This window comes from Balearica regulorum, chromosome Z (genome assembly GCF_011004875.1).
Source record: "Balearica regulorum gibbericeps isolate bBalReg1 chromosome Z, bBalReg1.pri, whole genome shotgun sequence".
In the NCBI taxonomy this organism is placed as follows: Eukaryota; Metazoa; Chordata; class Aves; order Gruiformes; family Gruidae; genus Balearica; species Balearica regulorum.
In genome coordinates, this window is record NC_046220.1 from 83,783,448 (window position 1) to 83,887,048 (window position 103,601).

General features: G+C 42.6%; 1 protein-coding gene across 3 annotated transcripts; it reads right to left on the reverse strand.

Annotated features, from left to right (window-relative positions):
* Nucleotides 1–21,136: 21,136 nt before the first annotated feature.
* On the reverse strand, nt 21,137–75,997 carry SMAD2 (SMAD family member 2). Of its 3 annotated transcripts, XM_075739737.1 has the most exons (12): nt 75,920–75,997; nt 72,322–72,360; nt 61,898–62,190; nt 36,532–36,621; nt 35,181–35,374; nt 34,569–34,703; nt 31,357–31,431; nt 30,006–30,059; nt 28,696–28,908; nt 26,755–26,892; nt 26,446–26,590; nt 21,137–23,079 (listed from the first exon to the last, which is right to left on the reverse strand). In XM_075739737.1, the coding sequence occupies exons 3-12, from the start codon at nt 62,131–62,133 to the stop codon at nt 22,956–22,958; spliced, it is 1,404 nt and encodes a 467-aa protein (XP_075595852.1). In that variant the 5' UTR covers nt 62,134–62,190; nt 72,322–72,360; nt 75,920–75,997; the 3' UTR covers nt 21,137–22,955. The 3 variants fall into 3 exon arrangements, with proteins under 3 accessions (XP_075595852.1, XP_075595854.1, XP_075595853.1); XM_075739739.1 differs by lacking the exon at nt 36,532–36,621; XM_075739738.1 differs by lacking the exon at nt 72,322–72,360 and having other exon boundaries at nt 75,920–75,938.
* Between the last annotated feature and the right edge of the window lie 27,604 nt (nt 75,998–103,601).

Genomic DNA, 103,601 nt, shown 5'->3' on the forward strand with positions numbered 1-103,601 from the left:
CCCCTCTTAGTTTGAACCCATTCCCCCTTGTCCTGTCACTACACTCCCTCATAAACAGGCCCTCACCAGCTTTCCTGTAGCCCCTTTAGGTACTGGAAGGCTGCAATTAGATCTCCCCAGACCCTTCTCTTCTCCAGGCTGAACAACCCCAACTCTCTCAGCCTGTCCTCATAGGAGAGGTGCTCCAGCCCTCTGATCAGCTTCGTGGCCTCCTCTGGACTCTCTCCAACAGCTCCATGTCTCTCCTGTACTGGGGCCCCCAGAGCTGGACGCAGTACTCCAGGTGGGGTGTCACAAGAGCGGAGTAGAGGGGCAGGATCACCTCCCTCGACCTGCTGGTCACACCTCTTGTGATGCAGCCCAGGACATGGTTGGCTTTCTGGGCTGCAAGCGCACACTGCTGGCTCATGTTGAGCTTCTCATCAATCAATACCCCCAAGTCCTTCTCCTCGGGGCTGCTTTCAATCCATTCCTTGCCCAGCCTGTAGTTGTGCTTGGGATTGCACTGACCCACGTGCAGGACCTTGCACTTGGCCTTGTTGAACTTCATGTGGTTCGCATGGGCCCACCTCTCCAGCCTGTCCAGGTCCCTCTGGATGGCATCCCTTCCCTCCAGCGTGTCGACCACACCACACAGCTTGGTGTCGTCGGCAAACTTGCTGAGGGTGCACTCGATCCCACTGTCCATGTTGCTGACAAAGATGTTGAACAGTGCCGGTCCCAGTACCGACCCCTGAGGAACGCCACACGTCACCATTCTCCACTTGGACATTGAGCTGTTGACCACAACTCTTTGAGTGTGACCGTCCAGCCAATTCCTTATCCACCGAGTGGTCCATCCATCGATTCCATGTCTCTCCAATTTAGAGACAAGGATGTTGTGCGGGACAGTGTCAACCCAAAGAGTTCCTCTTTGCAGGCAAGAGGTACAAGGAAATAAATCCCAACAACAGGGAAGAGATGGGATTTGGGCCACTACCCTTCCAAGGCAGATTTCAGTTAGATCAGCAATGGGATGTAGTGGGCACGGTGGTGCCTTGTAAGCCCATCAGTGCAACTCATGATTAATTTAATCGATTTTAAAAAAAATTTAAATGGTCTTGAGTTGGGCAGTTGAGCCTATTTTATCCTTCCAGTTTGCTGAGCCTGAGCACAAGGGAGAAGGATGAAAAGGAACCAGAAGGTATAGGTGGGCAGAGACCATCCCATGGCAAGGAGGTGGACAGGGAGGATTTGGGGACATCAAGGAGACTGCAGGCACCTCCCTGACCCTGGTAACATTCAGGGCTGTGAGACCCCATGAGTGCTGGCAGCAGCTCAGGTCTGCAGGAGCAGGGGGACGGTTTTGTGTTCCACCTAATTAGGGTGGCTGCATCCACCTGAAATGCGTGCTGGCTCTTTCAGGTCCCCATTCACCCTTTACTCCTTTCCAAAGTGGTCTCTTGTGTCTTAATACCTGTCTTATTGTGTTTGGTCTGGCAGAGTGGAAAATTTAATTTTAAACTAATTAGTTTCTAAGTTGCCGAATATCCTCAAATTACCGGGCATCACCTTTCCCAAAGGGAGAGAACAACATAACTCACCTGTATCCAACATTTGACACTGCTGGAGTCAAGAGCACAGAAACAAAGGATCCCCAATTGCTTATTGTCTTAGCTCAAAGGTCGAGAGTCGTTTATGACAAAGCTCTAATTAATAGTTTATTACACGTAACTGACCATAGTCTCTTTTGTTAGCATTTAATATTATTAGCTAAAGGTTTGCTCTGAATTCAGAATGAGTGTATCTTTGAAATCAACTTGCCTGGCTTTCCTTGGGCTTCAAAGGCGGCTGACCTCCAGCCCGCCGCTGCTGCACTCCCTAAGCATAGGCCTATTGGTGTCAGCAGCTTTTCACCTGACACCAAATCATTGACGTGCTGTTGCTCTGATTACTTGGTCACTGAAAGGTCATATGGATATAAATACTATTTTCCAATTATTTGGATAAATGGGCTGGTAATCACGCAAAGACAAGCCAGGTCTTTAAAGCTAACAACAGCAGTGATCACCACCCAAATTTAGTTTTTCAAGTTCATAAAACATCTAGGTTCCTCTACAAGCATGCAATAGTTTGCAAAAGGTTATGTTGTGTTTTCTTTCCTTCTTGCTTTTTAACTTTGGCCCTTTGAAAGGCACTGAAAGTAGAGCCCTGGTATCAGGGTGTAGACATAGCATCTGCCTTTGGGACGATGACAAGCTTCCACCCCCTGGTTGATTTTGGAAGGGGCTTTGGGTTGAAGTGGCACTCTGCTTTCATAGCACTAGCCCAAAGCATCCTCTCCCCTGGGTGGTGACCTAAGCTGATAGCAACAGTAGGGGCATCCTTAGGGGATTTGAGGAGGGAAAGGGCAGGAGGGGCTTCACAGCAAGCAACGTGGAACCCAATGGGTGTTTTTTACCTTTCATATGTCTCTGCACAGTTATCTAAGAGTTCATTTAAGGCACTTACAGGTAAGTGTTATGTATAACAGGTTGGTGGAGATGCTGCCGATTCCCACTTGAGATCCTCTGCCATCATTGCAGCACACGTACGAGAAGTTGGGTGGGAAGGGGATGGGCAGAGAAGACTTTCAGGGGGGCAGCCCCTGCCCCAGAGACATTTCCTCTGCTAAAAAACCCTCCAGCCTCCCCATTGCTGCCTTGATGCCATTTCTGCACGTGGGATCTGCATAGGGCAAGAGGAGATAAAAGTTAATCTAAGCAAAAAAATCATTCTGTGGTCCTCCCACCCTCCTTTTTCATGTAACTTCATCTCATTTCTTGCCACAATAACTGTTTTCTTAGTGTCAAATATGCCACGAGGGCCCAGAGACAACACTGATCGCTGCAGATGTACAGCAGATTTTTCCATTCACTGGCAATTAAAAAAGAGAACGTAACTGGGAGTATAACAGCAAAAAGTATTAGTAAGTTTAGAAGTTAAATCATTGGTCAAACCTTCTTTCAACTGCAGCATTAAAAAATATATTTTTCCCCAATAGAATTAAATTAAAAATAAAAAAGTATTTTGAATAGAAAGAGTTCTTTTGCTTTGAGAGCAAGATATTCCCTAAAGCTTTTTTAAAATTCCTCTCCTGTGACCCAAGCAGTTTGGCAGAACAGACACTAAAAATCAAAGAATTGGGGTTATTCCTCAACAAGTGTTTCAGTCAAGAAAGTTACCCCAGGTTTCCTTTAATGAAACATGCCATGGACGGCTGCAACTCCGTGGCACATGGGAAGACCCACATCCTTGCCTGTTCCAGCAAGTCCTGGGAAGAAGCTGGTGGCATGGACAGAAAATGCCATTTGTGCTATGCAGAAAGGTGCTTGCTCCAAATTGCGGTCACTGGTGGCTCTCACTCCTTTCCCTGAGACATGCTTTGGTACCAAGACTTCTCCTGCTATTGAGTACTTCTGTCCCATGTAAAAGAGCTCCCCAGTTTTGCTTCTTGAGCCCTCCCAATTGAACACCCTATGGTAAGCTCCCAAATTCCCCATTACATCCATCCATGTCCCATTGTCACTCTCCTCCTGACACCTCAGGCCACCACCAGTAGTGCCCACAGCTGAAGGGACCATGGCTGGATCCAGCACCACTTGTAGGGAAAACCATGGACACCCAGCCTGCAGCCATACCATCACAGCCCTCACCACCTGTGTTTCGGAGACGTTAACGCTTGGCAGAAGCGATCCTCTAGTGACGCTGGGCACTTCATGCTGCTCATCGCATCGTGGCATCCTCAAAAGTGGTACCCAAACCCCGCGTGGGCTTTTCCTCTTCAGGAGGGCACAGAAATGCTGTTGGTGAGTTCTCCCCAGGACAGGGGACATACAGCTTTCACCATTGGACGGCCACATCACCAAACCGCACTCCATATTTCAGAGATCCCCCATCCACATTTGGCACTGGATGGATAGCTGGGCTGGCCACAGTTCACCCTGCCTGGGCTCTTCCCATTCTCTGTTCTCTGCTGCCATCAGGTGGATGCTTAATTTTATTCAGGATAAAACTGAAAAATTCCAGCGTGTTTTTCCTAAGTTTAACCATTTTGGCCACAGGCAGTAGATTACCTGGCTTTTGGTCATGCAGGCAAAGCCATGGGAGCCTGGAGACATGGAAAGATGCCTGATATTTTCCCCCTTCCCAGGAACAAGCTGATTTTGGCCACGGGAGAGACCTGGCAAAACCCAACAGGCAGCACTGTTAGGTCTTGGTCTTGTCTTTAAGTCAGTGGTTTGGATCCAACCCACTTGGCTGACTGACATTATTTATTGCTCCCCTTAGCTATGCCGTCAGCATCTCCCTTGCAAATCCCACCCCAGGAGAGGTAAGATTTTAAGCAGTAGCAGGACTTAGCACTAGCACCCACCTTGGTATCACCCCGGGGCGAGAGGCTTTTCTGCACATGCTTGTTCAGGAGTCAGCAGTCTCTGGCACGGGATGCTCAAGACAACACAGGGCAAGGTTTGTGTTGAGTGGGGCACCACAGCCTTTTGGAGATCTTCTGGTGCTGAACGCACTGGAAGTGAAGTTGCTGGCAGAGATAGAAAAAGCAATGCACATCTTAATTTCCCAGCCAACTGTGCTGAGATAATAATCCAGCAGCCAAGAGCTACCCCAGACAAGGGCTGCTCCTAATTCCACAAATGCATCTTCTTCACGCCACGCCACACGGCTTCTGAGAATTGCTTTGAACTGTAGCATTTGTAAAGGGTTTTGGAATTGTTTAGCACTTACTGTGGAAAGCAGTAGTTAATTTAAAAGGTGTAAACCACTATTTTCCATGCCACAGCAGCAGCACCAAAAGCCCAGAGTATTGTCTCTACTGAAATTTGGTCAGATAGCACGCTTGTGCAGAAAAACTTTGGTAGTTTGATGGAAGAATCAACCAACCTGATGCTGCTGAGACCCAGGATGCTGCCAAGATGTTCAGTGCTGATGCAGTATGATATGAAGTGTTGCCTATAACCCGGCACAACGTGTTATTTTTGTAGAGTAGTTAGCAACAACGATGCCAACTCATCCACTAACCTCGCACAGGGATATACAAAACAAACACATCTAGTACTGCTTCTTCATTGTCACTGAACATCCACCTCTGGTGCTTTATTTCTGTTATCCTCCATTGCATTTCAACCCCTTCCATAGCAGAGGAAGTCCCCAAGGAGAGTTTTCCCACCGATCACATCTCCTCTTGCCAGGCTGCACACTCGCTCCTTGGCTGGCCAGTAGATACTGGTTCACCAGTGGTGGACCAAGCAGAAAAGAAATATCAAGCTTACTTTGCAGCAGGGTAGTGGTGTGGATCTTCCTTCTAGGTGGCCCTAGAAGATTCTACATGGCTGAGCATCCTCTGTTGAATGTGACCTAAACTGGTGAGTAGGTTCAAAAGGCAGTGGGAGGGGAGATTCTGGACCAACAACAGCATGGGCACAATTGTGCAAACTGAAAAACCACAGGAGATATTTTCAAGTTAGGCAGAAAAAATGCAAAGCAGCAAGTCAGGATATTGAAAAAGGTATCTTAATTCTTTTCCCAGTAGATTTTGATCATCTACAAGTTGTCAAGCACTTCTCTTCCTGTCTTGGTGGAAAGAAGAGGTAGGAAAGCAAAGTGACCATGGTACAGGAGCCAGGACCACTTCTTGAAGAACCAGCATCTGCTGACCTACAAGCAGCCCCTGGCAAAGGCAACAGGAGAGAGAAAGAGAGAAGCAGCCACAGAAGCTGGTTCCTACTTTCCAAGTGCACAAAGTGCTCATGGCCTGGTAGTCCTCTGTCAGCTGTTTTTGCTCTGCCCCTAAAGTAAATAGGATGCTCAGGCATTGACAAAAGACTATCAGCAGAAAGCAAGGTTAAAAAAGCAATAATTCAGCCAGTTAACTGCCATCGTTGTTCCTTCCTATCTCTGCATTCTTGATAAACAAATTCGTAACAAGATTTTACTGCTCTGTTCCCTGGAGCAGTCTATTAGTCTGTTGTTCAACATGCACTACCAGTCAAAGACGAGCTCCCACAATACAATATCCCTTAAGATGATCTCCTTTGCATTTGCTATGATGTAATTATGCTAATTATCCAGCCAGCTTTGATATCCTCATATTTTCCAGGAGGTTTATGATCAAACCTGTTCCTTTAATTTACTTCCCCTGCCATTGGAGCCAGGGTGTTTTGATGCGCTCTGCCACACGTACGTGTCTCGGTGGGCTGTTAAAGCTTGTCAAGACCACGGGGAGCTTAGGCAGAACTTTGTCCCAGCTGACAAGAATTTTAACAATCGCTTCTCCTAACTAGCATTTAGCCAATGTTTGATGGCTTCTCCCATCTATAACATTATACCGATAATGTCCGTGCTTTTCAAGTTTTCATCTTTTGTTTTGGCAGCATAGTAAATTTCCTGGGAAACCTTCACATATTTCCCCTTTCACTTGCCATGAAAGCCCTGCCCTTTCACTGGAAAGGAAAACCCTAGAAATTCTGTAGGTCAGATCCTTACAGCTAGTATAAAACCAATGCAACATTGTAAAACCAATGCAATATTATAAAACCAATGCAGTGAGTAAGAAGCTGACCTTTCAGTGTCTGGAATGAACTGCTTTAAGTAATACATATGAAAAATATCATTTGACATATAAATCTCATTACCTTCCCAACAGCCTGAAATACAGCATGGTTCAAACCCTGTCAGAGTAGATGACAGAAAGTCCTTCTTTTTCAATGAGTATTAGCTTACTTAAGAATATTTTCTTTCACGTTTATAAAGTTTCAGTGCAAATGCTCTGCAGAATATGGGTTTCATTAGCTTTTTCATCTAAAGTTTGCTGTGTACTTTCTTCTTTAAAAATAAAATAAAATACTAATTTGCATGGCTTGAGGCTTCCACAAATTTTTCTCCCCATTAAATGTGATTTAAATACCAAGAACCGTTGGTCATAATCATAATAAAATAACCATACATGACCCAGATTCCTTTTATAGAGGGTTTTTTGGTGTGCATTGTTTCCATACATTCCTGGTGTGTATGGTAGCCTTTAGTACTTGGTAATTTGAAAGCTCTTTCACAAACTATTTCCTGCCCCTCTGTAACTGTTGAGCTGAATTGCCTCATGTCGTTATGTGAGAAAAATGATGCACTTGGCAATATTTTATAAATTTATTCACGTGCTGTGCAGAGGGATTGCATCACAAGCTCTGCATCTCCCTGCAACAGCCCCAGTGCAGCTTTGCAAACATGGAAATGGTGTGGTGACTTCTCCAGAGCCTGGACCAGCACCAGAGCTACCCACAACTCAGTACATGGATGGATGAAGGTCCATCACACCTCTCTTGGTTTCCTCTCTCATACAGAAATAAAACTCCAGAAGACTCCGTGCAAGCAGGTGGGAAGAGGCTAACCAGCACACGTTTCCTATATACAGTTGTTTCACCCACACCAGATCTTATCTTCAAGTGACAATCCCCACCTAATCCCAGCAATTTCCTTACATCGTTAATTCAAAAGGGCAAAGGGTCATTCACCCATGTCAACTGCAACCACAAAGACGCTTAGCCTAACGTTGCATCAGCTCTCAAGGCTTGAAGAGATGGGACGCTGCTTGAACAAGATATGGAAGATGACCCATGATGCCCGCAATGGAAAGAAGCACCTTGGTTCCTTCTGCTTGAATGAGAGGACCTGGTAGCTGAGCCTGAAGGTGGAGGCACCCTGGCAACATGGCAGTAAGCCTCAACACACCCTCTTCACCTTCGCTTGGAATTGCCAAATTCTTACCTTGTAGCAACAGTTGCAACAACCCATTAGAAAGACCTTCAAATAGGAGAACTTCCCTGATATGAAGGGTGTGAAAGAGAGAACCTTAGAGGTGTGAGGCTTGGGGCAAGAAACAAGATTAATCTCTTGGCTGAATTAGACACAGTCTTAGAGAAAAATGTGGGTAGACTCTGAAGGAATGCTCTTCCCTTGAGAGCTAAGCTCCATCAGCCATGAGGAGTCAGGTTTCCTCCATCCTCCCACCACAGGCTAAGAAAGCAGATGAAGGAAACAGATGCCCAACCCACAACCAGGCACGAGGACAAGATGCATCTTAAAAGAGCCAAAGGGGAAACCCAGGCTGCTGGCTCCAGCGAGTATCCCAAAATAGTCAGAAGCTGTAACAGAGAGAGAGGAAAGCTGCTCCTACGAGACCTCCATTCCCTATCTATGACCTCTGATACTACTGGGAAGAGGAGTTAGCAAGCAAGGAGACCTGTAGGGTATTCCAGCTGTGAGGAGCAGCATTTTACCGTTGGGATGAATCAAGTGGGCAAATCTCTGTCTCATGAGGTCAGGGAATATCCCAGATGGATTTCAGGGACCACAACTGTGATATGAAGACTGCCTCCAACCTGCTTCAGTGACTAGAATCATCAGAGCACCATCCTGTCTTCCTCAGAGGTCCACACCAAAACAGTGAAGCTCAGGAGATCAAGCCCAGGAGGGTTCAACCATGCAATCTGAAATACCTGAGAAAGACCCTGGGCATAAACCCATTCTAAAGCAGAACCGTCAACATTTCCTGGTCACATGGGAAATAAGCAGGCTGGGTTTATTTACATTGAGCTAATCCCACATCACATGCCTTTGAACTAATTTCAAAATAGATCTCCTACTGGGGAGGGGGGCAAGCAAAACTCCACTCAATTTATCTCCTAGAGGGTTCAAGGACAAGCAGGAGGCGAGCTGCTGACACAAGCAAATCCTGTTGTCTTTACACCAAACCCACAGAGAAATCGGGACTGCCTGACAGAGGAAAAGGTAATCTTTTTGATATAGCAAACTGTGGTTGACAGACCAGAAAGCTTTGCATGAATGCCTTTTAAAGCACCCCAAAGCTTTAGGGCATGAATGTGAAATTTCTGTGTCTACTAGGACTATATCAAGGCTACTGAAGTTGCCTGTATGAGCTACTCCAACCAGAAAAGATGGTATTTGCTAACACTAACCTGAGGAGAGAACGGCTTTTGTTCCCAACCACCGAACGAGTCTTACCACAGCACGAGCATTGACCAGGTTGTTGTGGGAAAGTCTGGCAGGAGAGTAAAGAGAGTGCAGCTCCATCTGGGAACACCTGAAGCAAAGGTTGTATATGAAACCTCATGTGAAGAACAAAGACCGTGTGCCCAAGAGCGACAGACACCATCTGACCATGGTGGTTGGCTGGAACATCAACTGCAGAATCAAGTTTAGCATAGCGGAAACCTTGCCCATAGGAAGTCATGGTTGCCTTGCTAGGGAGTCACAAGATGCTCCAACAAACTCCATGCTCACAATAATACATGATTCGAATCAAGCTTGGTACCTACCTGAAAGGATAAGGTCTTACCTGCAACAACTGTTAGGATGCCTTCAAAACAAGCTTTTGTGGCCTTTTTCCAGATTCTAGCTGTCCTAGGCTTTGTGAAACCTAGGGTTTTGCACAAACCATCTTGAGAGGAGAAAATGACACCTCTCAATGACACAGATCAAGAGATTCCTTCCCCAAGTTGTAAGATAAGGAGACTGGAGAGTTAAATAATAGCAGAGCACAGACAGTTTTTGGAATACAAGACAATCCTGGTGTGAGGAGGGAGGGAGAGGAGTGAAAACCATGAAGGGGTTTAGAAGTGGCCTGAATTCACACAACAGCTTTGAGAAAGAGAAAGGCTTAGATCCAAGCAGAAGTTATTGTGCTGCACATAACAACAGCTGGAGGAGCTTTAGAACTGAATGTCCCTTCTGTGTGGAGAGAGTCAGATCATTTTCATGTTATATGCGAAAGGGAAATTCAAAGTGAGAAATATTCAGTAGAAGACTTGTCAGAAAAATTTAATTTTGAAATAGGTGGAGGACACATGGTGTGACATAAGCTCAGGGAGGTTGCATGGCTAGAAAGATGACCAAGGGATTGACTTGTCTGCTTTGCTTTTATTCAACAGTTCCATGTAATCAACACTTTTCCATGTAACGTTTCAATTCTCTCAAAAGTGCCTGGCTCTTTAATCCAACACTGACAAAATTCGGTGACCTCTTATGTAGATGGGAGAAAACCTATCATCACCTAACACTGCGCAACAAAGCTTTCTTGATATTTTAAATTCCTTAAAGCATTGTAAGGTAAAGCAACAAAGGTACATCCCTTTTTTTCCTTTTTTTTTTTTTTTAAAGAGTAGTAATTTTCAAAAGACTGAGTTATTCTCAATGCAACACTAAAGCCAAGGTGCTAATTTGCTTTTGTTCTTTCAAACTTCTTCACTCTTACAACCACCAGGTTATATTTAAAACCCCTGCTAGCTGTGAAACAGCATGTGTCACTGGTCATTCTCACCCACCTTCTCTGTGAGGTGAGAAGTGCTCAGATTGTTTATCAGATTGCTTTGGAAACATGCCTTGCCTTGATGCCTAAGGTCAAATGAGCTTGTCTTACATAACGAATCAAGGTCAATGAGGGTCCTCAGGCCTTGTACAAAGTAGCTTTACCCTTACAATGAGCAAGGGCAGCTTGTAGTAGTGTCACATCTGCAAATTCCAAGACTACTAAGAACAAAAATAGTCGGTCAACTGATGTAGAACTAATTTCATAAATATCAACACCTGTTTCTCATTATTTTGCCTCTTTGAAGAAGATACTTTCCTATTTCAGCTGGTCAGAAGGCCAGCCCCATCTTGAGTTACAGTCTGGTCACAGTACCTCCACCACTGTCTAATTAAATAAGGACACGAGAGCCACCCTGATGGGTCTCACTGGGCTGAAACCAGACCAATTCCACAAGCCAAAGGAAGGGGGACGCAAAGCAAAACACATCTCTGTAGTCATATACAAGTCATTTCAAAGTTTCCATGACTCAGAGCTACGGGCTGCTAACAGTGGTACCCTGTAAAATAACTATTGTGGCTGAGTGAAATCGGCCTGATGCTGTAAGGCAGGAAGACGTGGGGTTTCATGCTGGGTCTGCTGCTGCATCACTGGGTAACAGCAACCAAGAAATTCCCCAGGAGTTTAAACTTATTTGAAAGTAGGTGGGGTTGACACACAAAAGAAGTACCCGAGGAGTGCCCAAACCAAAGGCACAAAAGACTACCCACTGACTACTTATCTGCTTTCCATTTGCACTTAGATACCATTCATCATACTCTACCTCTGCCTCCCTTGGCACTCCTCCACACAGACTTTTAACAGATCATTTTACCCCTACTCCTCCATAGTTGTGGAGGTTTGACGCCTGCATTGAGAGAACCTGATGCTTCTGCTGTCTAAAACAACCAATGCAAGCACCTTTTAAGGGAGCGAGGCTGAGGAGAGATCTCCTACTTCTCTTTAAAAAAAAAAAAAATTCTGAAATAATATTCATGTTACCTTCATCATATTCAATATCAGTATTTCATCCCTTTTTAATCTTCACACTTTATTAGTTCTTTTCTGTGGAGAAGAAGGTCCAAGGGACTTGGCTTGTAATAGACTTTACACTGCCTTGACCACAAGGATAACAAGAACACAAAAGTGAAAGGCTAGGCTACATCAATGCCAGCTAGAACATGAAATATTTAAGAACATTGAAAGAGGAGAAATAGCTCCTGTACACCTCAAAAGGCATATCTTAAAAATCATTAGTTTCAGAATTAGCTCAGTCACGGGTGAGGAAAAGGCTCATGTCAGAGCTCCATGGCTGCACACACACCAATAGTGGCATCTGATACATGAATTTGAGGTTGAACTGGAACCGCCAATTAAACATCCCATGACCAAGTCCACCACAATTCCTCCTTGCTCTCCCACTGTTTTAATCCACCTATATGTTTTCTTAACTAGAGATCTTTTAATGAATGGGTCTAATACTAAAGAAATACAAAAGCGAAATGCTAACTAACTAATACCTAACTAACTTGTTATGCTGGCTTTTGACAGGGTTCTAGCAAATTTAGCCTACCAGCAGCCTCTGCAAGCAGACTGGAGCTCCCGAAGCCACCATCTGAACCACAGTCAAAAAAATCAGTTAATACATTGCCACCTGTCTCTTTTTTGTTAGCCACCCAGCTGGATATAACAGTCCCAATGTTAGCAATTAGCGTGGCCAGTCCTACCTACTGCAGTGCTAACATCACATCAGTAGTTCTAAACCTACCCAGCTGTTCTGACATCACCAGACATAGGGGATTGGGGGAAGGAAGGGGAGAATCATCTTTGCTTACACTGAGTCAGAGATTCAGCTTCCGAAAATCCTGCTCATCCTCGCAATGTCACGATAAATCATTCTTTCTGCTCATTTAAGTGTTGCAGCTCTCAGAGCACGTCCTGGGTAGCACTGGGTACAAACAGATCTCACAACTTTTCAGTTACCTTTTGGTTTCCTAACAAAGACAACGCTCAAGGGTTTGGACTCCAAATAATGTCCGCCCAAGCGGCTACAGCAGGTAGAGCTCAGAGAGAAGATACAAATTATGGTCATTATCATGTAGTTATGGTATTGCTACACCAGCAGCAAAGCCCTCCTGTTAGGGTCCTGGATTTCAACTAGATGATCAGAAATAAGGTCTGAGAGGGTACGTGTGAACACACCCATGAGAAATGGGACTGCTGAGCTTTAGCTTGTGACCTTGGGATGGTACCAAGATCAGAACTACCTTCCTAGATGCACCGAGTTCATTTCTGACATTGCACAAAATTAATAATTCAACTGATGGCTGACCTGTTTTCAGGTGTCTTCACTGGAGACAGGATGCCTTCGCTGTACTGTTTGTCACCCAAATGAAATTACACAAAGCAACGGCATCTGTTGACACAACCAACTAAAAATATAATACATATTTGTGATCAAGTGTCCTACACTTGAAATAAAGCCTTTTTGAACTTAACTTCAACTAGGCTTCGGTCCATCAGACAAGTTTCAACCCAGTGCTCTCAATCCAAACACAATTAAAATATTTAGACTGTTAATTGCATACTAATTCCTTCCCTACCACTCCTCCTCTCCCCCTTCCTTTTTAAGTAGATAACTTTGAACAGGTTTTTTCCTTCTTCTTTCTAATACGACTTCCTGCTATTGGCAAATAAGAGTTTTGGGGAAAAAAAAATCCTCTTTAGTATTCTTCCTCAGGGCCTCAGAAGAACACAGTGTTTTCTCCACATCTAACAAGCATGGCTGCTGTTTGTCATGCAAAAATCTGCTAACTTTGGATTTAAATGTTTTTAGAATGAAATCAGGAGACAAAGAAGTCTTGCAGAGCTTAAGTCAGACTCTCCGCTCAGTCCCTAAAAAAACCCAAACCCGCCAAAAAAAACCCCAAACAAAACACTTTCATTCTGCAGGATGAGATGTACTATTTGTTGAGGAGCACTTGAACATCACCGAGAATTGTCTGGGCATTCTCATTAAAGACAAAGTAAACCTCTCTTCTCCAAAATCAAAATTCAGGTAGATATTATAGCAAACCTCTTCCCACAGAGGTCATGGGCTTTTTAATGCTATTTATTTATTTATTTGTAAGACTGCTTCTCCTTGCGGTCAGGTAACAGTCTCTTCCATCCACTACCAGGCTGCAGTACAAGTTGGGTCACTTCTTCAGTCCTGAGCTTAAGTTGCTTCTCAAGGGACTACATTGAGTCTTAGCTTTGACAACAACAGAGACGAAAACCAGATCTGTGCTCCCCTCAGCCCAATTTCCATTAAACCTGCTCCTGTGCTCCAACAACTCTTTCAGTGCTCTAACAAAAGGAAAACTAGTTTTATGGTCTTTAACTAGCAGATACGTATCAAGAGCATTCTGATAACTGGTAAGGGTACTTCTGTGACCGCATATCACTGCTGAAGCCGAGCATCAGACACTCTTCATTTTTTTCAGCTCCACCACTTTTCCTGTTCTACTAAACCTCAGTATTTCTCAGCCCTGGCTCTTTGCCCATTTTAATTTCATATACTGCACAAACCTCAAAGCCTGAGTACATTATGAAGATATTTTCCCTCACATCAGTACTAACATCAGCATTGCTAATAGCTGTGGTTTTTCCTCCCATTGGACTCCCAGACTTCCGAAGCTGTAAAAGAAAAGATAGTGTATTTGTCTAGAAGGGGATTATTGTTCCTAAATTAATGTTATCATTTCCAAGGCTTAACTACAAAAAGAGGAGAGAAGGTTTCTGCTGGCGTATGAACGTACACCTCAGTGCTGTATATGCATCTCTTCTGCAAACCAGGATCCTGTTAGGTTTGTCCAGCCTGGAGGGTGGATGCTCTCCAGAGCAACCGCAGTCCTTCCCAACCCACGGCCTGCCTCAGTGCTCGACAGTCCTCCCATACTTCTGAGACTCCTCAGGGGCAGGACAGTTCTCATCCAAAAGACAATTCCGTTTGTTCCCCACTGCAAAATGAGTTATTTCCAGATCCTCCTCTACCAAAGTCAATGCTGTTTGCTATTCAGCAGATTGCTTACAAAAAATACATAGCAACTAATTCTGAAGTCCTTTCTCCACTCTTAGATGGCAGTCTGGGCAGCGAACATGCATTCAACCCTCAGGTGGACCCTGTTGAGCTTTTACCCATCTACACTGGCAGCAGAGACAAGCCCAAGCTGTACCTGCCTTCGCTAGCTTTGGAACCGAGCATGTGAGGAAGCACAGCACGATTAACTGTCTGTACACAACTCGGCCCAGGCTGGTAAGAAATTTCACTCGGACCAGTACCTGAACTAACATCCCCTCTGACAGTACACATTCCTTCTCCGCGTGGTGTTACTCACATTTCCTCCAGCTCACAAATCTCGGCACTGCCTGCCACTGCTTCATGGCAAGATAAATTTAGCTCTTCTTGGAGCTTCAGTAGGAACAAATCTTCCTCCTCTCCTGAGAAGCCTGCCTCTGCTGCCCGAGGGTTTGGGTTTTTTTTAACCACAGGCTCCATCAGTGATTCCACAGCAGAAAAAAAAAAAAAAAAATACACCAACACTCAGCTGTGAAAGCCCTGGGGAGTCCATGCTGAATAACCCCCACCCAAATCTCAACAGCTTAAGCACATCTTTTTCTCAGCTTCACTTTGTGAATCCTACAGATCAACTCTTCAAGGACATGCAACACAAACAGAAGAGACAGGACTTCTGAAGTGCTTCTAAACTCATTATGCATTAGTTTTATTTCAAAGTAATGCATGCATCTACACAACCTAAGCTTACCTGTACATTATTGCCTGTCCAACTGTTTCGTATCTCTGAATAGTTTGGAGTGTGTGGCAGATAACCCTGGGGAGTCTGCAATTCCCTGCTCCAAACTATGGCTCTACAGCTTGAACTGCCTCTACTCCAGCTTCCTTGTGTAGTTACTCCTTGATCAAAGGTGACCAACTGCCTAGGCAATTCCTTCTAAAGATGAAATAAGAACTGATGGACAGCACCCACCTCTTTATCCAAAGATAAACTCCAACTGCTGGCTACCTAAGTTTAATAATCTTCTACACTTGGTGCCACAACAGCTGTTCTTGGAATTTTACTTCAAAATGAAAAGGCAAGTAAGCAAGATGTTAAAGCCAAGATAAGTTTTAAAATCAAACAGAACTTGCACCCTCAGTTACACATTGCTCATAAGCTCAATTAATTCATGAGGCATACATAAATTTTTTACGATACCTTACTACAGCTTTAGACGAGCAAATAGCAAGATGCTGTTAACAGAAAAATCAAGAGGGACAGAACTTTGTTTCAACTTCCCCTGATGCAAATTAAAAGAAAAAAACCAAAAACAGTAGGGCTGGAGCATCTGTGTCCATTGCCACTTTGGATCCTATTCCAAAAGGAATAGAACAAGCAACTGGGCTTTATTGAATCCATTCTGACTAGATCTTCTACATGGGGGAAAAGGATCAAGACGTCTTTACATATCCATTATTTGTCATTCATTATTCTTCTGCCAACTAACCAGATTTAATCCTGATTACAGTTAATGTAACATCAAAGACTGTTCTCAGCTTTGAAGCCTTGATTTTAGTTTTTGTAGCTGCAACAATCTAGTACTAGAAACTTACTCCACTAACTGAGCTTTCCCAAGAGAAGAAACAGAAACCTTACCTGGAGATTTTTTTACAGAAGAGAGATGGAAAAGAGGACCAACATGACTGAAGGTTATTTTTAAATGGCCTCCTTTAATACAGTTTATGATGGTTATTTACTAGCCAAGCTTAAGTGGTCAGGAAAATGGACATTTCATTAATATTTTCTTAATAGTAATAAACTTTCAGACCAGCTGCAATTTAATTCCCTGAGCAGGTCCTTCTAGAAGCACTTTCTATGCAGCTGGCATGTTACTTGCTATATGTGTAATTCTTCTAACGAAGACAGTACCTCACTGACTCTTCAGAGCTAGTATTGAAAATTAGGTTATAGTCAAACTTGTTTTGGTAAAAAGAGCACTGCTTCATACTGAAGTAAAACACTATGTGGGTGGAGTGTAGTGAAATCCTGTATTTCACAATATTTTAACTCAAAACCCAGCTGCAGTAAAATTTCAGTTTGCAATGCTAAAAAAAGCTGTAACCACAACGAAGTATGACAAGTTTGAAGGTTAAAACAAAACACTTACAGTTCATTGTGCCAACAATTTAGAGCTGCAGAGGATTATCAAACCCCCAAACTTCACACCCTCCCACTTCCAACATGAAAAGTCAAATTGGACACACGAAAATAAAAAGTTTAGTGAAGTTCTAGTTTTTACTGTGTAAATTAGAGTCAAACTATTATTCCTAAACACCTAAGCTGACTACTCTGAAAGCACCCAAGAACCTTCAAAGGCAGATATTTATACTTGCTTTATGCATTCAAACCAGGCATCTCAGCCAACAGCCTAGGCTCTCTACCAGAGAACAATTCAGAGCCCCAAATTCAGACTTTACCTCTCCCTGCTGATTATACAGGGAGTCTAAAGTCAAATTATTTACACTGCTTGCCTGCAATCAGTCTCAAGGAGGGTAAGTTCCAATTAAGCACAACATCTTGAATAAGAACAAGACAACACCACAGCTCTCACCATGTTCTAGATTTGTATAAGAGCACCTGGAAGTCGAAGGACTCCATGCAAGACGCTCAGGTAACAGCAGAGAATTCCTGTTGCAGAGAGTTTACCACCTAGATAGGAAACATGCACAAAAGGAAATACACAGAGATGATGCTCTACTACCCATTCTCACAGTTTAAAGGTGCAAGAGTCCAGGTGTTTGACATTTTTCTTGCAGCCTCAGCCCTGGAACAACTTCTAAATGAAACTGTTTTTTCCTCTACGGGGGGAAGGGTTCTGAAGTGTCAGCTCAGTGCATCCAAGCTGCTATAAGGTAACTTGAAAATAATTTTTAGGATTGGGTGTTTACAACAACTACCTGATTTTTGGTTACTTGGCTTTGGCAGTACTATGAAAATCAAGCTCAGACAGCGATAGTGACAAGAGAGAGATCAGAACCCAGGCACATGGAATCCCAGTCCAAACTTAAGGCAACAGTTACATACAGAGTTTTTCCAGCTTCACGATACAGATAAGCAGCTGGCTACCCATACTTAAAGGATTTCCCTGCTTGGTAAGTGTTTTATTTAACGAAACAGCAGAAAAAAAACAATTCACTTTTCAATTGTACTTCGGACACCAGTACTTTGGCAGAAGAGACGAGGGATGAAGTCACATTGCTTACGTACCACAGGCATTCCGCACTGAGATGCTTGAGCAGGCATTGGTCATATTCTGAGGAAGAGCAGAACCGCAATGGGGTAAGTCAGAAAGGCACTGGATTGAGAAACAGGAGTAGGTTAAAGTTACTCAAGAACTACCAAAAGCATTTAAATGAAATACAGGCAAGCAAACATTTCAAATGCAGATAAGTTCCCTTGTTCCACTAAGCTGTGGCTGAAACAATAATGGCAGGAAAGAGTATTTTAGTGGTACTAACAGAATTTAAAAGAAGTGACTTCTACACAGACTGACATGCCCTTGCCCACAGGGAGCACCACAGGTCCACAGATAATGTCTGCACTGTCCTTGTAGACCGCTTGGAAGTGGGCACCAAAAAAGGGTACAGTCAGGATTATTACCATGTTTAAGGCAAAGCAAGTAATAGCACCAAAACTGAAAGAACACATATAGAAATCCACAGTAAGGAGACTACAGAATTAGGTCACCCAGCTGATTCAAGTTGCAACCTGCTCATAAATGCAATGGAGTCTTTCACCCAGACGAGTCGCTCTTATCTAACTGTTTCACAAGTGAACATCTGAGCTAGTAGGATGTAATTTGATTCTGGAAGAGAAAAGCATCCAACTGGGGAATGAGCCAGGCCAACCAGAGCAGGGCCAAATGTTCCTTAGCTGCCTCCCAAGATGAGAACCAGAAGGCCAACCACCTCAGGGGTGTGTGTGGCTACGGTGGACCCTCTTGCACTCCTCCAGGGAAACCTCCATACTTGATTAGCTCTCTGAAATGCCCATACACCAACACATGCAGCATGGGGAATAAACAGGAAGAACTAGAGGTCTGTGTGCAGTTGCAGGGCCATGATCTCATTGCAATTACAGAGACATGGTGGGATAGCTCACATGACTGGAATGCTGTCATAGATGGCTACACACTTTTTAGGAAAGACAGGCCAGCAAGGCAGGGTGGTGGAGTTACCCTTCATGTGAGACAACAACTAGAATGTTGTGGGTGTTTACTACAGGCCACCTGATCAGGAAGAGGAAGTGGATGAGGCCTTCTACAGACAGATGGAAGTAGCCTCACAATCACAGGCCCTGGTCCTCGTGGGGGACTTCAACCACCTTGGTATTTACTGGAAAGGCAGCACAGTCCAGGAGGTTCCTGCAGAGCGTTGATGACAACTTTTTGACACAGCTGGTAGGGAAGCCCACAAGGAGAGGGGTGCTGCTGGACCTTGTACTAACAAAGAAGGACTGGTTGGGGATGTGAAGGTTGAGGCTGCAGTGACCATGAGATGGTGGAGTTCAGGATCCATCATGGAAGGAGCAGGGCAATAAGTAGGATTACAACCCTGGACTTCAGGAGAGCTTACTTTGGCCTTTTCAAAGATGTGCTTGGGAGAATCCCTTGGGTTAGGGCTCTAGAAGGTAAGGGGGGCCCAAGAGAGCTGATCAGTATTCAAGCACCACTTCCTCTGAGCTCAAGATCGGCACATCCCGAAGAACAGGAAATCAAGCAAAGGAGGAAGGAGATTGAATGGATGAGCAACAAGTTCCTGGAAGAACTCAAAGGGAAGAAGGAACCTCAAAGGGAAGAATGTGGACAAAGGGACTGGCCACTTGGGAGGAATATAGGGATGTAGTCAGAGTGTGTAGGGATGCAACAAGGAAGGCTAAGGCCCACTTGGAATTAAAACTGGCAAGGGATGTCAAGGACAACAAGAAGGGCTTTTTCAAATACATCAGCAGTAAAAGGAAGACTGGGGAAAATGTGGGCCTGCTGCTGAATGAGGTGAGTGTCTTGGTGACGGGATACAGAGAAGGCAGAGGTACTGAATGCCCGCCTTTGCTTTGGTCTTTACCGAATCCCAGAAATCTCAGGAATCTCAGGAATCTCAGGAATCCCAGACCCTGGAGGTAGGTCTGCAGAAAGGAAGACCTTCCCTTGGTCAGGGAGGATCAGGTTAGAAAACATTTAGGCAAACTTGACATACACAAATCCATGGACCCACAAGTGCTGAGGGAACTGGCAGATGTTATTGCTAGGCTATTGTTATTGCTGTTCTCCTGGAGAACAGGAGAGGTGCATAAGGACTGGAGGAAAGCCAATGTCACTCTGGTCTTCAAAAAGGGTGAGAAGGAGGACCCAGGAACTTACAGGCCAGTCAGCCTGATCTCCATCCCTGAAAAAGTGATGGAACAGCTTATTCTGGGCTTTATCAACAAGCATGTGGAGGAGAAGCAAGCTATTGGGAGTGGTCAACATGGATTCACCAGGGGGAAATCATGCCTGACCAATCTGATAGCCTTCTATGATGGCATGACCAGCTGGGTGGATGAAGGGAGAGCAGTGCATGTTGTCTGCCTTGACTTCAGCAAGGCTTTTGACACCATCTCTCCTAACATCCTCATAGGCAAGCTTAGGAAGTGTGGGTTGGATGAGCAGACAGTGAGGTGGGTAGAGAACTGCCTGAATGGCAGAGCCCAGAGGGTTGTGATAAGCAGCACAGAGTCTAGTTGGAGGCCTGTATCTAGTGGTGTGCCCCAATGGTCAGTGCTTGGTCTCTGGTCTTATTCAACATATTCATCAATGACCTGGACAAGGGGACAGAGTGCGCCCTCAGCAAGTTCGCTGACGATACAAAACTGGGAGGAGTGGCCAACACAGCAGAAGGCTGCGCTGCCATTCAGCGAGATCTGGACAGGCTGGAGAGTTGGGTGGGGAGGAACCAAATGAAATTCAACAAGGGCAATTGTAGGGTCCTGCACCTAGGGAAGAACAACCCCAAGCACCAGTACAGGTGAGGGGTTGACCAGCTGGAAGCAGCACTGCAGAGAAGGACCTGAGAGTCCTGGTGGACAAGCTCTCCATGACCAGCAGCGTGCCCTCGTGGCCAAGGCAGCCCATGGTACCTGGGGTGCATTAAGAAAAGCACGGCCAGCAGGTTGAGGGAGGTTCTCCCTCCCCCTCTGCTCTGCCCTGGTGAGGCCACATCTGGAGTTCTGTGTCCAGTTCTGGGCTCCCCAGTTCAAGACAGTCAGGGAACTACTGGAGAGAGTCCAGCAGAGGGCTGCGAGGATGAGGAGGGGACTGGAGCATCTCTCGTATGAAGAAACCTGCCTGGACGCGATCCTGTGCAACGTGCCCTGGGTGATCCTGCTCTAGCGGGGGGGGGGGTTGGACTAGATGATCTCCAGAGGTCCCTTCCAACCCCTACCAGTCTGTGATTCTGTAACTGCTTTAATAAACTTGATCTGGAGTAGAAGCCTGTATGATTAAACACACATAGATCCCAACCTCCACAACAGCCGTATAAGAAGTGATTTTAACATCTAAACAATTCCCATCCAGTCACAACATGCAGGACACTTGTACTATTTGTTTGATTCCTAAACTTGAACAGCAAATGTATACAGCAATTAATAAAATGAACAACCATCATGAGAAGTAAAACCTTTATTAGTGTATTCACATATTAGGCAAATGCAACACGCATGAAGCTTATTTCTTAGGTTCACAAGTTCTACCAATACATTAGTCTACTGGTAAAACTAGCACAAACTGGTAACTGCTTTGCCAAATTTTTAAAGGTGTCTGGCCCACTTTTTCAAGGCTTGATTTTTGGTATTGCTTCTATGCCCTAGTCATTATGGCATGAAAATATCCATCACTATCATCAATTCAGTCAACTGATTAAAAGCTGTAACACTGGCCACATTTTTGTTCTCAAAGCTGTTATCACTAGCTGTACTTACAAAGTACAGTACTAGTGTAACGGATGAAACAATGGGAAAAACAGACAAAGGCAATCCTGCTACTGCCACAATAACAAAAGAATGACAGACAGCTAGATCACAAGATTGTTAGTAAGATGTATATTTTTCAAGTCAGAATAACCCTTCTATACAGTTTCCCAACCCTTCCCCAACCCAGACTTATTTGTAGAATATATTTCAGAATATTTTTAATATGGTGCAGCTGTAGTGTCCAAGGGTTCACAATAACACGCACTGTCATGAAGAACCTACAAGTCCTCCTTCGCTGGTCATACCTCAGCAACCACTATCCTAGAGGTTTTGCAGAAGCAACTACTTTTAATAACAAGGCCCATTATGACATAATGAATGCGTATGATCTGGTATGTAAGTAAGCTACACAAAGCCACTCAGATCAGAAATTCAAATTCTGTTACTGAAATATATTAAGAAGCTGCATCTATTTAAAACACATACGAAAGAGTCTAGTTTACCCTGGGAAAGATTTTTCAAGGTATTTGGCTCCAAAAACTAAGAACAATGATTTTTAGTGACATCTGTTTAATGAAAAAATACAGATGTAAGGGTAAGCCAATAACCTTGTATACATAATCCAGTATCCGATGCTACCGTAAATTCTCATTCCATGAGAAAAAACACTGATTTCAATGATTCAAGGTACAAAAAAAGTCCAAAATTACATCTGTGCCAGCAATACTGCTGGCAACAGAGGCATCAACTTAGATGAGTAGGGGAAAGTAGACTCCTAGTGTGATGGATACTCAGAATTTATAATATGAATTCATTTTAGGCCCCATTAAGCATATAAAGTATCTTAAGATTTCACAGATGAATCTCAAGACATTTCTTTCCCTTCCAATGGAGGGATTTTTTTTTTTTTTCTTTAAGAAGGCAGCAAAAAGTTAAGCTTTTCTACAAGGAAAGTCTGCTTTTTATGTCTAGGACAACTTGAAAACCTGCTTATATAAAAAAATATAAAAGAATAAAGGAGTAGTCTTGGAATTTTATGAGAGATTTGCCCCAATCAAAAAAACAAACAACTATTTATGGGAATTAAAATGTAGAACAGCACAATACTGTGATATTTGAGATCATGATACATTAATTGTATATATACTTAGCTATTCATGTTATTGATAAACCATTAGGACACTCAATTATATACCAAATAAAAACACCATTAAGAGTTTTTAGAACTGTCCCTTCTTTCTGAAGAAGGCATTTCTATACACTAAATTTTCATCTAGTATCAGAGTATAGGAAATAGAATCCACAAGGTGCTTTAATTGATGAGACCTCAAGTGCTGTTTTTCTTTTTTTTTCCTTTTTTTCCTTTTTTTTTTCCTCTCTTTTTTTTTTAAAAAGTTTTTTGGATAGTAAACAGTTCATAGGGACCACACACAAATACTACGACAGACGAGCTGTTATATTAAGTCTGTTGATGGGACTCTATATTTAGCCCACTGATAACGGAGGAAGGAGTTTTACGACATGCTGGAGCAGCGTACTGAAGGGGAGCCCATCTGAGTCAATACTTTGTCCAACCATTGTAGAGGTCCATTCAGATGAAGTTCAATCCAGCAAGGAGTGCTTGTTACTGTCTGACGCCTAGAAAATAAGGATTAATAGGAATAGAAAGTCAGAAAGAAGCTTTGGCTGCCATAAAGTTCTCCATCATATGATCAAATATGTTTCCATCCATATCTACACAGAAAGATAAAAATCTGCAATCATTACCATAATTGTTACTAAGCTTTTTTCAGGCAGTCTTTGAAGACAAAAACAAAACCCAAACAAAAAACTGAAACTACCCTGCATCTGTAAGACACATCAATAATTACATGCTTATCCATAATACGAGAATATTCTGCTCTGACGAGTAAGATAAGAACTGCAGCATTTTCTTCACTATCACAATCGTAAGGTCTGGCTTTTTGGAGCAATTGACAAGATAAACGTGTAAGGAAACTGCTAGATGTTGTCAGAAACACTACGTCAAAACACAGTGTGTGGTTATACTGTGATAACTGATGCTATCTCAAAGAAACACCAAACTTCATCTCTGATTTCCTGTAATCTTATACTTCTACATGTGTTTTGTACTGTAACATCCTCACACAATCAATTTAAGTAAAAATTGTGTTTCCCTTGTCTTCTACATAAACTTGCCTATAATTTTCCACAACAGAAGCCCTTAATTAAACACCATATAGAAAGCCTCAGTAAAGCTGAAGGATTGACAACCATAAAAACTTCACTCTCCATATATCCTGTTTCAGAGACCTGTTATTCAAAAATCTTCCTTCTCATCCCCAACGTAAAGAAATCAGTATGGGACATAGTCTGCCTGAGAAATCCTGTTATTTCACCGTACCCACTCCAGGCATGGGAGTTTTCCCAAACTAGACTGGCAAGACTACTGTTGCTAAGCCAGTTTTTCCTAATAATTCTAAGTATCCCCAAGTCAAAGCAAGGAGGCATTAAGATTCAAAGGCAGCAGATTAGTCAGACACAAACCCAGCCCCTTCATTTTTACTGTCGGCACTGCAACCCTTTGCTTTAAGGAAATCTGTTTATACAAACAGAGGAACTGAAAAGGCAGAAAGATTAAGCCAGTGAGAGGATGGATTTCAAAAGCTGTCTGTGGTTTCACATTTTCTAGAAGAAAGCGGCTGGGGTCTGTGCTTTCTCAGCACTCTAAAAAACATTGTTATCTTAGCCCCGAATGCCTATGCCAAAACAAAGTGATCCAATAAAAGAACAATCTAAACCGCAGGAAATATAATTCCATTTAGTCTCGAATCCTCTCCCAAAGAAGGAAGTTCATTATTCCACCACTGTCAACTCCCCTACAATGCGTTCCACAACACACTTCCTCAAAATTTTGTAAGTGGTTCTGGTTCTGTTCAACAGCCCTGGCTTTGTACTACACTGGCAAATGTTGATAAAATAGTGACGGTCACTTCGCAGCCATCTCAAAGCAAAACCTCAGCCACTTCTACCCATGGATTTCCAACTCACATATCACTAAGTGTCTCTGCAGTAATTACCTCTACATAACTTTCATCAGAAGATGATCCTAGACCTGGATAGTTCCTGTGTTAACATCAGCACTTGACTGCTGATCTGAACTTCTACCATCGTCCTCAATACAAGACAACATGTGTTGAGCAAAAAAGCCACAAGCTGTTTTCTCTACCAAGCTTATAAAATCAACCACCTTGCCATATGTACACCTTTATGCACATATGCCGTATGGCTAAAATGTAAGTAATGCTTTGGCTTTGTCAAAGCTTGTTCTATGAGAAATGTTTTTGACACAATAACAAAACACGGAAGTTTTAACAAGAATGATGGATTTTACAGTGCTTCCTGGTCTATTTTGACAATTCAGACTACATTCATTTACACTCAAGTTTGTGTTTGCAGGAGCAACCTCTTCTTGCTTTAATCACAACTGCAGCATCACTTACAAGTTTTGTGCTTCAATAATTTATTAGCATCATCTTAAACAGAGATGCAAAGGAAATGGTTCAGCATTATGTCAGTAATCAGTTTCTGTGCTCTTCTGGCAGTGTTTTCACTGGAGCTTTTTCAACCCCGTGATCTCTAAAGGTTTTATAGACCACTATCAACCAACATTCTCCCTCCTTAGAAATAACTTTACCAAAAGCCTCCCCACTGTTTTAACCCAGCACTTACACTCCATTCACTTCAAGTTGTCTCCATATAATCTGACTGATTAAGCCTTTCTTCTGTTCTGATTTGAATGTTGTATTTAATTATGCGTAAGTGTATACATACTCCTTTTGAGCCAAATCCCTCAGTTCTTTAAACCTGAGCCAGATTCTTTGTTGTGTACCTCTTGCTAACAAAGAGGTTCCAATTTATTCCATTAGTCAAATTTCTCATTTCATCTAATTGGACTTTTGCAAAAATTGGCTTCATTATAGCCGAGAAGCCTCCCCCATGTACTGACACTGCTATTTACATGTATATATTTCAAGAGCAGATAAAAGAATCAAAACCCCAGGATTTAGAGTGGAACCTATATGCCATCATTCAACTTCAGAAATGATATGGATTTTAAAAAATCATTATGTATTGCAATAGGGTATTAATATGTCAGACTTCATTCATTTGGTGGACAATTTCTAGAGAGGTTTAAGGGATTTGTTTAAAACCACATCTCTAGCTCTCCAAAATAATGAAATCTTTAATACTGCTTAGTTAGAAGTCAATTCCTTTTCTTCCCAAACTCCCACACTACATTAAAAACAGGCAATGTCCTCAACTATAGTTCTTAGGTTGTGCTAGTAGAGAATACAACTGGCACCTATTCAAAAGCAGATAAAGGACTATTTTTTCCACTCAAAAAACTGTTTTTAGCAGTTTTACTACATAAACACAGTCATCTTACTCCTGCAAAGTTTTTTCCACTACAAGTTCCAAAATATTTGCCATCCCTTAAGTGTGTGTTCTCCAGCTGTTTTATTCTGCAGAATGCACTCCAAGTGACTCCAATTCTTTCCGTCGGGTACTATCAAGTGCATTGTGCACCACAACCTAACAAACTCATTATAGTCCAGATAGAACAGACAGAGACTAAAATGACTGTACATCTAACAAACAGCAGATAATCTCGTAGCACAAACTGTGAAACTTCTAGATCTTGCCAGTGATTTCACCACAATAAGCAAGCAAGCAGGACCGAGCGAGGAAACAGAACTTTGACAACATTCCTTGCTCAACAGCTGACTTCAGCGCAATACTAAAATCAGTTTACTGGTCTTCATGACTTCGGAGCTCCATAGCTGAGGGGGGAGCAAAGGAAAATATGGGTTCAACTTGCAGACAGCGTATCTAAAATTGGAGTAAGCAGCCTGTACATATGGCTTTCAAGCCACAGAGAAATAGTGTATTAGTGAAAGAACAAATTAACTTGAAATTCAGAAGCAAAGGTTTTTTTCCCACCTGTATTCAGCTCCCCATCCTTTAACAAAACTCATTCTTATGGTACACATTCTAGTAAGCTGATAAACTGCTTCAAAACCCTGATTCACAGATTGAGCCAGAAGAGCAGCAAATTCTTGGTTATTAAAGATTTTCAGATTGCATCCTATAAAGGAAAAAAAGAAATAAGGCAAAATGGTACAATCAGTGAATAATTGTGTTTGCTACACAGAAGCCCGAAACTATGAAGAAACCCCTTCTAGGTATCAAAAGGAAAACAAATGTCATCCAGTGAATACATTCACTAGAGACCTTTGGTAGGCTACTAACCTGGTGGAATTTTGCACACAGTTGCAGGGTGCCAGCCATATCTTTGATTACAGTTGGGGCTCTGAACAAAAATCGCACTATCACTTAGGCACTCAGCAAAGACTTCTCCACCAATGTAATACAGACGCACTCCCCTCCCTGTAGTAAAATTCAGAGGAACTCTAGTTATGACATAACCCAAGTAGATTAACAAACAAGACAGCATTTTGTTTCACAGAAGGCCAAGGTTTTTCTTTACAACAGAAACAGAAATCAATTATCTACAGGATCACACTGCTGGGTTGACAGCTGCAGCAGGATCAGAACACAATTAACCTGCATTTTTATCCCACAAACACAAAATATTTGAAGGAGAAGCAGAATAATTTTTGGTCAAAAATGAGACAGAATTTTCTAGCCGTGTAATAAATGGCTTGTAACCAAATCCAAGTTAGGAAGAAGTGTTTGTTACCAAATTACTTTTCCACTTAAAGAAATACCAAAATTGAAAGAAAAAGATTAGATTCAACAGAATTAAAACTTCTGCCAATACTAAGTGCTGTATGTGAAGTGGCACAGGCCACTTATGGCAAAAAAGAAAACACAAGTATACCACTGCAATACTCTCCACTTACATGCACCCACACTGTTTCACAACCCACTGCACACCCCTTCTCTGTATTACTTGGACAAAACCAACAGCAATTCATTTAGTCCTATTACAAAAAAAACCCTCATAAGAAATCCTATTGTTCACTTTTAAATTGTGATCTTGCTCTCTCGGAGTAGAAAAAAAATAATCTGTATGTGTTTCTAGCACAAATAAGAGAAGTAACGTGCAATTGATCTTCCCAAGAAAACTATTTGTAATTAACAGGTCCTTTTTAAAGGCCATAGTTTCTCTTCCCCTTTCTCTTTAAAACTATTTTTCAAACAAAACGCAAGCGGCTCTATAAAAAAGTGAGAGGTCCTTACATTTTTGCTTTTCCTCATCACTGACCATTTTGATCGGTCAACACAGGCATAGCCTGGGTTTTAGCACATGTAAAATTTTATTAGACAAGCATTTGGATTTGACATAGAGGGACTCAGAAGGTTCTGCTAAAGAAGTTGGATTTTTTTATTAAAACAAACAAAAAAAATCTTGTGAATGCTGCTAAATAAAAGAATCTGGGGGAAAAAAAGAAGAGAAAAAAGTAATTCACTGAAGAACTTAAAGCCACTGTGGAAAACAATATTCTTTGCTATCCATTACAAAGAAAATCTTGATCATGTTGAAACAGCGTGTTATCTCAATGGCAACTTATCCCATTTCAGAAAACAATTCAAGTACTCCTTATGTCCATTCTGCATTTTATAAATTGGAATAAACTAAGCAATTATTAATATTTTGTAATTAAAGCTTAAATTTCAACTATAAGCAACTCTGAATATAAATGCTACCCAGGACAGAGTGATCCAACGAGGAGTCTAAAAGCCAAAAGCCTGCCCCTCGGGATGCTTTGGTGCATCATCATCTTTTTCCAGAAGACACAGAGCAGCAACATGAGCAACAGAAATCCCATACAGTTGTGTGGGTTCCTCCTGTGCCACGCTCAGCCCGACAGCTGTGTGATGGCTGCTGCCACTGTGCTGCCACTTAGTGACCACTGATTGAGGAAAGGCAGCTCCTTCCAGCTCCAGCCATCACAACATCCCTTCCCAACTGCGGCTGGATGTGCTAGCAGAAGCTGCTACATTTCTCCCTGATTTCAGAAGTGGTGATCTCTGGTGTCTTTAGGCTTCTGTCCTTAGCAAAAGAGACCAAGGTCTCCTTGGCAAGCCTCGAGAAAGAAGTTCAATGGCTGGCTGCACCAGGGTGAAAAGATCCCAACACACAGATCTGCCCATCCTAACTGGATCATTCCAGATAATTTAATGGCTAAAACGAAATTAAATAGTTAAAAGGTCAGTGATTTTTACCTATATGTCTCCTTGTCATTTCCACCGTGGCATTTCTGTTTACATTGGAAAGCAGACCTAGACAAAAACGTTCTGAATTTGATGGATCTGTAAAGCCATCTACAGTCAGAGAAGGCTGTGATGCATGGAAGGTTTCTCCCACTCTTTGATTCAATTCATAATAGGCTATTGAGCACCAAAACGCAGGCTCCGAGTAAGTAACTGGTTGCAAGTCTAAGAAAAAAAATAAAAAAATCAAGAAATAAGCTTAACAAAGAATTTGAAGCTGAAATCTATCTGCCCTGCTATTTGTCTCTTTCAGAAATGACAGCGATAGTCTCCTCAAACTACTCAAATTATATTTCGCTTGCTGTCATTTTTACCTACCCCAGTAAACAGAATGGAATTCAATATTCCACACAAGGGAAGGAGGAGGGGAAGAAGGGCTGATCTAATCTGACCACAGCTCATGTAGTTCAGTCCTTGCATTTTGCTCAGTAAAATGATTAAGCTAATGTTGCTGTGAGTGCCAGACGTTGAGACATTTCTGTTGCCTTTCTGTAACTTGCAAACATTTTGGCACCATTAAAGAAAAGATTAAACTATCAAACACTGAACCACACAAAGGAAAAAAATATTAATATGAAAATGATGTTCTCTTGTATTACAGTCTTATACTGTCTCTTTATCTAAAGGCAGCAGGTCTAAGCTCATCTTACTCTCCCCAACTAGAGCTCAGTATCTTCCCTGTGCATCTTCAGCTTTTCCTGCGCTGCTTCCCTTTTTTTACCTACCCTAATTACTTACTCAGCATTCTGAACAGCATTTTCCTGTCACATCCTGTCACCATTCCTTAAACAAACCCGAGGGAATCTGATCTTCCTGAGGCGTTTATACAGACACACAGCGATGGCACCTGATCAAAGCAGGTGGGCAACTAATGTGGGAGCAGCAATTGTGTTGTGGTCATTGGTGAAACAGGACGTGAGAAGAGCAGCAGAACACACATACAAGGGAGACAGCAAGTCTGGGCAGCACTACGGATAGGCTAATGTCCTTTAAACTATTTATTTTATAAATGCTATTCCTGTATACAGAACTACATTGTTCCTTCTCTTTGCTAGAAGCTCAACAGTTACAGAAATAGAGTAGTTATTAACAAGTTATTAACCCAGCCCTATTACATTTATCATCAGGAAGCCAAACCAATAGTCTCATCCTAATACAGATCTTACTTTTTTTAAAGTACATCTTCATTTGTAATGTAATTATACATATATAAAGAAGAGTCATCACACACACAGAAACAATTATACGCATTTCCAGCTTACCCAAGCTATGATTAACTGGGGAGAGAGTACTAGGAGACAGCTCTGCTGGAGATCCTGTTGAAGCAATACAGATTGTTTCAGAGCAAAAGATTCTTGTTATTTCAGATGGGTAGGTATGACCATTATCTAGATACAGTATTACATTAAAATTCTTTGGAATAAGAAACCTCAGAAATCCTACAACCAGTTTTCCAGCATGTCACATGCTTATTCTGAATTAAGATGACATTTAATTTTCCAGACTCCTGGGAACCTACCCCTCCTTGTAAAGACTCAATTAACATCTCAGTGTTGTATTTGGCAGAGCTCTCACTTCATGCACACTCTGTGAATATAACTTTATTTATGCACTTCTCCAGTGAGAACGTAGTGACTTCTTCCCAAATCCAGTGGAAAAAAAAGCTAAGAAAAAGTGGATGAGACAATCCGGATATTACCTCTCTATTCTCAAAGGAGAGGGTTTATCTCTAGAAAAAAAAAAAGCTGGATTTCCTCATTTGAGGAAATTATTCTTTCCTAGAAGGAGGAAGGAATGAACTCAGAAAAACATAAACTGCCTAACATAATTTGTGCACTAGTAGGGAAAATACAGAGAGGCTTTGCACAGAAACATTCCTACAATGACTGCTGATGTCAGGCTTTTTTAATTAAGGTACCTGTTGTCACATAGTGGGAAAATACTGCAGTTCTTACAGAAAACAGTGCAGTTGATTCCAATTAACTGAAAAAGGTTGCTAACATTAGTTAACCAAACACACGCTCAAGTCTGCCAGCACATAGCAGGAGGTTATTCTCCACCACATTAACACTGCTTTGTCCAAGTCTAAGGCCAACCAGATTATCTAGAAACTCCTTCATACAAAGACAAACACTTAATGCTTCTACAACTCTTTCCATAAAGCCTTCCATACAAGAATTAATTTGAAACATGGCAGAAGTGATAAGGTTGTCAGAGACAGGTTCTCAAGATGCAGCATTTCTGTAACTTGTTTAGGCCAACAGACATTTTTCTTCAGTAAACCTGGTTCCAGAAGGTAAAGTTAGGAGTAGGTTGAAACCAGCCAGTTATTAAATTCTATTTTAAAGCTTTCTGATGAAGATTTAATTAGATCTGTATGCTTTTGTTACAAAACAAATGGAATGTATTTAAATACGGCACATAATGTTTTAAACATACTCCCCTAGCAAAAAACCCCTATTTTCTTCACAAAAGACTGAAAGAAAGAAACAGAAAAAAACAGGATTTACAGAGGACTACTGCCAGCATTGTTCGGGCTGAATTCACGTCACTATGCAGAGGGATCACAACTAGTAATCCCAAGTCTGGAAAGTAGCGGAAAATAAACGTTACCTGTATCCATGCTCTGGTTCAACTGCTGGTCACTTGTTTCTCCATCTTCACTGATGTATCCCGGAGGTGGTGTTTCTGTCAAAAAAAACCCATAAAGTCCACCTATTGGTTCAATGAATAGGGAAATTTGTAAGATTTAGCATTTGGGGTTTTTGTCCTCAAGTCTTCACAAGCTCCATATGACACCAAAATATTGAATTAGGATTTAATTTTGCTGTCCCTTTTTCCTTCCAGTAGGACCTCAAACTCGTTACCTGCCTTACTATCTATGTAAAATATACAATCTCTTCTATGCCAGGCAATTGCTCTGATATGTTATATAATTGACAGATAATTCTTGTTTGTTCCATTTAATACAAGATACTTTCACTACAATGAGTAACAATTTTGCAATTGTGATCAACAGCTTTCACATTTAGTAGAATTACAAATGAAAAAAACCATCTGGTGACTTCTAAAAAAAAAAAAAAGTGAGCTGTCTTTATGTAGTATAAGCATCAGATCAGATACCCTCCCACGCCTTAGAGAAGTTGCTAGATGTAAAGGTTATTTTTCAGTTCAGTTCCCAAATCCATTTTTCTTCAATACCCAACAGTTGATTTCACTCATTAATGATAACTATATTATCTAACTAGTTACACTGCACAAGCTCCGTTATCATTATTATTACTTCCAAGCTCTATTAAAATGATCATCTATTGTTTTAACTAGCTTTCTTTAAAGATGGGGTTTCACAGACCAAAGGAAACTCAGTAACAACTGTGAAGCATTCTGATACTAGAAACTGTGTCTAAGTCCACAGAAATATCTTCAAAACCCAAGAGAGTACGGTTGTTCCTTTTCTCCATTCAAAATGTACTTTGTAATACAGATAATGAGTTAACCAACTGCCTTTCAGGAAATAATTTTCTTTGAACTGGGCAAATGTCTTTTCCTATACATTAAAGGCAAAACCTGGATTTCTTTAGTGAAAGTGTTTGAAGCTAACTATCTCTACAATCGCTTTACAATTGTCTCTGAGACATCCAAGAGATTAAACACATTTAATTACATTATTATCAAACAGCAGAAATTTAAAGATAATGCCTTTTGCTTAAGAATTAAAATCAAATTACATCAAATAGTATGTCAGAAATTTACAGCAATATAGTAAGATCAGAAAGAAGTCAGAGAGAGGAAACTAGATTAAGTCAGTTGATTAAATAAAAATGAACTGGAAGAATTACATCTTTGGATCATTCTGTAAAACTAGTGTGATAAATATAGATGTGACAAAATTCAAGTGAGAATTTAAAAGGAAGATTAAGGGAAATCTTGACCAGCATGAAGTATGATGACAAAAATCATACTTGTTTTGACTATTTTTATAGAATTCATTGTGATAAAGCGGACTCCACCCATCTCCAAATATTTCCTTACAGTTAAGCCCACAGCCATGGTAAAAGGTCAGTAACCCAGTTCCAATCCAACCCACACCTCCTGTTTCCAGTTGCTAATCTAGGCTCTCTGGCACAGATTATTTTCCATACCTAGTCTCTGTCTGAACAGAGATTTCCTTCACCTAGTACTATTAATACTGTTTAGGGTCAGAGGTTGAGCACCACCATAGCTCGAAAAGAAATGCTCAAATGTGGCATGAAAAACTCTTAGCAGATCTTGAATGCTGCCAGAAGTTTGGACAACGCAGCTCAGCACATCTGTAACCTGAATGGGAACATCCAGCCCCAAAAGCCACCCTGCACCTTCGCTATCACCATCTTCCAAGCTATAGATAAAACCAACCTCTCTGTAGACCAAGTATTGAGACAATATTGCGGTGCAAAACTAGCACAGTTGTTAGTCTGGCCTACTGCTAAAGAAAACGGTTCTCTAAAGCAGGCTGTCAAGACACACAAGACTTATCAGAACCTAGCTAAATATTCAAGATTAAGTCAGCAAGGTCAAATAAAGTAAGATGCCGTGATATGAATACCACAGGACAAAGAGTCAGTGACAAAGAGAAGGAGGCAAGGTGTGGTTAGCTGCATAAACATTTGAAGATCATGTGAATACCTGCAATCACTTTCTGCAAATAACTACCTAGAGTTGCTTTAGCTCATTTCCATAGCACTGGATTTTCAAATGGTGGCTTTCCAGTAAGTTGTTTGCAAATTTTATCAAAAGCCCTCAGATTGAGTCAAAAAAGTATACCTAAGTTAAGAAAGCAGCACCAACTTCTAGCACCTTAAATTGCTCTTTAAAGATCTGCTGTCCCTAGGTGGCAACAAACATGGCAGAAATTAAACAGATGAGATAAAATTCATTGACATTTTTGTGCTATTTCAATTGTTGGATACATTTAAAGAAAACACAAGCAACACCCTGTTTAAGACATGTAAATACAATTTGTACATTGCCCATATTTGAATTTCAAGGCAGTCATCTTATTCTTCAAGAGAGTCCAGATCTGAATTTTCAGCTTGTTCATAACATAGCTGTATTAAACATTTATGAGAAAACTTCAGCTCTGCTTGGTTTTACACTCCAGGGAACTTCCTGAAGAGATAGGAAACAGGAAGTTGGGGCAGGAAACAAAGGTCACTGGTTTTATGTTTCAATAAGGGTACAGGCTTTCGGGTGCACTGTAGCAGATTAGTCTTGGTATTTGTTTTGGGGTGGGGAAGAGGCAAAGAAGGGGAGGAGGAGTTCTTTAAGAATTCAATATTATTAGGTTGTTCTTTCATACAAAAAGGAAAAAATCTGTATGCACACAATAGTAACAAATACACAAAGCAGACCTTGATCGATTGTGAACTACAGATCAAAACACTTTTTAAGTCACTATTTTGCAACTTAAAGTTTTCTTCATGTACTACACATGGTGAGATAGAGCAGCACTTTACTACTCAATCTCAAATAAAGAGCATTTGGCAACCTTTATATGTTTGTAAAACAGGCTTAAAGCATGAGGTGAAGGTCTACTTTGTACTCATTAGCATTTTGAATCTTAAATAAACTATTGAAACCAAGTAAGCTATTGTGAAACCACAGCAATGTGGTTTCAAATAGCAGTCTTCAGGTGTTTCCATTGGAATTTAAACATTGAATCAACCAGATTTAATTTATTGCTGCATCTTTCAATTAATTTGATTACTTAGGGGAATGAAATTACCAGCATTGTACCACTGGAACAGTGTTACGTGTACTGTTTGTGGTAGGAGTTAAGAAAATACCTGGTATGTAATTGCTTTGTGGTTCAATTCCAGCTGGAAAGTTAGTGTTTTCAGGAATGGAATGAGTATAGTCATCAAGAGGCGGAAGCTCCGTTAGGATCTCAGTGTGCCGCGGCACCAGCACAGGAGGCAGGACTGGAAAAGCAAAATTCAAAGCATTAGTAAGACACTCAAAATACACACTTCTGTGAGCTAAAAGGAAAAAAACCTGAACAACTAAAACATCTAACAATTTCTTAATATGTTTTGAAATTTTCTGTCAGTACTGCTAATATTGCAATTGTACTGTTAGTTACGAGAAGAATCAGATTCCTGACGTAGCTCTTGAGTAAGATTATTCCACATTAGCGAAGGTAAGTCATCTCTATTCTCCTTTTCAGCCAACTAGAAACACTAGAAGTGTTTATCAGGGGTATTCAACACATTTGTAAGAATTTTTCAGTTTTTACTATTAAAAACTTCCAGAGGATGGTATTCGCAAAAGCTGTATCTCTAAGAGTCTTGTAGTTTTGGCAAGAGAAAGCATTATCTTTCTCTACTTTTCATTTAAAATATTATGCTGAACAAGTACATACAGATGCTGCTATAGAAAGTCAGAAGCAGTCTTCCTACCTGGCGTCTCCACTCTCTGGTAGTGGTAAGGGTTTACACATACTTCATCCTTTTTAAGATTAAAAGCATATTCACAGTTTTCAATTGCTTTAAGTTCATGGTGACTGTGAAGATCTGGCCAGCGCCACAAACGACAGTAAATAACATGTGGTAATCCTTTACGATGAGATACCTGCAGACGGCCATCGAGAGATCTATACGGGAAAGATGTTGAGAAGTATTTACAGACTGCATGCTGGCTCTTAATCACTCAAGCAACAGCATACACACATGGGATGGGTAGTTTATTTATTCTCAGAATTCAGCGGATTGACACTGTTAGTGACATTTATACTCTTGTTAAAAGGCTTCAAATGTGATAAAAATGATGGTATCAAGCAGTGTCCTAACTTATTTTTGAGCTGCTCAAATTATTGCCAGTGAATTTAGAATTCATTAAAAGCCACTTTACCTCCAACCAAGTATTTAGGGTGATTGCTTCGTATACATTTTTTTAAAATGCAGAAGATGGTTGTTAAAAAAGAATAAAAATAAAATCACACACTTAATAGTCCGTTCCGCTGCTAAACCTCAAGGCTTTGCTGTGGCATGGATGTTTTATGGCTTTAAGCATAAGAATTCCCACAGGACTGCAAATAAGCCTATAAGCAGTCGGCTGCCCAAGTGATCCACATGGCAGTATAACTGCAATGCAAAAAGCATGAATGCATATCTTGTAAGGGCTGTACAGTTTATCTTCTTGACTTCGTCTGCCCTGCTACCAGCTGAAAACGTTTTGCTAGTTTTAAGACAGACTGCATATGCTTACACAAATGCAGATGTTTATGATTGTTATGGGATGGGAGACAAACCTCAATACACAAATCAAGTAATGTGACATGAAAAAATAAAGACCCTGTTTAGAATTTGCCCACCATTAACTACTGAAGAATTTACAAACCATTCTTTAGTAGCTCATATCTGAGCCAATTAGCAAGATTTAACGGAAAGCTTGTGGCATACAAAGCAGTTTAAACACTTTGTAAGATTAGGTCTAAAGAATTAAGTATCTCAACTTTGTTAATATAAATACCAAATCACATTAGAGCTTGCATTTAACAAGTCTTCCCATTCTTTCAATGGCACTGGCGTGAAAAAGAAATATTCCAGAATTAGAGTTTCATTGGTCAAAACATCAGCTGAGAACACTTGGATTTCTACACTGGCAAGCAAATATTTTAAAATGCTGTACCATGAGAGGCCTAGGAAGCATTTTTAGTCTATTTTACAGCTAAAGCATCCCATTACAGACCCTCCAAAGCCAATCCCTCCCACAAGATTTCTATGATGCGAGAGAGGGCAGAATATTCACCTGGTTTGTTCAGAGAAGCTGTAAAGGCCTGCTGTATCCCACTGATCTATCGTGTTTGGTGTACTCAGTCCCCAAATTTCAGAGCAAGTGCTGTGCATAAATTGAAAACAAAAACAAAAAATTGATATGAATATGGAACATGGTTATTCAAAACACCATGATGTCAAACATGGAAAAATGTACAGAATACTTCCTTTCACATAGAAGATAGAGCATTTTTAGACTTGCATTTAAACTGACATCTCATGCTGTATTTTCTATATGAAGGAGGCTATCAAAATGGAACACGTGACTCAAGGTAAATGATAATGTTTTTAAAAGGTGAACAAATCCTCTGGATTTAAGTAGTCAATACACTTGTAATGTTCCTTAAAACAGGCAAAACTTCCTCAGCCTAGCTCTTAACAAAATTCAATTTTAAAGGGTAGTTTCTGAGTTTTTTTTTTGTTTTTGTTTGCTTTTAAACATAAGCTTTCCTAAGATTTCAAACAAAAGGCCACGTGTATCTGAAACTGAACACCACAATCTAACTTTCAGGTACCACCACTTAAGCATTAATCTCATTCTCCAGACACATACTAATTTGCTGCTTTTCCCAAAACAGGAAAATTCAGACTCTGAAGGAAAGCACATCGTAGCTGATACTCCTCACCGTTTTCTGTACTCTCCTTGATTAAAGAACTAAATATTCTTTTCTACTGCATACAAAACACAGAATGCTTAAGACAGTTTTACAGTGTAGTATTTTAAGACTTAGCTATAGAGTAAAAACTTTAATTGCTGTATCAAGCAGGAAGAAAGGAGAGACAACTAATTCTTTACCAAACTGGTTCAATGACAAGATCACAACAGTAAAGAAAAAGGAGCCTCCAGTGACAAGCACAAACTAAAAGCAGCAGCAGATTTAAATAAAGCAAGAAAACAGCATGGGCTTGTAAACACGCAGCAGACTTTCAGAAGCATAAATCAAACTCAGCTCTATCACAGACTTGCTCTGTGACCACTGAAGACTGACAGTTTATTTTACACAAGTAACACACGACTAGGCTTTGCACCTCAGAAATGAAGAGAATTTGGTTGACAAGCAACTTACAACTCCAAATCCTAATGACGAAGCCTGAAATTTGACTGGCTGCTACACTACCTTTAAAGTAAATAGTCTCTGAAAAGTTGCACCAAAAGTTCCTCAAACTCCTGGTTTTAAATACAGGATTTGCTATTTAAATTTAAGCTACTATACATCCACAAGTTTAGATTAAGTGCTTACGGGAAGAGAAGTGAGGTAGGTATTTTTACATCTCCTTCCTACACAAGGAAAATTCATTAGTGTTATGAAACAAGAGAGCAGACAACACAGCACTGTACTTAAAAACATTTTCAGGGCTGACAACCACCCCAATTCCGTGGTGACTTTAATAAAACATAACCATGGGCTACTGATGAGGGGAACGAATGGTGTGTGTCCCCTTCTTGCCTTGTCCCACATGCCTCAATTCTAATGCTGTTCCAGGGAGGCTGAAATGTCCATGCAATTGACCAGCACCCCAGATCAGTGAACTGGCTATCTGACCACAGAACATACGTGGCTGAAAAGTAATGTTTTGACTTACTCTTCAGCCAGATCATTTCTTCTATTTAGTGTGGAGCTACAAAAGTACTACAAAGGAGGAGCGAGAGTGTTAACTTTTGTCAGCAGCCTATATTTATCACAAATAAAATATGACCTTGTACATTTTACTGATTATGGACACATCTTGTACTAGATGACCTTTTGTCTAGTAGAGAGCAGCTACATGTGAAGGCCCATTCTCTGATATACATCCCGCTCTTCAAAAGAGGACTTGTCGTGAACAAGTTATATCCATCTCAGACACAAGCAGCATCACAGCTGTCCAGAAACAGAGTGGACAGAAGAGGGATACTGACCATCACTGCATCAATTAGAGCCTGCAACATCTCTTCTTCATATTCCTAAGACGCCTCCAGGATGGTAGGCTGCCAGAAGGTGCCTAAGGACTGAAATAGTTGCCCTGAAGCCACACAGGCAGCCTGTGAGACACCAGGGAGCTTCCTTGCACTGTACTGTGTCCTTAAATATGTACCACTACTGCTGGTAAGACAGATCATCGTGCACATTAAATTAGAAGAACAATCAGCAGACACAAAGCCTGCTGCATATTAATTGACACAGCCAGCTCTGACAGCTGACTACCTTTGAGCAATGGAACCTTTATACAAAGCAGTGCTCCTGTCACAGAGATTACACGTTCCCAAAATTGTGGGGTGCATCACTGGTGTAAATGTGACATGCTGTGCAGTTGCTACACAAGACTTTTAAGGCAGCACGTGCAAAAGTAAAATTTTATAGCCCTTGACAAAGCGTGATGAACAGGAACAGTATTTTATATTGCTAACCTCTTCTCTCTATAAATATTCAAACTATCAGAACTGGCAGCATATTCCATAATCTACAGAAAGACAAACAGTATCCTGAAGTGACTGTGTGATGGAGCCATAGCTTCCAGTGAAACTCATGGAGGGAGGGCAGGCCAGGAGGTACAGAAAAAGAGATCAGTTATAGCAAAACTGCTCCAACATTCAGCAGCTTACATGACATGCTGTCTTCCAGGATGTATGTCTGCTTAAAGCTGGGATTACTATCCATGTCTTACTGGCTCATCTACACTAGGACTATACTCCACCTCCAATAATTCACAATCAAACACTGAAGAGCCTGCAGGAAATCATCCTGTAGGATCAATAAAGTCAGCTCAACACAGCTTTTACTGTTCACTGGAAGCAATATCTGAGGAAATAAAATGGTCTCCCCACTCTCCTGCTCACATAAAGAGATCCACCGCTTAAAAGATGCAAGACCGATCCCCCACCACATCACCCAGATGGTAAACTAAGACTCTTAATATTCACACACACGCACACCAAATCAGAATGAAATTCCTCACAACCATAAAAAGCATACTTCATACATAGCACTTCATGAAAGGCTACAGTATGTTCATTCATACGCAATACCAGGACAGAGAACAGACACTCCTACTCATACCAGAAAGGTGGTGACTGGAAAGAAGGTGGCTGCATTCTGAAAGACGTTTAAACAACCACTAAATCCACCTAAAAGGCAGACAAGAGGTACAGACTTTTTAGCAGTACAAAATTACTCCACCAAAACAAATAGGAGGCATTCTCTCCTAAACCTACCTTTCTGAAGCATCCTAAACCCCTTGGGATATGAAGAGTCCTTCTATGCCTTAGTCCATGAAGAATTTGGAAGAATCAAGGCCTAACATGTACTCGTAAGTTAAGTCTTGTCTGGAAACATTCCCAGGCCCTAGAACATGATCATGTATGCTAGAAAGCAGCTAGAATATTCCCCAGCACTGGGCTGTGCCAATTGCTGTTCTCCCACACAATTCCCAGGTTTGTGAGTCACACACCACGGGGACCGCTTGCAGTGGGCAGTTCAGATGCAGCCACCCTGCCCTGGTAGCTAAAACTTTAAGAGTATGGACGAGGCAGTCCTGAGCCAGTTGGCCACAGTGCCTGGGAACATTCCCAGGCACGTTTAATTTATTAGGAGGGAGGCAGCCAAGACATATCACCATTTCACCTTTAGAAAGCAGACTGCCCTCAAACCAAAGTCTAGGACCATGCTTTCGGCTTCATGTTTTACCAAACAAGGGGTTTTGGTTTTGAACTCACTGTATTCTGCAGCACTAGTAAGTCATCATTGTTTCCAAAATACGGGTTCTGCATCCAAGCTGTACTTAAATCTTTCTTGTGTAAAGACACCACTTAAATATACTCCAAAATACAAGCTTAAAGCTAATATACTCCCTCCCACCAGAGCGGACACTTTAATTCCAAGGATCATTTTCATTGCTGTTCTCAAAACAATTTGTCTGCTGACAGAAACGAGGTCAACTATACAAAAGCCAATATTTTTATCTTTTCAACGCTAGCTTAGATTAGCAAATCACCACGTTCTGTGGCCTCTAGCATTCCCAGAGCAAGGTTGCTTGAATACTAGATTGCTGCTTTTGCAGACCTCACAAAATAAGTGAATTTAGTGTAAGGGACTTCAGCGATATAAAGCATCAAATTGGCTCAGTATCCCAGGTGTTTGGAAGTTCTAACAAAAGAAAACTATTTTCTAGAGAAAGGAGAAAGGCTCAAAGGCTACTTGTAAGGAATAACAACTACTCTTTGAGACCCAGGGATTTTTAGGGAAAAGTCAAAGTCTAGCAGACATCTGGTTAAACTGCTACACACTCAACCTGGGACAACTCAGTCCCGCAATTCCTATCTTGGGACTGACCAGAGGACTGATGCGGTGAAGAAAGGGTCGGGCAAGTTATTACTGGGTGGAATCAAACCTACTTCCATCGGAGCCATTCCCTAAATGGAAAGGGTCCAAGAGCTGGTGTTTCAACCTGACTTTTCATCTTCTTATAAGGACCAGCATCTCAGATGATATTGTACAATTCTGGCAAGAAGAATCTTTAATGTGGCTATCAGCATGCAACAGCACACAGTATGCTTTCACTTCTTCCATTTCATCATTTCCTTTAACAGGAAAATCTGAGTTCCAAAAAAACCTACTCTGGGCAAGAAATTACCTAAACAGCAAAGAGCTGTAGCAATGCTTCAAAATTTTGAGACAAAGTGCCAAAACTGCCTTTCTTTAGTAAGACAGAAAATACTGACACACACAATAAAAATGTGGACACAGGAAAAATCTAAGAATCAAAGATAACCAAAAAGTATTTGTCTTGCCTAGACTGTATATCACAGATGATGATCCCAATCAGCATCAACAGTGCAAACTGTCTTAGTGGAATAATAGTATCTGTAACTCTACTGCAAAACTGGACTATCAAGTCCCAGTTCAAATACAGATGAATTATTGATCTGCCCATGAAGGATGAAGATGCACGTGGTTGGTGCCACACTCATAAGCAAGCAATGTGAATGCTTCCTTTAATGTAAAATGAGGAATCAAAGTTCACATGGAAATCCGTAATAACCAGATATGAACTACATGGGATGAAACAGTCTAAAGTAACACACTATAGTCACATTCAAGAGTCCAAAAATACAGACGGACATCACTTCAACTGGAACACACTGCCCAAAAATAGATTCTTGTATTTGCAGTATGATTAGGTGGCAAAGGACACTGACCCATCTAGGTGAATAAAGGAAGAGGATAAGGCTGAACAGGATAAGGTGACCATTGCCAACCAGCATGTTAATGTTAGTCTGTCACAGTACGACCTCATCTTGATGAATATAGAAAGCCATTTGCATCATGGCTTGCAGTGGCAGTAATCCTGAATTAGAAACTTCAGTAGTTAGAGATGTAACTGCATAGAACAATCCACTGTTGAGCGATAGTAGTTGTTCAATGTAAATAAGTAAGTTTTAATTAGAATAAATTACTTAGGATTATAATAGGGTATGGTTTGTGCTGTTTGCTTAGCTTTACTTAGCACGAATAGCGGCCTTTAGGCCGCAACAGAGGTATTTTTCTCAGTAATTTTCCTAGTAGTTTTCCTAACAGCTATTACAGTGCCATGTTTAGTCTTTCAGTATGGGAAAGTATTTTGATATCACACTAATGTCTTTCCCAAGTCTGGGACTCTTTGGTTCTCCGTGCTCCACCAGGAAGCGCAGGTGCACAAGGAATGTAAACCAGAAGATAAGGAGGCTCCAACCTTCACAAAAACTGCAAAAGCTGCAAGTCAACAAGGTAAGAGCCTGTCTGGACACAGAAGAAGAATCCAATTAGATGTCAGAAAACCCCAAAACAAGAGTCACCATTGGACTAAAGGACACGTGGACAGCACGTGAAGGGCGTGTGAGGGGCGGGTGTATGGGTCCCAAGGCTATGATTGCCCCGGGATTTCTTCGGTCTCAGTCCCTCTCTTTGGAGGCAATCAGCCCAGGCTGTTCCTGCTGCTGCACCTTTCGATTAAATTAATTTTATAAAATCCAATGTCTGAGACTCTGCTGCAGGAAATCTAGGGTCGAGCCTGAAGAAGGAGGAAGTGTGCCCAAGAATAAGTGTGTGTGAATGCTCAGGCAGCAGCTCCTCCTTTAACACCACAATCCCCTCACTGATGTCCAGATTCCAACTAATAAAGCCACTTCAGTTGGGTACTCAGCCTAGGCTGCATAATTCACTTTCTCAGCACAGTTAAAAGCCGGATGTACTGATTTGCAGATCCAAGCAAGTAGGTGCAAGTCTGAACGCTCATGACCACAGCATCAAAGAAGTTGGTGCCTATGCATGGCACTGCACTGCGCACACTCCAAGACATCCCTGTACTTTCCCCAAGTGCATTTGCAAAATAGAAGATAGAACCAGGGATAAAGGTGGTAGGTCTGACCAGTAATGCTCAGTTTTATAGAGCTGCTGGGGTTTTTTTGAGGCTATAGTTGAAACAACCTGAAGCCAGCAGAGTTTTAAGTAGTACCCTATGTGCACCAAAACTGTCACAAACATAGGCCGGTATCTCCACATAATAGGCTGTTGCTACCGTGAATTTATTACCATTTTTTTTCTGAGAGAATGAACAAAAGCAACTACTCTACCACTAACACTATTTACAGTATTCATAGCATCATAGAATGGTTTGGGTTGGACGGGACCTCAAAGCCCATCTAGTTCCAAGCCCCTGCCATGGGCAGGGACACCCTCCACTAGCCCAGGTTGCCCAAAGCCCCATCCAACCTGGCCTTGACCACTGCCAGGGAGCCAGGGGCAGCCACAGCTTCTCTGGGCAACCTGTTCCAGCCTCACCACCCTCACAGGGAAGAATTTCTTCCTAATATCTCATCTCCATCTCCCCTCCTTCAGCTTAAGGCCATTACCACTTGTCCTATCACTCCATACCCTTGTAAACAGTCCCTCTCCAGCGTTCTTGTAGGCCTCTTTAGGTACTGGAAGTACTGGCAATGCTGCATGCTCTGGCTACTAAATGAAGTGCTTGCAACAAGTACATCATCAGATGAAGGCAGGCAGAACCACTTCAAAGATATTTACATATGAAGTACCAAAAACTCCAGTTGTTAAATTTTGTCGCAATTCATATATAACTACAATTGCACTTTCTTCTTCAAAGTCTTGCAAAGAAGCGGAACAGCTCTAAAGGACCTAAAAGGCACAGAATTCAGTTGGCAGCCTCCTCTTTACCTGAAGTGGTAGCACTAGAAAGATTACAAATAAAGTCTGAAATGCAAACTGCATCACGCTGGTCAAAGCCTGTATTATATAAGAATCATTAGAGAATGGTCTTGGACGTTTAACTTGTTTATTTGTTAAGTATTACACTGAACCCCCAACATTTTTCCTCAATCGTTCATATCTTTCAGAATCTACAGCCACTAACAGGTGTGCAAGTCCATATTCAAGACAATCTTCTCCATTTGTCTTTCTCCTGCATCTTATAATCACAAGCCTTTCTTCACTGAATGTAATCTGTTTGTCCCTATGTTCTGATGCATTTGTAGTGCTGGAACTGTGACTGAAATGAAAAATAATGTCAGTAAACTGTGATAGTACCCCATTCATCCATTTTAAGATGGGAAACGAGAATGCAAGTTAGTTTTCAAGTTCTAGAATTCTCATGGAAAGTCTTCCCTACTGATGCGAGACTGACTTTTTTTTTTTCCACTAATGCTAAGACTAAACAAGAAAAATGCAGCAACAGAAAAGATCAGGTTTTCACTTGAACTAGAGAAGTTACTTGGCACAGGCACACAAACCCCTTTATACCACCCTAATATTTACAGGCCTTACTACCCTTGACTGATATTTTGTCAAGGGGGCAGAAAGGGGGCACAGAAGTTGTTTCCAGAGCTATACCAAGCTATCCAAAATGGAGTTACAGCAGTAAGAAACAGTCACTAGATTTATGGAATCCCATTTTCTTATACCAAATGGGTAAATGCCATTTCTTTAACATTGTTGATGGCTGCTTCTGTAAGATTTGTCTAAGAAAACAGGGTATAGTCTATAGATTGAAGATCTGTACCTTATATACTACATTTTGGGGTTTTTTTTGTTTGTGTGGGGTTTTTTTTTCATCTTGCTATGTAACATCTTAGATCCCAGACTTCTATATAGTAACACAGTAAGCAGGAGACCAAGGAGGGAACACTGTTATATTGACTTAGGCTCTGGTTCGTCACTGGATTGAAGCTGCACTCCTGTGAAAACACTGTCCATTACTTTGTGACAAAGATTAACTGATGGATGAAAGAACAGATTCCTTCATACCAGTTACCTTCTTACTGATGCAACTGTGGTTCAAGAACCCATTAAGCTTGGAGGGAGATATACCAAACTCTTGGGACTAGCTCAGAGAGGGTCTCAAAGACAATAGTAACAGGAAACTGATTTGAAAGACTTCAGTGTAATACAGATGAGTCAAGATCTGCCTGATCATGGTTTCCTTAATTCTGAGTTTCAAAAAGAATATATGTAGCTGCTTTTATATTCTGACTCAACAGTCCTTTCTGTATGCTGGCAATTACCATTTCTCCCTACTACAGCCTAAAATGTCTATGTACAAGCCAGTAGCAATCCTAATTATGCTACCTGTATTTGCAAACAGCACCTCAGCCAGCTGTACAGCCAGCTGGCTGAACAAAAGCTAGTTTGGCTGGCCTAAGTGTCTCAACTACCAAAATGTACGATGCTCATGGTTTATTTTCTCCGTGCTGGGGGTGGCAGGGAAAGGGTTATTTGCACTATGCTCACTTATAAAACATTAGAGATCAGCAATAACAATGCAAATGTTAAGTTACTTGCATGAGGTAACTACTACCCTACTCCTCTTTGAATCCTACATCATTTTGCATCCCTGCAGAACTGACAAATCTTTTTACCTGCATCTCCATCATCCCATATTACAGCGACAAAATGTCATCTACTCACTTAAATGTACATAACCAGGCATACACATTCATTAAATGGCATGACGCGAAGCTACAGCAGTTCATTCCTGCTTGTGAAGGATGTGAAGTAGCATGGAGGTCCTGATCTCATTTTCTTGAAGGAGAAAATTTAAAGAGTCAGTAATTCAGAATGAAATAATGATTTTTCTTCTAAGGACCTACTAGTGGGATGAGCTAGGAACTTGACCAATGCTGATTAAAAAGCACAAGTGTGACTCCTTAAGAATTATTTACATGTATCAGTGGCACTCATCCTTAAGAGGAGCTCGACAAGACTCTTCAATGGAGACCATTCTGTGATAATCAGAGGTAAAAAACCAGACCCCTAGGAAAGTTCTGTTAAAGGGTAGTATTAGCAACCAGAGTAAATGGATATTTACACATTGTAAGTACAAGTAGGCTGTTAGTTTGTTAACAGATTTTTCCCATTCTTCAAAGGAGAAACAGAGCCTGTTAAGTCTAGGAAAAGGATATTAAGTAATGTCTAAGAGAGCCCTGGACTCCAGAAAAGAAAGCTCTTTACAGAACTGAAAGCACAGGTTTCTCTCTCAGCACAAACTGAACAAAACAACAGTAAAACTGGCAGCTGGGGTGCTCAGCTCCCACAATTATGAGTGCTTCCCCAGGTGTCTCTAACCCCTTCGATTTAGTTTTAAACAATTGGTCTTATATACATAACAGAAAAAGCTTGGTTTTCCCTCTCCCCCAGAATCCAAAAGCAGACCTTTTTTCTTCGAGCATATGCAACGCAGAAATATTACTAGCTCAAAACAGTAACTGCACCTTCTCTCCCTGCCTCCCTCCTCCCCACATACACACTACATCAACGAATGTTTAAGTATGTGCATATTTAGTAGAATATAAACCACAAACCATTATACAACTTCTCATAATCAGAACCCTTTTACAAAAAAGTTTACATAGAGTTCTATACAGTACATTCAAAATCATTACATCAAATACAAAATGCAGCATCTGAACTGAGGAAAATGACTTAAGTAACCTTCCTTATAAATGGATGTATGCTAAAAATTAACACATCAAAATAGCTAGAAAAGCAGGAGGCACAGGATACAATTAACCTCTAACACTGTGGGAAAAGAAAAAAGTCATTGAACCACTCCCATTTACTTCAGCTTAAACTTTAAGGATGTCCACAGGGGATGCAAATGTGGAACGTGAGGTACAAAAGATACTCTGTTAAAGCCTAACATCTGAGCTACCCACTGCTTATTTCAGGGCCAGTAGCTAGTTTCTTCCAGTTTTGCAGAGTGCCAGGCCAACAAGTCATCTTGATGAACAGCATATGCTTCTGTTGCCTTTTCTAAAGGCACATTTCTTCCTGGTCGCATGTGCAACAAACTGCATACAAAGGCAAAAATACAGATATAATGCCGGCCTCTTCTAAGCACTTCACCCTCCTCTCTTCTCCCAAATCTTGACATGCTAGCCCAGCACTGTCAGACAAAGTAATAAAGCAGCCAACAACAATCACTGTTACCTTTATTTTTCTCTCAATGCTAGGAGATGCTGGAAGGATAGCACCTCAAAGTTCAAGATCAATTTTTCCAGGATGCCATGGAAACCAAGTAGAAGTAAAACATTTATTTCATTTCTTGTCCATATGGTCTGTTCAGATGCAGATCCTATCAAAGAGTCTTTACCCTCTGTTCAAAGTCAGGTGGAGAGCAGCCTGCAAACTTCTAAGCTTCTAAATGACGAGGTCAAGCAGGACAGAGATGGTGTTCAGGACTGAGAAATAAAAGGCATGCAATACAGCTCAGCCTCACTCAAGAGTCAGCAGGGAGCTGGCCACAAGTCTCATGCTCAGAGATTGAAGACAGGGAGCACGCAAACTCAGCCTATGGAAATCATGAGCTAACAGTTTTACTGGGAAACTCGTCCTACAGTTCCTACTCTGAACATAACACCACAGCTTTCAGCAGCTGCAATTTGTATCTCACTCCAAAGCTGTCTTACTGGAGATAAGATGAACCACATCACGGATTTACTCCCCTCAATCACATGTTCAAGAAAAGCCATCCAAACCAGTGACTTTAGATCATCTAGTGAGGATGACAGATGTATAACAACATTCACAATGGCAGCTCCCCAGAGGCTAACCAGACAGAGGGGAAAATTTTTTCCAACAAAGGAAAAAAGACCATCACGTGAACCCACAAGCTCTGAGGACATGGATGTTTGTACTTTAAGATAGTCTTCTTGAAATGATAACTTGGAATTCCTACACTGCTTTCATTTGTTTGCACTATTATAGCCAATAAAGGCTTTCTGATTGCTTATTATTTTGCAGTTTCTCACAGTATCTTTAGAAATGTAACTACGGTGCTTAAACTGGGGTAAAAGTTTGCAGGTTTGAAGCTACCATAGCTGAAAGTACCATGTTCATTACATGTGTGAGAACTAATGTTGAAGGTAAGTTATCAGTACTTCATCCGAGAATGGCACTACATTGTAAAATGTTTTTGGGCTGACAAAAGCTTTCCAGAGAACACAAGACCACCACCTCCTGAAAGAAATAAAGGATCAAAACTCTTATCAGAGTAAAGGAAGCGTAACCAGGAATACACACTCCAAAAATGTCCATTTAGGAAAAGAAACAGAGCTCCAGGTAGCTATGAGATGTTGCACCATACCATGTAGCAGGCAGCTATGAAGCAAGTATGTTCGACAATTCGATCTAGCTGAGAAATCACCATCTGTCCTCCACTCTCATTATACCATGCCTATGAAAACAGTTGATCAAGCAACTTCTTTCCAATATTTAAATTACCACTGAAATGCTCCAACTAAAAGACAGATGACTAGCATGGTCTTCCAGATCAGGAGCAGTGTCAAGCTGTTAAATAGCTTTTACTTACAAGTTACATAAGCAATGAACAACCTAACAGATTCATCTCAATTTCATTTCATACCACATGTGGTTACTTTTTCCTTTTTTTCTGTCTTGTATTAGTAAGCAATATCATGCCATGGGTTAAGGTGGGACCCAGTTGAGTTTCACAGAATAACGCTCTATCATGTTTAACAGACCTGAAGAGAATCAGAAGTATCAAAGGACAAAGTATCTTTGTAGGAAGACATATCCATCACAATACTGGCTGATCTATCCACAACAAATTGGTTTGTTAACAACAGATAGCAATCTCATACAAGATCATACTTTCAAAAGACATAAACAGAGCTTGGCATACACATTTCAGGACTAGCTCCAGACAGACATTAAAAAATGACCTTTATCTCAAGTTCCCTAACCACTATTAGTCATAGTAGGTGCGGTGAAAGCTTTTCCCACAAGCTAACAGGTACAGCTACCAAGAGCTAAGTCAAATAATTTCTCAAGTAGTCCATCATCCTACAAGTGGGTGAGCGGCTGATGCTACTGCATGAGTGGGCTGTTTTGCAACTGATGGACAGCTGAAAAAAAGATGTGGCATTTTTATTAACCTTCTCAAACTAGTGGGTATTTGGGGTAGTGAGGGGGAGGGATTAGCTCTGCAAGACATTTATCTTGTCCATGTTCCTTGAAAGATATGCTAACTTGGCAAAAAGATTACTCAGAATAACAGTTACAGGATCTTTTAATACCTCATTTCAAACTGAAGCTGCCTCAGGATGGCTTTCCCTATGAATTACACACCCATCTCAAACCCAGGAAGAGAAATGAACACAGGATATTACTACATATCTGTAAAGTGCTCAATACAGGGAAGGTACTACACCCAGAAAGACCCCTGTTGCAGCCCAAGCCACACATACCTAGCGGAAAATTGGTGAAAGAGAATACATTGAACTTGATCCATGTCCAAATAAGAGACTATCTCTAAAAGTGAGGGATATGAAAATTCAAAGAAACATGACTTATTATATAACTAAGGCATGCAGTGTTTCCTATAAGATACTTCATTTGAAGTTAAGGTTTGGGCCATAGAGGAAGCTTCCCCAAGCAACATATTGGGGAAGAGAACTGAATGGTACTTGTGCTGTGACTGTTACACCATTTTGATAAATACGTAAATATAAAAATTATGTCAATGATGTTGCTACTCACAGCAATGCCCACATTTTATAAGAAATATTTAAGAAAATTTACAACTAGCAAGGAAGCCATAAAAAGGCTTGAAGAGTTTCAGTGTTCAGATACAAAAAAAGCAGTATTTTATTTTTAAAATTAACTTAGCATGTTTCCTGAGATACTATATTGCCTTAAGTGCTTAGCAAAGGCAAAAATCAAGAAAGCAACTTAATGGCTGAGGTACCTAACTATGGATCTTTGCTCTCCTCAGCCCGAGAACAGAATATGGGACCCCATAGTAGATACTATCGACAGAACACCCGAGTATGCAGGGGGCACCCTTAGAACAAGGATCAAAATCTACTTCCTGAGCTTCACTGCCTAGAGCTAGACAGATAAGAGGTGTTAAGATCACAGATGAGTCCTGAAGTCTTCAGCATCTTGTTCATGATCCACACCCAGAACATGCATCTGAAGACGATGCCCACAAGTGCTCTTGCCTCACATGCAATTGCTTAATAGTTAAAGCACTTTCCCAGGACAACCAAGAGTTTCTTTTCCTCGTTCCACCTAACAGGAGTCAACTCTGACCTACCACCAACTGCCCTCTGCTGAGGTGGCAGTTGCCCTGCTCATCCTCTATCCTATTGCAGCCACAGAAATGAGAGTTTCAAAGACTTGAAGAACACTAGCACTCTAATGGTCATGTGGCTTCTTGCTGCTAGGAGAGCTGTTTAAATCCTTCTTGGAATGTCTGTGGTTATTGGACAAAATGTTGAAGGGTTCCCATGTGATGAACAAACATGCTGACACTGGGCTCTAATAAAAATGTCTTCCTATCAGAGTATTACAGTATTTTTAAAATGGCTGCCACCAATGCAGCTTGCAACAGGCAAAAATTGCTTTTGCCTTCTGTTCTCCACCTATATTCATCTAATTGAGACATACAGGGGACAGCAAAACATTGACTTTTGGTTACTAACTGTTCTCAGACAAGCATCAGTCTGCGGGATAGCTACATGGGGCACAAGCAGAACATTAGACACTCCTAATTTAAATACAAAGGAATAAAAAGGTATTTTCATTATTAGCTTTGTGGAATTCATTGGAATGGACACAATTGAATTCTTTCCCTGATATGACTGTTAAGTTTATCGTCAAGTTCCCCTCACTATAAGAGAAGGGGAGATTTACTGCAGAAAGACAGTAAAGAACTATCAGTAAGCTTTGGTCACTGGAGGATGTGCTGCTGTAGGCTTACACAAGCACAGCAAGGTTCGTAAGGCACCCTTGGAAAACGTAGGTAAGTCCATGAAATTAACCTTTGAGTTACATACCGAAAAGACTTTTTCAACCAAACACTCAAGAGTGAAACACCATTTCAAACATGACTCTCCATATCACAAAGCTGCCAGATTCCACATCAGTTGATATCAGCCTTTATGTTCACAGTTTCAGAACTGCAGCATGAGTTAAAATTATTTCAAATATCAGAGGAACTTGGCTTGAAGCCTCCCACAAAAGTAAGAGGAAGTAAAGATCAGTTCCGGGATGTTACTCACTAATTCAACCAAACAGTAACTTTGAAATTCTGCATTTAAGCACAACTCATTCGCTGTTTTTGCATCAGGCTTTTCTCTATGCAGTACCTAATAAAAGATAACCCAAGCATCTGAAGAAATGGTTATTTACCTACAATTACAGGCAAAGACTCTAAATGAAGACTTTCAATTCTTGACCTACTGAAACTTGCTTGTACATTTCAGAATAAAAAGCCACAATTTTGGGGATCTTTTCTGAACAAACACTGAAGTCAGATTACTGTGCAGCACTTGTTCAAGGGGATTTCCCCAATCTCATTGTTGTTCTGCCAATTTTGAAGCACATGCAGCGAGATGTGAACTTACTCCAGCTCCCGATTGTTCTCTTGATTCCTGCTGGTCTGCTTCAAACAATGCAGCATGACAGAAGCCAACGAAAGCTGTTCATGATGAGACTACAGCATTGTATACAGTAAATTTTAGAAGTTTTCCACCAATCAGCACTGCAACTGAGTCAGAGTAAGTGAACGGAAAGAAGTAGTAAACAAGACATGGGAAATTATTTTTATTAAATTAGCAGGTGTAGATTACAAGCAGGAATAAATCAGTAGGTACACCACTAACTAGCTATTTTTGTTCAAAGCTGCAGCAGTAAAAGAACTGCAGTATGTTGTTTATCCTATAAATTCTCCCTAGACTAACAGCCTGAGCTACATGATTAGGAAGTTTTTCCTGTAAAATTGTTCTGGTTGTCATAAAACATTCACACTAGTAAAAACCAGTGCTCAGGTGTTTTGTTACAGTACCAAGAAGACTAAATTGGCCGACTTCTACAAAAGAAGAATATGATGAGGAAAGGAATCTTTGCCACACTGAATAGCTGGCCTGATAAAAAGACACTAATTACCATAGTAAGCCAGGGAATAGTTTAGCACTGACTTGGGCTGACTAAAGCCCCGATTCCTTTATTGGAAGAAAAATAAGTACTATTTATGAGATAATTTGGGGCTCGATATTGGCAATAAAGCACAGTCAACATATTTTTCTTGAGCGACCAACATGTCTTCTTAATGGTAGCATGAAGTGTCAGATACAGATATTATTCTTCCTAGTTTGAGCTTCGTACTGGGACCCACTGAGCAGGTAAGTCACTCAAGTAATCACAAGTAGCTATTTTTCATTTGCTTAAAATTCAACAATCCCAGCATCAGTTGTTAACCTGACAAACTATTAGTGGCATGTAAAAATCAAGCAAGCTTTAACACTCATTTTTGATTCCGACTCTTCCTGCTTCTTACCATTAAGGCAATCCTAATGAGGAGCAACAGTAGCTTAAAGAACTTCCACAAATTCCAACAACTCATCACCCCAAATTTGCTTTCCACATCACTGATGCTCCAATGGGAACAATGCCTTAAAACTTACACTCCCTAACCAAATAATACAGCTTATACTATTGAGATGAAGAGGTGGCATTATCACTCACCTTACAAAAAGTCATCTCAATTTATAGACTGAAAAATGACAGCAAATTAAAAACTTGTAAGGTTACCTGGGAAAAAGCAGCACAGCCAAGGCCAGAATCCACATCCCCTGAGCCTTTATCCAGTGCTCCAGATGGGTGACTGTATTGTATCCTAAATTCAACAATTTTTCCTCCTGACTCAAAAGGCAAGCTCCTTTGAACTATACAGCATTTTTCTATTGGCTAAGTATCTTGCACATTTATATTTTTACATGTCGACCTACCTCAAATGACACACCAATACTCTCTGCTTGGCATACCAACTCTGTAACAAATTATGTGGGTAAGTCACATGGCTTCCTGAATTGCACGAGCTTAAAACTGGCAGCCCTAAGTTTCTTTGTTTAATACTCTATGACTTCCTTTTTCAGGATGACATCAATATTATAAGATGCTGTAATCTGAACTATGTCTACACTAAAGCTTAACCTTAATTACAGCAATTCAGTGCTCAACATCAGCCACAGTGTGCAAACTATTTTTAATAAAACCTCCCTCAATTACACTTGAACACAATCACTACTCAATTTCAATCAATACTGTGTTAGAAGGCTAGAAAGCTTAAGTTTCCAAACTCATCTTCTAAAAGAATTACTTACCCACACTAGAGCAAGGCCCCAGCTGCTGTAATAGGCAGTGTCTGGGCAGTGCCCAACTGATGCACATACATTGTTCTGTATACGGATTATCAGGAATGAGCTCTTGCTGCTAAGTGGCCATCCAAGTAGGAAGCATAGGTAGAGGAAAATTAGGCTATTAGGAAAAAAGCATTCTCTTATGCTCATATTAATCCTGCATCCTATTCTACATATCAAATACATTGATGCTATGAATCAAACAGGAGAAAGTAAACAAAATTTAACTGTAGGCTATAACGTGGAAGTTACGTAGAAAGGGTTATGGAAAGTGGGAATGACAGTATTTAACTTCTTGGTTTACCCTCCTTTGACCATTGCACTGTCTGCACTGTCACGTCCCCATCCATGATGGCTCCTCTCAATAAACAGGTCCTCAAAACAGTGTTGATCAGTTCACAAAACATTTCAGTAAGAAACGCTTCAAGCACTGTTTTCATAACCAAGCTTCAAAAAGGCCTTTAAATAAAGTCATTTTCTGGAGACAAGCACAACAGTTATCCAGCTCCTTCCCTGAGTAAGCATTTTAAAAAAAATACGTAATTCAGGAATATTAATGCCAGACAAGCTGATATTTCCATGTGGTTAGTTTGCCTGAACAGATTTATTTTTCTTTCACCAGCTTAAAAGTAACTGAGAAATTTGTGAGTGACCACTAGTTATATAAGTTTTAAGGTTAATTTTGTGATAAAACACTAAACTGATTTAAGATAGTTTTGCAGTTAAAGGAAATGCACAGGAGTACTTTTCAAACAGATGCAGGTAATGTCACCAACACTGTCCTACTGGCCACTAACCTCAAGTTGAGAAATTAAGTTTCATAGAGACCTAAAGTCAAACTTGACATGAATTTTTATTTCCCATTACATGTCCATGCAGCATCTAAAGGTGTTCTACAACCTAGAGTTTGAACACCTCATTTTACACATATGTAATTAGGGCTAGCATCCTCGACACTCAGAAAAGCTCATAAGAACTGGACACATTTATCTTTGGGCAGTAGATGGTCTTGGAAAACCAGGTGCCAGCTTCTGCCACCCCAGCTCTGAGAAAGGCTCCAAGGGAATTAGTGCAATCTCCAAGAGCACTCACTCTCTCTTCACACTAGTCCAGACTGCACAATACAGCACTACAGAACATGGACCAGCTGAAAGGCGTCAGCATAAAATTTTAAAAGAAACTATCAACACAGATTAGAAGACACTGCAAAATATCAGAGAAACACCCCTAAAGTCAACTGCTTTGCACTCGCCACTTTCAGCAATAACCAACTGTTTCTCTGGCAGGATCATCTTTTCTCATTTCACATTCTGGCAATGCAGGTGGACTCTCCTCACCTGGCAAGCAGCTGCTTGGCGTTTTCTAGGCTTGAAATTCAGGCTGCACCACACCATTTACTAAGAGGAAGTCAGGAAGCTACACAGCAAGCTGCCAGAGGAGTATGCACGCACGGGGCCAAAAGATGTCACACACAACAGGAAGCCACTGCAAAGCACACCATCATTCTGTCTTTACTGCCTTGCAGAGGCCAGAGACTGCACAATACACTTCGCAAGCACCAAGAACATCCTTTGGTCTTTCACAGAGAATGTAGAGACAACATTCAAGTCCCACCATAATTACAGGACTGAAAAGAGCAAGACTAGTTTGATCCTCCTACTACACCTTTCCAGTGAACACATCCAAAGCCTTCACAGCACCCAGTATCACAAGGAGGATCAGGGGATTTTGAAGCTAATTTTGCCCAACACTCCCAAAAATCTCAGCCATCTCTTGCCATACTTGCAGAAAAGAGCTCTCTGGCTTTGTTTTAAAGCATTATTTTTATTGAAATTCCAACAACAGAAAAAGCAAAGAGGGCTCTGCTTCATCCTCAATAATCCTGTCATGAGAAAAAGGAGTCAGCTTATCAACAATTTACAAGCATGCTCTTCCTGTAATCTCAGCAATAAAAATGGTGCTTTAGTGTATTCTGATGTACTGTCTTAAATATCTATACTTATTTTAGAAAGCTTAAGATGTTCAACTATAGTCAAACATTTATGGAACTAATTTACATCTAAGTGAATGCATCCAAACTGAAATATGGTATATGGTTTGAGGACGTTCTTTATACATAGCAGTTCTCAACCTGCAAGCTATGATTAAGAATCAATGTCTGTCCCCAACTTGAATAGTGAATTCTCCCAACTCTGCTACAAACTAACAGACAGTGCCAAGTACTGTTTTCTGGGAAAACAGACTTTACCTGTGTGGACAGCAATGGTATTTTACCATCTACCATGCCAATCCAACTGCCTGCTGTTGTCCTCAGCTAACTCACTCATAGCATAGCAGCAGATGTTGGGAATTCTCCTAAAACAGTTTCCAAGGGACAACCTTTCCCCTAGAGTAATCATTGCTATCACCCATCTCCTACAGCTTTAATCTGAAAAGGAACAAAGGAATTTCTGTATTGCTATCCTCCGAAGTAACTTATTTTGGGGAAAATATCTTAAAGCTTGAAAACAATCTGTTCTAGAAGCCACATTAGCTTGACAACTCTGCTCTACTGGTGATCAAAAGAATCCTTAAAACTAGGTTACTGCATGCAGCTATGTGATTGGCTTCCTGACAAATATTCCCAAGAAATTAAAAGAAACCATGCTAACTGGTAGCACAGGTTATATTCAAGAAAAACTGTGCCCCTTTACACCTAAATTAGAAATTACTTTTTACTTAGTTATATGAGAAAGGCATCGGAATGTCCTAATTTTAAAGATTTGTTTGTTCTCAAACAGCAGTTTCAAGGCAATTGTCCCATCTTTAAACAGGTATTTTCTTTGCCTAGTTTACTTCTGCTGTTAACTCTTTTGTAGACACTTTGGTCAGCACTAATAAACTCCATGTATGGAGGCTCATATTAACTAATAAAGAGAGCCAGCCCTTAAAAAATTTTTAACATGTGCCATAAGCTATGCCTAGCCTGCTATCTTATCCATAGTGCTAACCCACTGGAGAGAATGAGGAAAGGGCTGACAGACAAGCAAGCGAAGGAATAACACTAGCATAAAAGAGAAATCCATAGTTTCTTTAGAGACTTTTGGCTCAGAATTCACATGGAGAAGAAATTCCTGGATGTGTAGATTTTTGCTTCACAAAAAAATAAGTTACAGCCTTCAGAAGCAGCCCATATTTACTACTACATTTTTACCTTTTAAATATTTTTCTTTGAGAAAGTATTCTGAATGCAGTCCTTAAATACCATCACGCTATTTCCTCAGGAGAATCAGGGCATGATTGGTTCCATGATAGCAGTTTAAGAAATTACCAAACTTCACTACAGGCTGAAGTGAAAGATACATAACCGGAATGGCTTTAAAATATTGCTACTTCATCCTAACAAGCTCAAAGAAACACCAGTGTTAGTGAGGTTGGTCAGTAAGTAGCTCCTAATTCCAATGCCAACCAACCACTACACTTGCGGCTGTCTGCTTCGCATTCCCAACACTCCCTCACAATCCTCCATATTCCCTAAACCATAGAACCCATTGCAGGGTTTCTTCTTTGCCTCTGGATGGTACAAAAATTCAGAATTCATCTCTTATTTGATGCAGAAGCTAGGTGCTTCAGGAGTCCAATTGCTGACTGTAAATTCCACAAATTAGCTACACTCTTCAAAAACCAATGGCAGGATTTGAGCCTCTCGCTATCTCTCTCACTTAAGTCAGAATTAGGAGGCTGCTGAAAAGAAAGCAAAAAAAAAAGCTTCTGAAAACCAGGAAACATTGCACAGGGATGCTATCCTCATATTAAGCAAGAAGGGTAGAGGGCACAGATAAGACTACATTTTCTACATTCATATTGAATTGTTAAGCAAGAGAAAACATTTTTCAGATAGTACTTCCTAAAACTAACAGCACAGCAGGCCGGAAAGCAAGGGTTTGAAAGGAGTATTAGCTTTCTCTCTGCGCTGGAAACAACTGCTGCATTTCACCTAAGACTCTAAAGCACTTCATGACACTAGCATTCTAGCAAAGAATCTCTGAATTGGGATTTAAGGAAGTTAGTCTTAAAACCTTACTTCAGCCAGTAATCTGCCACATCACTTTTCATAAACATTCAACATCAGCTTTGCTTTTGTGCTGTAGTTTCCTCTCATATAAAGCGGTGATAAAATTTACCTCCTCTGCAGAAACTCAAGAGCTCCCATTAAAGCTAATATTCAAGCATTAAGTGCTGTTCCACACATAATACCAAAAGCAAGTTTACGTAATAACTGTAATGTAACCACTACTATTAACGTCAACAAAAATTTTATCTGCTCAAATGAAAGTTTGTTAGGTTATCAATCAGGAAGTTGTTTGATGCTGTATCAAACCCTTCTACAAGTACTGAGATGAGTACACAAGCATTTGGAAAAAGAAAACAGAGGTATACTGTTATAGATGCATCTTTTAGCTGCCCCAACTACCAATAGCCTTTGTTAGGGCATACATGGAAACTACATTCACTATGCAAAGCTAAAATGAATGAAAGCTAGAGATCCTGAGACTGATGGGAGGCATCTCTTCTTTATCCTCCTGCTTATACTGGAAGAAAAAAAGAGGTGCACCTATACATTGAGTGATCTCATATGCCTCAGTTCAGCATTGCATCATGCAGACCGTGTCAGCAGTAGAACAGGAAAACTGCCAGCAAGGAGAAGAGATAGAGCACTGCTCTGCAGGTTCAACAACATGTAAGCAAAAGCACAGTACCGGTTGGAATTTTCCAGGGAAGAGTGAATGGGTTATGACATGCAACAAACGAGGACCAGTTGTAGCGGGGGAGTACTCCATACAGGCAGGTTATCTCTATTACTACTCATCCTTCATATAAGATTGGACCCTATCACAGTTGTTATAGTACCCAAATATTAGCAGGGAAACAGAATTCAACAAGTGCTATGGATGTACCCAGTTACAGGTCAGGAAGGACAGTCAGTTCTGCATTACTTTTTAGATATCTATGTTCCTCTAGAGCAACATAAGACATCACAAAGGAGTCTAAACTCAATGCTTCCCTTCCCTTAGTTTTCTTTAAGTTTTAAAAAAACATAGGAGCTACAACAGCCCAGGTCAACATTATCCCAAACCTAGTATAAGTAATAATGGAGTTTAGTTGGAGGTTATCAGGCATTTTACAAAAGCAACTGCATTTTGGTAAGTTTTCTTTAAAAGAAGCAAGAAAAAAGCATGAAGCATATCTATTCTCTTTTTAAGACAGCAAAACCACACAGCTGATCACACCAAAATACTGGGACACAAATTAGTGATTTGTGTTTCCTTACTTTATATTCCTCCAATAAGTCATTTCAGTGGTGACAATACAGATTTTTAAATAATGGCAATACACTGAATATGCCAATTGAGTATTTACTGCATGGTTTGGTTTGTTACAGGCTTGGATTTTAGCTATCACTAGTTACAAAGTATTTATTGCAAGAGAACAATCCATGCTAATAAGGAAGAAACTGCTCTATGAGAAGACAACTTATATATATGGATGCTCATGCTCTGTTTCTTCACTGACTGCTTGTGCTCTATTTGCATCAAAACTGCAAGGGAAACCATAAAGATGGTATCTTTAATTCTACAGAATTCATTATGTATTTTAGAAATGTGAACTCACATGCCAACATTTAGTTTCAGCATACACAGGGATTATGTGATTAGAATCCCACTGGCTTGCAGGGAGGATTCAGTAAGATAACTACAAATTACTTAAAGGGCTAGTGTCAAAAGGACCTCTGTACTTATTTAGCCTCTGCTCTAGATTACTGACCCACTTATGAAGAGCTAAGCACCCCTGCTGTGCGATGCCAACACCCACTCCATCTGTTTGCTTCTGCTTTCTCAGAACCTCTATTAGTCTGCGTAAGAAGTTGTGTTAATTACCACATGAGCAGCTTTTCCATAGTACACACAGTATCAGCCTCACTTAGTATGTATTCACCTTAAACAGCACAGAAACCTAATTGCAGCAGGATTATCAATGACACAGTATATGCAGATTTCTGAAAGGGCAATTTAATTCAACTTTTGTCCAAGCTGCTCTCAGTTTTGAGAAGAGCTCATAGGTGTTTAGCTGCTCTGGGTTTCCACGATGAAAAAGTATACTAGATTTAAGTGCTGTATCAAACTTGCTGGAAAACTCCAACAGGAGCAGAAACTGGTGAGACCACAACTGAAACCTCTGTGGAGGGAATAATGCAACAGTAGCAAACAGTAGCATCCCATACACTTGTGAAGACCTACACTGAGTTAATATTTAAATCTAAAGCTAGTTAAAAAAACCCCAAACACAAAACCAAACACACACACCCCCCTGCATAAGAACCTTTGGAAAGTTAGCCCAGCTGTCACATCAGAACTGCATCTCAACAGCTTAGCACCTCAAACTTCCTGCTGACTAGGAAGAAAAAAAGTTTCAAATTCAGCAATTTATTATTTATCCCTGCTGATCTGCAGATCTTTGAGACATTCATTAAAGTGAGTCTCAAGCAGCAGTTTCATTAACTTACTAAATCCAAGAACAAGAATCTCCAGAAGTCATTACAGTACTGAGTTGACATTTGTTCTTTCTTTGGAACCCAGACTACTGCTGTCAAAGTGAAATAATATCAACAGTCCAAAAGCCAACTATGAAACTCAAGAATTCTGTATAGCATTGCTGGCAACCCTCATATCTCACCCCTTAATAGCAAAGCCATTTCTTAGTTTAATTTTAAACCTTGTATAATAGCCAAGACCACTTGAAGGGCTCTCCAGCTACCAGCTTACTCCTATGGTAATCAAGAAAAGTAAAACCTAGATCCAGCGCTTTTCATAGCTGACTGGAGGATAGATGAGAACAGTACATGGCAGCCCCGCAGGAACTGCTGGTCACAACGTGGGGGCTATACAGAGTAGAGCAGAGCTTCATATACTGTTTTAAAGAGTTATTTACTGTGTCTAACCCAAAAGGTCACACAAGCAGGAGGAGATACTCAAATACAGACCACTAGTAAACCAGGAAAACAATGATAATTGGCACACTGTTTGTATCTTTTAATATCATCTTCAAAATTAAATTTAGACAACTATTCTTCTGAAGTAGCAATATTTACCCCTGCAGGAGAGCTCTAGGTAGTCTCTCCAAGAACTCAAAAGTTAGATATACATTTTATACCAAATGAATCTTTATATGGCGTTTTTAGCTTCTGTCTATGTAATGCCTTCCAACTAGGCATTTTGGTTTTGTCATGGTAAAGACTTAAATACACACAGAGTCATCTCATGTCAAGTCAAGAAATATATATCCCTACCAGTTCCAATCTTAGTCTACTGATATACACTAAGACAAGAAAGCTCTAACATTTTATTTCTCATTGTTTTCCATCTCGCAAAAGGAAGAAAGCAGGAGGGACACCCAGAGAATTTTGTGACTGCTCTAGGAAAGAAAATACAAGTAGAGGGCAGCATTAGAAACAAAAGGTGAATGGAAAAGAGAGAACAGAATTAAAGTAGTCATTCGTTCAGAACACACGCATGATTGTCTCCGAAAGCTGTGTCATATCTAAAAGAGAATGCTAAACCCATTATCAGATAGCAGCTGTAACATTTGATATATGGAAATCATTACTGACGCCACTCAAATCTAGTTTGTGCTATGATTAATACAAAGTTTAAAAGTATCTGGGATGAACACGCTGATACAGAAGTTAAGGTCATAAACCAGATGCAGCTCCTGTCCCCTAGAAATTATTTTAAGTGCCAAGGGGCTAAGTGCCCAGAATATTCCTGTGGCACCAGATCCTCTAATTTTTTCATAGAAAAACACCTGTGAAGTGATTTGATACTTATGTCTCACATAATGAGCTTACACAGGCACCTTTGTGGGATTCCTGTACAACACAAATAGAGATCAGACTGCATTATACTTACAAACATAACCCTTGCATCTCGCACAGCAGTTGCTATGAATTAAGTTGAGAAAGTCAAAGGGGTAGAATGCAAGTCATACACCTAAATGTATATACATAGCAGGAGCAGAAGAGCAGTTCTAGAAATACTCCAAGTTTTTAATAAAAGGCACTTTCATTAACCAGTAGCAAATAATAATTACAGTAAATAAACTGGTCTTCAGACAACCTGCCTCCAAAGATAAAATTACTCTTCAAAAGGGAGAATGGATGCAGCTTGTACAGTTTAAATGAAACTACCAGATACAACTGAAAATAATTAGGTAACTGAAGTGTTGACCAAGGAAAAACTAGTCTTTTTTTTTTTTTTAAGTGTAAGGGTAGGTTTAAGTATGCCCCTCCAATTATAGACAGTCATTAAATAAAAGCATAAGGCAGTGCTACAAACTAAGAGCTGTGCTAGGCACCACCAGAACACATAAAAATTGGAATCTATGTAGTAACGAAAATTGAAATGTAAAGATACTATTAGAAATTGTGACTTTACAAAGTGCATGATTCAGTTGTATGTAAGCACTATATAAAACCTAAATAGGTTTTAAAGATTTTTTAAAGAATCAAAAGCATACAACTGATTTTAGTCATTTGTTCACAGGATAGCCTAAACATCCATTCAGTCATTTCATAAGTTGTTGTAACAGTTTCAAACACAACAGCACTTACCTTGGTATAGTCACACATTTCGTATTGCAATTCTGAGTGGTAATTGCCTTCTCAAGCTCATCCAGCTGTCCTGTTTTCTTTAGCTTCTTGACCAAGCTTTTCACTGCTTTTTCACACCACTTCTCCTCCTGACCATTCTGCTCACCACCACCAGCCCCTGCAGAGCCACCAGCAGATTTCTTCCACCCCAGAAGCCTCTTCACAACTGGCGGAGTGAATGGCAGTATGGATGACATGACTTTCACCAGACAGAACACTCAGCAAGCACTAAGTTAGAGATGCCCGTCTGATCCCTAAAAAACACAAACCAAAACAGACACATTAAGCACTGAGGTTTCACATGAAACAAAAATACCTTGCTTAGGATTTTTCATTACCAAATGCCATGGGACACTAGATCCCAAATCGAGTCAGATAATCGTTCAAATTAGTCTCCATCATGGTTACGTACTTTATCAATAAAGTTAAAATGCAAGTCTGCTGCAGATTCTTCAACAGTTAGCGCAAACATTTAATTTTCCCTCAAGTCTTTCCTGGCTAAAGTCTACTCCAGAAAATACAGAAGTTAACTTGACTCTAGCTTTCCACCTAGGCTGGCTGGTTTTAGCCATTTATTAAAATTTTCCACAAGTGATTGACAAATTGCATACACAGATATGCATGTTCTGCCCATCTTCAAATTAATTTAGCAAGCAAAATTGTGTTTGGCATGTCATTTAGTCATTACAGCTTGACAGAAGTCTTCCAACAGCCAGCCATTTCACAAGCCTTTTCTCATTTTGTTTGCCATGTTTTAAATAACTACCAATTTTTTTCCACTAGGGAGAATGGTTTGAAATTCACTCCTAAGTTTGCTAATAAGCTTATTCCCATCTTTCAATGAGTTCAATGGCCTATAGATAAGGAACTCTGTTCTCAACTGGCAGTACTTAAAATCATCAAATCTTTCAAAATTCATTAAAGCATATTTAAACTCTTAGTTTGCAGGCACCTGAGTGGTAGAACTGCCTGTTTTCAATTTTGATAGTCGTTCATTTAGTATCAACGACCAGATCAGGATGTTTATATAAAATGAAAGATTAGAAGGGATGCTGAAACTTGGGCTATGTTTAGCATACATTGCAATTTGCACTTCAAATAATTTAAGAGAAAAAAAAATCTTGTTTTTGCAGCTTGTATTAGGCTAGTTTTTAGTATTAAAACATAAGCCCCAAATCAACCGTATTTGCAGACAGCTGTTAGAAATTGCTTGAGGACATAATGGCGCTATGGATAGAAGTGTGGCACTGAAGTCAAAACCAACCTTGTTTCCAAGCAGCAAACTCGTATTTGAACTCCAGAAAGTTACCTTATTTCCAAGCTGTGCAAGTTAGTGCAGTCAGCTGAAAATACCTTGTTTTAGCAAGAGCTAACGCTACCTTCAGGCTACTTGATTGGAGCTTTCAAGGCAGCTCACATGCATCTCCATCCTGTACAGGCACACATCTCACTTCTATCCAAAATACACCAACTTCATCTTACTGAAATTTCCTATCTGCAAAACAGCATGTTTGACTTGGGATACTTCGGGGTACAGTATTCATGGCCAATTTACGCCTTGTCATGTCTTCGCAGTTTCAGTGAAGACTGACAAGTCAAACACTAAATTATATTCTACAGGTAACTTTAAATCATAACTTTTCAACTTCTGCAAAACAGAACACTCAGTAGGAATGACATTTCAGTTTCTACTAAACTACACCTCCATACATCAGCTACTGAGAACACCTAAAAATATGACTGAAGCGAGAACTGTAGTGTTCTGGGGGCAAGGAGACAGAGGTTCCAATTAACAGGGACTCAAGATGAACAGTGGTAACTTCATGCAAGTGATTCAAAATAATTCTATCCCAAATGAGAGAATCATAGAATGGTTTGGGTTGGAAGGGACCTTAAAGATCATCTAGTTCCAACCCCCCTGCCACAGACCAGGTTGCCCAAAGCCCCATCCAACCTGGCCCTGAACACTGCCAGGGATGGGGCTGCCACAACCTCTTTGGGGAGCCTCTGCCAGTGCCTCACGACTCTCACAAGAAAGAAGTTCTTCCTCACATCTCATCTCCATCTCCCCTCCTTCAGCTTAAACCCCCTACCCCTTGTCCTGTCACTACACTCCCTCATAAACAGTCCCTCTCCAGCTTTCCTGTAGGACCTTCAGGTACTGGAAGGCTGCAATTAGATCTCCCCAGAGCCTTTTCTTCTCCAGGCTGAACAACCCCAACTCTCTCAGCCTGTCCTCATAGCAGAGGTGCTCCAGCCCTCCGATCAGCTTCGTGGCCTCCTCTGGACTCGCTCCAACAGCTCCATGTCTCTCCTGTACTGGGGCCCCCAGAGCTGGACGCAGTACTCCAGGTGGGGTCTCACAAGAGTGGAGTAGAGGGGCAGGATCAGCTCCCTCGACCTGCTGGTCACACCTCTTGTGATGCAGCCCAGGACACGGTTGGCTTTCTGGGCTGCAAGCGCACACTGCCGGCTCATGTTGAGCTTCTCATCAATCAATACCCCCAAGTCCTTCTCCTCGGGGCTGCTTTCAATCCATTCCTTGCCCAGCCTGTAGTTGTGCTTGGGATTGCCCCAACCCACTTGCAGGACCTTCCACTTGGCCTTGTTGAACTTCATGCGGTTCACACGGGCCCACCTCTCCAGCCTGTCCAGGTCCCTCTGGATGGCATCCCTTCCCTCCAGCGTGTCGACCACACCACACAGCTTGGTGTCGTCGGCAAACTTGCTGAGGGTGCACTCGATCCCACTGTCCATGTTGCTGACAAAGATGTTGAACAGTGCCGGTCCCAGTACTGACCCCTGAGGAACGCCACTCATCACCGTTCTCCACTTGGACATTGAGCCGTTGACCACAACTCTGAGTGCGACCATCCAGCCAATTCCTTATCCACCGAGTGGTCCATCCATCGATTCCATGTCTCTCCAATTTAGAGACAAGGATGTCATGCGGGACAGTGTCAAATGCCTTGCACAAGTCCAGGTAGATGACATCTGTCACTCTTCCCTTGCCCACCAATGCTGTAACTCCACCATAGAAGGCCACCAAATTTGCTAAGACACAATTTGCCCTTAGTGAAGCCATGCTGGCTGTCACCAATCACCTCCTTATTTTCCATGTGTCTGAGCATAGTCTCCAGGAGGGTCTGCTCCATGATCCTGCCAGGCACAGAGGTGAGTTTGACCAACCTACAGTTCCCTGGGTCTTCCTTTTTTCCCTTCTTAAAAAGGGGGGTTATGTTTCCCCTTTTCCAGTCAGTGGGAACTTCACCAGACTGTCAGGACTTCACACATATGATGGAGAGTGGCCTGGCCACTTCATCTGCCAGTTCTCTCAGGATCTGTGGATGCACCTCATCAGGTTCCATGGAGTTGTGCACCTTCAGGTTCCTTAGATGGTCTTGAATCTGATCTTCTCCTACAGTGGGTGATTCTTCATCCTCCCAGTCCCTGCCTTTGCCTTCTGTGACCTGGGCGGTGTGGCTCAAGCATTTGCCAGTGAAGACTGAGGCAAAGAAGTCATTGAGTACCTCAGACTGCTCCATATGCTGGGTAACCAGGCTGCCTGTTTCATTCCGGAGGGGACCCACATTTTCCCCTTATCTTCCTTTTATCACTAACATACCTGTAGAAGCTTTTCTTGTTGTCCTTGACATCCCTGGCCAGACTAATTTCTATCAGGGCTTTGGCTTTCCTAACCTGATCCTTGGCTGCTCGGACAGTTTCTCTGTATTCCTCCCAGGCTACCTGCCCTTGCTTCCACCCTCTGTAGGCTTCCTTTTTTTGTTTGACTTTGCCCAGGAGCTCCTTGTTCATCCATGCAGGCCTCAGTGGTTTTTGCCTGACTTCCTCTTTGTTGGGATGCATTACTCCTGAGCTTGGAGGAGGTGATCCTTGAATACTAGCTGGCTGTCTTGGATCCCTCTTCCCTCCAGGACTTTGTCCCATGGTATTCTACCAAGCAGGTCCCTGAAGAGGCCAAAAGTCTGCTCTCCTGAAGTCCAGGGCAATGAGCTTGCTGTGCACCCTCCTCACTGCCCTGAGGATCTTGAACTCCACCATTGGAGTGGTCACTGCAGTCAAGGCTGCCCTTGAGCTTCACATGCCCTACCAGGCCCTCCTTGTTGGTGAGAAAAAGGTCCAACACAGCATCTCTCTTCACTGGCTCCTCTATCACTTGGAGGAGGAAGTTGTCATCAACACATTCCTGGAACTTCCTGGACTGCTTTGACTGAATCATAGAATGATTTGGGTTAGAAGGGACCTTTAAAAAATCATCTACTCCAAACCCCCTGCCATGGGCAGGGACATCTTTCTCTAGACCAGGTTGCTCAAAGCCTCATCCAACCTGACTTTCAACACTTCCAATGATGGGGCATCCACAGCTTCTCTGGGCAACCTGTTCCAGTGCCTCACCACCATCATCGTAAAATACTCTTCCCTATATCTGATTTAAACCCACTCTCTTCCACTTTAAAACCATTGCCCCTTGTCCTGTCAGTAGACACCTTGATAAAAAAGTCAAAGCATTTATTTTCACACAAGACTATAATATGAAAAGAATTTTTATCCTTTCAATAACATTAATTATTATAGAATTGTCCCTGGTACTTCAGACTGCACAGTTTGCAGGCTGCAAGAGCACTGCACTGGAGCTCTGGCTGCAGTGCATACAATAAAAATAAACTCAATATCCAGTATTTTCGAATTAAACACTGACTAGGACACTCAGGGTACAATTTCACAGCAAGCTAAGCCAACAACAGCTTCCTGCCACCGGAAGCCCAGGTCTCCTTCCTTTCTTTCCTGTGGTACCACCACCACCTCAGCACCTTTCCACAGACTCAGCTAGACAGCCAAGTAACAACTGACCAGGCTTTTTGCTGAATTAGCTCTTTCAGGTTAACAAGTTGCACCTGTGTACCCACAGTACTGTAAGTACTCAAGCTGATGTCAGGTGAGTTACAGGAGTGTGGATGGAGAACTCCAGCCCCAGACTTCAACAGCAGTGTTAACATTGTCTGCATCACTGGAAATGCAATCCGGGCATGTACTTTAATTTGGACCATTTATTTTGGTGGCAAAGCCAAATTAAGAAGTCTTACTCTCTTTTCCACATGTTCTGAACTGTTCACGGGCCTGGGAGTGAAACATTAGATCCCTAGTCCAGTACACTGAGTAGCTCCAGAGATGAAACAGGGGGCTTGCATGGCCTCTGCTGTTTTAAGAAATACTCACACTAGGTATCTGAAACAGGGAACAGCAGTCACTGAGCTTTGTAAGAAGATTTCAACATTTGAGCAAGGCCAGCATTAGATGCTTCAGAGGCATATGCAAGAAATTAAAAAAGACCAGATCAGATAGCCTCTTTTACTGCAAAGATCCCATTTTAAACACCAGTAATTGACAGTATAATATCTAAACATTAAATTCAACGCTGACAGGTATAGGCAAGCAAGTACCAGTATCATTGCTTATCCACACACCAACTGTCCCATTTATGGAGCTCACTGACACATAATATACATATTTCCTGTTCTTTACCTTCAAATTTGATACCTTTCAATGCCCAGGAATACTCTTTTGATTGTCAGCCTTATAAACACACACTTCAGTAGGGTCTCATTTACCACCAAGGTAAATTGCCTATTCTTCCAGGCCCTCTAAACATTCTCAAAGCTTTTATCTCATTTTTCAGCTTTACAATAACCCTAGTGATGAGGTGTCCAATTTTGCAGTATTCTCTCCCCTAACACTGATCTATGTATCATTTTCTGTACTCTCTGGTGCTTAATTTTTTTAAAACTAAGATTTGCCTTTCTGCTTCAAATGCACATTGAGTGATTTAAGTTTTGCAGCAGGAAGGAATTTAGAAACCTCATTCATTTCAGTTTTTCTTTACATTTGAACTCTCATACTGTTTTTGACATACTCAGGAAACAAAAAAATCTTTTTTTCCCATTTCCAAAACACTGTCAGCTCAGACCCAATAATCAGAAGTTTCCAGATATTACACTTAGCTTTAACCTTAGATCCCTTACAGATGTTTGCTCATCCAGTTTCTGTAGCTGTCAGAAAGCACAGGTTGATGTGCTAACTCTGTGAAAATTAGCTTTTTTAAAAAAAACAGAGGAACATGCCCAGAGAGCCCTTTATTACAATTATTGCAGCGTAGCAGTTATTTTAAAAAAAAAACAACTAACAAACATACACCACAGCTGCAGACTAAGAGTCTGGGAGGCTTAAACTAACTTCTTCCTTCAAACTATTGTTCTGCCCTGTCAGGAATATCAAGAATTTCACTAAGTTATTCCAGTAGTGACCTTGTATCTTTCAATGGCTGAGCACAGAGAATGTGACACAAGTAGGACAGGGTTTCATTCAGCTTAATACTTCAGCCAATTGTGATGAGTACTCATAGGAGAATATTTCAGTCAGTTTAATTTATGCAAAAGTGGCACTCTTTTGCAAGCCTAGAGGAGGCAATGCAAAGTGCAAGGCATGGCTAGGTTCAATGCTGAGCAATTTTAAAAAAATGCAAATTACGCAAGGAAAAAGCAGCAATAAAGAAATTGATCAGAAATACCCTACTAGGTAAGAAGAGTGGTGCACCTAGCTTAGTGCTCCATCTCCAAAGGTGACAAAAGGATATGCTATACTCAAGGAAAGCTCATGAACCTGGCTGGTTTATGTAGCCCATTCTCTTCACAGATCTTCAGCATCTTAAACTGTTACTGCAGGAAATTAAAGGCTACATTCCTACCTATTCCCTTTAGCAGTCATTTATGGACCTGTTGCCCCCAAATTCATCTAACCACTTTCCAAAGCTGCCTTCACAACCTCTTGTGGCAGACAGCACCAGAATTCAACTGCCTGCTGTTTAAAAAAGTACTTTTAGCTATTTCAATTTATTCTCCTCCTAGCTTCAGAAAGTACCTCTTGTTCTACCACTGCAAGTTCTGCTGAAGAACAGTTTGTATTCATCTCATTCACAAGCTTTGGGATTCTGTACATTTGAATCACGTCCCTCCCTCAAATAGAGGACTATCAGCCTTTTGTCACAAAGAAACTATCTGAACACAGCTCAGTTTCAGAAGCTCCTCTGGACAGATGCCAAAAGCCTGAAAGCTTTACTACTACAATTAAATTACAAATACTTGAAGACAGTGCATAAGGACTGATCTAAAGACCACAAAAAATTGTATCGGTCTATGGTTATCTTCTCATTTCTCTTTTTGGTCATATTATCCTAAAGCTCTCAACATTATAGTTAAAAGTACAAAGAAAGCTACACCACACCAGGAATTTGGAGATAGAAGGCAGACACTATGTCTGCTGCTGAACATCTGGCAGGAGGTCAAATCAAGATGAGGACCCCTACATTTGAATTGGGTTCTAACTTACCCACCTAGGCAGTCTCAGATACCGTGTTTATACTAATAGGTTACAGCTCATTTTTGATCAGCAAATCCCATTTCATCACCTGTAACTTTTGCCTTCAAATTGATACAGTAATATAAGGAGTTTTAATCTTTGTTCCTAAAGAATCATCTTCTCGTACTGTCACTGCTGACACTGGCCTCTTGCTAAAAATATTCCTCTAGTCTTTTTCCTTCTACACTTTCTTCATCAACAAAATAATAAAAAATGTTTTTTTCCCCCAAATGCAGGCAGAAAACAATGTTTGTTACCACTGCATGAAATACTTCCGTATTGCTAAAACGGCCACAGATTAAAAACATGCTAAATATGTAACATACCTTCTTCCTTGTGATGTAGTTTTTGGTGATTTCCTTGTAGTCTACAGCCAACCATCTCCAAAAACTCAGTACTCACTCATGGCCTTTGCTTTTAAGGACCTTAGATGTGCTTTACCATCACTTATTCTCTGCACTGTCTCTCCTTTGCTCACTCTTCTACTGAGGCCCAACATCATAGCCCAAATCTGATCTTCTGCCCTCCTGTATGCTATGCCCACTACAACACACCAACATATTGGGACACTGAGTAATCGCAGGGAGATTTTCAAGACCCCTTTCTGAGCTCAATTATAGTTGAAGTATTAGTATCAAGGCAGCATGATACAGAGCAGAAAACTTCCACTCTTATCCCTTTCCGCATTCTCTGGATTGTGCCTTAAAACTGCAGCCTTGAATACTCAAGGAGTACTCTGTTGCCTAGAGAGGTGTGAGTGTTTTAGATTGCTGGAACATAGGGAGCACGTGCTGTTACTCCCAACAGATTAATACTGGAAAATTTACAAACTGCCTATCTTCGGTGGCATTTGTTTCACCTCTGCCCCCATACTGTATCTCTGCTTCCTGATACACACCTTTCTATAGTTGGTCAAACAGTGTCATAGTTGGCAACTTTTAAAGTCACAGTTTGAGTCATGTCTGCTATTATTCCTTTCTACTGTGGCCCTCTGGAACAAGCATTAAATATTAAGCCCATGATCCCAGCAATAACTAAGTGTAAAAGATGAAGAAAACCTTAAGGGCAGCATGCTAGCAGACTAAAATCTTCAAGGGAAGTTCTCCTTTCCTGAGTGTCTGGAACATACTATAAACACACTGGAACTACCAAAAATATAAAGTGATTTCTGGCTAATTTATTCTAAAGCCTTATGCAACATATTTCATATCAGTCTGCTTATTAATCTTAAACTTGAAATAAACTCCTTGTTTTACTAGAAGTACTCTGGCTTAGATGAATTTCATTTGTGAGAGCTCTTCTGGAATAAAGAGGACAGAAGTTAAGCTCCCAAGGAAAGAAGATCGAGGAAAATAATTTGTGGCATTTCAGAGAAAGTCTACAAGTTCCTTTCCTCCCTATTTTAGTCCCATTTTTTTTAAAGGTTTTTTTTTTTCATTAATCCTGGAATTTGACAAGATTCTTTATCTATTTCACCCTGTGCACAATGTTTCAGATCTTTTAGAAGAGGAAGTAATATCCAGCCTTTCCCTTCACATGCACATTAGTTGCTTCAGAATAAGGCAACATTAATTGAAGAACAGTCCATTTAAAGCAGCATCAAGACCTTACATTAAGGCTAAACAATACTGAGGGTTGAAGTTTTAAAGGGCATGGCTTATGCAGCCCTGCATATGTCTTCTATATTAATCCAAAGTCATTAAGACTTAGAGAAATGATAAAACAAGTATGTCACCTTGCATTGAAGAGAAGCAAAACAAAACTAATTTATGATCTCCTTCTGGATACATTAGGCTGCTTATTCCCAGCAGAATTTGAGAAAGTTTTCCCCAAAGTTAACAATCTCAACCTGAATTCTGTATGAAGTTCAAACTAAAAATAAACATCAGTTTTTTTCCTTTTCAGATAGAATACACTCTAGTTAAAGCACTCCATGGAACAGACAAGATAAGACTTTCACTTCTATTGCACCCACAACCCTTCCAAAAAAACACCTTTTGAGATTCCAGAAGGGGTAATTCTTTCTTCTTCACCTAAAAATGTGTATTAGAGACCTAGTTTTATCATACATACATCCCACATACATACTTTTCTGAAGATCAACCACACAAGAAAGTGAGATGATGGCTATCCTTCCCTCTTCATATGCAGGTTAAGGTACAACAGCTTCGAGTATTCTCTTACTGGTTTTTGGGCGTTTGGGGTTTTTAACTTTGGGGAAGGTGGGCGTGGAAAGCTGGGGGAGGGGGAACCCACCCCCCCAACTCAGCTTTTCAGCCAATGAGGCCAGCACTGGGGAGTGGCTCTGAAGAGCTCCCTCCCAAGGGGCTCCATCTGGCCCACAGCTCCATCTGGCCAGCTCACAGGCCAAAGCTCTGAGAAGTAAAGCCAAGGTCCTGGTTCAGCTTTGACATGAGCTGATGAAGTTCAAGGCTAGCTGCCTGTGATCTGGGACAGGGGGGACAGACAACACAGGAACGAAGAAAATCCTTCCTCTGAGTCAGCTTTAGAGTGTATATGTAGGCATGTTTCAAATCCTCATTCAATTTACACATTAAGTTTATTATACTGTAGTATTGCAATGCATCTTGAAACTCTGCATAACTGTGCTATCTTTATGTAGCTCACTGAAAACAGAATTACCCACCTACTTTGAAAATAGACTTTTTCCTCTCACTCATTTCATGAAGTTTGATTACGAATCAAATGAGAAAACTCATGCTTCTCATGCATAGAGCTAAAATAAGCATGATCGTGATGTTATGAAAGCTTCAGAAGCTGGATTTTTCTTCAATTACTGAGGACTACTGCAAATTACAGACAAATGTAATAATGAAAAGCTATATTGCTATTAGTATACTATGAATGCATGTGTTAATACAGTGTGCTAATTTTCTAAAATTGCATGCAACTGGAGACACAAAAGAAGGAGAGATGTTAATTTTACTTACCTTTGATTAAACTGGGACCAATGTATTTTAGCAACTCTCCTAGAATTACAAAAAAGAGGAAAGTTACCACAACTTCAGTAGGCCCATCCACCTGACTCTGGAAAGCAGCAAACTTCTTCCACTTACTTAGCATTATGAACAACCTTACAGTATTGCTCCTTAAAAGACTTTAATCACCCCACAAAAGCACGGAATAAACACTCCAAACCACAGTAGCTGATGCCCTTCTCACCTCATTTGTTTCGACTAAAGTTTTCCATGTGTAACAGGTACTTGTAAGTTTCATTATTTTAGAAAATACTCCTGGGCTAAAGCTGACAGAAATATTCACAGAACTGATTATCAGGTACCTAGGTACCCGTTTCAGATTTTATCTGTAGAGCTTAGCAGTTTCTCCACTTCGTTAAACCATAAACAATTGCATTTAACAATTAGTTAATGCAAGTTCACTTTCAAAACAGGCCTAAGACGTCCTTGAGACAGACCAGCTCCCCCACCCCCTTGATAAGCAGAGACCACTCTGCACCAACGAATGTCCTTATGTTAAGGTCATATCCCTCCAGCATAATTAAATCAACCTTGAACCCCAGACTAAACTGACAGGAGACCCAGGAACCGCGCTTTTGCGGTCTCCTCTTGGTCTCACTTCACACTACGACTGTCAAAGAGACATAATCTTAACAAAGCATCATCTGGAATGAAGTCTTACTCTTGGTAATACAGTTTCTCTACTGGAAGTGGAGAGCAATATTTAGGAAGGTTTTCTGCAGTAGCCAATTTCTTCTAGCCCAGAGAGTATTGAACACAGGGCTGCCTGTACTCTCCATTCTATTACAAAAAACTAATCCCATCGCATGACCTGCAGCAATTCAGTTTAACAAATCAACAATTAGAAATATTTTGGCAAAGTAAGCTTAGGTATTGTTTGCCTCTCGGCACAGTTCACAACCAGTTTGTGGCTTTATGATAAAAGTCATTAAATCCAATCTGAAAAGCAGAATTTACAGCTCACTTAGCAAGTCAGGCCCATAAATGGATGCTTTCAATTACAGGGCATTTACATGCACAATCATTAAGGCAGCACTGAATACATTTGAAAGCTCTAGAATGCTTTCTATAATAATTAAAACTTTGCGTACTGTTCTTTATATAAACAAAACTTAGGAATTCTCTTCAGTCTCAAGCAGAGCTCAGATTCATTGTTATCCAGAACCTACTACAAAGCCTGTTCTCCTGGTACTTTTGTGGGAAAGGGATTAGAGAGATGGAAACAAGTTTTGTTTTTTAAAGTTGCTCTCAGTAGCAGAGATATTTTTTTTTTTTTGAGCTCCAATAAACTCAATTATATCAACCGGTGCTCAACATTTCTGAAAGATCAAGTGGAACAGGAAGATGGAAGAGGACCCAGGAGGGCCTTTCATTTGGAGATTCACTGCATAATTCAAACTTATTTGATTTTGTTCGTGAATCTGGCTTCCGGGTGGAAGAAAAGTACAGGTCAGTTGAGAGACCAATTTTTTTAACCTCATTTTTTCAATTGTGTTCTCCCTTTTATCATCAAACAGAACCTCAGGAAAGTTGAGAAATTCCTCTCCAAGACTGTATTACACGTGCCTAGCTTCTTCCATAAAGACAACTGGATCTTCAAACACTTTTGTTTGTGTAAGTGACTGTCAGTGTAGTCCGAGTCCGACACACGCAACTGCAGAACGACAGTCAACTACCAGGTTACTCTATTAAACATCCCGATATATTGCTAAATGGGTGCTTAAGAGTTATCTTTAAGTTTAAACCACTTCAAATGAGGTCCTCCCCTTCCTCTTTTTAAAGGCATTTGTAACTAATGCTATCTTTCATCACAACAGTGCTAAGCAAATGGGGGGAAGGGACTTCAAAAGCCACCCCCACTTTACTTACATTTTCATTGCTGTCTAATTCGCTAAAGTTTCAAAGCTACTCCTCTGAACAAACACACACACAAAATCTATTCACGCACCATGTGAGCCCCAACACTGCAATAAAGCATGGGAAATTCTAAACAGCAACCTTGTTCTGATAAGGGAAACCTTAACAAGAGGGGGTTTGGGGTTTTTTTTTCAGTCTGGAGAACAAGAGCAAAGACTAATGAGTCTCTCGCTAGAGAGTCCAGTCCCCACAGAAATAATGTCATGAATCAGTTTGAAAGTACAGTTCTCCAGGCGAAGAGAGGAACACTTAAGAACAGACAAACCTGCTGTTATGTGCCGTCTCCTAATAAGCTGTCATGATAAACTTCTTGCTACAGATGGAATCCGACTTGTTTATAACGATGACCTGTGATAACAAGCTCTACACCTAACACACACAGGTTGTGGCATTCACGAGCAGCATTTTCAGAAATACTTGTTTGGTAAACCCAGTAAGCAAAACATTTTCTTACCGCTATCTATTTGTTTGTAGAGTATTTGAATAGACGACAACACACATGGTTGTTTTTTTCAGTCAAAAACTGTGACGGACAACCAAAAAGACATGAGACTAGCCCGCAGTCTGAATCCCAGCTGTTCAATTAAACAGCTCTCTAAGACTATCACAAGGGCCCTTCACCCACCCACTTTTTTTTTTCCTTATTTCTCCAGAGCAAAGACTAAAAGACCGTACTGTGTCCGACTTTTTCTCTTCTCCTCCACTTCCCAGAAGAAAACCTGCAGCTAAGAACTCCACAGCTCTGCAGTAACCAGCTACTTACATTTATCACAGCACAACTTCTCCCGTGTGCTTATCTAGGTAGATGAAACACTTAACAGGTTACATTTGTTTACCTCTTACAACACATAGATAGCTACAGCATTAGCACTAGTGCCATGAAGAAAACCACTAATCTCAATTCACATGTACATGTCTCATGCGGGTAGCATGCATTTCGCATCCACGGCTCTGGACTAGGAGAGGAACAGACAAAAGGACAGGGGCACGAAGCGAAGCCTTGCAACCTAAACACTTCTTTGCAACTTGCTCCTAACTTTCTCCACCACCCCGGCACGAAGTTTTGCACACCTGATCTCTGCAAGAAAAAAGACCGGGTAGACAGGGAGAAGGAGAGAAAGGAGAAGCAGAACTTCCCCCCCACCACCACCACCTCCCCCCTCCCCTGCACACACAGGGAGGCACAAGCCGGCCCTTCCCACCCTTCACCGCCCCCCGCCGGGGGCTGCTCGGGCGTGCGGGAGACAGGGGATGACAGCGACCTGCCCTGCCCCCCCGCCCCGCTTCCCCTCACGCAGACCCAGCGAGCGGCCGGCAACAGCCGCGCTCCCCCCCTGCTCCACACGCCCGTCTCCTCCCGCCGGCAGCGGCGGCCACCCCCCGCCCCCAAGCCCCGGGCCGCCGTCGGGGCCCACCGCGGCCGCCCGCCGCCCTCAGCGCCGGCCGCGTCCCACCACAACAAAGGGGGAGGAGGGCGTGGGGAAGCGCTCCCGTACCGCGCCGGGACCAGGCCCATACCATCCCTCCCGGCCCGTACACAGCCGGTGGGGCACCTCTTCCCGAGGAGCGGCCGCCCGGCGTGTCCCTCCCGCGGCGCGGCCGAGCCGCCCGCCGAAACCTCCCCGGCACCCACCTCCTCCTCAGCGAGGTGCGCTGCTGCCTTCCTCGCTCAGCAATATCTTTCCCTGGGCGCCCGCCCTCCCCGAGCCCATTGGCTCCCACCGTTCCCCGCCCTCAACGGTGGGTGGGGAGACAACGCATTGGCCACTTGAGAAACAACAGGTGAGGATTGGGCAACGGGAGCGGAGGCCCGGCCTTAGTCGCCGATTGGCGGATGGAGCCGCCAATCGAGTGTCCGCGGTGGTTAAAAAAAAAAAAAATTTAAGGGGTGAGAAATAAAACAGAAGACGCGAAGCGAAGGGAGACGGAGCCGGGTGAGCGGTGCTGCGTGCCCCGCGCGGTGGGGGCGGGGCGGCGCTGCTCGTTGGCCGCGCCGGCTGTCACTCCTCGCCCCACGCGCTCGCTAGGAGCGGTTGATCGGGAAAGGAGAAGCGGAGCGGAGGTTTGAGTGACCCGCAGGCGCGCAGCCGCATTGCCGGCGTGAGGGTACGCCGCGGCCAGAGCCGGTAACCTTCCGCGCCCGGAACGGGTGGGAGCTGAGAAAAAGTAGTGCGCTCCTTCCCGACGGCAGTTACCTCAGGGGCCAGGGCGGGACCGGTACGGGGACACCCGCGGGCCTCCTGCCCTCGAGCGGGCAATAAACCGTCACTAAATCGAAGTTAACATGCTCCTTGGACAAGGGAGGGCAAAACCTGTTCCCTCAGAGGCTTTTCCCGCTGGTGTGGAGCCGTGGCAGCCCCTTGGGGGCATGCCGCTGCCCTGTCCCGACAGCCATTGCCTGAGGGCAGCGCAGCCCCGCTTTCCTCCATTTCCCTGATCTCATCCCCAAACGCATTTAAATTGCCCGAGGCTTCATCTCCTGCCATGAGGTACAGCTTCAGGCTAGGCCAGGCTGCCATCCTGACAGTCCCCGAGGTACCTGAGGCTGCCCCGAGGCCTGCCTGGCCTCCCTCTCCTGCTGCTGCCTGCACCAGCCTGGGAGCAGCCGCCATCACCTCAGGGCATGGGGGCTGCCCCGCTCCCATTCAGCGGCTCTCAAAGGAGCGGTTTTCTCCTCGTGTTGGGCTGCTTGGGTTGTGTTGGTTTTTTTGGTTTTTTTTGGGTTTTTTTTAGCAGCTACCTTCAGTAGACTCTTCACAGCTTTAACCACCTGTGGTGTGGTAATGATGTAATATAACCAAATTCCTGCACCTAACCCAATGCCCAGGCTCACCACAAGTGAATTAGAGGCTGTTGCCTGCAACTGCACAGTTGAGTACCTGTCCACCTGTGAAACCCATCACTGCCGTGGTCCTTGCAGGTTCCCTGAAGCGTGAGTGGGAAGCCACAAGATGTGAGTTTAATGGGGTGTCTTTGGCTGAAAACGTCTGTTCCTGCTTTGCTAGAAGTCTGTTGGAGATGCTTTGGTTTTCCACTTCCAGTTTTTGATACCTTTCCTGATTCCCCCCTCTGTATATATGTCAACCTCAGGCCACTTCTCTTATACCTGAGGTCCCATTTCACCAACATAACAGCTTGCTTTCTAGAGACATGCTCCTCTTCCAGACTGAAGCAGTTTCTGCACTCAGTGACATAGGTGTTACATGATTCACCATCTTGGGCACGTATCCTATCTCAACAGGCTTGGTATTCTCAGGAGCCAGGTGAGGTACCTCTCCCATCATTTAGCCCTTCTGACAGAATGATAGATGTGGATTTGCAGAAATCTCCCCCTTGTCCTTGGATTTGCCCAGATTGAAGCAGACTTGCAGCTTATTTGGGTTTTTTTTCTGTTTTATCTTTTCAGTGAATTCCATCAGTTTGAGATTCAATGTCATGTAATAAACACAAAAGTAAAACAGAGAAGATACCCACTGCTGACAACACAGAGCTGCTAACAGATTATCATCATGTTTTTGAAAGATAAGGAGGTGTTCCGGGCATGTTGTACCTGGAAACAGATCCAGGCTATTCAGCCAGCACAGCACTTGCTTTGTGGAGGTTCCATTGAATTCAGAGATAATTTTTTTTCTATGAACAGCAAGTTAATTAAGCTCAGTTTTTCTATGGATTTGTGTCAGACGTTCCCTTCTCCTGTCCACTGCAATAAATCCACAGCCCCCTCTCCTCTTATGTCCCCATGGATAACTTCTGATATATGTCCAAAGATCCCTTCTATGTCCCCAACCTGCATTTTTTGGCTTGCTGTCTGGGCACGGAACAGCACATGCTATGGCTGGTTTTCGGCTATGCTTGTGCTGACTGGCCACCTGCCCATCGTTTCTGTACTGCCAAGGAAGCCAAAAGTGCTGATAAGGGCCGCGTTTTCTCTGCCTTTCTCCTGGACAGAGAACTAATGAGGTTTTTCTTTTCTCATGCAGCCGCTGTTTGCCATGAAATTTGGACATACATTATGTTTCCAAAAGCTCTGTGTCTCTGTTAGGTTTAGTTGAAATAAGCCAAGAGGTTGACAAGTTTAAATTGGGGGACTCTGACAAAAAAAAAACCCTAACATCTTCATAAACCTCCTTTCTTTAGGAAAGCAAATTGCAAGCGGCAGGACAAATAAAGCAAATGGAAGAAGGTGGCATTGGGGCTGCAACTCAGAGACCCCAGAAGTTACCAGAGAAGCATGGTTGCCATGGAGAAGCCAGGCAAGGTGTGCATCTGCAACTTGGACATCCCTGTAGACAGGGCTCCCAGCCACACACCTGCCGCTGCAGAAATACTACGGGATTTGGTAAAAACAAACAGCGAAATTCGATCCCCAATACCAAAGCTGAGAGAGTTGAGGTTGTTCAAGCTGGAGAAGAGCAGGCTGCGGGGAGACCCTTTAGCAGCCTTCCAGTCCCTAAAGGGGCTCCAGAAGAGCTAGAGAGGGACTGCTTACACAGGCATGGAGTTATAGGACGAGGGGCAATGGGTCTAAACTGAAAGAGGGGAGATTTAGATTAGGTATTAGGAAGAAATTCTTCACTCTGAGGGTGGTGAGGCACTGCAACAGGCTGCTCAGAGAAGCTCTGCAAGCCCCGTCCCTGGAAGTGTTGAAGGCCAGGTTGGATGGGGCTTTGGGCAACCTCGTCTAGCGTCCCTGGCCGTGGCAGGGGAGTTGGAACTACATGACCTTCGAGGTCTCTTCCAGCCCAACCCAAACCATAGCGTTCTTTGTTTGTGCTTTTGCAGAATGGAGACTGACAATTTTGGCCCTGTGAAGCCACAAGATGTCCTGGTGGGTGACTTTATCACAATGCAAAGCCTTGAAGGACCTTGAGTTGGGTGTGATTATTGCTGTTAAATTTTGTGTATGAAGTTCAGCTTGCCTCTGGCCCACTAGTGAGAAGAAAAGCCCTGTTGAAGGAAACAGAAGAATCCCTGGAAGTGTTCAAGGCTAGGTTGGATGGGGCTTTGAGCAACCTGATCTAGTGGAGGGTGTCCCTGCCCATGGCAGGGGATTGGAACTAGATGGGCTTTGAGGTCCCTTCCAACCCAAACCAGTCTGTGATTCTATGATTCTATATTACTACATCTTGTTAGCTAAACCGTGTAGCTCAGCACATTTTGGACATTAGTGGTTGGGTACAGACGGTTGACAGTCCCGTTTGGATTTGAACCTGCAGTGGAAGAGCATCAGCATCTCTTGCAAGGCATATTAGCATGTGTCAGAGGGATCAACATCCTCAGAAATGGTGTTCTTTTACAGGGAGACAGAAACAGCACAGTGGTATTTCACAGTCACCTGTCTGTGAGAAAGAACAAGGGAAATAATCTAAGATATAAAAAACCCCATGATGAAACGGTAGCTGGCTGCACTGTGCTACAGGGAATACGTGTTGACTTCCCCACGGCTGTGACCAAATCCCCTAAGAGGTAAAAGAAATACAACACGGATATCAGATAACTTCGACAACACCTAGGATTTCTGAATGACCGGACGCTATCAGGTATCACTACATGAAGGTGGAGAGAAGTGTGAAGTGCAGTGCCAGGAAGGCAGGGCTTTGAGGAAGAGCAGGTAGTTTTTGTGTTGATGTCATTATTGCCAGTATGTCAAAGTGATCTGTTAAAGTGGAAAAAAAAAACCCAAAAAAGAAGAAGAGCTTTGAACAGAGTTGCAATACAAAAGTATCAGTGAGCATGTTAAAGACAGTAAATAATATATGACAAAAATGGTCATAAATCCACGGAGAACCACTGTTAAACGCTCCCAGATTTCTTAGCTCCTTGAAAGACTAGCATATACTTCAGTAAGTGCTTTGTCTCTTACATCAGTGACTGCAGTACTGCTTTCCTGCTTACTGTAAATACCATTTGAGCATGTTATTTTCTGTCTAAACTTAGGTGAAGGTAGCTTTCATCTTCCACAAATCTGCAAAAGATTATGAAAGAAAGAATGGCACACAGAGGAGCTGGGTCTGGAAACCGTGAGAGGGATTCCCCTTCATGCTGCATTACTTCATGGCCACATGGCGTGAAAGCAGCCTCTCCATATCATTGCAGGACTGCCTGCCACAGCGGCAAACAGTCCAATGCTTGCAAAAACTTCCCCTGTGTAGGTAACAGCATGAAACAACTGCTCTGGGATTGAGATTGTGTCTCCTTCAGCCTCAGAGGGTTAAATATGGGCTTAAACCTCTTCTCCTTATATCTGATGAAGTTTATAAGCAGCTTCACACTGTATCACTTCTTGTGGCAGCACAGAGAGGGTTAAAGAGGACACCACACTATGCTTTTCCCACCACATCATGAGGAGCATGTCAGTTGGTTTTCAAAACGACTAACTGCTGGTGTACTATCCAAGCACACATTACGTTAAAGTGACTAGAGAAGAGCTTTAACATCATAAATGAAAAGGGAGTTATTGCATGAGGCATAAAAATCTTCAAAATGAAAAGGAACTTCCACTCAGTCATACCAGCATATAGTAGATTAAGTATGTGCAAAGGGCCAAGGACTCCTCAAACTTTAAAAAATGCTGTGACTTAAGGCTGGAAGTGACAGCAAAATACATAAAAAAGCATGTCATATTTCTGCTCTTCCATTTATCTTTTCAGTAATGAAATTTCTCTGAAATGTTGAAACTCAAATCTGTTCACTACCTCTTCTGAAATGCAGAAGTATGTTTCCAATATTACATAAATCACTGTCAGTTCAGACTGGGCTGTTAGGAGATTTCAAAGCAAAGAAAAAAAAAAGAAAAAAAAAGAAAAAAAAAAAAAAGGAAACAGCCCCACAGTGCAAAACAATTTGACAGCTGTTGATGTAAGCCTGCTGTGTCTGTCCTCTACTCTTGTCAAAGTGGACTTAAAAAATAACTTGTATTCAAAATAATGTGCTAAAAGCAAAGATATGCCTTTCTGACCCATCGTAGTACAAACTGGTTTGTGTTTATGTTATAAAGTACATTACATTTATCAGATGGAATGGAGTTAGACAGTAATCCTTAGAAGTGACATTCTGTAAGAAATTCGTAACATAATGAGAAGATCTATATATCTGCTCACATTCCTCATTTGCGCTGTATAATTCTGATGAGTATATGATTTAACTACCTTCACTTATTGCTAGTGCCTATTTGCACATAAACCCAGTTGCCCTGAATAACCAAAAGCAGAGTGAGTTGAGAGAGAACACTTCGATGTAGTCTGACAAACACTTGAATTTTGAATTCTTTTGAGGCTGTGTTAACTGGCTTGACTTTGCACTGACATGGATCGGGAGCTTTTGTACAGTCGGGTGGGAAGATCTTGCTACAGGAAAATCCCAAAGGCCTGGATCCATCTAGGGAACCCGGTAACTAGATGCAATTATGGATGTTATACGTAAGCTTGGTGAACTCAATTTCATACTAGTGTCCTGGCTTCAAAGCCCCAGTTTTACACCTAACTGTAGGTGTGGTCAGCCACCGCTGAGGAATGGTAATGTCTTACACTGCCTGAACTCAAAACACTTTTTAATTATGCTTGGCTGACAGCAGAGGTTGCAGTTAAGCAGACTGCGGAGCCTCTGAGCTGATTTGCGGGACTCCAGCAGCACTTCGCGGCTCCCTCCCGAGATAAGGAGGGGCAGGCGGGGTCTCCCCATGTGAGCTCCCTGAGGACCCATTTGGACTTCCCCTCACTGCTAGCTGGGGGATGTCCACTCTCAATCGTCAGTAGTCACCGAAACTGGTTTTTCTTCCCTGTTTTCCTAGTTTTTAGAGATTAGAAATATTTTGTGTTGTCAGCATTTCTGCTTGTTCTCAGCTTATCCCTCTGTCCTTTCTTATTATTCCGAATACTGCACCATTCATCTGCCTACATCCTTTATTTTGGATTAGTTGAAGTTGATTAGAAACACATTTATGCTAACCCCAAATAAGCCATCATTAAAGTGAAATAGCCTTGTTTACAAAGAGATTTACACAAGTTTATCTTTATTGACTTAAATAAACAAGTGTAATTTGTGAGTAGACCTGGGGGACAACAGCTTTGTGTCTGAATTAATGGTAGGCCCTGGTCCAGCAAGGATTTGTGTGCATGTTTAAATCTATGCAGTGGATAAGCCAGCTGAAGGCAGTGGGATCAGTCATAGGAACAAAATTCAGCATAAATGCAAACCTTGGTATGATTAATTTTTCTATCATCCTTTTTCTGTTTGGTTTTTCCAGCAAGCTGAAATTAATTAATTACAGTGAAATCTGCAAAATAAAAAAAATAAAATAAAATAGTTGGTGCCTCCCTAGGAAGGATCAAAATAAACCAATTTATGCTGTGATCAGTTATTGCAATACAGTCTGTTTCTGTTTTACACTGTGTAAGATGCACTATGCTAATTAAGCATATGTTTGTATAGATTAGTCTCAATGAGATTTACCCCAGTTTTCTACACCATCTGTGCAAGATTGGTAGCCGAGTTGGAAGTGATCTCTGTGTATATTGTCTATATTAGTTGATGAAGTGTTTAGAATCCTTTGAGGTAAAAGTTTTCTTTGTGTTATTATTGGTCTTGCAAAGCGTTAGTTACAGGTTTTGAACATTCTCTTTGTGCTTTCAAAAACTAGTGATTTATGACAGTATCATTTTAAAAGTTATTGTTATCTGATGGACAGAATAGGCCAAGCAAGAACTCAAAGAACCTGAAAAATCCTTTCTTGCTTAGTTTTATTTAGAGATATAAAGCATATATTACTGTTATGCAGGTGAAGATATCACTAAATAAAAATGTTGCCATAACAAAAAATCAGACCTTAAAAATATACTGGGACTTCATCATTACAAAACTGTCATGTTGTTTATTTCAGCTCTTGGCATTTATCATGATGAATAACTGATGCAAAAAACCCTCAATCCTTCTAACAATGCTTAAAGCCAACTGATAGCTTTTTCTGTGTAATCCACAGGAAAGCCTGTGTTAGAGCCTCCTTCCCTGGCGCTCTGCATCACCAGGAAGGCAGGCTAATTTCTTCGGGGGGGGGGGGGGGGGTGTGACAGAAGAAGGAGCTCTTTGGACAGCCCTGGCATGACACTGTGACAGCCATCGTATTTACAGAGGATGTTGGGGAGAACTCAGGGACTCATCTCTGCCTTTGCCATTTGGTGTAAGAGTCAGCTGTTATTTGTCTTCTCCCAGCTTGGGATCAAGCTGGTGCTGGGCACGTGTCCTCTCTCAGCACAGCAAAGTCTACTCTCTGAAAAAGTAAGTTTTGCCCTGTTGTACTTAGTAACTGCCTTTCTGGCGATACAGACCAGCTTCTCACCAACATGGGGGAGGATATTGTCCTGATGCTATGCTGTGGTTGCAGGATTTCAGGCACTGAGAGGTTAATAATCAACATTTTACTAGAGTCTTTGAATTTATGGCTAAGGTGGACCATTACAACCATCTAGCTTATGTTATTCATTTCAAAGGCCAAATAATTTCCTCCACAGAATCCTTTTTTGAGCCCGTAACCTTTGCAGCTCTGAGCTATTGCATATCAGCCATGGGAAAGGCAGCCCTACTCCAGTTACAAACCAGTGGTTGGAGGGATACAACAACTGCCTGATAAGTTGGTGTGGTGAAAATGAGCGCCTCTTGTATCTGTAAGGGATCTGTTTAGCTTCAACTTCATGCCATTAGATCTCATTATACCTTTTTGTTGGTTTTGTTTTGCTAGGCTGATGTCTTTAAATAGAAAACTTTATTGCATATAAGTATTTGGCAACTGGGAGTGAGTTGCACCTCAGTGTTTTTCTTAAATAAACAACCTAAACTGAGTTTCTTTGGTCTTTCACTGCAAGGAGGGTTTCCAAATTTCAGCGCTCCTCCCAAATCCTCTTTACCTCTACAACTTCCTTTTTCAAGCATGGACACTGAAACCATGAACAGTCCTGTAATACATTTACAGTGTTATAACACCTCTCTGTCTTTATTCAGTTGTCTTCTGCTTATGGATTCAAAGGCCCCATTACCTCTGCTATGTAAAACTGGGAATATATGCTCACAGTGTTTTCAACAGTGACCTGTAAATCCTTTTTAAAATCACTGCTTTCCAAAATGCAGTCCCTGCTCTTAAATTTGAGATGTGCAGCCTTGATTCCTTGAGACAGCTGTCTTAAAACCACCAGTCTGAGTGACTACATTTACTGCACTGTGCAGATCACTCTATAAAAGTAATTTGTCAATATTTATGAAACATGGCAGTAGGAAAAGACTCCCAGCTTACAGCCACAGGCAAGGACAGCTTCTGATTTTTCAGACTGTAGCATTTACAGGTGAAGAAAGGTCAGACAATAATGAGATCTTAAAAGCTTTAGAGTAGTATTGCTAGCGAAAATGGAAACAGAGAGTTATGTCTCCTGATAGATGCGAACAAACAAAATCTGAAACTGCAGTCTGGCTAAGTTAGCTTCTTCATGCAAGTTTGACACAACTGCAGGCAAACATATTACAGATCACATAGTTTTAAGCACCAGAGATAAGGAAAGCAGAGCACATGGGCTGCAAAAATCAGATTCAGAACTTATCAGCCTGTTGATGTATGTCACAGCAAGGCACTGGGCAAGAAAGAGCTATAGAAGATTAAAATCTTAGAAAACATGGAAGATGCACGCCAAGCACAAATAAATAAAAGCAGCAACTGAATAAAAGCAGTGGTCTGCAAAGGACAAGAAACAAATGAAAGACGTTAATGTCCAATAATAGTGTTGTATGTGTTCATTCCAAGGCAAATCGCTTTCCAAGTGTACAAAAACAGCAATCTGCAGCAATTTCTAATCTACAGCAACTGATGGCAAACAGTAATGTCCCTCAGAGGCAATGTCTTGCTCCCCGTCCACTGGCTTAAATGCTAAAGGAAAAAAAGTAATTTGCACCTCAAGGACTGGCAAGACGTGATACTAGAGATGTTCCGAGGATGTTATGTCTTCCTTTGTGGAATGAACACAAGTGTCTTGCACAAACTTTAATGCTAAATTTGTTGGTAAGGATTTAAGACAAGTTTTGGCAGTTATTTTCAGGGTCAAAGGACCCAGCTGCCCTCTGTATGTAGTTTTGATCTTAATTTTGTTGAATGTAACCTTAGGCTTCTCCTTAGCTAACAGAGGTGATAGGTGATTCTGCCCCTCTACTCTGCTCTCATGAGAGCGCCCCTGCAGTACTGCTCTGGGGTCCTCCGGGCAAGAAAGACATGGAGCTGTTGGAGCAAGTCCAGAGGAGGCCATGAAGATGGTCAGAGGGCTGGAGCACCTCTGCTATGAGAACAGGCTGAGAGAGTTGGGGTTGTTCAAGCTGGAGAAGAGCAGGCTGCGGGGAGACCCTTTAGCAGCCTTCCAGTCCCTAAAGGGGCTCCAGAAGAGCTAGAGAGGGACTGCTTACACAGGCATGGAGTTACAGGACGAGGGGCAATGGGTCTAAACTGAAAGAGGGGAGATTTAGATTAGGTATTAGGAAGAAATTCTTCACTCTGAGGGTGGTGAGGCACTGCAACAGGCTGCTCAGAGAAGCTCTGCAAGCCCCGTCCCTGGAAGTGTTGAAGGCCAGGTTGGATGGGGCTTTGGGCAACCTCGTCTAGCGTCCCTGGCCGTGGCAGGGGAGTTGGAACTACATGACCTTCGAGGTCTCTTCCAGCCCAACCCAAACCATAGCGTTCTTTGTTTGTGCTTTTGCAGAATGGAGACTGACAATTTTGGCCCTGTGAAGCCACAAGATGTCCTGGTGGGTGACTTTATCACAATACAAAGCCTTGAAGGACCTTGAGTTGGGTGTGATTATTGCTGTTAAATTTTGTGTATGAAGTTCAGCTTGCCTCTGGCCCACTAGTGAGAAGAAAAGCCCTGTTAAAAGTTGAAGGAAACAGAAGAATCAGCTGGAAAGCCCTTTCCAGGATGTGTCTGTAATTTAATCAGAGTTGAAAACCCCTTGATTGAACTCAATAGCGCAGCGTCTGCAAGTGCTGTAACCAGAGCAATGCGGAGTTAGGGCTGGCTGCTTACCCAGGTCCTGGGTGGATTTTGCAATGCACCAAAGCTGGCATTACAGGTGACTACACTGTCTGGGAGGAAGAGAGTAAGGGAATGTCGGTCTGAACTCTGTCCACCCTTAAGAAACACAGCAGAGACATGGCTTGAGCAGGCTTTGAGTCCAGGAGTCAATTTTGCCCAAGAAAAGTGCCCAGCACAAACCCTAATGACTCTGCTGATGGGCACTGGCAGCTACAATGCTCCGTGTATGAATAGTCCTCTCCTGGAAATGCTTGGAGAAATGACAGCCAGTGTGCTTGTGCTTCTTTCTGATTATCTGTTCCTGGCTGCTGTCTTCTCATCCTTCAGCTGATATTCCTGTTATTTCTCCTCTAGTTCATCCAGAGGAAAAGTGTATGTAGCATCTCACCTACCACGTGTCAGTGCCAGACAGCTGATTGTCAGCCTACTCGTGAAACTGTCTAGACGCTGTGATGTGCTGTCAAACGCACAAAGTTAAGAAAATGATAGGGGAGAATATTTTCCCCGTGAATCGTCTTTCAGTCATCATCTTGGAGGTTATTTGTGTCAGTGGCAGGTACAACATTTTCAGATGAAGACATGATTTGATTCATCAACTCTACCTCTTTAAGATGTTCTAGGTTTTTTCCAAAGTCCATCCCCTACATGTAAGCCCCAGCTTAGGCTTACATAAATTCCCCAGTTACAGGTAGTTTGCACTTATTTAACAGGTAATGTCAGTAGATAATGGTCTCTCACTGCTAGATAAAGGCAGAAGAAAACCCATGGCATTTTACACTCCACATAAATTTTAAAATGAAGGCTTGGCTTGGAAAAACATCTATTTTGAAACAGATCATCAGGTTCTCTTCTTAGGTTGCTTCTCAGCAAAAGGGTCAGGAGTGGAGAGGAGCAAAAGAATCATCTCAGCACCATTTACAGTTCCAGCCAGATAAGATTGTCGCCATGAAGGGATCCTGTCATTCCTCTGTCCTGTCTTTTTGCCCTTTTTTGAGCATGATGATGACTTAAAAGTGGCTGATACAACTCAAATCTATGACATGGCCTGATTACAGTCGCAGCTGGAAATGTTGGCAAGGCCGCCAGGTCGCTCATAAAAGGCATTAACTGAAAGATGTCCCTGTTCTGAGCCAGGAGCTGCATCGCACGGCCACTGTTTGGGGCAAAAACAAAGCTTAGAGAAGGGAGATCAGAGAAAGAGGGCCATCCTCTCTGGCCATGCTGGTATACTTACAGTCCCAGAAAAGAGTATTTGGAACGTGTTTTTTCTCTATAATGTCCAGAAGAAAAGGCCTTTATGGGATTTACAGGCTAGATCTGGAGTGTCTTTTGAGGGGTGCCTTGAGGCTACCTCCAACACCAGCCCCTTTTCCCTGCAGACGGATGGTTGGATGCGCTTCAGCAACTGTTAGAAGTTAGATGTCAAAGTCTAAGTTAGTCACCCTAAACTTGCTACAGTCATCAGGAAAAGAGGCCTCTCTAGAGGACAGTTCATCTGACCTATTTTAGACCTTGTTGTAGGGTGGGATGAATAACCCCCTGGAGCTCCTATTATTCTGCACTGACTCTAAAGGGAGCCTCTTAATTTTTAGATACCTCAGGATGCTTCAAATCTGCAAGCCTAGCCCCAGGCACCCAGCAGAACATGTGGGGTCTAAACCCAACCATAGCAGTATCGTTTTCTCTTTCATACAGCATTGTGAGTACATCTGGTGTAACAGTGCGGAGCAGTGCATGGTGTACAGAGCATGCCAACTGGCTGCAGCCAGATACACCAACTGGCATGGAATGAGCAACGCCCAGAGTACTAGACTTTCAGCTTTCAAAACAGGGCGGGCACAGGAAAAATGTTCATGCAGATGGTCCCTGGCCTGACCTAAATCCCAGACCATGCCCAAGACTTGTCTGGAAGAGTGCTAGTGGTCCAGGGCCAAGCCTTTGCTGGGGACTGTGGCAGCCAAAGAGCATGGACAAGGGAGCTGTGCATGTTGGGCTTTCCCTGGCACTTCCCGTCTGCACCTACATGGTCCTGGGATCAAACTGAGCTGCCCCCAGGCTTTGGCATCCTGACCTTCTGCTGCAGAGCGAACCCAACATCCTTCTTAGACCAACTAAGAACTATCCTTCAGTATGTTAATGCATACCAGGCAACAGGCTGGGGCACAGATTTTTATTTTTAATTTTTATTTTACAAATTGGGGAAAAACCCTTGCTGTTCCAAACATCCTCAGCACAGTCACAAAGTTAAATGTCAGTTCTCCAAAGGTAGACAGGTACATCGGCATGATAGACTGAAGAATTAAAATACAAATCTTTTGACTACCAGGATGTCTCTCTGACACGTAAATCTCTGATGTAACACCGTCGTGCCCAGCTGAGCTGAGAAAACTGTATGACAAGCTCAGGTCAGTGTTTGGTCCAGGAGCTCTGGAATTCCCTTCGCTGCTGCTCTTGCACAACGTCACTACTTGCCAGTTGTTGCCTTTGCCTCCTGCTCTTCATCCTACAAGTTCCAGCCTTTTAAACTATCATACATTTGTACTACACTGTGTTGCTCAGGAAAAGAAGACTAAGAAACACTGGGTAATTTTTTTTTCACCCTATGGTATTTTATTTGTTTGTATTTATGCAGCTTAATATCTAGCTGTCAAGTATGCTCCTATAGGACTGCATAGGGGTCTTGTGAGAAGATTTCAGATTTGCTTCTGCTTATATCCGAGGTAGCCCCTGTTTTGCTGCCCTTTGTGTCAGCACACAGCAAGCCGTATCTCCTAGCTTTGTCACTGATAGCAACTCCATCCTGCACGAGATGGAGGAGCTGTGCACGGTTGCAGCTTGTGTATACCCCCCTTCACAAAGAGCTGGTAATTGTTAAATAAATTATATGCTTTAGTGTCCGCATGTTAATAACTCTAATCCTACCTCCAACTACCAGGTTTAAAAATGTGATTAGGGAGGATTATACCTCACCTAATGCCTAATCACTTGTCTGTTCTTAGCTGGCCCTTTATTTCCACACACGCAGCATAAGGGATCTAACCAAACATCTCGCACATATGGAAAATGCCAAGTGAGTTAAAAATCAGTTGAGTGGGAGCACGTAACAGGTAGAATCCAGACGTGACTGAGCACTGAAACATTAACCCATGTGGTTATGACTCTGGGCAGCACACAACCACTCCCTGTGTGCCCTGACGGTTCAAACAGATGAAAAAAAGAGAGGGCTGGTGTTAGATCTCCACCAGACTGGGGTTTTTTGCAGATGAAATGTGTTTTTTCTTTAATACAATGCTTGTTTTTATTTTACTTTTCGTAAGAAAATACGAATGCCTTTTCCAGCAATGCTAATGGGCAGGTTACTAAGTGCCACAGTGCAAGAGCTGCCTAAACACCCTCCCCCACAGCTGGTCTCTGAGTGCAGGACTTCGTTAACTCCTTGCTCTCTGTCTTGATGCAAGATTCAGTTTCTAGGATGTGGCAATGTCCATAAAGTGACATCCTGCTATCCCAAAGTAGTCCATGGGTGGAACATCAGCGAGCAGATTCAGGGGATATGATGCTTTTCCCTTGACTGTGCAAACTGAAATGACCAGCTACTCCATCTTCTCTAGTGCTCACCTGGAGATAATTCACCTCTTCCCTGATGGTGATGAGGACAGACAGGCAGCATGTCACGGAGTTCCCAAAGTACCTATATCACCAGGGGAAATGGGTTTATATAAGAACCAGTAGAAACAGGGTCTGAAAACTCCTCTTCCAAAACATGAAGGACCAAGTCCTTCCCTGCCATAAGTTGTCATAACCTTGCTGACACCATCAGCAGCACTCCAGTTGACCAACTGAGGCTGAGCTCTGATTTCTTGGAGCACCAGATCCATCTTCTCCCTCCTTCCTTCGCCACATCCACACACCCTGCAGCAGCTCTTGACCAGGCGAGGCCAAGGGGACCAAGCAACAGGGTACAGGGGATAAGTTTCATTTCCAGTAGCAGCAATCCAAAAAAGAAGGTTTCTCAAGTCTGTGTACAAGTTTCATAGAATCATAGAATCATTAAGGTTGGAAAAGACCCCTACGATCATCAAGTCCAACCATCAGTTTGTTAAAAAAAAAAAAGCCAACCAAACAACAACCACCAACAACCTCTTTTTCAAGTGATTTCATGTTGCTGGCATCTTTTGTTTCGATATAATTAATTATCATTTTCTTTGGAATTTGTAATTACAGCACCCTGCTGAGGTGTGAAGTGTCAGGAGCCTTGGGGAACCTGGGAGGAGTTGGTGGTGGTGTTTTGTCTACAGTGTTTGCTATCAGGAAAATAGAGAACTATGTTTAAGGGATAAGAAAAGAACAAATAGTTGGCAGAGTACTGAAATTATGTCCTGAACATAGATGCAAATCAAAGCATGATAATGTAGAAATACCCAAGGATTTAGCAATTTTGGATTAGAAAGAGGATTTCAGCCTTGTACTTCAAATCTCTAATCTCGAGTGAGCAAGTAATCTAAATCCACCTAATAACAGTGAATGAAATTATAGCTTTGCTAAGTAATTACTCCCTTTTTTTCTTTGTATCATTCAGAATACATTTATCTTTCATTAACTTTCTTCGAAGCATTACTTTAAATTGCAGTGATTTTAACTATTAAATTTTGAATATTTGCTCTCTTCGTTGGTCAAAAGCAAACTTGGTCTCTATTTTTAATTTTCAGTGTTGAAAACCCTCCACTGTGCAGCCCAATACTAATGTAAACCGCAACCACTTCCATACCACACCTTGGTTTGTGAATTTAGCATCTTGGCTACTTCGGAGAGTTCCAGGTGTGCACTAAGTATTGGAGGAGACGGACGCAGGTGGGTTATGGTAGAGGCTGTAGCCAACCACCTTTCTGATGGACACCCCAAAGTCTCTTCTCACACTTAGTCCAGAGATGCTGCTAAAGCAGTTTAGTGAGACAGCACATGTGAAATCCAGCTGAGGACTGATGCAACATAATAAAAGCTAGGAGATGCAGTTAAGCACGAGACCAAGCTTGCTTATGCTTGGGTGTAAACTTACACTAAGGTCTGGAGTCATCAGAAGGAGGGGAAATCAGGGCATGTCTTAAGATGGACCCAAAATTCACATGACTTGGCTGGACTTGGATCGGTTTTTTGACCCCGAATCCAAGCTGTGCAAAGTGGCTGGAGCAAAATTACACACTTGGCTGTGAATGAATATGAAGTTACCATACAACATAACTGTAACTCCAATTTTTTTTCTCAGTGCCTGCAGTAGCTTTACGGTTTTTTTGCAGCCCACCAGACAAGATGTCATGGTGTGGGCCACCTTGTTGGCCATTGGTGGCAGGGGCTGCAGCTCTGCCCCTCAGGCAGCACAGCCCTACAGCACTCAGCCCTTGCCCTCTCCTTTACATGAGCTTGAAGAGCCTCGGATTGATGCGAGCGAGTGGAAGCCTTTGTGGACCTACTCCATGGCTGAGTGGGCAGAGAGAGGTGGTGAAGGGGGAGAAACAGGTCTAAGCTTTGCAAAGGAGCACATGAGCCTGAGTCAGTGTATACGAGAATGGAGTAAATGTAATGATTTGCCTTGTAAATTATTTCAGGCTTGGGGAAGAAAAAAAGAAATCATAACCCCAAGGAGTGGTGACTCAAGGGGTGTACATGGGACGTGACACCTCCTATGGCTGACGCCTGCTGGGCAGTGTCCCCCCTAGACCAAAATCTAACCTCATGGTAAGCTGGCACGCTCCGCCGCCTGCTAGCCTGAAGCTTCTGTGTAAACCACAATCTGCTGAGACAGGGTAAACAGAGATTTTCACCCTTTTCCCTGCGATGATCCGTGCCTCACCATGCCCTCCAACCTGATCCCTCCCCAGCTGCGGGCAGGGTGCAGACCCTGCTGCCCAGTCCATGGGATGGCAGTTATGTCAAATGCTGCCCAGTCCTTCCTCCAGTTTCCACATCTCGCAGTGGGCTCAGAAAGTTGTGACCTACCATTTTCCAACCAACTAACCCAGTCTTGGCTGTTCTTGTAGCCAAGGAGGGGTAATTATTGGGTTTGAAGAGTAAATGGGAGTTAAAAATACTGACGGAAAAGCTGAGGCAGGGAAGGCAAACAGCATGGATGAGGTTAGCAGGTTTGGAGATACACAGCTAGGAATTGGATGTTCAGGACCTGACATGTGCTGAACTCTTGTCTCACGGACCTGCTTCACCAGGACAGCAGTGTCGTCCTGAGGAGCCCAGGTGTTTAGGTCTTCCCATCCACAGAAGATGAGTTTCAAGGCCATGTCCAAGAAGACAAGAGAAGCTGAAGGGCTAACACACTTCAGCAGCTGATGAATTACCTCTTCTGTGCCAGAAGCTTCCAGCACAAGCTAGAGACCATCTCTCCATCTGTCTGACAACTCTCAACACCAAGCAAGGGAAAATGCTTCCTACTGTTTGGTCACTTCGGCCAGTGAAAATTACTTACCCAGCAGCCTCCATCTCTGGCTGCCTGGTTGTGAATGATCCACACGCTGCTTTTTAGTTATCAGACTTTTTCCACCCCCCTCCTTTCTGCCTCTGTGACTGCTGAAAATTCAACTGCTGGATGAATGCTGACCTGCAAATTGGAGGCAGGGCAGGCAAAGAGGGGGGACAGGCTTGTGCCTTCCATGCTCCTCCAAGGAGGGAAAGCAAGACCTGCAAGATTTTACTTTAAAAAAAATAACAATTAGAAAACAGTGAGATTCTTTCCACCCCATTATTTGTATTTTTGTCTGAGCTTTATCTTGGATGTGAAGATGGGGACCTTCAAGGGCTTCAGGACATAGTTCAGGCTAGAGCAGAGCGAGGACAAGATGTACCGACAGACACAAGGGCCTGAGAGTTACTGAGCTGGTATTACAGGGACCACAATTCGGGCAGCTAGGGCAGCCCTTGATGAAGCACTGCCACATCAGGCAGCTGAATCCCATTTTAGGTGTCCACATCCAAAATCCAAGCCCTGAATATCCATTATCAGTCACTGCAGATGTTTGTCAGAATCTGTCGGACTCTGGCCGAACCACCCAAGTTACTGTGGTGCCATCATTTCCCCCCCACTGTGTTCAGCACTTGTTGTTTATCAAGCCTGAGCTTCCTCTGCCATCCTTTGGCCTGCTCACTCTACACCGTAAGCACTCTGCTGCCTTTTGTATTCAGCTACTCTGAAGAAAAAAATATATTCTCTGCAAATGCCCATCCACCTATTTTTCATGCTCTGAAGGGACTTCTGCCTATGCGGTACAGGGTCTAACTGAGACCTGCTCCCTTCAGACTGGAAAATCTGGATAACCGCCCTGTAAACGGGACTTTTTAGGGCAACGTTAGCTTTTCTGGAGGCAGGATTAGGCCACAGAGATGTCCTCCCCTCCAGCCCCCTTTTTAACCTCAGTTTGATACCAGAGTCCTCTCCTCTGCAGAGGTGGCAACGCTGGTGTCACATATAAAGGCTCCAGCTAGCATTGCTCTATCAGGGCGTCTCCAGGGCAGAAGGATTTATAGACCTGTTTCTTAGTTGATTAAAATAAATGGATATCTTTTTCTTCCAAGACATAATAGTTTCCACGGAGAACGCCAGTGTCCCCCACAACTGTCCTTTCTTTGATTAAAGGAGAGCTATGAAAGGACATTGCTATTCAGTCTAACCATGTGTTTTACCTTCTCGCTAATCAAAACCATCCCTACTTTTCCTCTCATAAGCTGGCACGGGCTCCCATCCCAGCTTCTCTTTGAAGTTACAGTTTCTGTAACTTCACTATCTTTCCCTCCCTCTCCCCCTTTTTTTTGAAGTATCATCCAAGGGGCGCCAATGTGTGCACGCACCAGAGTCTTCCAGCTCTGCTCCAGAGCACAAGCAGGCAGGACTGATAAAACAACATTTGCTCCTCATCTCCAAGGCGAATGCTTACAAAACTGTCCAACTCCCAGCCTGGGAAGCAGGGCACATGCCATCTGCACAGCGGTGTGGGCTCTTAGGAGGTAGGCAGGTGCCGGTGCCCACCCCAGGAGCAGAATAGCTCTCAACAACAGATCTGTCCTCTTTGGAAAAGTAGGTGTTGCAGATATCAGGGATTTCCTGGGACACAAATCCTAACGCTCATCAGGAGCCTACAGCCTGGGGGAAAGTCACTCTGGGAAAGAAACTGCCACTTTCTGGTAATGTTTGGGAGGGTTTTAGTCCATGTTGTTCAGGTGTCATTCTAAAACCATCTCTTCCAGCTCAGCTAGAAGTTACAGGTTTGACATGTAACCCCTGTCTTGGTGGATGGGAAATTAGCCATCAAAGCTGTTCGTCAAAGCTCCCTCTGTAGTCAGTTGTATGGTTTATTCCACCTTAGACATTTGTCATAGGACAGGATGAGTTATTCCTTGGATACACCTCTCGCCTCAGCTAACAAAAGTAGCTGAGATACTGACCCTATAGGTAGCCCAAGCCACCCTACACGGGGAAATTCTATGTTTTCTGTTACAGAAAGTTGAGCAGATGATCAAAGTGACGGGAAAGTCATAAAATATCAGTCACACACACAAGGGTTAAGGCTCAATCTCACTCCCTGGACATGGAAGGAAGCAAAATCAGTCCTTCAAATTTCAAGGTTCTGGTGAATTTACGATATAAATTATTCATTGCCCTAAACAAAGACATTCCCTTATCTACCTCATCTCTACTTTCCTGAGCAATAAATATGGCTGCAATTAATTCTGGTGCAGAAGAGCCAATAAAATTAATTATCTCCCATAAACCTTTCCTTCTGCATCCTATTTTAAGAGCAGTAACAAAAACACATTGCCAGAAGCTTGTTTCAGACATACCATGATGAATTATGAAGACGCTTGGAGGACAATGTGCACATGCAGATCCTCTTAGGTTTTGGTCCTGCACCAGCAGAGACAAATGCAGCTCAGTTGTGTTGCCTTGACTGAGCTCAAGGCTTGCATTGCTGGATTTTGTCTCTCACATGGGCAGGACTGGTGCTTACATGTTCACAGTGCTGCAGGGACTCTGTTTCCCTCCATGCCCATGTGTGCAAGGCAAAACTGCCCAGCTGTATCCCTTCATTTACAGGAGGTGAGCTCAAAAATGCAAGCTGCCCCGGCGGCAGGGCTCCCCCTCAGGCACGCAACCCAGAGCGAGCATGTTGTACCCCTTCGGAGGGGTCCTGAGCTGAAGCAGAAGATAGGGTCGATGTTGGATTAAAGGACTAGGTCCTGCACTTGGGTCACCACAACCCCAGGCAACACTACAGGTTTGGGGCACAGCGGCTGGAAAGCTGCCCAGCAGAAAAGGACCTGGGGGTGATGGTCAACAGCCGGATGAACATGAGCCAGCAGCGTACCCAAGTGGTCAAGGTGGCCAACAGCATCCTGGCTGGTATCAGGAATGGGGTGGCCAGCAGGACCAGGGCAGTGATCGTCCCCCTGTGCTCGGCACTGGTGAGGCCGCACCTCCAGTGCTGGGTTCAGTTTTGGGCCCCTCGCTACCAGAAGGCCATTGAGGTGCTGGAGCGTGTCCAGAGAAGGGCAATGGAGTGGGGAAGGGTCTGGAGCACAAGTCTGATGAGGAGCGGCTGAGGGACCTGGGGGTGTTGAGCCTGGAGAAGAGGAGGCTGAGGGGAGACCTGATGGCTCTCTGCAGCTCCCTGAAAGGAGGTTGTAGCCAGGTGGGGGTCGGTCTCTTCTCCCAAGGAACAAGTGATGGGACAAGAGGAAATGGCCTCAAGTTGTGCCAGGGGAGGTTTAGATTGGGTATGAGGAGAAACCCCTTCACTGAAAGGGTTGTCAGTCACTGGAACAGGCTGCCCAGGGAAGTGGTGGAGTGACCATCCCTGGAGGTATTTAAAAGACGTGTAGATGTGGTGCTTAGGGACATGGTTTAGTGGTGGGCTTGGCAGTGCTGGGTTAATGGTTGGGCTTGATGATCTTAAAGGTCTTTTCCAACCAAAACAGTTCTATGACTTTTACTAAGGACTGTTTATTTTGCCATAGCAGTACCTGAAACCAATGTTAGTTTTGGTGTCCACAGAATGTGGGATTCATCTCCTCTAGCTTTAAGTATCTTAGTAAGGAGACTCTGAGCTCCCCTTGGAGTAAGTGGAGAACCACAGGCAACGCAACACCATATGGCCAGATCACATAGTCCTTGTTTGCCATAAGTGGACACAGCACAGCTCATGCTGAAAAATCGGGACACAGATTTTACATGTCTTGGGTTAATGCATTAACAGAAAAACATCATCTTCTTTCCAACCGGATTTCCAAACCTGAAGCTAACCAAAAACCTCCACACTGGGGGCAGTTTCTGCAAACTGCCCAAATTCCTGAGCACAACCACAATGGTTGTGGAGAACTTATAGCAGCCTTCCAGTACCTAAAGGGGCCTACAGAAAGGATGGGGAAGCACTCCTTATCAAGGAGTGTAGTAATAGGACAAGGAGTAACTGTTTTAAACTGCAGGAAGGGAGATTTAGATGAGATATGAGGAGGAAATCTTTCCCTGTGAGGGTGGTGAGGCCCTGGCACAGGCTGCCCAGAGAAGCTGTGGCTGCCCCTGGCTCCCTGGCAGTGGTCAAGGCCAGGTTGGATGGGGCTTTGGGCAACCTGGGCTAGTGGAGGGTGTCCCTGCCCATGGCAGGGGGGGTGGAACTGCATAGACTTTGAGGTCCCTTCCAACCCAAACCATTCTATGGCTTCACTTAGTGGCACACATGGCATTGCTGGGATTTTCAATGTCTCCTAGCAGTTAACAACCTGGAAGCAGGCTGAGCTTTTTCCCTTGGATGCCACAGCAGCAGGGGCAAGGGCAGATATTGGAAGAAAAATGCTAAACAGCTGATGGTGGCTTTATATACCAAAAGGTCTTTGGTCAGGGTACTGGTGTGGGGCACCTAAACTGGTTTCATTCTGGAAATATCAACCATGTTACTCATGACAACTGCATTGGGAAAAAAAAATCAAATTTTGTGCTTAATAATTAAATTGGAAATTTTGTCAATAATAAGAAAAGATTGGATGTCAGGTCAGTCTGGCATGTTCAATGGTAGTTATCCCCCCCATCAGGTCCTTGTCGCTGCAAGCCCCTGATCTGCACTTCATCCTCCTGTGCTAGCACTGCAATTGCTCTGTCTGCATCTGGTGGGGAGAAACAAGTAGCTCCCAAAAGTGTTTCTTCTCACCCAGAATTCAACATCTACCCAGGAGGCGCCCCTGTAGCTTCTCCTGGACATCAGGAGACAAGATAGTGTCCTGACTTAGGCATTAAACTTGGACATGTCCAGTGAAGTAGGCTGAAGTTATGGGTTTGCCTACACTACCAGATTAAATCCCAGCTCAAACCCTCTTCCAAGACCAAAGCACATCCCTGTCCACATAAACTCTCTGCCCAAGGGCAGAGACCCCCCCAAGAAAGCTTAGCAGAGAGGACTCTGGACACCTTAACTTATGTTTTCTACATGGATCTGGGACACTAATCATTGGCACATCCATCAACAGAATAACCTCAGCTGGCCCAACTTGTGCACCATATGGAGATGCTGGGGTCAGGGTGCAGCTGGGTTAATGCACATGGTGTCGGGAGGAAGGCTGGTAGCTGTTCTGAAAAGGACATTCTGCCGCAGTGCAGGTAGTGAGGACCTGGGACAGCAGAGGAGATGGCTTTCTCTCCAAACCACATCCCTGCCATCCCCTGATATTTTTTTTCTTTCCAGACTCCTACAACAACTGCTGTCCCACCAGCTCCCCAGTTGTCTTTTCTTACAGATTCTTTGTCACTTCCTTGTATCAGCTTTTGCACTTTTCATGCTTTTCAATGGTTGGAGACATTTCCCATGTCTAGGCTGATAGAGGACACACACACACACAAGAGCATCAGTACATGCACATGGGTTAAGGGCACAGCAAGACTCTTCTGTCCTTATAGTTAGATTTCCCCATCTCTGTCTGAACAAGCTGCTCCCCACTTGGCAACAGGGATGAGCACGTACCTGTTCACCCTGACACTGAAATTAGCTCCCAAATCCATCCCTCCCCTTCTCCGTTCACAAATCCCACCGCATCCTTAGAGCGATTACAGCCATAGGAGGGAAGCAGCATCCCAGTCGATATGGCTAATAGGTGCTCTCACACCAGGGCACAACAGAGTCTCAGATTAAGCAGTAATCCTCACTGCAGCCCATAAAGATGGATAAACTCATCATTTCCATTTTACAAATAGAGGAGCTCAGGCAGAAAGATTAGCCTCGAGGAGCCCAAATCTCAGTCCTGAACTCAACTGAAATGAGCTTCTCTGTAAGCAGGGAGATGGGGCAGGTTACAGCCATGGGCTGGAAATCACAGCATGCTTAGGGTAGGCTGGTGGGAGAGGACACAGGATAGCTTATTAAATGCAATGGGAGGCCTCTAAATCTGGCTTAGGTCCCCTGCTTTGTTTGAGGCTGATAAACTAGTTTATCCAGATAAATTCATAGATTCTTCAAGCCAAAAAGTGGCTTTTCAAGCATTTTAACTAACCCTTTGCATGATGCAGGTATCCTCTCTCACCTGTGTCTGGCTGAGCTACCAAGGATGCAGGAGAAATCCCGTTCATCCCATGGTGAGGGCTGAAGGAGGTGCCAGTCCCACCATCCTCTCCCCTAGGGATCTAGGATTAACTCAGCACAGACTAACACCCCTTTTCAGTGCTTTGGGCTGAACCTATGGAGCTTTAGCTGGTCATGGCCCTCGTTAGTCCTTCATCTGTCACCTAACGAGCTGTGGGCACACCCAGAGCCTCCTGCCTCTCTGCTCTGCTGATCAATACAGGGAATTTTACCTTTAGTACCATGCTGTATCCCACCCTGGGCATTTAAACGTGTCAGGGTCTTCAGGGGCGATTAGTGAAAGCTTTGAATGGAGTTTATAGAAATACTGGGTCTCTGTGCAAAGGACCAGGGGGAGAGCCTGTGGTGGGAGTTCTGATAAGCAGAGGTCCTCCTTTCCCAGCCACTGGAGAGCAAGAGGCACTTTGAAAATGCAGTTTATTTGACCCATTTAAGATGTTTACCTCTTCCCTTGACTACAGGAGGAGTGTAGACAGCAAGACGAGACGGTGGTGTCTCTGCTGTGGGCGTCTGACCTACATGAGCTGAATCCCTTTCCTTCATCCTCCCCGTTGCTGCCACCCAGGCAGGAGATGCTCCCAATGTGCAGAAACACCCACTACCTTCAGATTTCCAGCATGATATTTTTCAAAGCTTATTGGTGTCCTGAAAATCCCATTTCATAGTAAGTTTTGCACATGCAACTTCCTGAGAATCACATTGCAAAGGGTCAGTGGTGCCCTCCAACACCTCTTCAACATCCTCCAGCTCCATTTTTAGCTGCTTCACATCAGGGGCCCGTTGCTGCCACTGGGCACGGAGCCGCTCGCCCCGTGCCTTCCCATGTGGGCTTGCGCACCTTCCCCAACATCCACATCTCTGGTCCCCAAGGCCTCTCTAAATCATACCTGCTCCCATGTGCTCAGACGTCCCTTTTCCTCCCCTTAAGGCCCATGCGAGCATCCCCCCACGCGGATGGAGCATATGGCCTGGCATATGGGGCATTAATGCAACAGTGGGCGCAGAGCGGTGCGGGTTTCGGTGCAGTGGGTGCATGCATTTGCTTCAGAGAATCACTGGGTGGATGGACATTTATCTCTGGTGTTGCTCACTCTGTTATTTTTTGGGGGGGTGCAGCCTGCCACCCTTGGAAACAAACCTTTATGGTAGACGCTTGCTCATGCAGCGCACGGTCCCCTGAACCAGCCACTTCTGCACAGGTCCCTGATGGCTCCTGCTGCTCTCACTGGCTCCTCGTAGCACAGTCTCCTTCAAAAAAGTCCTCTTTTGGTTACTTTCTTTTTCCCTCTTGCTCCAAATTTCTTTCTGACTGGTGGTTTGCGCAGTGGCCCACTATATCAGACAGGGATGCTGGAGACAAGGAAACGAGGATGCATGAGGATGCTCCCTCCTAGCATTGCATTTAACGGACTGATGAAGCCATTGCTGAGGCTGACCGCTCCCCAGTGATGATTTGCACCCATGCAAGGACCATGTAAAGCGTAGGCCACCAGCACATGCTCAGATACTTGTGTGCTGCAAGGGAGCCATGAATAAATCTCTGTGCCTCCCCGTGCCTCAGTTTCCCCCCAAAAAAGAGAAATAATATTGTCTTCTATCTGAGATCTAGTGAGGATAAGAGCTAAACACATATTATATGTATGTATGCACATATGTATATATGCACATGTATTTACACATACCTTAGGGTTGTTGAATCCATCTTAAAGCGGATACATATGCTATCCAGCTTGGCTATTTCTGCTCCAGGGACAAAGCATCCTTAGTGCTTGGAGTTATGATACCCTTTGTCATCAGCTGAGCTGATCAAACACAAAAGAGTAGGACACTGGCTAGCTGGATGAGGAGCACATCTACGCATGGGCTGCGGCTCCGATGGTGGTGATCAGCTCCGCCATTTCCCCAATAGAGATCATCTTCCACCTCCTGTGGACCCTCTGCTCGCTCTTCACTTTCCTCATCCGGCTCTTGTCTTCAAATTTTGGTGTGTCACAGCTCGGGTCCTTCATCCCTGCAGCAATGCTCAGAGCAAATCACTGCTCAATTTGCATCAGATCCAAGGACCACGTTTCAGAAAGGCTGTGAACGCTGGTAGGCTTGCAAAGTACCTGGGGATAACTTTGAATTTCCAACTGATTTTTCAGTGATTGTCATCAAAACCTCCTGGCAACAGCGAGGGCCAGAAACATCTCATAAAAGCTGCTTAAATGACAACCCAGGTTCTGAGAACTCAAGGGTGAAGCCTTAAATATTTCCTAAATGATACAAAACTCCAGCTAACATTGGAGAAGTTGGTCCCACCGAGAAAACACTGTCCTGTTTACTGTGGAAACCCAGTTAACAGCTACACCTTCCCATGTATAAAGGCAGGTTTACAGCATCGGTATAAGGGTTTGCCAGAGGTTACCTGAGAGCAGAGGAGGGGTTTAGCTGACAGCCAGTGTCTGTCCTTAAAACCTCAACCCCTGCCTGGTCTGAGCAAGCCAGCACCTTGCGTGCTTTGCATTGCCTGCTGCAAATTGGCTGCCTGAATTTAAAATGACCCCTGAGGCTCGAGGTGCTGCATGAACTATTAGGAAGCTCTATCAGATTTGTCACATCTCAGTTGGTGTCTTCACTGCAGGAAGAAAGAAATAAAATAAAACTTCCAATTATAAAGGGGGGGTTGTAGCTTGGCACTGCTGGGTGGCATCTTACTTGGTATTTCCATTTATGTTTTTTAGCCTGAATTCCTAAGGAAATGAGCTTTATACAATTGCATAAGATTTATATTTGGCCCCCTACTCACCTGAACTGGGCAATATTATTAGCGGTACCAAGAGGGGAAGAGGGAACTACCAGCCGGGGCTGTGTTGGGCATCAGAAGGTCCAGTCCTGGCTCACCCTTGGGTTTCAGGGAATAACCTTCTCAAAATTGGGGTCCCCATGAGGTCAGCGATGGTAGTGGGTGGGAAGCCCTCAGCCTCACTGGCCTAATTATTTGTTTGTGGTTAATTGGGGTGCAGAAAACTCTTAGAATCATAGAATCATTTAGGTTGGAAAAAAACCTAAAATCAAGTCTGTCCATCAAGCTACATCCTGGTGTGGCTGAGCTTTGTATTTCCTCTGCCTGGCAAGTAGATGCAGCTGGGCATGACGGCAGGTGGTGGAGGATCGTGCCTGTCCCCATGCAACCAAGACCCCCGAAACACCTCCAGATATGGGTACCAACCCGCCGATGTCCCCAGCATGGTTCGGGTGGCAGAGCTCTCACCAGGCCACCACACGAGGGCAGTGCAAGTTTGAGCATGCCAGGGAGCTGCGGAAAGCAGATGAGTAGAAATCAAGAGAAAAGCCCCAAACTGCATTTATGGGGGTTTTTTTTTGCTTTTTTTCCCTGTCTGTATCAGACATCACCAGGGGTTGCTCCTCAGCCCAAGTACCCTCACGCTGACAGCCCAGGCGCCACATGAAGGGTCACCGCAGAGGGCGACCACGAGGTGGTCCATCATCCGTCTCACCATCATTTGATGCTGTAACTCCTCCATCCCCCAGCCCCACAGCAGCATTAAGGATACACGAGCCACTCTCTGCTTCAGGTAATAGTTTATTTTCACCAGGGGTGTAAAATGTGCAGCAGGTACATGTATAGGACTGCCATTTTCTTAGCCAAGAGGAGTCAAAACCAAACAAGAGACTGAAACAAAGAAACCTAACAGTATCCTGCCCTACAGCAATTAGTGCAAGTCATGTAAAACATCGGTTCAACACAGGAAAAGTAGGAGAAAAAAAAAAAAGGCATTTCCAAGCCACAGATATTTTCTCTCCTGCCATCAGGATGGTGGGGATCCTGGAGGTGGGGCTGGGAGGTGGGACGCTTGGGTGAAGGCAGGGGGACTAGGGCTACACAGGGAGAGCGGGTATATGTTGTACAAGAAGGGTGTTTTCTTTTTATTTCTCCCCCCCCCCCCCGCTTTTTTTTTTTTTCCCCCACTTGGAAAGAAAGTCAGATGTGAACCAAGGAGGTGCAGCTATCAGAGGTGCCAAAAGGCGACAGCAGACCATAAAAGCCCAACCACGGGCGACCTGCTCCAAAACACATCATTTTCTTAAAACGAGATGGTTGGGCTCTTGCTTCATTTACTCTCTCAAAACCTTCCTCTGCAACCACACAGTCTTCCAGCTTCAGGTCACGGAAAATGTAAATAAAGCTCTAATTCCCTCCAAAAGGGGTGTGAAAATGCCCAGGATGGGCGGGCAGGGCAGGTCCCTCGGGGCTGCGGGCAGGCAGGAGTGCAGCAGAGACGGGGCAGCCACTGGTGTCACTGGGAGTCCTGCTGAGGATCACACATTAGGATCTGAAGCATTTTAGGGGGTATTTTAAGAAATTATTCACTTTTCTGCAGGTGACTGCCAAATGGAAAAGCCTTTCACTTCTCAAAGTGCAGGCTCTTTCTTTCCTTTTTTTTTTTTTCTTTTTTTTTTGGTATTTCATTTCTCCTGCACAACTGGATGAAAAGGCTCTCGCACCGCTGGCCAAAGGGCAGGCAGTTGCCCATCCAGCTCCATGCTGGTCATACACAGGAGATGCTCCTTTTGCAGCAGCACCTGGTGCAAGCAAATGTTGTGTGCGCAGCATCACCCCGACACTGCT

Coding starts and splice junctions, on each gene's coding strand:
- SMAD2 (XM_075739737.1), bottom strand. CDS start 62,133: ATGTCATCCATACTGCCATTCACTCCGCCAGTTGTGAAGAGGCTTCTG. Junction 30,060..31,356: donor GAACCAGAGCATGGATACAG/GTAACGTTTATT, acceptor TTGCTTCAACAG/GATCTCCAGCAGAGCTGTCT. Junction 26,591..26,754: donor TGTGTGCAAAATTCCACCAG/GTTAGTAGCCTA, acceptor TTTCCTTTATAG/GATGCAATCTGAAAATCTTT.